The sequence below is a fragment of the Xenopus laevis genome, chromosome 3S, assembly GCF_017654675.1.
Source record: "Xenopus laevis strain J_2021 chromosome 3S, Xenopus_laevis_v10.1, whole genome shotgun sequence".
NCBI classification, from domain to species: domain Eukaryota; kingdom Metazoa; phylum Chordata; class Amphibia; order Anura; family Pipidae; genus Xenopus; species Xenopus laevis.
The window spans coordinates 86,669,834-86,814,012 of NC_054376.1; the positions used below are offsets into that span (position 1 = coordinate 86,669,834).

The window sequence follows — 144,179 nt, forward strand, 5'->3', positions numbered from 1 at the left end:
TTTCTATATTATCTATATTTGAGCTCTAAAGCAAATACACAGTTTGTACCACTGATGGGTAACTACATTATTGTTTAATTGCTTTGAAAACAATTCTATTTTTGGTTTACCTTTAAGTCCTATAACCCTCAGTATAATTTATTCTTTATATGAACAGTATTTATTTAACAAGAGGATATCAGTCTAAAAACAAAATATTTTGAGATCACTACAGACAACAGTAGCATTTCATTTGGTAGCCATCCAAAACTGCTTGTAACATTTTCCAGACAGCTCAGGAGATTGTGTATGCAAACAGTAATTCTGAGTCATTGTCCTTAGTAGTATCTAGATGAGGTTTGTTAATATGCTTCACTCTCACAAATGTAGCCCTTCTCTAAAGCAAGATTACACTTCATTACACACCTATTATTACTATCCATTATTATTATTATGCTTTTTTATATATCACTAACAAATTGAGCAGTATACACAGTATACATCAGTCTTTGCCCCCCTTTCCGGATACTGGGCACAACTGGTGCTGAGACCCACTGCGCTATTAATGGGAGATATGGTGGTGCCTCTAGCTAATTGATTCCAAGGGAGAAACAGTAGTCCCCACTATGAATAAAAACATGAACACACTAAAACAGAGATAACAGTAAACTTATTAGAATAATCAAACAGGTATATCACTGGAGGTCATAGGCATGGAGATGAACACAAATATGCAAAAGTTCCTGGTGGTGCCAAAATATGGACTGTGATTGGTAATTGGATGCCACTATATGGATTATATATCAGACAAAAGAAGAAGAAGGAACTGGCCCATATGACTGCACCTTCCCATCTATAACATCCCAACACTCACATGTATTGGTTACACAAAACTTAACTTTTAATGACTTTGTTAAAAAAATTTCAAATGTTTACAATTAAAAAATATAGGTTAGTAACAGGAAGGCAGATGGTCAAGAGGCAAAGTGGTTGATACTGTTGGGTATTCAGATGTATTTATCTCAAAGACAAGTTACTAAGCAGTCTGTTGACCTATGTGTTTCACCTCTGGTTGTGGGCTAGAAATATTCATACTGCAACTCAGTTAAGTTGCTGTGATAAGAAAGAAAACAGTTACTTGATGAACAGAAGCCACTTTGTTGTTTTCATGTGGTTTAGTAAGAGCCTTTCAGTGCTGGATCTCTGTTTTCAAGTAAAGATAAAGAAGTCAATTGAGAACTGTACATATTCATGGGAGGTCCTGCTATAATGTGACAAGTTTCCACTGTCTAGATTAAATCTGCATTGTACATTTGACTGACCTATTTTACACAAACATACAAGACTTCAGAAATGTGCAGTATTTTAACACCACAATAATAATTTTCTATATCTATCTTGTGCTTCCCTTGAGGCAATGTCACATGGAGGACTTTTACATATTTATTAAATTCCAACAGAGCATTAATCGCACAAAATTGCTTTCTATGTATACTAGGCTAATGTCACACAGGGCTGAAAACTGGTCTGGTGAAAAATACAGGCTGAGAATCATTGGAATCAGCCCCTTACCTTGCTTGTACAATGCATCGAGTGCAGGAACATTTGACATGTGACAATTGACCACATGTGCCATCACCCAAACGTAATGGATCTGGGTACAGGCAAGGTGAGGGGCTGATGCCAGTGAAGAGACTAATTCTTGGCCTGTGTTTTTCAGCAGGCAAGCCCTGTATCAGCCCCTACACTGGAATCAGCCTCAGGCAAAGTTTCAGCCCTGTATGACATTAGCCTAAGCGTCAGCACTCACTGCTTAACCTAGCATACAGTAACTTGCCCTTGACCAGCACTCAGCTTACGTGCTGCCACTTCAATCACAGGTGCACATTAAGCCCATCTGTTTAAAATGTATAAACTAGTGCAACTAGTTCATTTTAAATATGGGTAGCATGGTGACACAACGGTTAGATGGTGGGCCTAGGTTTGATTCCAGCCAAAGCATTACCTGCCGTGAGTTTGTTACTTCTCTCGGTGCTTGTGTGGGTTTCCTCTGTGTTCTTCAGATTCCTCTCACGCTCCAAAAACATACAGGAAAGTTAGCTGCCTTCTAATAAAATCAATCCTACTGTGTGTAAAAAGGGACCTTTATCACTAAAAATTGTACTTAGAGAAAAATTGCTTTCTCTAAGGTGAAGAAATCAACTCTAATGCAATTGCACCACATCCCAAATGTCTTGGCGTTGGGGGGGGCACAAAAGGTACATTGTTGCATTTTTAAGAGGTAAGCATACATTTTTTTAAAAAAAAGTTTATAAAAGGTAAGCTGAAGCAAGGTGAATAAAAAAAATCTCTGCACAATGGCTTTTTAATAAACAGCCCTCTTCAAAAGCATTTTTCGTGTTGGCTCGCTGAGAGCTCTAATGAAAGAGGCAACTTTCTAGCTCTCATTCTGTAATAGTGTACATTGTAGCATTCTGTAAACAAAGAAAATAACTTTTATGAGGTTGCTGGGATACCTTAAAGGAATACCATATGCCATAATCTCTCCTTTATAATAATTTTATTTAATTTTTTCTTTACACGTAATTGGACCAGACACTTTTCTTTTCCTGAACAAGTTTTGTGTATTTTAAACTAAGTGCTTCCTTTGTCCTGCTAAGTTTTTTTTTTTTTAATCTCACTAGTTCAATAGAATAGACCAGTGCCCTTTTCAGTAAGGAGGAGTGCAGGCCCAAGGTCTGAGGTACTTGATTATAATCAACAAATCAGCACCCCTCAGTGAATAACCATTCCCTTTCTGCATTTAAAAAGTAAATAAGCAGTGTAGAATACAATGGCTTTAGTTCTTACACAAGAATATAAAGAAGGGTTGAATGTTAAGGTGGCCATAGACAAAAGATCCGCTCGTTTGGCAACATCGCCAAACGAGCGGATCTTTCCCCGATATGCCATTAACTAGGCATGGCTATATCGGGGATAATCTGTTTGTTCGACCGGTCGATTGTTTGACCAATCGACCAAACGACCGATCTCTGCCGGCCGAAAGATGTCGGCACACGCCACACACGATCCAAAAATCGTACGAATCCTCCATTCGTACGATAGGATTTGTGTGTCTATGGCCACCTTTATTCATGGATCTCTACAGAACTATAAAACGAAACCTCTCTCATATGTAATAGAATATTTTTTTCCAAAAAATAATTTATTTATAGGTAGATGTTCATTTTGATATTACCATTTAGTGGTAATAATGGAAATCCGGCCCTGTGTATGTGCCATAGTCTGCCTGCCCTAAGCTGCCTGTTTGTACTATTCACTGCTTGCCCTATCCTGCGCTGTGTTTGTCATACTCTGCCTATGGGAGGTAACTTAGTGGGGGTTTGGTAGCATTTGGAAATACTTGTTAGTGGGTCCCTAAGGTGTTTAATTATGTGCTGGGGGTTGCTGTGCTATCCACAGGAGAGGAGGGGGTATATGGCTTTAAGAATCTGTCTTAAAGAAATACTAACATCAGAATTTAACCTTTTTTTATATCTATCATAACATTATCTTTGAATGCTATTTATAATTTTGCCATAAATGTATTTGCCTGATGCTTTTTCATGGCCTTTCTTAATACCCTGTTCCCCTATGAGGGGGCTGCCATATTTGTGCAGCAGGAGTCCGTTAGCATTAGAAACTTTAACTGACAGGTTAAGAAGGGACAGTCAGGTTGGCAAAAAGTCAGGTTTAGGCACTTCAAGTGACAATTACTTACAGAATCAGAACTATCAGCGAAAAACGACCAGCAGGACCTATATGTAGGGTTGCCATCTGGCCGGTAAAAATGATAGTTGATCCCAATGTTATTAATAGGGAAAAATGATAAATATATAGGAATGCCGGTATTTTTTTCTGGAAAAGGTGGTAACCCTACCTATAGGTAACTTTTAATGAACATTCATATTTTAAAAAGTAGTTTTTTTATACCTCCAACATTTGGAAGTAAAAAGAGGGACAACATTTTTTTTGCGCTGTAAGTTTTTTGACCACACCCCTTTCTGTGGCCACACCCCCTAATTACCATGTTTGTTTTACAAAATTTGGCAGGTTATGAAAGTTTGAAAATATTTCTCCTTATCTAAACTGTGTTTTTGTGTCTCAAAATTGTTACAAAGTATCTTATTTGAGTTGATCTGTGCTCTCTGCTAAAAAGCCAATTAAGTGAGAAACTTTGTTTCTTTTTCTGGCTGTTCAGTGCAGAGAAAAGAGGGACTTTCCAGTACAAATGAGGGACTGCAGGTTGAGCTGTCAAAAGAGGGACTGTCCCTCCGAAAAAGGGACAGTTGGGAAGTATGTGTCACTTCTTATAGTGAACCACCCCTTTAAACGACGAATACAGTTTTTTTTTGTCCATTAAACAGACAGTTTCGTGAGCGCGCCCCCTTATTTGCGCGGCCACAGCGTGAGGGAACGAGCGCAACGTCATCACAGCGTGCCGCTAACACGCACAGCTAATCTGTCAGGCAGAAGACAGTCATGAGCCCGGAAACTCGGCGGCGCGTTAACTCTCGGTGATATCCTGCCGGTTTCCAGGCTCTTGTGTGTTGGCTCCGCCCAATGCCGTGGTGCGGGACGGCCATGCGTCTATGAAGCTGGTGAGCGCTGCGTGCAGGCATCTCTCTCAGTAGAAAAAGGAGCTTTTATTACAATCAGAGCAGAGACTGAGTGACCAAGGGATTCCACTGTAGCAGAAGCAGATGTGTGACAGCCCCAGTGCATTATATCCCAGCCTGCAGCACAGGGGGAGTTGACTGTTTCCAGGGGTTTTTCTGAGTGCGTTTGTCGCTGACATATCCGATTGATACTGCTGCCACCAGCACTTTGGGATCCCTGACACTGATATCCTGTATTCTTATTATAGGATGTAAGAGGCCAGTGACACTCTAGAAACCTAACTACAGATAACAGGGCATCTGTCTCGACATGGACGATATCAGCTTAGATGGGGAACATGAGAAAACTCCGGTAAGTCGCTTTATGCAGCTGTGGCAGGTTAAAGCCTGACTTCTCTTTGCTGCTACCTGTTTGTGGGTGTTTTGTTTCTTTTGTATGGGTAGACTCAAGCTATAACTCAACTGTAACCTATTTAACCCTCAGCCTATAACAGTAGCTGGAGGGGCTACACTTGTTTGTATTTCTATGTATATAAATTTATTTCTATGTATATAGTGCTACTAATTCACACAGTAGAACAGACAAGTCCTTGTATATCTTCTAGCACACTTTGTTGTCCCAGGCTAAATAGTGTTTCAAACAGCCTTTAAATTACGAAGTACTTCATGTTGTCTGTTTTAAAATCATCTGTGGCTGAAAATACGACTCCCGTTACCCTTATTTACAATCCGAGGGGCTGGATGGACATTTGGGCTTTGCTGATGGACATGCAGTTGAAGGGAAGCATGGGATTGCAAAGCTGTGTGTGCATTGAGGTTATTTTCCTCTCAGGAACTGCTGCATAATTTAAAGAAATCTGTTCATTCTGTAGCGAGTTTAAAAATTAATGGCTGGGTGTTTCAGCTGTCCTGCTGATCCTGTCTTTCTTATAATTTAGTTCTGATGCGTCCCTATCCCCCAGTTGTTCATGCGTTTCCAATATTAGGTTCTAGACTTAATGATGAAAGATTCAGGTAATAGAATGACAGAGCACAGTATGCACATTTCTTCAATTCCTCTATGAATTTTATTTCCTCCCAACAGTGCTGTCTAACTTTTTCCATTGAGTGGACAGATAGTATAAGGTCCAAACTGTATTATATAGGGATGCACCGAATCTAGGATTTCGGTTCGGGATTCAGCCTTTTTCAGCAGGATTCCAATTCAGCCGAATCCTTCTGCCCGGCCAATCCGAATCCTAATTTGCATATGCAAATTATGGGCTGGGGGGGAAATCATGTGACTTTTTGTCATAAAACAAGGAAGTAAAAAATGTTTCCCCCTTCCCACTCCTAATTTGCATATGCAAATTTGGATTTGGTTCTTTATTCAGACAAATCTTTCACGAAGGATTCGGGGGTTCGGCCGAATCCAAAATAGTGGATTCAGTGCATTCCTATTATTATATAAAATACAATGTGTGGATCCTTTCAGCAGGTTGGAGCTATAGCAGTTGACCGAGGGTCCACATCTGGACTGTGAATGTTAAGTAAGACTAACTTGTCATTGAGAATCTCTTTTGTCTTTATTAAATCTTCGGGGCACTGCAGAAAAAATATTTTTTTAAAGTAACAATTAAGCAGAAGTTAATATAAATCAATTTTAATGGTACTGCATGCAGATAAATAAGACTGAGGTCTTTCTGAGTTCATGGCAAAAAAACTGGGTCAGAAAATTGGCAAGTGCTGCTGCCAGGCAGACAGCAGTATTAGTGTCTTTTTACTAGAGATCAGAACCATGAGATTATAAATTTATAATGCTGGGATGTATTATAGATGGGCAGCTTGTTATCGGCAAATGGGAACCTTTAAATAGCCTTTGGATAAAAAAAGTTATTTTATATAGTCACAGTACTTTTCCTGGTACAAATGATTTAATTCCTTCTCTCATGCTTTCCAACCTGTTAAATTCTTTCTAGAAGAGAGAAGAAATTCTAAGTTTACGATGTGAGTACCAGCTTAATAGACAAGAGTTTGTTAAAATAATATTTGCAATGTAATGCAATTATATTTAGCTGTGTAATGGACGGGTTTGTAGATTTCATTATAAATACTAATGCAATCTATTTTCAACCTTGCTGTAGGTGTTGTGCAAATGTGAGAGATGTAGCAGTACAAACTGAATAGACATCTGATATAAATCAATTTAATTACTGTCTTGTAAGCAGATTTTCCACCTTTGTGACTGGTTTATAGTTTTTACAAGGTGGAATTCTGTTGCATTTGTGGGTGTGGTTTAAAGGGATCTATTTTGTTTGGCTTTCTCTGCTTTACTTCACTATATATATATATATATATATATATATATATATATATATATATATATATATATATATATATATATATATATATATATATATATATATATATATATATATACTATACATATATATATATATACTATACATATATATATATATACTATACATGCTTTACCTAATACATGTTGTTTAAATTGATAATACCCCGTGGTTGCTGATATTATATATATCTTACTACCTTTTAGGTTTGCAGTTGCCAAACCATTATCTTTATTTACATGTGGCTTATGTTTGTCTTTGTTTAAATTGCTATTACTCTATCTTTGCATGCCGCCAACGCATCTTCTAATTTGACTATACGTTAGAAACTGCATGCCTGGATGAACATGTATTAGATGCATTCTGGGTGAAATTGTTTGGATAGATAGTATGGAAACTGTGATATCTGGAAGCTGTTTGTTTGTTAAAATAAAAAAGTTGGCAAATAAGGGGCTGTCCCACTGTTCCAAGTACACAATATATTTCTCTTTATTGTAAGGTGAAGTGTTTCTTTGACTATGGATGAAAAATAAGTGGGATGGGGGTGCTTTTGACCAATTATTTTGTCTTAAAGCACTTCCAGTTTTCTTGTTGAGTGCTTTGCTTAATACAGGATGTTTTTTTCTGAACTTGAATTTATATTTTTAAGTTTTACATACCACTTTATACATGCATATAAACCCGCTTGGATTTTTTTAGGAGGCATTCTATATTGCACCCTCCTTACCTTCCTCTGCAGCAGTAACAGCTCACTCTACTGCTCTTTGTAATTTACACCCACATTAATGTTAACCTCTGCCATTGGTAATGCACCCAAATATGCCAGGAGACGCTCGGCAGAACAGGGAATGGGATTAGACTGCATAACAGGGTGTGGATTTAACACACCCTAAATGTAAAAACCTCCAGGTTGGCATCTGTACCTATATAGTATATTCAATACTTACTGGAGCTTACAATCTGAAGTATCTCAAGCATCACAGATACACTAGGGGCAGTTTCATCTTGAGGCAATTTACCAGCCTAAAGGTTTTAAATCATGAGCAGAAACTAGAGCACCCAGAGGAAACCCATCCAAATCTGGGGAAAATACCAGTGCTTTATGCTATTGGAAACTCCAATGAAGTTGGCCTACTCTGCCATTTACAGCTCTATTCAGCTGACCATCCCCAATGATGCAATGTTTCTTCCATACACCCTAAAAATGGTTTTACTGTGTGACTTCTATTTTAATTATAAAAAATATTTCCATTCGGCAAGTCGGAAAAAACCCTCGGAGTATAAAGGATGAAAATACATTGTATTAGTGTGGGTTCGGGTTGACCTCGCTGTGCCAGTTGCGGGCCGGTGCGGGTTAAGTTCTTCTGCCTGCCTGCTGACATCTGGCTTCCGGTTTTATAGGTGTTCCTACCCCACATCTTTTGTGATTTAATCGGCGGGCGGGCACAGGTCTGTAAATGGAGGGATGAAGTCAGGTGCTGGCGGGTTCAGGTGGGTGCTTGACCCAGGAGTTTTTCTGAACCCACACATCGCTAGTCCGTTTGTAAATAAAATAGTTAGCACTGCCAGTGCTATAGGAATAGGCCATTATATAATATATTGGAAGTTAATTTAAAGATGAACAACTGCATTAAAGGGGGGAAAACTTGATGTTCTCCTCAAAAAATCAGTTATTTGATCTGTTGCAATCAAGTACCAGCCACTTGCAAGTCCTCAGGTATGATTCTGCTGGGATTTTCACAATATAAGGCAGGGGTCCCCAACTTTTTTTTTTTTTTTTTTTTTTACCCGTGAGTCACATTCAAATGTAAAATAAAAGTTGGAAAGCAACATAAATATGCAAAAAACTCCTGGGGGTGCCAAATATGGGCTGCTATTGGTAGCCCATATATGCACTGGCAGCCTACTGGAGGCTCTGTTTGGCAGTACATGTGGTTTTTATGCAACGAAAACTTTCCTTCAAACCGAGAATTGAAAAACAAGCACATGCTTTGAGGTCATTGGTAGCAACATCCAAGGGGTTGGGGAGTAACATGTTGCTCACAAGCCACTGGTTGGTGATCACTGATATAAGCTAAAGAAAGCCTACTTTGCACACAAAATCACTGTTGTAAAGTAGTACATTTTTATTTTGCAGATAATGTCTATTTGAAATCTTATCATGAAAAAGGAATGTACCATAAAATTATTTACTTACATTGCTTCTTATCTCCAGATATTGAAGTAGCAACTTATTTATTACAGCTATTGAAAAGATAAGTTATCTTAACACACAATTGCTTCAGTGAGTAGAATATGTTTGACTTTGAAAACATGTTTTTTGCTATGTAAAGTAGCATAAAACATGTTTTTAAAAAATATTGCATAAAATGGCTCATATATAAAGTAAAACTTTATCTAAATAAAATATTTTCATATTAATATACTTTTTTACTAGTATGTGCCATTGGGTAATCCTAAATAGAAAATTGCCAATTTCAGAACCAAGGGCTGTCCACTGGGATCATATGACTTTTGGTGCATGCAATCAAACCAAGGGCACACACATGTTAGCTTACATGAGCCAGTTAATGGACAAGGTTTTGTCTTTTGCTTACTCTTTTTTTTCTGTTATAGTTAGAGCTACATTAAAGGAACAGTGCAGTATTAAAATAAAAACTTGCCTTTAGGAAACGTATGGGGTTATGTAACGAAAGGAGCAAAGTTTGCTACAGGTTTTGTCTCGTATAGCTACCAAACAACAGGTCAAAAAGTCCATTGATCTTAGAGTTATTTGTAAATGTAATTGCTATTGAAAGTAGTATTTGTTTGTGGCATTTTATATTCTATGCACTTCTGACTGTGACTGCTGAAACAGTGTAGTAGCAGCAGCTGATGTCCTAGAGGAGAACTAGCCTATGCTGCATTGTTTCAGAAATCACATTCATAAAATAGAAAGAGATAAACAAACATTGCTTTGCATTGCTATTAAGCATATACATAAATATAAAATCATTGAATGCATACTAGAAAGTTCAATATAATTCAATTTTCATTTTATTATATAAAAAAGATTAGAACCACAAAATTCATGGGCACACCTGGGCCTCTAACTTAGATTAGACACTCGGTATTCTCATCACATTCGGCGCTGGTCCAGGACACGGTATGCAGGCAACAGCATCGGTGTAAAAGGTTAGGCTTTATTTCAACACACACATGAATGAGGATTACAGCGGTGGGTATACAGGGCTGACTGACTTACGCGTTTCTTGCCGGAGATCCGGCAAGAAACGCGTAAATCAGTCAGCCCTGTATACCCACCGCTGTAAGCCTAACCTTTTACACTGATGCTGTTGCCTGCATACCGTGTCCTGGATCAGCGCCGAATGTGATGAGAATACAGAGTGTCTTACATTGAATACCGGCGGGAAGTGGCCGGCGTCTCACACAGGCTGCGACCAGGAGGATACAGCAACACTGGGTGAGCTCCGATGCGAATCGCATCATTTTCTGTATAGTTACTCTAACTTAGATTACCCTGGTGCATGATCCTCTTAGGAGACTGCACTCCCTTAAGCTGAATAAGACAAGAAAAACATGGATTCTCCGCAGGAGAAAAATCCGCTACCCCACTGCTCCCCTTCTCTTTTGTAGGCACATCAAATTTAGTCGCTAAATGGAAAATGTTGTGTTTTGGCACTAAAATCCACTGCATCTAGTTGCACCCGAGAGAAAGTAATGATTTTAGGTGTAGGCAGCACAGCAGAAGAGGAGCAGCAGCGGATTCTCAGGCTGCATTTCTCCGCAGGCTAGGATCTGTGTTGTGTGGCCCTAGCCCAATGCTGCATGGAACTTATGTTTATTGTGTCATAAAACAGATTCAAGGGCATGCCCCTTCATCAGCTGTTACCACAGCCATGACTAACCCTTGTTAAATAGGTACAGAACCCAACCCTCCTAACCAATTAGTTAAAAACAGATTGTAATAATAATCAAAGAAAGTTTACATATGGTCCTGGATATAGTAATAACTCAAGTCCATATTATATTCCAGTAGTTTTAAATAGATGTAGATGGAACACTGACAGGGAAGACATACAAATAGAAGGTATACACTATCCAAAAACCCATTCAGTGACAGAAGATTTTTTGCACATATTAGCCATAAAGGCAAAAATGTGTTTTAGTGCACCTAAAATGTCTACTTAGGAAAATAGTTTGGTTTTTTCATGACAAAAGTTTATAGGAAAAAACAAGCAAAAAAGGTTTTTTTTTTTCAGTTGAGTTTGTCTCAGATTGTTCTCCAAAAATAAAACTTTTTTTAATTTGCTTTCAATTTTTAAATGTTTATCGTTTCAAAATTGAAAACTAAAGTTTAATGTTCCTGTCTCTGGTGTGTCTGGCAGCTTAGTGATCCAGGTGCAGATTCTGAACTGTTACAATTAGTGACTACATTAGTTGATACATTTCTCAGCAACATCTGTGGAATATTAGCAACTGTTGTATCCATTTTAAGCTTTTTGAAAAGTAAACATAATTTCAAGCAACTTTGCAATATACAGTACATCAATTAAAAAATATGCAGACTTTTCATGCTTTGCTCTCCTGCTGATCTTTCTGACTACTTTACTGAGCTGGCTGACTACTATTATTTTGTATCAACAACCATCTGTCCTCAGCCTGCATCCTCCAAGCTCCATAATTCCCTGCACACGTGATTTCAATAAGGATAGGAACATCACAGTGCAATGCAATAAAATCACAAAAAATCAAATCACAGCAATATCCAATAAAAAAAAAGTGCGATTATAGACAAAATTCCAGTTCCACTAGGCTCCCTGTGCAGTGAAATTTTTATAGGTACAGGAATGTGAACTGCTATCCAGAAAGCTCAGAATTATGGCTAAGCCATCTCCCATAGACTCCATTTTATGCAAATAATCCAAATTAAAAAAAAAAAAAAATACTTTTTTTGCAGTAATAATAAAGCAGTACCTTGTACTTTATCCAAACTAAGATATAATTCATCCTTACTGGAAGTAAAACCAGCCTAGTATGACAGTAAGGTAAATACAGAAAGATCTGTTATCTGGAAAACCCCAGTTCCTGAGCATTCTGGTTAAGCAGTCCCAAGCCTCTGCAAACATCAACTGAAATGCAGAGCCGAAAAGTAATCAAATATATAAAAATACAATATTATCTAAAAATGCACTAAGATCATTGAAATAAAATTATTGTGCTATGGGACTACTGCTCACACAAAAGACCTTTTAAAATGTGCCTATATGGGTCTACATGTCAAATTGCATGTTTTGTGTGTGTTGTGAAGGTGCAAAAGCTCCCCCACTCAAAAAGTAATGGTTAAGTGGGTAAATGTAATAGTGTGTATGTGTCAGAATACACAAGATAGCTGCAGGATTCGGAAGAGGTCTGCTGCAGATGGTGTTGAGGCAATTAGGCATAGGAACTTGCATACTTTTATGCACAGGTAGTAGATTCTGAGATGTTGAGTACATAAAGGGTTAAATGGCACACACACCGTTTAATAGAATACAAACTCTTCATGATATCATTGCCCATTTCATGAAAGAGGTTCTGTCTGCATGTTTAAATTATATTGTATGTTAGGGTTTTTGCAATGCAGGAGTTCACAACCTATGGGTTGTTACCCAAAAATGAGTCCCTATACTGCTTAGGTTAATTCTTCATGTTCCCTTTAAGTTACTGGAATTTCTTTATTAAAGTATAAAATATCATTACAACGGGGTGCTTCACTGGTTTTAAACCAATTTTCGAGTATTACATAATACTTCCATAACTCCAGTGCATTCCAGTGAAATCCTGGAGAGCCCTTTCTGGGAATTCTTGAATAGGCTGCATGATTCCTTATGTCTGTATGATATTGGTTCTGTAAAATAGGAATGAAAAATACTAAACCAAACAAAAAAGCAAAAGCTCGTATTTACCTACTTGCAAAGCAAGAAGAAAGTCATTATTCTGAAAGCTCTGAAATATGTTGGTATGATTAGAACAAACAATTGATTTATTATTATTTTTTATTTATTTAAACAAACAAACACTATAACATGTCATATGGGATCCTACTGGATTAAGCACCCTTAAATCACCATGATCTTATTTATGCCTAGGTCTTGCATGACTTAGTTGCTAGAGTGTATCAATTCAGTAGCACATATAAGCAAGTATTATTAATTTTCTAACTAGGGTTACACTGAATCCAGGACTCGGTTCTGGATTTGGGCAGGATTCGGCCTTTTTTGGCAGAATTCGGATGCGGCCAAATCCTTTTGCCCGACCAAACTGAATGCAAATCTGAATTTGCATATGCAAATTAGAGGCGGAAAGGGAAATCATGTGATTTTTTGTCTCAAAACAAGGAAGTAAAAACTTTATTCCTTTCCCACCCCTAATTTGCATATGCAAATGCCGATTTGGTTTGGTATTCGGCTGAATCTTAAATTAAGGATTAGGGGATTCAACCGAATCATAAATAGTGGATTTGGTGCATCCTAAATTCTAACTGGTATTTTCTTTATAAAAACATTTTACTGGTTGGTTGCTGTAGGCTGCAAATGTGCCAGGTTCCACACATCTTAGATAATTAATTTCATACCTGTATTTATACCTTTGAAGCAACCCGCTAAGGGTACTTAAGGATTTTTGTCAGTCATTGATTATTATATCAAGCCCTAAAAAGTAAGCCTCCCCCACAAAAAGTTACTCTCTACTTGATAGATAACATTTTAACACAGTTAGTTATGCCAAATAGATTATTCTCATTGGGCAATATAATAGGTTGATCTTTGTTCTTCATCTGAAGCATCAAGCTTTGTGTTAACTTTAATAGCCTAATAACTTACTTTAACATGCATAGATGAATAAACATCACTTATTCTAGTTACTTATCAATTCTGCCAACAGATAAACTCAGGTTTATTTCTTTTCGTCTCAAATTGCTAAAACCTGAAACAGCATACAGGAAGAGTGACTTCATCCAGTGCAGGTGACTCCAATATGTTTACATGAACATAATTTCTTTCTTATTTTTGGGATTTATGAAAGGTCATTTTTTTTGCCATGTACCTGTGCGATATCACTCTAACTTGCAGGGCAGCATTAAAGAATGACTGAAGTTTATCAGAGCACAAGTCACATGACTGGGGGCACCTGGGGAACTGACAATATGTCTAGCTCCATGTCAGATTTCAAAATCATATAGTAAAAAAAAAATCAGTTTGCCCTTTTGATGTATTTCATTGCTGAAGTCTGCTCGGCCAGCACTATTAACTGACACATTTTGACAAAAACACACGTTTTCCCATGACCGTATCCCTTTATGCGAACAATCTTTATATTGCTGCTATTGAGAAGCTGAAACTTTAGGATGGTGCAATAAGTTCAGTATATAAAATATGGCATTTTTAGCCATATTAATTTTTAGGGTTTAGTTCTCCTTTAAGAGGAAATACACAGCACGCACTGCTTGATTCTGCATATATTGTAAGATTTTGTTCTGCCTTCCTGTGTGCTTGTTAATCTAGTAGCGTTTCCTGGTATTAGTGGGTGGAGCTACCCTGGAGTGCTGCAATTGAATTCTTGGCAGAAGTACTGGAAAATATTTTTTTTTTTTATACCATATATTAACCTCCCTCCTCCATTGATTGTGCATAGGTGAAAGGAAATATTTTATATAATAAACATCTAAGAAATACCCAGCCCCTACCCATATCCTTAAATAGATACTGTCTAAAAGAGGTAACTTGCGTATACATAAAAAAGTACTGTAACAGAAATATCAGGTATGCTCATGTCACTGAAAACAATCTGTTATGTTTAGTAAAGAAGAACATTTGGAAAAAATATTTTTCTTGAATTCTTCCTCAATTCCTTCCTCACTTCCTCTGCAGACATCATGTGACTACACAATTGACGTCTAGTCATTCTTTCTGTTTATAACTTTATTTCACTCCAGACCAAGTTGGCAGCTTATTGAACAGTGTATGGGGGCAAATCATGGTCTGCCTTACTGATAACTGATTCAGGATCATCCTGATATCTATGAAGCAGGATAAAAATTTCACCGGACATGAACTGCATCAGATCTGTCATACTGTTCTTCTGCATGGGTCCTTGCTATCATCTAGTTTTCTGCTCCGGCAAACAGTCAAATCAGCCCATCACCAAACAAGCATATCGTTCCATGTGTGCCCAGCTTAGAAAACAATACATATTAATACATATAAAAGATGCTGAAATTAAAAAAAAGCAAAGTAAATACAACCATGCCACTATTATCATGTGTAAATGTAAAGATTGTGTAAGAACAAATATTAGTATTGGATTGTTTGTACAGCTTTATGTTTCTAGTATCTATTGTGTTTTGCAATAGATTATGGGCAAAAAAAAGTAAGGGAAACCTATTATGCAGAAATTTCTGAATTATGGGAAGGCCATCTCCTGTAGACTTCATTTTACTTTAATAATTAAAATGTTAAAAAAAAAGATTTGCTTTTTCTAGTTTTAATATTAGTCCTTACTGGAATCCTATTGTATTTATTTAATTTTTAAATTTGTTTTTAGTAGGCTTAAAGTATAGTGATCCAAATTATGGAAAGATCCTTTATTTGGAAAACCCCAGGTTCGAAGCATTCTAAATAACCGGTCCCATACATATATTTGTTTTTAAAAAAAATTCACATCTGCAGGTAACCGTGTTTATTTGGATTAGTTGTAAGCGCTTACGGCAGGGCCCTCTCTACCTCTTGTATAGGTTGTTTTTTTCTTTTGTATGTGATCTCTATTTTCAATATATACATGCATTTATAGCTCTGCAGAATACATTGGTGCTTTTTTTATATATATATATATATATATATATATATATATATATATATATCTATATATATATATATCTATATATATATATATATATATATATATATATATATATATATATATATATATATATATATATATATATATCTATATATATATATATATATCTATTGTGTTTTGCACAATTGTTGTTGTTAATAATAATTTTTGTAATGTCTGTATCCAGCAATAAAGATGTTTAGTATGAACACAATGCTCATCTGTGGCCCTAGGGCCACACAATTGGATTACAACCATGATTAGGGCTATTAGGGTATCAACAGGCTAATGTGAAAATGAAACCTGAGGGATTGACATCTGGACAAATTTTTCATCAGATATTTGTCGGATAGCCCTCTTAAATGAGAATTCAACCCTAAAGTTAAAAAACCCCTACCCTCTACCCTACATAGACCCCCTTCCCTACTCCCCCCAGCCTAGCTGCTACCCAGGGCAAATGCCCCTAAGTCTTTACTTACCCCTCCATGCGGATTCTGTCTAGTGGAGTTCACAGGCGCCATCTTTAGCCGATTTGGTAATTTTAGCGAGTTTCGCAGTTGTCTCGAAACAGAAAATTGCTCCAACTGCACTTGCGCCGATATGTCGGTCTCATGCCAAAGATTACCGAAGAGAAGAAGATGGCTGCCGTGAACTCCGATGGTCAGAATCTGCATGGAGTGGTAAGTAAAGACTTTGGGGCATTTGCCTGGGGTAGCAGCTAGGATGGGGGGGAGGGAGATGGTCTATGTAGGGTATGGGGGTAGGGTTTTTTTATCTTTAGGGTTTAGTTCTCCTTTAATATACTTTTAATTAAGTGAGCTATGCAAAACTAATGCATTAGTTTCAGGCATTCCTCTGATGCTGCTGAGATGCGTATCAACTAATCTAGCATTTTCTAACAATCTTCAAGCTGTCTTGCTGGGCCACTACGGGGAAATATCAGAGCAATGAAATTGAAACAAACCCTTTGCTTATTGCTCATATATTGGGCCAAAACCAATATCCTTTGGAAAGGCTCAAGATACAGGTAAATAGGGAGATACATTTGTGGGGCAGATAGGAAGTACACAGTTCACACTGCTTGACTCTGCATATATTGCCCTTTGGTTGCCAGGGTCAATGACTGTGACTGTGTTGCAGGCTGGAAATACATACATTTGGAAGGCTAATCATATTGAAAATGATAGTTCCCTTATGGAAGGAAGAAGCATTATAAATTGTTTGAAATTCAAAGTGAAAATGTGACCATGTGTGTGACAGTTTTCAGTTATGTTGCACAGATCTATGTTTGATGAGGGTTTTGCAGTGTGAGTATCGAATCATTTGTGAATTCCTCACTTACTTCTCAAATTCTTTTACACGAGTCTATAGACCATTTTGAGCACCCTGTACTTTTATCTCTTGCAGGGCTTCAAGGTAAAATGCTATACATAAAATGATTATACATTTCTTTCTAGTCTCATTTTTGTACACCATAACAACTTAACTGCCACAGATCATAAATTTCATGATCCTACTACCCAGTGACCTAAATGCCAGCACTGTAAAGATTACATTTCCAGGTACTAGCAAATCTATTCTATTCTGCACGTTAAAGTAGCATTGAATATCCTCGATTTAGATAATGAGACTGTCCGTCAATGTTTAACCACAAGAGAGAAAAATGACTCAAACAACTGCTAAATTGCACCAATGTAGTTGCAAGCAATGGTTTCTGCAATAGCCTTCTGATTGTTCTGCACAGTTAAGGGCTAATGTAGAAACTCCCCCCGCTGCATTTGAACTTGACATGTGCACATATCTAAATAACTTTACATTTCTGTATAAAAGAGACATCAAGCTATCTCTATCGTGACCCATTCCTACTGAAGTAGGGAAATGCAGACGAGACTTAGCTGTGCTGTGCCTATTGATAGCTAGTATTCTGTCTATGCAAGCCTACTCTCTGCAAATATAAATATACATCATTAGAATGTCAAGAAGAGACCTGGTAATATATGTATATACTTTATGTTTATGAAGTGAATCAAAATAAAGCTTGCAGTGCTTTAATGTGTCCCTTTACATAAAAGAAATGTTGCAAATGAAACCATTTCCTTTTGAACAGTTTTTTTGCAGCTAGGATTAATGGATTCCAAACTTGTACTGTTGTTTTTATTTATTTTTTATAACTACAGATTTCTTTAACCTACTTTCCCAGTCTTTCAAAGTAAGCTACTAATTAAAATTGTCTGTAAATAATAAAGTCTTCAAGAATCTTCTTAATTAGTTAAAAGCACAAATGACTAATTAAAAGTTCACATTTCACATACCATCCAAAATAGGAAACACATTTCTTGTGAAACTAGCATTGATAATACACTAAATGCACAGCATTACAGAGATATTCTAGAAAATTTACTTTAGATAAAATAACCTGTAATTTTGCCAAATATATGGCATGGTATAAGTGAGTGTTGTAGTCAGAGTGACATTAAATAATTTAACTTCCAAATGCATCATTTTGCAACATTTATGCTTGTTTATTTAACATAAACTATTATTGTTGTAAGCAAACCAGTTAAAATTGAAAAAGTATAACTTTTTTGAAAGGGGAATCTTATAGATATCGGTTATATTAGAGATTCAGTTATATTAAAACACTGTGATGCAAAATAGTGTAACGTAATACTGTCAGAACCCTATAAGGAATATGTCAGTATAGGGTATATTTATGATTAAAAATAATGTCTCAGTCTCCATGCCTAGTATTAAAGGTTATGTAAATGGGAAAAAAAGGAAATATATCTCAATATCAATATTAAAAAAATGTGTACCATTTTTATAAGAAACCTGACTGTATGCAGTGAAATTCCACCTTCATTTACTGCTGTGGATAGGAATTGTCAGATGGTCCCTAACTGCTTACTTATGAACAGCAGGGGGAGCCCCTGCCTTACTTCCCAGCCATGCAGACCTCAAGCAGCTTTGTTTGTTTCTCTGTAGAGCAGTTGGCGACTGTGTAGAGATTTGTATTGGATTTTATATTTGCCTTTACATCCCCTTTACTGTTTCCAACTCCAGCTGCAGTGACAAAGATCATGGAGCCAGATTTAAACAGATAAACTAGTATTCTATTTGGAGGATTATTTTGCTGCAGCCACTGGTTCTGCAGAGTTGGAGAAAGTTTGTATTAAACAATATAAAAACTAAAATCCACATTAGATTACATAACAACACAGGACCCAGTGCAGTCTGCATATTCTGATTATTAATCAGTCTTGCTGTATTGGCTTCTGGCAGATATTATTTGACGTGTGCTGTTTTGATAATTTATGACAATCCCTAAGCAGCCCAGACCACACTGAGTCTTGGTCTTGCAAAGATGTTTAACAAAGTTACAAGATGGTGACCCCCTGTGGCCAACTTTGAAAGCATAAATCATTTGTTTGATTAGGCTTGTGGTGCAGTAAATTCATGTTTATGTTTAGTATACAAAATACGCATTTCTAGCCTTATTCTATTTTATACTTTACTTTACCCCTTTAATGACATGTTTATTAGTTATACGTTTTACTTTATAATACAAAAGAGGAAACTCTTCCATATTATCTTTTCCAGCTGATGAAATCATGGCTTGAAGAAAGATCTCCCAGAGATGAAAGTCTCTGATCTTAAAGTTAAAAATGGTATTGCTAGCTTTATCACTTGTGGTACTACTCCTCATCCTTTTTTTAAGGGGTGTTTTACCTTCCAACACTTTTCCAGTTTAGTTGGTTTCAGATTGTTCACCAGAAATAAATACTTTTCCAATTACTTTCTTTTTTCTATTTGTGACAGTTTTTCTAATATTGAAGTGTATAGTTTCATTTTTCACAAAGGCACAAACAGGCAGCTGAATTGATATATTTGCTAATATTCCATAGATACAGTGGCGGAACTACCGGGGGAGCAGGGGGTTACGAGCGGGCCAGGGCCCGCACCCCCTCGGGGCCCCCCCAGCAGTCCGTTCGCCGCTGTGAATGCTGGCATATGCGGCCGTACAGAGTGGGGCGGGGCCCAGCTGCGCGTCACGCACCAGGGCCCGCCCCCTCTCTAGGATCGCCACTGAATAGAAAAGTGTCAACTAATTGTATCAACTAAATGTAACAAATTGTAACAGCTCCTGGATCACAGCTGCCAGACTGAAACATTAAAGACAGGAACATTAAACCTCAAACTTACATTTTGGGAAAACACAACATAAAAGATGGAAAGCAATTGAAAAAAAGTCCTTGTTTATGGTGAACTTTGATGATGTTTTAATCTGCTAATTTGCATTGCTCTGCACTTGTATAGTTCTTCCAAGTCTGCTTGCATAAATTACACTGAATAGTGCTTTTCTGTATATGTCTAAATACACAAATTAACACAATGTATATTTGCTTTTATTCTTTTCTCTCTTCCCTATTGATGCTGCTGCTGTTGCTGCCACTGCATTTACCATCATCATCTTGCTTGCCCTTGGCTCTGGATTTCGCCTGATATCTTTTATCACCACTTGCACCTGACAAACAGAACAATTATGAAAATAAGGACTCCCATGGATCAACGCGTAAGTGTCATAATTATTTTGTTTTGTTTTTTTTTCCAACCATGTCACAATTTATTCTGCAGTAAATAGATTTTCCTTGATGAATCCAGTAAAGGTATGAAAATCTTTCACTGTGTCTTTTATGAGAATCTGACTTTCTCCATTTTCTTTTTTATCTTGTAATTTTGTTGTTTTGTAGAAATGGCTGTAATGGCTTGATTTTTATTTATAAATTGCAATATAATGTATTTGCTTAGGGTATCTATATATGTGTATATACCTACTTAAGTAATTAAGTTGCCTGGCAGGAGCAGGCCGAAACTATTTTCTGTAAAGAGTTTTCATAGAAAATGAATGTTTATTCTTTGTGCCTCAAAATACTAAAGGAAAGCAGGTGCTTGGATACAGGTTAGATTAAACGTTGGTTAAATGTTATCACTAATAACATTCAAGGCAAGCTTAGGTGTCCAGTATTTGCCTGTAATTACTAGAAGCGACTCCTGCAGTACAGGTATAGGAGTTATCTGAAAACCCATTATCCATATCTGTATTTCCATAATTGTTTGCCTTACTTTTAGCTTTCTACAGCACGGAAATGAGTTGTACTTGTTGTTTGCAGATTATTGTGTTGTATTCTCCCAAACTTAAAGGACAAGGAAATCACACCCATTTTTACCACTGTCTTGGTTTGCTCTGGGCATACAAGTATATGTATAGAACAGGCTTCAGAGCTTACTGTATGGCTAATAATAGGCTACACTGCTCTTTGGAGGAAAGGACCTTGGGCTGGTGCATTTTATTTTTTACTTTTTTTATTTTTTATTTATATATTTTTATTTTCTAGTGAAAAGTTGACATCATATACGTGTGCAAACCGGGAACACCCCGGGGCACAGTTATCATTGGCATAGATAGTACTGATGCATACGTAAGGTAAACAAGAAAACATATCCAGCAAATTGTCAACCAAAAGGGGAAAGGAATAAAAATAAAAGGAAAAAAGGGGAACATGAATGCAAGTTAGGCACATTATAGAAGAAGAGCTGTTGGTTAGGATTGGGGCTGGTGCATTTTTGTTAAAGAAAAGCATACCACCCCATGAAAAAAGGGGAGCACTGTGGGTCACTGGGGGTGTCCCAATTGTTCTAGGGCTTATATTTCTTCTTTAATTGAGCCGAGTGCTCAGAGATTTGAATGAATGAATGAATAAAAAATGACACTGGTTTTTATACAGTCATATACTGTTATTTTTTGTATGCCACAAGAAACTCTTAGGCTCACTTTCTGATCTATTAACCTCCTTTTGCCCACAAAACATTTATACAGTATGTGTTGCACTGGAATCCATTATTACGTTAGTTACAATGATTTACTATTGATTTGATTTGTTAAATGATAGCGTATTTGTATAAAATGAATGCAATGCAGATGTTTTTGCTCACAACCCAATTGACATTATAGTGCTATTCTACCTCTCACTATCTCCAGTATCATGTCACTCTGGTGCCGTTTCTGATACCACACTGTGATGCTGATTTCCTCAAATGCTGTACATATCTTTTTATATAGTAACAGACCTAGACAAGATAAGCCAGCAAGCTGTGGCTTATAACATTTTCAGAAAGGCTATTTTTTTATGTTCTATATGTATATCTATAGTTAATCTCTTCCACTTTCTTCTGCTTTCTAAAACTTTTATGTTTGGATTATAAATTTTCATCTGTTCGCCTTAATAAAGAATAGTGTTATGGTTCATTTTTATTTTTGCTTTTTAATTACAATTAAATCTGTGTGATCATGTAGTTGTTTGCCCTTCTAAACTGTTATTTGTGGATTGTTTCATGTACTTTACAATCTTTGGGTTTGTGGTTCCAACACATGTTCTATTTGTGCTGTGCCACCATAGTATGCCTGTTAAATGAATCTGGGATAACAGCAGAAAGCCAACAAATGCTTTTCATTTTATCATCACTATGATTAAAGGACTATTATATGGACTCAGTCCAGCAGTGCCCACAATCAGAGCAAAAATGTGTAGCTTTCTGACAAATCTGAATTATTGGCCACATTTGAATTTAATTCCAGAAATTTTATTTGAGAATCTAATACATAAAGAAAGCGTTTCCTTAAAGGAAAACTACCCCTCAAACAATGTATGTCTCTATAAAAAGATATTGCATAAAACAGCTTATATGTAAACACCTGCTTCATGTAAATAAACCATTTTCATAATGATATACTTTTTTAGAAGTATGTGCCATTGGGTAATCCTAAATAGAAAATTGCCATTTTAAAAAATAAGGACAGCCCCCTGGGATTGTAGGATTCACTGTGCACACAAACATACCAAACAAACCATACATGTTCGGTCACATCAGCCAATTAACAGAGTTCTGTCATTTGCTTCCACATTTCTTCCAGTTACAGTTGTAGTATTTCTGGTCAGGTGATCTCTGAAGCAGTACAGAGACCATTGTGAAATGGTGGTTCAAGGCAAGAGATGTTAAAGGTCAATATTTACTTAAATATATATATATTGGTATGACAAGATTCTTTAATATGCCACTTAATTTGATATAAACATTCTGTTGCTAAAGTGTTCATTTTGGGGGTATAGTTTTCCTTTAAAAGGTTTGTATGGTTTTTTTTTTGCCATTGAATAAAATATGTATTTAACTAATGCTGTGTCTGTGTGCCTATGAACAAGATGGCTTATTAAAACAAGAAATGGCCAATGCTTTGGAAACACAGATGAGCAGTAAGTCCCTTAGCAAGTCAGCTTGTTAGATTCTGAATTCCCTACAGATTGTATTCCCTATCCCATGTTAAATTACATACACTCTAAGGCCCTTACACACACACACATTTTTTTTATTTCCTTCTGCCTAATCGTACCTAAGGGATTTCAGATCAGTGTTTTAGCAAAATCATGTTCCACGTATTTTTTAAAAAAATATTGCATTTTTTTTAAAATGAACATGCTGTATGTATATGTTAGGCACATGTTTTAAATGAAAATATAGAAGTCTGTTTTGAACATGTTTGTGCATTAAAAACCCATATACATGTGTAAGGAACGATTTGAGAGTATCTTAACATTTTTACAATATTTGCTTTCAATATGATAAACTAGAAGTTTTGGTTTGTACACTTCACATTAGAAGGCATTTGCAATCTAAGGAGATTGTTCACGTTTAAACAAACGTTTAGTATGGTGTCAAAAGTAGAATTTTATGGTTTTGAATTATTTACATTTATTGTTCTGCAGCTCTCTTGCCTGGAATTTATACTGTTTTACAGTAAATGTTAATTACCCTAGAAACCAGGAAGTTTTAAAATCAGAAATAAGAGATGTATAGTTTAGGATCTAAAAAGAAAAATGTAAAAATAGCAACGATATTCAAGCCTTGTACTCAATCTGTGTTTGGCTGATGGTATCTGTGACCCTGACAACCAGCTTCATGCTAGAAAGAGCCAGAATACAACAGCTAATTTGAAATCCATACAGAATAAATAATGAGGAATAGTTGAAATAGTTGATTATAATGGTTCCATGTATTACATAATCTAATAAAGACTAATTGAAAGGTGATCTTTTCTTTAAAGTTTTTTCTAATTCTGTGCTTTTATATATGCTACCATTATTTTTGGGGATCTATAAACTACCCAGTTTCACAGGTTCTTAAATCAATACAGATAAATTGAATCAATACAGACCTGCCATTTTTTCCCCTGCCATTTACTTTTCTAAATTTGTCTTTCTCGCTCTCATTCTGCCGTATTATTTTGCTATGAATTCACATGGTAATCAGCTGCTATTTGTATCCTAACAAAAACTCATCAAGCAAAACCTACAGTTTCCCTCTGAGCAAGAACATCTGCTTCATTCATTGAGAGTTTTGAGTCATATAAAAATGGTACATTCTCTTTCTCCACTTATTTCATTTTTGAGATGAGAGGTGGCATTTTCCCTTCTAGATCTGAGTAATATGTGCTTAATATGTGTACATTGCATCTCACTGCTCTTTCCTTGCTTATATTTCCCCCAGGCAGCATTTGGTAACTGTCGTATTGCTTTTGTTCCTAATTGTTGCACTCTGTAAGATCTCCTGCATAGCTCTAATATATGCTTTTCACTTGGGTATTGCGTGACATGGCTGATGCTGTTATTGCTGAAAACAGTTCTTCCTAGAAGTGAGCTTTGAATTTACACATTTAGTGTAAAGTTGGCTTGCAGATCTTTTAAACAGTATACCAATTCCATATATATATATTTTTTTTAAAGAAGACTGTGTATGTTCTTATTGAAATGTCCAGCTTAGATAAAGATCCCTGAGATTTGTACAGTACTGTAAGTACTTTCTGCTTGTATTTAAGTGTGATATTATTTACCTTTCAATCTCTTCTTTTTAATTCCTCTTTGAAAAGCATAAAAATGTTCTTTTTGTTCCTCAATAATCCAGACGTTTTATTGGTGTTTATAGTTTCTTTACAAGTTTTGAGTGCAGAGTGCTTCATATTTAATGACCAACTCCAGCATATTTTTTTTATGCTTTTTGCCTGTTGCTGTGTTTGTTCCTAGTGACAATGGCTGCAAATACAACTGCATACCGAGAGCCTAAACAGACAAAATGGCTATTTGATAAACTGACGAAGGCGGGAGATTGCCCTCTCCATGCAGGAGGGACACAGGCTGCACTATATGAGATGTTAAGGCATACCAAAAATACTGTAGGTTTTATTTGTAGGTATGCAGTATTATCTAAAGAACATCAGTGACTAATTATGTTCCTTTTTTGTTTCATTTCTTGTAATGCCCATGGCCATTTTTATACTGGTGGCTTCATATGATCTACACTTTTGTTACTAGATATGCTTTGTGTTTGAAAATGATTGACCGTTATTAGCATACTATGTGTTACGACTGCCTGCACCTGTCAAGATGATCGCAGTTTTGTATTGAAATAGACTGTTGTTTTTACGTGCATATGTTTTTGAATCTACTTTATTAAATCCAAAAATAATTTAGCCTTTTTAAAATACAGGTTTTTACTTGGCAGAACAGTTATTTAGACTTTTGATGAAAACCTCTTGAAGGCTGAAGCTTATATTATTCAGGAAATTACTATTAATGCCATTGCTTTATTTATGTAAATAAGCTTTTTCATTTATGTGTATGGTTAATACAGTTAAGGGTTTGTTCACCTTCAAACACCTTTTTCAGTTTAGTTGGCTTTAGATTGTTCAACAGAAATAAAGACTTTTTCCATTTACTTTCTATTTTATATTAGTGACTGTATTTTTAATATTGAAGTGTAAAGTTTCATTTTTCACCTTCTAATGCAGCTGCGGGAGGGGGGGTCGACGACTCTTTAACTGTTCTAAATTGATACATTGAGTTTCAATAAAGGCAGCTGTTAGAATTGATACAATAGTTGCTAATATTATCACAGATACTGTTGAGATTTGTATCAACTAAATGAAGCAAATTGTTACAGTTCAGATTCTGCACCTGTATCACTGAACTGCCAGGCTGAAACTCTAGAGACAGGAAAGATTAAACTTTAAACTTACATTTAGGGAAAATGGTAAAAAATAAAAGATGGAAATCAATTGAAAAAGGTATTTGTTTATGGTGAACAATGTGAAAATAACTCAACTGAAAAAGCATTTGGAACAACCCCTTTAACAATTATATTGGGTGCTTTAAAAATTTAAAAGAGACATATTGGGGCCTATTTATCAAGCTGTGTAAAACATTGGAGAAAAACATCACTGGTGATTTTACCTATAGCAACCAGCAATTAGATTTTAACAGTCACTTACAATTTAGAAAACAAAAGCAAACATATGATTGGTTTCTATGGGCAACATCATTTATGATTTTGTTCTTGACTGTTTTACACAGCATGATAAATAGGCATAACTATAAAAAAAAGTGCCTGTGCATTATACTTTTTTAAATTTAGAAGGGTGTGGGCTGATTAATTAATTTCTGCAAAAGTCTTACTAGCCCCTCCCATCTGTTCCACACAAGCCTTCACTAAAGTGCGAAGCACCTAACGCTAGCGCAAATTCGCCAGCGTGACATTATTTCGTTACTTTGCCGATTTACTAATGGGCGCTGGTGTAAATTCGCTAGCGAAGTAGACCTACTCTAGTGCTACTTCACACCCTTACGCCAGGCGAAGTTGCGCTATGGCGAAGGGACGTAACTATGCTAATTCACTAACTTGCGCATTTTACTGAACGTTGCCTCGTGCGCCAGACTTGCCTTCGCCACCTCAGACCAGGCGAAGTGCAATAGAGTAGATAGGGATTGCTTCAAAAAAAGTTGACATTTTTCTAAGTCCCAAAAAACGCTGGCGTCTTTTCCTTTTTTAAGGGTGATAGGCTGAAAAAGATTGTAACATTTTTTGGGGGCACCCTCCTTCCCCCCTACATTTCCTAACATATGGCACTTAACTATACAGTGGGCACATGTATAGGGCAAAATAACAACTCTATTTTATTTCATGAAGCTTTCCCAGGCTTGTGTTGTGTAATGTATTTGCTGCTACATATAAGTTCGTTGTACTTTAACTTCGCACCGTATGCAAATTAGGCATCGCTAGCGTAACTTTGCTTTCCTTGACGAATTAACGCTAGCGCAACTAAGCTACTGTTTGCCTCCCTGAGCACAACTTCGGATTTTAGTGAATTAGCGGCGCCCTGGCGAAGTGTGGCGAAGCCTGCGCTAGCGCAACTCCACAGGTTAGTGAATTTGCCCCTATAAGTGTATAGCAACCTTAACTAAGAGTTAGAGAGATGTAAAGCAGGAATCTGGGTTCTGGCTGTTAAAGAGGTAGTTTACCGTCCAAAATATTTTTCATTCCTTTGTGATTCAAATAGTACACAAGTAAACACTGACTAAGACACAGTGGTTACCTGGGTGGGTTGAAGAAATATGCCAGTGGCCTACTCGGTTGAAAATTATATAATTACAACAGTGAGTCTCAAATACAGTGTTATCTCCCAAACCAACACTCCAGATTTTATTTAACCTCCAAAATCCCAAAATTTAAGATGTGTGCTGCTGGTCTTTAGAGGGGTGCCTTTAAATTTACACAGGATATCGGACACCGGATAACCCGTGGAATTAAACCAACAAAGACTTTTGGTGAGCCGCACCCATTCCTTTATTTGATAAATTTACAAAGACAAAGTCATCATTGCTACATTAGTTGATATATTTCTGAGACGTATCTTTGGACTATTACTGTTGCATACTTCAACTTTGTGACTGATGCTTTAACATTATCCTGAAGAATTTGTTGATGTTGGGTTGAATTCATCCGGCCCTCGACTTTAACAAGGGCCCCAGTCCCTGAACTAGCCACACAGCCCCACAGCATGATGGAACCTTCACCAAATTTGACAGTAGGTAGCAGGTGTTTTTCTTGGAATGCGGTGATCTTCTTCCGCCATGCAAAGCGATTTTTGTTATGAACAAATAACTCAATTTGTGTCTCATCAGTCCAAAGCACTTTGTTCCAAAATGACTGTGGCTTGTCTAAATGAGCTTTTGCATACAACAATCGACTCTGTTTGTGACGTGAGTGCAGAAAGGGCTTCTTTCTCATCACCCTGCCATACAGATGTTCTTTGTGCAAATTGCTCTGAATTGTAGAAAGATGTACAGATACACCATCTGAAGCTAGATGTTCTTGCAGGTCTTTGGAGGTGATCTTTGGCTTGTCTGTAACCATTCTCACAATCTTCCACATATGCCGCTCCTGTATTTTTCTTGGCCTGCTAGATCTGGGTTTTACAGCAAGTGTGCCTGTGGCCTTCCATTTCCTGATTACATTCCTTACAGTTGAAAATGACAGTTTAAAGGGCAACTAAAGTCTAAAATAGAATAATGTTAGAAATGCTGTATTTTGTATAATAAATATAAACATGAACTTACTGCACCAGAAGCCCAATTTAACAAATGATTTATGCTTTAAAGTTGGTGCAGGGGGCTGTCATCTTGTAACTATGTTAAAGGGGTGGTTCATCTTCAGATTAAAGTTCAATAAATTCATGGGTATATATTATTCATTTTACTAATACACATTAATTTGCAAAAATGAACCATTATATAGTTAACTAACCCGAAATACACGACTCCACTGCACTAAATCTTCTCAGACTGTCTCTTTCAGAAGGGTTCGCCAACACCGCTCCACAGTCCTCCCCCCTCCCTTCAGTAAAATTTCGTCATCGCTGCTGTGGGCTACAGCTGCTTCAATCACTTTGTGAGCAGACTCCTGCACATCGTAAGGTCTCCACTCAAAAATGCTGGGGGAGGGAGGAAAATTCAAATCCCCCTACCCCAATTTTTAGACGAGTGTGTCCCGTGGCCTTTAATATTTAAGCCACGGCATTCCTTCTCCCCTCCTTCCCACTTTGCAAAAAAAATAGCCGTTTATATCAAAGCTTCCCTGACTAATCACGCAACATGGCTTTTACCCGGCTCATTCGTTCAGACAGAGAGCAGCTGGTAGTTTTCTGCTCCGTCACAAATCTGCACTAACAGGGCAAGTCGTTGTCCCAGCACGGAAGCATTAACTGAGTAGGAAGACACGGCTGACAGTAGTCCGCTGCGTAAGCGGGCAACGTACCCTTGTTAATACCTGTGGTTGTGTGGGAGAATGGGTACTGGATATATATATATATATATATATATATATATATATATATATATATATATATATATATATATATATATATATATATATATATGTGTATATATAGTGTGTGTGTGTATATATGTATATATATATATATATATATATATATATATATATATATATATATATATATATATATATATATATATATATATATATATAGTCGTATTTCTTCATAAGACCTGTGAGTGTGAACCTTGGTCGTGACTACATTTATCCTTTTGGGTTTTTTGCACCCAGACATTCTTTACCTACTACACGAGTTCTGCCAGCACCCAGCTGCATCTATCTATCTATCTATATATATATATATATATATATATATATATATATATATATATATTTAAAGGGCACAATATTCTGTATATTTCACTAGTGTTTAGACTGGAGTTGGAGTCTGAAGGTATTTGGAGTCAGAGTTGGAGTCGTCACAAGTTTTCTGACTCCTATAAGCACTAAATAGAAGCTTTAAAATCTGATTTGAACATTTTCAATGCTTTTATGAAGGAAGATGGCAAGAAACAATTCTGTTTCTAAGAACAATACTTTAGTTTTATTGTATTTGTGATTGTATTTAACAGCTGTATGCCAGGTTAAATTAATATACAAGTTGTTTTAAGTTTTCCATTTGTTTTTGGTTTATCTAGTTTAACTTTGATTTTGGTTTAGAATTACCAAAGGATGTGGTTTATATTTTTTGAGCTTTGGCACTGATAAAATGCCTTGTATGTGGTGTCCAAAACAATGGAGGAGTCTGAGTTGGAGTCAGAGTTGGAAGTACAGTAAACTGAGGAGTTGTAGTTGAAAGATTTATGTATCGAATCCACAGACCTGAATAAGATGAACACCAGAGAATTTTAAGCTACTTTTGTTAGTGTCCCTTAAAATGGTATGAAAACATGAAAAATGGAAACTGAGAGGATCGATAATCTGTAAATAGAGCACTCAATTAGTCTAAAATGATACATAATCCTTTTCTTGGAAATCTGTCTTTTTGGCACTGTGGTATTTCCTTCTGTGTATATCCAGTTCCATGGTGCTAAACAGTGCTACAAAGAACTACCAAGGAGAGGTTTGAAAAATGATGTATGTTTAAGATACATTCATTCTGCTGACTTCAGTCGATTTGATTGTGTGGTATATTTTTAACATATGGTGTTATTTCATTTTGTAAAGCTGCACCACGTCCAAAATCCATTAGGCCTTAAAATTAATTGGGATCTGTTCATATAATGTGATCAAATACATGCGATTGTTTTGGACAATTTTGTTTTTTTCTGTTTTGTGATTTTATTGCATTTTCAGTTCTGCATTGCTGTTGAGTTACTTGTTTGTGTTAAAAATTCCCTGCAGATAGCGACTAGTGGACCTGGGTTTTTTTTACCACCCATCTCCCTGAGCAGTCATTTTTGAATAGCTTTGAATGGTTGGTTTTATTGAATGTTTGTGATTTTATTGCATTCTGTAATGTTCTTGATTACTTGTTTTTTACATACCACATAGTTTTGTAATTCTATGCATCCTATGTAAGATATCAAACTGTTTAAAGAAACGTGTGGCATTCATATTTACAATGCATTCATATTTACCATGTTTTATATTTGTACCCAACTTTGAATTGATGTATCTGAAAACAATTTGATTAACTTTAATACAGTGTACATAAAAAGATAGGTGCACTTGATGGGTCGGACAGGTTTGGCATTGCTATTTACTTTCTGTAAGGGTCAGGATCCTCTTCATTCCTCTTTCCTCTACAGCAAACCAGTTTTGTCAAATTCAATTGCCACCCCCTCTTTTGGAGACAACAGACGTAGGCGGGTCAGGGCTGGGTATATAAGTACTGTACTTGCTGTGAGTTGGGCCAGGTTGGGAAAGTGGTTGGGTTGGCACGTTTAAACAAATCACTTCTGCTTCAAGGCAGTCTCTCTGATATACAGATATATTTTGTCTAACCTGTTTTTATACACTGGGTTGTTGGGAATTGATTTGACATGATTTTAAATATATTTATGTTCAAGTAACAGGGATTTTTAGCTTTACTTATTTTACAAAAAATATTTACGCATTAAATGTTATGGTTTTAGATAGGACCGAAAAATGAGAAAGATTAGATTTTACATTTAACTTGGAACTGATTTTTTTTTTTCAAACTTTACAGCTCCGCTACAAAACCAGTAGATGGAGCCATACACATTCATACATTATTTCTCCTTTCCCCATATTTATATGCTAGTCCTAGTTCCCTTGTTGCAGTTAAGTAAACGAGGGGTGTTAGGTCTTTGGATATGTTTTTTGTTTTGTGTGGGGTACTTGCCCATGATATAAATAATGTAGTTGTATCACAGGAAACCAGGCATACTGCTCCTGGTTTCCACATTCCATTTATGCACACAATAGATTTGTTGTGGTTTTTAAAAGGGTAACATGATATTTTCCAAGAAGGACTACTTACTTAATGATGAAATTATATTTCTTAGCAGTTATTTTTATTAATGTTCTAGCTTGAGTTTTACCACTATTCTTAGCAAGAAAACACAAACAATGGAAAGGTATTTGCAGAGAAGAAACTTTTTCTATTATGTATCTTCCTAATTTGGAGGAAAAAAAATCCAAAAATTGCATTTCATATTTAATATGGCAGTTTATTAAAGGACATGTAAACCCTACATTCTCCTACTATGTATATAGGTTGGGCACATCTCCCCACCTTATTTCTACTGCATATATCCCATTCATTCACACAATAACATTTTCCTAAAACAAATAGTAGCTTTCACTCCGTAACCATTTTCCCTCTGACACATCCTCATTGACATTTGCAAATAGCACGTGTGCCCTGTGAAGTCCATGCAATCAAGAATGCAGGCTTAAGATGGCCATAGATGCAAAGATCCGATCTTACGAATTATCGCACGATCGGACTTTCCCATCTCCCGACCCGCCACTAACCATTCAGATTAAAGTCTTACCAGTCAGATTAGTAAAAGAACAGATCAGCAATGTTCTGCCCCTGACGGCAATCGTACGATATCTATGTCCAACCAAAGCTAGTGACAGTATCCCACTGAAAATCGCATGATCAGCAATACGCGCAGAGATATTATCGGCAGCCGACAGAAATTTTCTAACCTGTCCGATCGACCAAACGACCAATCTCTGCCTGACGAAAAATGTCGGGACTCTCCACACACGGTTCGAAAATCGTACGAATCCTCGATTCGTACGATCAGATCTTTGCGTCTATGGCCAGCTTTACACATGCAGAACCCAATTTAATAAAGTTTTGCTTGGACTGAGCACTGTAATAGTTAAACTGAGCTCAGGAGGGGAGGTTAGGATTAAAAATAGGAGCAGGCAGGTAGATCCAGTAGGGAACCAATAATGCCATCTATTAATTGGCTGCTAGAATGGAGGGTGTGTTTTGTAATCTTAGATGAGAAGAAGTGAGCATGCTCAGTAGTCAGCAGCCAAAGTAATTCCCAAGGTAGGGGGGGGCAAGGTTAGAGGAGGAGATGGAATCCTACATAATTAAGGGGATGCTGCAGACTTACGATTAACCTTTTAATAACTGGATCGGCAGGTATTTTAGCCTAACAAACACAAATGTTCAAACTTTGCCTCCTAAAATTGCAAATATTAAAATGTTTGTGCAAAGGGTTAATACTGAAACCTTTTCGGCAGAACTTTAATGAAAAGACAAGCATTTTTGGGAAGTAAGCATTAGTGGAACATTCCTAAATAGGGCCTCTCAGTTACAGGTACTTTTGTTTAGAAACAGTTGAAAGTGGCAGGAAGAAGTTAATTTGAGAAGTGAAGCAAAGAAAGAGAACAGTGGACATGAGCCAGTGCACTGTCATTGTAAAAATCAAGTGGAAAAAGTCTGATCTGCTTGCAGTCAACACATATATAAAAATGGTATGTATGAATTTAAACAAATAGTACAGTAACTATTAACCTGCTTATGAAACTGTGCTACAAGTAGAGTGGCCTTGTTTGAGGGAATGATCTTGTTTGGCTTGTGTATGCTAAATGTTTAATATGGTAAATCATTGAAATGGTTAAACCTGGAAATATGCTTTGTGGCAAGTGCAGCGGCTATAAAGTTAAGATCCATCCTAGGGATTTATATTGATCCTCTGTAAATAGGTAAATGTCTTTAACCTGTGGTAGTCTGTGTAAATCGGAGTGTTTGAAAAGATGCTAGAAACTTTGCTTTATTATCCAACTTACCTTAGCACCTTAATGCCTAAAACACATTGTGAAAGGAAAGCATAAATTATTGCTCAGACACTCAGGGGGAATTCATAAAAGTGAAGGAAAATACAATCTCTATATTCATAAACAAAAATCTACCAAAATACTGACTCAACCACCACTTTTCATTTTTGGTGACAGAACAGTTTACAGACACTTTTATGACCAAAAAATATACAAAAACCAAGACAAAAACTTAATTTTTAACATTTTCTCCCAACATTTTTAAAATGGAGTTAAGATCAGTGTAACCACCTGTCCCTCCACTCTGCATTGTTTCCCCCAATCTCCATTCAATCCACTTTTAGGTGCAGTATGGAGGACTAATTAGCATATTCATGGGGATTAGCAGCCTATTATCAGGTTACAAACCCTAGTTTTTGTATAATCAGAAATGAATAACAATAGATTTATAAACAAGAAAACCATTATTAAAACCATTATGTTACATTTATTTACCTCATATTTGCAATATTTTGGTATTTGTTTGCCAAGTGAATGAGGCAATACAGTGGTGTGAAAAACTATTTGCCCCCTTCCTGATTTCTTATTCTTTTGCATGTTTTTCACACTTAAATGTTTCTGCTCATCAAAAACCGTTAACTATTAGTCAAAGATAACATAATTGAACACAAAATGCAGTTTTTAAATGAAGGTTTACGTTATTAAGGGAGAAAAAAAAACTCCAAATCTACATGGGCCTGTGTGAAAAAGTGATTGCCCCCCTTGTTAAAAAATAACTTAACTGTGGTTTATCACACCTGAGTTCAATTTCAAAGGTTATAAAGCCATTTCTAAAGCTTTGGGACTCCAGCGAACCACAGTGAGAGCCATTATCCACAAATGGCAAAAACATGGAACAGTGGTGAACCTTCCCAGGAGTGGCCGGCCGACCAAAATTACCCCAAGAGCGCAGAGACAACTCATCCGAGAGGCCACAAAAGACCCCAGGACAACATCTAAAGAACTGCAGGCCTCACTTGCCTCAATTAAGGTCAGTGTTCACGACTCCACCATAAGAAAGAGACTGGGCAAAAACGGCCTGCATGGCAGATTTCCAAGGCGCAAACTACTTTTAAGCAAAAAGAACATTAAGGCTCGTCTCAATTTTGCTAAAAAACATCTCAATGATTGCCAAGACTTTTGGGAAAATACCTTGTGGACCGACGAGACAAAAGTTGAACTTTTTGGAAGGTGCGCGTCCCGTTACATCTGGCGTAAAAGTAACACAGCATTTCAGAAAAAGAACATCATACCAACAGTAAAATATGGTGGTGGTAGTGTGATGGTCTGGGCTTGTTTTGCTGCTTCAGGACCTGGAAGACTTGCTGTGATAGATGGAACCATGAATTCTACTGTCTACCAAAAAATCCTGAAGGAGAATGTCCGGCCATCTGTTCGTCAACTCAAGCTGAAGCGATCTTGGGTGCTGCAGCAGGACAATGACCCAAAACACACCAGCAAATCCACCAAAATGAAGACTTTGGAGTGGCCTAGTCAAAGTCCTGACCTGAATCCTATTGAGATGTTGTGGCATGACCTTAAAAAGGTGGTTCATGCTAGAAAACCCTCAAATAAAGCTGAATTACAACAATTCTGCAAAGATGAGTGGGCCAAAATTCCTCCAGAGCGCTGTAAAAGACTCGTTGCAAGTTATCGCAAACGCTTGATTGCAGTTATTGCTGCTAAGGGTGGCCCAACCAGTTATTAGGTTCAGGGGGCAATTACTTTTTCACACAGGTTTGGATTTCTTTTCTCCCTAAATAATAAAAACCCTCATTTAAAAACTGCATTTTGTGTTTACTTGTGTTATCTTTGACTAATAGTTAAATGTGTTTGATGATCAGAAACATTTTGTGTGACAAACATGCAAAAGAATAAGAAATCAGGAAGGGGACAAATAGTTTTTCACACCACTGTATTAGTATTTTGACTAAATAATTATATTATACATCTTTATTTAAAGGTAAAGTAAAGCCAACCTGTCATATTTTAGTTTTGTACAAGTACACAACCCATTCCCACAACTACAAAAAGGATATAGTTGTGGGAGCTACAACAGGGAGCTGGCCACTGCTCCTGTATAAACTATAACAAGGGAAAGTTGTGCTCCCCACTAAATTTTAAAAACATTTTTCAGTAGCAGTATGCAAAAAATGTCTCAATGTCTTAAATATATTGATAATGGGTTGAGTGCAGAGGTCCTCTTGTATTTGTCTATATGTATTTTGTAGTCACAGCCTCATTGCACCCCCGACCTTATGGTTTTAAAAATTAGTGGTGAGCACAACTTTCCCTTGTTTGTCATTGTAGTGCCCTGGCTGGAATCAAACTCAGGAGGACCCCAGATTTGTGAGGCAGTAGTGCTACCCACTGAGCCACCATGCTCAAATTATTTATGCTTATGTGGCCCTCGGAGTTCCCTGGCCACATCTTTGATTACAATGTCTCATTTTCCAGTAGTTATAATTTTGTGGTCTAATCTACAATCTAAATACAAATGGAACAGCTCTAGGAGTGTTTTTTTTAATATGTCAAGTTCTAAGCTCTCTCTCTGCAGGGTTCCCTTGGAGCTCACCTGTCACAGAAAGTGATTGCCATGTCACATAAGTAATCTATGCAGATGCATGTATTAACAAAGACGGGTTTTTTATTTTTTATTTAGAAAATTATGATCATAAAATTGATGAGCCACCATACCATGTCAAGGTAAAACCCATATGGCGGTCTCAAACTATTTAACTATGGTCATAATACTCAATTGCTAAAGCCTGCCGGCATAAAAGCATTACCTGAAATAAAGGTCTCCCGACCTGGGCATTGGTTTCAATAAAAAGGGCTTATTCCTCCCCCCGCCATTAGCTTTCAAAGGAGAGAGATAACCTAGACCACAGCATTGCTTCCATGAGATTAATCCTCCCTTGCTTGTGGCTTTTAAGAGAGAGAGAGAGAGAGAGAGAGAGAGAGAGACTGCCCAGACCAACACCCATTTCCTAAGGCATGGGGCCCACCATTTAAAGGGACGGGTGTGGGGTGCTACAACCACATGGAAGCCTGGCCATTGCCACAACTACAAAGCTGCCCAGCAGTGTTGACCCAACATTTAGCTATTTCACTTCTGTTCCCAGCAGCCATCTTGCAGATCAGTGAGCAGCCCATACACACTGGAAGCTTAACTGGGATCTTGCATTAGTGCATATGTTCCTAGGTGAGATAAATAAAGTGAATGGATGTGTGGTAAAGCATATGTTCTGCCATATTGGCCTTGTAAAGTGGCAGGGAATCTCTTCACAGGTTTAGGAACAGCTAAAGTCAAATTCAGAAAAATATCTGTAAAATGTTGTTTGAAATGTCATGCGAAAGACTAAATCTGAAAACTGATACGTTTTTAAGACAAATTTACAAATTTTCTCTCAAAAACTTCACTTTTGTGACCCCCCCACTTATTGGTTTTGAAAACCATGACTGAACTCACAAATGTCATTGAATTCATTAAAAAATCAGAATGTAAAAAGTATGAACAAAAAAAAAAGCCCTGAACGATAGATACAATTAAAAATATGAATACTTCTAAAAAAAATATTTCAAACTATTCCCAATGAAAAAAAATCCAAAACCTCTGAAAGACAATTAATTTAAAGCGTTCCAATAAGATCAGTGCAAGCTTCCACTTACTTCTACAGCCTTGTGTCAAATTATACTTAGCAAAGTTTTGCATTAGATGTTTTCCTGGTTTTTACACTAGGGGGCACATTTAATAAGCTCGAGTGAAGGATTCGAAAGTAAAAAAACGTTGAATTTTGAAGGTTTTTTTGGGTACTTCGACCATCGAATAGGCTTCTTCGATCTTCGACTACGACTTCGAATCGAAAGATTCAAACTAAAAATCAATCGAGTATTCGACCATTCGATAGTCGAAGTACTGTACTACCTACTTCGGCACTTTAAACCTACCGAGCTTCAATGTTAGCCTATGGGGACCTTTTTTGATCGAAGGAAAATCCTTCGATCGATCCTTTGAATCGTTCAACGATTTTTCCTTCGATCGTTCAATCGAAGTATTTGCGGTAAATCCTTCGACTTCGATATTCGAAGGATTTTACTTCGATTGTCGAATAAAGTTATTGATAACTTTGTTTTTCAATGGGCAGGTAAGGGTTGGGTGCTGGTTCCAGTGTCCAACCATAGTTTGTAGAGATTTTTGGGTCTATAACCCTACCCCCCGATAATTCGAAATGTATGGGGGATGGGGGTTTAAACAGTTATCACTAGTATGGAGGAGTTTGAACTGCGACCTGCCTAAACCCACATCTAAACATAATTTATATGTTACTACATTTTTGAGTGACACTAATTTTACCTGAAAGTAGTACCATTTATTTATACAATGAATATGTGCCGATATTAGTGTTTCTACCTTGAAAATATGGAAATGTTGCTTCAGTTTGGAAATAGCGTATATTTGTTGATGCATATTTCAAACAAAAATAGTAACTGGAGAACTTCATGACATGGAAAATTTTGAGAAGATTTGAATGCACAAATAATGTTTCAGACCCCATACATAGCAATTGGTGCCATGTATTTATTTCCATGGCAACATGTTACATTTTTAATGATAATGTTCCAAGTGCCGGAGGGTACGAAACACGTAAGCTTGGCCATGTGGGGTCAGTATGTACCAATTTTTAATGTGAATATTAATAAATAATTGATTTTTACTACAAATAAGCCTTGGGACCTATATCTTTTGATATATTTTTTGCATCACGTGTATTAATGGTCAATTTTGTTTTTTTAACATTTCAGGATTAATGATGTCATTTTTATTTTTTCAACATAAGCAAAATAATTGGCATTGATGCTGACTATATTTTGTCTATATTTTTTTAAAACTTTCTTTTTATGTCTAAAATTCATATCTATTAAAGGGCACCAATCATAAATAAAATCATTTACTAAGTAAATACACTATGTGAAAGTTCAAGAAATCTGATTTTTAAAACAGTTAGAATTGTTTGTACAATGTAAATCATCAGCTCACTATACCTTCTGTAAGATCTCCCCTATCTCTACTGCAGGTCTAGCTGAGGCAGACATCTTGGATTTCACTGGCTCCTCCTACCTTCCCAGCCAACTGTAGCTCTGAAATCTCGCACATGCTCAGTTGAAATTCCTTGGTTGCTTATCAACCCTTCTAAGCTATTTTAAAATCAGCCAAACCTCTGTGTTAGCGTCTGTTCAGCAGTGCCCTTCATTTGCATAATAACATCACCAGCAGGGGACAAGATAGGGAAATCTTGTGATACTTCTAGTGGAGGAGTTTACTAAAACAAGGCATCCTGGGTAGAATACTCAAGGCAGTGCTACAATCTGAGCATGCTCCTGAAATTTGCATGTTGTAGTCTCTGTTATAGTCTCAGTATGGACTCCCTCAGTGAAAGAACCCATTTGACAAAGTAAGAGATTTTTAAAAAACTGCAGGTTTTTTATCCAAAAAACTATATATGTAGTTTGATTAAACGTGTTTAGGTTGTACTGGTCAGATTGTTAATATGTGTTTGATTTTGTCTGTGATAGGTGCCCTTTAAACTAGCTCTGATTATTGGGATTTACCAAGTATAAAAATAAATATTATAAGCTTTCTATAAACAAATGACATACTATCTACTATTGCTAGTAACATTACTACATCATACAACCAGCACAGTAGATATGCTTATGTATTTGTTAGTGCTACACTTCAAACTCGAGAGTTGGAAACCAGATTCTCCTGAGACAAAAGTCATAAATCTAAACATAGACTGATTGTGTTGCTTTAGTTTAATTACCGGGCTAAGAAAGTTGTGCTGCTGAAGGTATAAGGTATGTAATCAGTAATAACAGAGTCTAACCGAAAAATTTGCAAAACACATTTAAGTCAAAGGGCGGCAAAATCTTTTACTCGTGACAATTTTTACACACGTGAAAATTTTTTCTCACTCCAAATGCATTAGAGTCAATTTTCTTGTGGTGATTTTTTTTTGTCTTACCAACTTTTTTTTCTCTTTTTAAAATACATTAAAGTCAATGGGTGTTTTTTCTTATGGTGACTTTTGTTTGTCTCCGCAACAATTTTGCCTTGGCTACTTTTTTGTCGCAGAGAATCTTTTCACAGTTAATTTTTGCCTCCGTTTCGCAAAAAAATTTGCAGATGTCGAAATCACAAATTTGCCATGAATCCATGCCTGGTGAAAAATGTGCTCATTAGTACATGTACTAAATTCATTTTGACCTTGCGTTCTTTGAATATGGTAACTGTTAAATATTGTTGTAAAAATAGTTTAATTTTTAATTCTACCAACTTTAAATTAAACAAACTTGCTATTTACTGTATGTTATTTTATGCAATGATTAACCCTTTTTATCCACAACATTTTCTGTTTTCCTATGACATATATGACTGGCAATGTTTCAGCATTCTGTTCTCTTCACTTTTGGACCTTTTACTGAAAGACTATATAGTGATGTAATTTGTGTTACATGAAATTATATATTCCCTCTTGTGCAGTATGAGGATATTAGAAGTCACCTCACGACCTGTATAAAATTACAGCCTTCAGCCTCATTCCTTTATGTGGCCATGGAACACTTTTAAGATCCTAGTATTTTACAGTAGGGGAAAAAGTATTCCCTATATAAATTTACAGCATCTTATCTCCCACATGCTATAAGATCAACACCATGATTTTGAATTCCTCTAAATATATACTGCAGAAAACCATGTATTTTTAGAATATATTTGTGAAATATTTAAAGCAGAACTAAACACTAAACAACTTTATATTCTATATATACATGTCTGTCCCTAAGCTCATATAACTGACGGCAGCCCAGAGCATGTGCTGTGAATCAACAGAAAAGAAGATGGGGAGTTTCTGGGGCATCTTTACCATTAAAGTGCTGTAAATTCCTTCGTTAAAAATTAGTTCCACTTGAATATATATTTCTGTTTATACAATGATCCCAAACGGCAGACCTTTAAAATCAAGTGAAAATTGGCAGCATCTCCCACATTTTATTTGAAACAAATTTGAGCTATCCTAAATATTAATGCCACAAGTCTTCTGAAATGTTTGATATCTCATATGCATTTGATTACTGTAATTATGGGGCAGATTTATCAAGGGTCAAATTTCGAGTTCATGGGAGTTTGTAAAAACTCCCATAAACTCCCATGAACTCGAAATTGGAAAAAAAATGACCAGTCGAACTTTTTTCTAAAAAAGCGAATTTTTCAAATTCGGGTGATTGGGAATCGACCCGCAAACTCTAATTGAATTCGAATCAAATTAGACTAGAGTTTTTTCACCAAAAAAACTCTATTTTCAGGATGTCTCCAAACAAATCCAAATTGATTTCAGGACTTTCCCATAGGCTAAAACATAAATTCGGCAGGTTTAAGGTGGCGAAATTTATATTACATTTTTTTTAAAAAACTCAAATCGAATTTTAACTATTCCCTAGTCGAATTAAATTACAATAAACTCAAAAATTCTAATTTTTAAATTTGAATTTGAAATTCGAATTTTCACTTCGAACCTTAATAAATCTGCCCCTATGTGTCATGTAGAAATTGCAAATTATTGACTTTGCATACATAATTTTTATAGGCAAAAGAAATTAATCAAGAACAAATCAGAATGCAGTACAATTACTTGATATTCGTTATAATAATTCAAAGCAAAAAACATCCAACAACCAGACAGCATTTTAAGCTGCAGGTTTTAAAGAGCCAGTATAAGAAGGCTAATAATTTAAAAACCAAACAAAAGAAATAATTACCTTTTTAATGAAAAATGAGAGGAAAAGCCCTGGACTTAATTTTAAATATATCCTGTGGAAAGAAAGGGACTTATTTTTAAATAAATGCACTCCCATTGTATAGCACTGATTAATGTAACAGTTTAAAAATAAAATGTGTCTTTAAAATGAATACTCTCTGTGCATTGGCAAAAATGGCTCTAATTGCAGGCATATGTTATTTGTCCTGTAATCTCATCACCTAGTCTGGTTCTTTTTTTTTCTTTTTTTAATAAAACAAAAGGTGCAGTCCATTTGCCTCACAACCCCTATATTTTGGCTCATGTTAAATGAGCATTTCTATGTAGACCTATATCCCTGATCATTAAAATAAAATATAATGGTAGAGAAAACATGATTTAAAACTGTTAAAAGTAGCATTAGTTTGTACATGTGTCGGTGCTATTGCTTGGATTTGATTTGAAAAAGCATAATCGTATATATAGATAAAGCATGTGTATTTATAGCACTGGAATGGTACACATTCTATACATATTTACAGTTTTAATATTTATATGTTTCAATCATTTATTTACATTTATAGATCCTGTAGCAAATAGTGAGTCCCCGCTGAGCCAACCAGCAAAGATGAGCCAACGCCAAGGTAAAGATGCATACCTTTCTCCAACCAAAGATTTGGTCCAGGCTACACTCAGTCCCGGCATTATCCACAGCCATGGTAAGAACTAGTCTCCTTGGGTTTTTTTTCTACTTAAGTCTACTTATGAATATACTTTTCCAGATTGTATAATAAGCTTGCAAATTAGATAAAGTAATCTAATCACAAAATAGCATCTGTAAGCTTTTTCTTAGACAAATAGTATTATTTTCCCTGTTCTGGGTGTGGGCTATGTTAGCCTGCAACTCTGGTGGAGTACACTATTTTTGTAGGTGTAATTTAAGCCTCCCATGTTGCTGGACAGTAATTGCCAGAATACCATGACGTATATATTGCATGAAGCTGGAAGCTATGATTCAGCAGCATCTGGGCTAAAAACACTGTTCAATATATTTATTTTTAAAGGTATAGGATCAGTGTCATTCATTTAAAAATTGATATTGTATATTACATGACATGTTTCATGGCTGATTAGTATTGAGTTTGGCTACTTTATACATTTTAACATTAAGGAGCAGATTAATCAAAATGTGAGTTCAGATTTTATTAAATTAAAACTTGCATATGTTCTATTCATTGCTATGGAATTTTTGGATTCTTATTTATAAAATGGTGAGTTCTAATTTTTACCCATTGATAAATATCATTCTAAAAATCCCATAGGAATCAATAGAACATGGGTGAATTTTTATTTATTAAAATCTGAACTCACATTTTGATAAATCTGCCCCTAAATCTGATGGTCTACACAGCATGCGTTTACTCTGTCTAGTAAATGGTTGTTTATTAGCTTACTGTATCTCTTCTTGAAGGGGTTGTTCACCATCAACACTTTACAGTTCAGTTGGTTTCAGATTGTGCACCAGCAATACAATTTTTCGAATTACTTTCTAAAATAAAAACATTTTTTCACCTTTTAAAGCAGCTCTTTGAGGGGGGTATATAGTTTATAATGTACCCCCTACTGTAATTTATAAAGATATTATATGTCATCGAGGAGTTATGTGACCATATAAAAGCACAAGGCTGCAGACCGAGTGCTTTTATACAGTTCACATAACTCCGAGGTAACTTTTGATATCTTTATAAATTTCTAGTAGGGGGTACATTATGCATTATAATCTACTTTTTGTGGGGGGTCGGAGTCAAAATTCTGGTCGCCGGCGTCAAATTCGGATGCCCAGCGTCAAATTCAAATGTGCTGCGTCAAATTCGGCAGCCTGGGGCCCCTGTTACAAATGGCGCGTTCTGACATCAGAACGCGCCGTTTATAAGGATATAATTTACAGTCTGGTCCCATAGGGAAATTACCAGACTGTAGATTATAAATGGATACATTTAGTTGATACATTTTTTATCTTTGGCCCTGTTGAGCAAAATCCCTGAGTTTCATTAAAAACAGCTGTTCGAATTGATAAAATAGTTGCTAATATTCCCCCACAGATGCTGCTGACTAGCTGAAACTAAATTTATCAACTAATATAGCAAATTGTAACCGTTTAGGTTAACGTTTAGGTTAACTGCTTCTGGATCATTGAGCTTCCAGTCTGAGACACTAGAGACAAGAACATTTAACTTTAAACTTAGCTTGTGGGCAAATGGTAAAAAATAAAAGAAGAGAAGAAAAATCTATTGAAAAAAGACTTTGTTTATGGTGAAAAATTTGAAACAACTGAAAAAAAGTGTTTGGAAGGTGAACAACCTCTTTAAACCAGAAATGCAGTAGTAAAATGGGTAGTAAAATGGGTAGTAAAATGGGTGCAGTTTGTGCTTTCAAGGTTATTGGTGTGCACAACCTTCAGCTGGTCCCAGTGGTTTCCAGTACATTGTACTTAATGTATGGTTGAGCAGGTGGTAAGTACAGTGCTCATAATCTTGTGCCTAATGCTATTTGTACAGGGATTGTAGATTTGTATAGATTAATGGACACATCAATATTGGTCCATTTTCTCTCCCAACACTGTTGCGCAAAAGGAGATCCTGTATATCCACAGTGTTTGGTGTGAATTGCAATTAAGAGTCTCTCTGTATGGCTTTTTGTGTTTTATACTGCTTTGGATAGACTTTAGTCTTTTTGTTGCTTTAAGTTGAAGGGGCAGTTCACATTTTAGTTTACTATTCATATGTTGTGGAATGGCCCATTCTAAGGAACATTTCATGTAGTCTTCATTGTTCAGCCTCTTTATTATTATCATTATTATCATGTCTTTAAAAGCTTCCCTATAAAAATCAGATCATTAAACAGTCCACGTGTAAATCTGTTGCATGTAAAATATACTTTTCTTGTAGTATGTGCCATTGGATAATACCACATGGCCATTTTAAGTACTAAGGACTGCACCCTGATGAGGCACTGTACTCTCACAAACCAAGCAAATGTATACATTTTAGATTACATCAGCCAATTGATGGACAGAGCTCTGCCTTTTATTTCAACACTTCTTCCTGTTACAGTTAGAGCTGCATTATTTCCTGTCACGTGATCTCTGAGGCAGCACACAGAAATTCACAAAATGGTGACTCAAGGTATAAGATGTGAAAAAGTAATGTTTACTGATTTATATGTCAGTTTGGTAAGATTATGTAACAGGTCACTTATTATGCTATAAATTATCAGTTGGTTGAATATTAATTCTGAACGTATAGTTTTCATTTAATCGTATCTACAGTTAGGCCCATAAATCTTTGGACAGAGACAAATTTTTTCTAATTTTGGTTCTGTACATTACCACAATGAATTTTAAATGAAACAACTCAGATGCAGTTGAACTGCAAACTTACAGCTTTAATTCAGTGGGTTGAACAAAAAGATTGCATAAAAATGTGATGAACTAAAGCCTTTTTTTGACACAATCACTTCATTTCAGGGGCTCAAAAGTAATTGGACAAATTAAAAAACTGAAAATAAAATGTTAATTTCTAATACTTGGTTGAAAACCCTTAATGACAGTCTGAAGTCTTGAACTCATGGACATCCCCAGATTCTGGGTTTCCTCCTTTTTAATGCTCTGCCAGGTCTTTACTGCAGCGGCTTTCAGTTGCTGTTTGTTTGTTGGCCTTTCTGTCCGAAGTTTAGTCTTTAACAAGAAAAATGCATGCTCAATTGGGTTCAGATCAGGTGATGGACTTGGCTATTCAAGAATATTCCACTTCTTTGCTTTAATAAACTCCTGGGTTGTTTGGCTGTATGTTTTGGGTCATTATGAAATGCCTTCCAATCAATTTGACTGCATTTAGCTGGATTTGAGCAGACAGTGTCTCTGAACACCTCAGAAATCATTTGCTGCTTCTGTCCTGTGTCACATCATGGATAAACATTAGTGTCCCAGTGCCACTGGCAGCCATGCACGCCCAAGCCATCACACTGCCTCCGCTATGTTTTATAGATGATGTGGTATGCTTTGGATCATGAGCTGTTCCACACCTTCTCCATACTTTTTCTTGCCATCATTCTGGCAGAGGTTGATCTTGGTTTCATCTGTCCAAAGAATGTTTTTCCAGAACTGTTCTGGCTTTTTAGATGTTTTTAGCAAAGTCCAATTTAGCCTTTCTAGCCTAATGTGCACATCTGAATGATGCACATGCTAGCCAGTGGGAGGGAGGGTACCTGCGTGCTATCTCCCTTACTGTCCCTCATGAATACAGTGCTGCCGAACACAGTCAGCAGTGTTTAATTAAGAGCACACAGAACATGCAACTGCCGCTATATAGAGTGCAGAGACCTGAGGCTATTTGTTTGAAGCTGGTAGGCAGGGTTCAAATTGCAAAAGGGTGGCAGGTTATGCCCGTTTTTGCAAGTTACACCCTGTCTTCAGTTTCTGAATAAGCTATTTTGTGTATCAATTTGTAGAAGAGTGGTGTACTGTGTTAGCCATAGTTTAGAAAAAAAGGCATGTGACATGATAACCATTTATTGGCTAACTTATATATCTAAGAATGTAAGCATTTGAGAGAAAACAATAGAAATTGCCAGTGCTCCTGTGTTGGATGTTATCTGATCTTTTTGAGCTACTGTAATTTCTTGGGTTGCATTGAATCATATAGCAACATAAAAACAAGTAGAGACCTGAATCAATTTAATTATCATATTAATTCAGTTGTCATACTACAGACTGTAAAGAAAACACCATACAATAAAAAGATATGAAAATTCTAACCATAGGATGAGGTTAATAAACTTGGATTTTAAATCTGGTGTAAAGTGATTGTGCCATGTGCAAATAGTTAGAAAGCCATTATGATCAGTGGAATGATTTTATTAAAGTAATGATGTTGCACAATAATTACTAATCTAATTTCCATGTAAGTATTTTGCCCATATTTTTCTTTTTTAATGTATTTGTTGCTGCCAAAAGTAGCTGGTATAAAGGAAAAAACTTTGTGATCTAGAAAGGTTTAGGGATACAAGTTCATTACTAATTTTATATTTGATATACTTTAGAAGAAAGTTATTTTAACCATATAAATGCTGATAAATGTTGCCTAGTTTTGTGAAAAAAAGGTTTTAGATCTAAAGAAATGAGTGTAAAATTTAGTACAAAAATGTTGCTGCATTTAAAAAAACGATTAAAAAATAACACGGCTGTTTAACTAAGTGTGAGATTACATGGTATAAAGTGCTGATATTTAAGTGCCGTTTAGAATTGTGGCGTATAGTGTAATGTATGCTATCTTCGTGAGTAGGCCAAAATTAAGAAATTGTGAAGGACCATTAGTCATTTTTTTCTGTGATTAGTAAACTCTAAATCATTGTCCCTTCCTAACTATTAGGCATGATATGTCACACTATCTGATTATTATTATTATTATTACTACCCTATTTTTGTAAGCATGACCCAGTTGACTTTTTTATCTCTGTGGTGTTACTGAAGCACTTAAGGTAGCATGCCACACAGCTACTCAGATAGGATGTCTGTACTTTCCACTTTTACAGTACTGGAACGCCGCATTCCACATTGTTATGATATCATTATGCAAGCAAGGCCTTTTGGCATAAATACTAGCTATGAGCAGCTTCTTTTACTTTCTCTTTCCATGATTACATTCCTAATTAGTGAATAGTTTTATAAACAACTGGTTTGTGTATGGTTGCATACAGTAAAGAAAGAAACGGCATACCTCAACCTTACCAGATTAAACAAGTAAAAGGCATACCTTATCCATTCCAAATTAAACAAGTAAAAGTCATACTTCACTTTACCAGATTAAACCAGTAAAGGCTCCTTATATCTAGTATACTTGTTTGTTGGGTAGTTTTTACGACCAATAAATCTTAAAAATTTCTACAGGAAACCATAGCTGCTAGCCAAGTACATGTGTACAGCTCAGTATTCTTTGTCATTATGGACTCCTACACCAACAATAGTCAGTGTGGGGTGTTTATAATCACAGGGCAAACCAGTCAATAATTCGCTTTCTTCTGTCAGCTGTAGGTAGGGCAATGAAAGCAATCACTGATTGGTTGCTATGTGTTACTGCCTTGGTGCAAATTTGCCATTTGTTTATAAATGAGCCTATCATCTGAGCTCTGTTTCCAAAGGATTATAAGGACCTCAGGGGGCGTCTAATCGGTGTTGTGCTTTCCAGGTTGACAGCACACCACTGACAACGGCTTCCTATTTTCTTGAACGGGAAATGCACATGTCTGTGGCAGGTGCCTCTGCTAGTAGTAAATTAATAAGTCAGGATGTATATCTGCCTACTGGTAGGATTGTTAAAGGGGTGGTTCACCTTCAAACAATTAGTTGTTTTCAGATAGATCACCAGAAATAATGACTTTTTCCAATACTTTCTAGTTTCTATTTGTGTAAAGTATCATTTTTCACCTTCTAAAGCAGCTCTGGCAGAAGGGGGTCACCGACCCCCCAAACTGTTCTAAATTGATACATTTAGTTGATACATTTCTTATCATTGTCCCTAGTGAGCAGAATCCCTGGGTTTCATTACAGGCAGCTGTTAGAATTGATACAATAGTTGCTAATACTCCAGAGATGCTGCTAAAAAAATCAACTAAGGGCATGCCTACATAACAGATTCCGCCGCGATCCGACACGCTGCACAAAATTGCAGGCGTCACGTCGGATGCAACGGAAATAAGGTAAGTAATGCCAGTGTCGGATCATGTCGCATTGTAGATGAATGCAACACGACTGTCGGATGCAGACTGCATGCGACACGATTCGACAATTGAATTACTTACCTTGTTTTCTTCGCATCCGATGTGACGCCTGCGATTTTGAAAAACTCTATGCCATATATTACTCTATATATTATATATTATATATATATATATATATATATATATATATATATATATATATATATATATATATATTTTTTCTTTTTTTTTTTCTTTTATCTATCTAGAAGCGGGTCGTCTTTAGATTAGTTGAAGCTTATATTACATTGTAATTTTCGTGATAGTTCCCTTTTTAAATATATACCAGTTCTTTTTATATACACTAAGAGAACAACAGTGTTTTCACTTGTGTGTGTGTGTATAAATAATTAAGAAAATGTTCATAACCAAAGCGTCCATGCTTTCCGATCAACCAAGACCATCTATAAAAAAAAATTCCTTCACATATTGCTTTCAGCATGGTGTTCATCCTACTGCTGCCTGCTTCACTGTCAATTTATATATTAGTAATGTGTGAAAGGAAGAAAATGTGACTTCAGAAGCGCTGTATCTGACCTTTTTGCCCTTTTAAGCTTGTTCTGAAGCACCGTCATGTAAATGCAGCCTGGCTTATTGGCTAGGAAATGTGAGCAGAGACGAGCCACTTATCTAGGTTGGGAGGGGCCAGTGAAGAGAACAGGGAGCTGAGTGTCTACAGAGTAAAATCATAGCCGTAATCACACAGACCTGAGGCTTGATAGTTTCTTCTCCTTCAAATGCCTCTCCATGGTAATCTGCCCAGCTCTTTAGATGAATAAATACTGGAGAAGGAATTAATTCCAGGAATGCATACCTCTGCAGAGTGAGAGCACTACATTAGCAACAGGAATACCCTTATGTTTGGATTCAGTGAGTCAAGCTGCTAAAACTGAAGGCAAGTATATAGCTAGAACAGCTTGTTGATTCAGCATTGTCTGCTTTTTTCCAACAAAGCTGCAGTGTATTCATTTGCTTGCGAGAAGGGATTTTAGTTGTTTGTTGTGCATGGTGGTTTGTGTGTTAAACTAAATTACAGGTTCCTTTTTTCCAGTCTGTGTAGGATTATGTGCTTTACAGCTGAACTGTCAAACACCCTTATAAATAATATGGACTGACAACAAGCTAAGAAGATTTTGCAGGACTTGGTGTTATGTCCATAAGTTAAAACAAATATGGTGGTCTTTGGTCCAAGATCACTAAGACTCACTGGCACATGATTATGTGGTAGCATTGTAGAGTAATGGTCACCACAAGTTTGTTTTCATCAAGCTTATTATTAAGGATGCTTAACACAGGAAAGCAAAAGGTAGAAAAATCTCTTCTAGACTTTATTAAGATGAGTTTAGTAAAAGAATACTGTTGTACACCAACCTATAGGCATTAACCAAATGGGTTTAATTTAGATGGTTATCCACCTGTTTGGTGATTTGGCCAGTCTGATTTTTATTCCAGAGAGTTTTATTCATGTTTACAGAGGTTCATTGTTTGTTTTGATCTTTAGTGCAGCCCACAATAACAGTAAGCTGCTAGACAGGTAAACTCTATATCAAGTTAAATCCAATGTTACATTTTATCTAAGTCAGTAAAATATGTCTTGCTAGCAGATTGCTGTTACTAAACCTCTCTCACAGTGTGGACCGTTTTGTATTCATTGGATGCTGCATGTGCTTTTGACGTATCTCTCAAGCTGTGTAGCTGTCAGTACTCTTTTGCGGTCTCCGTATCAATTGCAGCTGTCACTGAAGAGATTTTCAATTAAGTCCATTTTTATGCTTAATAGAAAATAGATAATCTTCTTCCCTGTTATGCTTGTGACTGGGTTATCTCGAGGCATGTAGCCATTATGCTCTTTAATATTAATATTGTGCAGTCTTTGGTTGACTTGTTGCACTGATATATACTTTTAGACCATTTATTTATTTAGCAAAATGCTGTCCATTCACATAATTTATGAACAGTAAGGGGCAGATTTATCTACGGTCGAGGTGAATTTTCGAATGAAAAAAATTTGAATTTCAAGCTATTTTTTGTGTACTTCGAAAAGTTCAAATTCAATAAGAATTTGAAAAAATTTCAACCATTCTTCATCTAAAACCTGCTGAATTGCTGTAGCCTATGGGGACCTCCTAGTACCTATTTGGAGTCAATTGGTGGACTTCGATCGAATGCGCTATTCCTTTGATTTGTATGATGCGAAATCGGCCGAATACGGACCTATTCGACCCAAAAAAAAAAAAAACCTTCGAAGTAAAGGGATACTGTCATGGGGAAAAAAATTTTTTTCAAAATGAATCAGTTAATAGTGCTGCTCCAGCAGAATTCTGCACTGAAATCCATTTCTCAAAAGAGCAAACAGATTTTTTTTATATTCAATTTTGAAATCTGACATGGGGCTAGACATATTGTCAATTTCCCAACTGCCCCTGGTCATGTGACTTGTACACTGATAAAATTCAATCACTCTTTACTGCTGTACTGCAAGTTGGAGTGATATCACCCCCCTCCCTTCTCCCCCCCCCCCCCCCAGCAGCCAAACAAAAGAACAATGGGAAGGTAACCAGATAGCAGCTCCCTATCACAAGATAACAGCTGCCTGGTAGATCTAAAAACAACACTCAATAGTAAAACCCATGTCCCACTGAGACACATTCAGTTACATTGAGAAGGAAAAACAGCAGCCTGCCAGAAAGCATTTCTCTCCTAAAGTGCAGGCACAAGTCACATGACCAGGGGCAGCTGGGAAATTGACAAAATGTCTAGCCCCATGTCAGATTTCAAAATTGAATATAAAAAAATCTGTTTGCTCTTTTGAGAAATGGATTTCAGTGCAGAATTCTGCTGGAGTAGCACTATTAACTGATGGGTTTTGAAAAAAAGATGTTTTCCGATGACAGGATTAGGGGTGGGCGAATTTGACCCGTTTCGCCAAAAATTCGCCGCTGGGCGAAATGTCGCAGACGCCCATACAAGTCTATGGGCGTCATTTTTCCGGCGAAACAAGGCGAAAAAATTCGCCCATCCCTAGACAGGATACCTTTAATTTCTGTCTTTTTCAATTCAAATTTCGAAGTTTTTTCAATTCGAAATTCGACCTTTGATAAATATGTCCCTTAATGTCAAGGAGAGAATATCCTTCTCACCACACCAGGAGGCAATCAAGGTTAAGATCGAAAGGGCACATTTTAAAAATATTTAAATTTTTTTTTAATTTTTTTTTTTTAAACTGATTTAAAATGCCAGTTTAGAACTCGTTGCTCCACAATGCTTCACAGAACCCCGTTTTCAGTTAACTTAATCTTCCACGCCAAAGTTAAATAATTAGCACCTCCCAGGACCTACTTCCAGGCACATAGTTGATCCCATTTTCCTCTCTGCCTTCTTGTTATTTAGCCCTGTGCATAGTTAGGGGATAGCTACTCCATTGGTATCACAGAATAATCAAAAAAACAAAGGGCACCTCCCACTTTGAATTGTTATTGTGTGTAAGTTACATGTCTGTTCTACAACATAGATCCTAGCCTTGTCTGTTGCTTTGACTCAGACACCTGGCTTGTGTGTTTTCTTATTTCACAGCACTTCTATCATATCTTCCCCCACGTATCTTATGAGTGCAACACCCAATGTTATGTTTTTCATACACCAGCAACAAACCCTAAACTTTATAAAACAGGGCAAAATTTAGATATCTTTTGCACTTTTATTTGTCTATAGTGCTGCTTTTTTAAAATATATTTAAAAAGGAGCAAGCCCTGTTTATTTAGATCAAATTAATGTAAACACAGGCATTAACGATGTCCACTATATGAGTATGCAGATGGCTATTAGACTATCATCCATCACTTAGGGCTCTTACAGACGAGCGTTTTTACCTGCGCTCCACTGCGTTCCGTTTGTCTGCGTTCAGCCGCAGGGGAGCGCAGGAATAGACGCATTACATTTTTTCCAATGGGGCTGTACTCACACAGGCACGGGTAGGCGCCGAACGCAGGTTCAGACGCAACATGCTGCATTTTTCCTGCGTTCGGCACCTACACGCACCTGTGTGAGTACAGCCCCATTGGAAAAAATGTAATGCGTCTATTCCTGCGCTCCCCTGCGGCTGAACGCAGAAAAACGGAACGCAGGGGAGCGCAGGTAAAAACGCCTGAGGCATAGAGGAGGGGCAGGCAATATATGATTGTCAGCTGAGACTTTTAAATTAGTTTATAAAAGGTATGGATGTTTTAAAGAAAAAAAGACTTTGGGTTTCATATTTAATTTGCAAAAAACTTTAATTATACAGCTTTCTATGTTTGGATGAGAGGTTCACTTTAAGGCTAGTTTTTGTGCCAGTGTGTTATAGAAAGCTGTACAATAGATGTTATACAATCATTTACTTTTTACTGAGGTTATATATTAATGAGGTTATAGATACACTATTTACATATTTATTATAGGTGTTTGACAACAGCTGTAGAGCTACTTGTTTATTACAAAAACAACCCCTGATACCTTTAAGAAACATGTGTGATTGCTTGTGTATGTGCTCAAGTCGCTGTACTGTGCTCTTGTATTTGTAATCTGAAAGCCGTAGTTCCAACATTCTTGTTCTGACTAGCTTTCCATTTGAGAACAAACACCCTCAACAAACACTTGGCCATGAAAGAAGAAGGTCCATTGAGGCGCAGGTCATGTGCTGGGGTTTCAACTGGCACCTTCCTCTCGCGACCTGATGGACGGAAACTTGTCAGAAATGCATCCTTTGGAGGATATAATGAGCTTTCCCCTGCTCTACCAGGTTTGTTTGCTTTCTCATTTCCTTTGTTGTACTAAAGGATCCAGGCCTGCAATTGCTAACTGAAGCAATGGATTAGGTTTAGTAAGCGAAGGGTAACATTTATGGAACAAGCAAGAAAAATCCAGTTTCATTAAGGCATGCACTGCTTTCATAATGTTTGGATTTGGCCAAATGACTCCTCTGCATAAAATCTTGGCAGGATATTGAATTGAATCCTAATTTACAGTTTGCAATCTGAAAGAAAGTGAAATGCCAGGTTTGGGATTTGTTTAGAAAAACACTTAAAATCTTGAAAAAGGTGCTAGTGTTTGACTAAAACAAGCTTACCCCTCTATTTGTTTTACATACCTGTGTCTTTCGACACCTGTACATACCAGCACAGCAGCTGGAAAGTTATTTGTGGCACTTTGCAATCAAGCACCCTTATGATTTTTCTAAGTTTTTTTTTCAATGAAAGTAGATAAAAGATCTAGAGATTGGTGGGAAGCTGTGGTTATCCTGATTTTCATAAAACCACTCTTTTTAGCAGTGTGAATGTGGGCACTATCATCTTGGAATTGAGGAAGAACATTTCCTTTCTAGATACCTTCTAGCTCTGTAAATGGTTGTTTTTTTGCCATAAATATGGTAATTATCATCCCTAATGACTCATGTGAGTTATCTGTCCATGCCAGGAGGGATTCTCTACCATTACTACTACAGAGCAAATTTGCTTTGATCAGTTTGATGCCGATAATGTACGGAAAGAAAATATCTGGTTGCTTTGCAGAGTCTGAGTAGACCTAGTAAGGACACACAAGGTCATCTCTGCTAAATGTATAAATACACAGGGGCAGATGAATTATGACTTAAGAGTGTGGTAGATGGAGGAAATCATTTTTGCTCTCCCCTCCCTTTGGATGTAGTTTTTGGTATTAGCAGCATTTCTGGATTTTGTGATGTTCCTTTAAAATGTCACGGTGATCTTTTTAAGGTAATTTTGTTGGATATATACACACATGGGGGAAAATTACAAACTCTGCAAATATTATCCAGGTTGGACTTGAGCTTTGAACCCTAATTAGTTCCAACCACTAAACAACTTTCATAGCTTCAGATATAATGTACATTTCCATGCAGTTTGTATTTCCATGTTCACTGCTTACTGTGTACGTTAAAACATATTTGCACATGTACTTTTTGCTCTGGTAATTGAAATATCTTCTACAGACTTAAATTTACTCAGTGGCTGTATTGTAATATAGAACTGGAATTATTGCTTGGCGCTGTAAGATTGAAAAAAATCTCTTGGAAGTTAGAATGTCTTTTATATTTTATTAAAAGGCAAGTTAAATATTTATTTTCAAACAAACTACAGTAATTGTCTCTGTATTATTGAATGTCCTTTTAGCAGTACACTTATTAAAATGATTTTGGAAGAAAACGGTATTGCTTCCCTGTGTGATTGATAGTGTAGTTGATTTTTTTTTTTTAGGCTTACAGTTATAAACTGCTGATTATTTAAATCACCTTGAACATCCACTTATTGCAAATACTAAGTAAAATAAGTATTTATCTACACCTAATGAATGTAATTAATTATGATTTTTTTTAAAGAAATATATATAAATTAACTAATTTAACTAATTTAACCTAACCTAAAGACCTAAAACAGTCAAATAATGTCCTAAGAATTGCTGTAGTTCAGTTACTTTCCCACTAATTATTTTTTTCAAAGGACATGGAGAATCCAGTTTACATTATAATAAATTAGATTAACTGTGGCAGATTAAACTAAAATGTTAGCACATTAAAGCCTTCTCTGTAGAAACATGTATTAAATGCAAAGTCAGGAACAATATTTTAGTCACCTTGTTATATTGTCTCTGGGTTCCCTTACACACTCCAAAAGCATTCAGGTAGGTAAACTGGCTCCTAATAAAATTGCCCCTGCTATGTGTGAATGTGATACATTGTTACATACATAGTTACATCCGGCTGAAAAAAGACCAAGTCCATCAAGTTCGACCCCTCCAAATGAAATGATGAATTTGAATGATGTATAATCCCTGTAATAGAGCTGCAGAATTTTGCAAATGCTTGCTATTATAGATAATACTTGCTATTATAGATAATACTTGCTATTATAGATCATATTTGAAGGAAAAACGAAGTCACCGACTGTTTTTCTGTATAAAAAGGCTTGTTATAGACAAGCATGCTTAACCCAGATGTCTTTAAGATGTTTTTTGCACACAACACTATCCTTATGGTCTCTAAATTAAAAAAATATGGAGAAAGCACAAACTTTCTGATAGTAGCTACATAATCAATTTCAGCAATGGTGTTTTTGGACTGTGTTGTCATAAAGCATGGAGATTTTGAGCATATAACTTCAGACTGATATTTTCCTGTGCATATGATGTTTTGATCTTCTCTGTGGCTTCAAGTGGTGAGAGCAGGCTTCCCTGGGGCCCTGAGGGGTACGGGCCCTGGCCCAATCGCACCCCCTGCTCCCCAGGTCGTTCCGCCACTGAAAGATCTGCTTGTGTATCAACCTTGCCAAACGTGGATCTTTACACGTGACCAGCTTTCGTGGGGCTCACAGGGACGGGACGTGGGCTGCTTTTGCAGTGTTCTGCTTGTCACTCACTGGCATCACCAAATTATGCTAATGAGAAAGTGCAATCTACTTTCCTGACTCCTAACATTAAGCATAGCAAGTAAAGGAAAGGGGAGGGGCTGGCGATTATTACTTTTTTTTTTTGAAGAAGAAGAAACTGAATTCAAAAGGTATGCTAAACTTTTTTTTGTCATGTAAAGGCATATCAAGTTAAAATCAAGGTCTATGTCCCCTTTAAGCCATTTATAAACATCTGTCGTTTAGTCTATTGGACTGTCGGCTAATGGTAATATCTCTGCAATATGTTGCCTATCTACCAACTTTTATTTGTTGGATGTAACTTTTGTTCGATTGCTGTCTGCCAATTAAGGGCCAAAACCTTGTCTGCTTTGTTATTTTTACCACTTTATTTAATCTTAATGGTTAGTGGTAGGTTGGTAGATAGCAATGAACAATCGTTCATGAGAATAAAATCTACACGACCAGCATAAGATAGGAGACATGAAGAAGATTATCAGAGGTTTCTCATCTCTTTCCTGAGAAGAGCAGCATCATGTCCATCAAGTTCAACCTTTTAGGTCTATATATAACCTGCCTAACTGCTAGTTGATCCAGAGGAAGGCAAAAAAAACAATTTGAAGCCTCTCTAATTTTCCTGAGAATTCCTGACTCATATATATATATATATATATATATATATATATATATATATATATATATATATATATATATATATATATATATATATTTATTTAAGTAAAAAGGTTACTTGCCTATTTTTAAGGCCATTTTGGGAGAACACTTATCACTTTATCACCTAAAATTTGACTTGATTTCACCATTAGGTTTTGTTTGCTTGCCAAATTTTTAGTTTTAAAGTCAGTGCACTGATCTACTTCCCCCAACCATATAATTCCAACTGGGCTGTGGCCCATTGCCATCTGACTTGTGCAGTAGCCCAAGTTCTCTGTTTGGCTTCCATTGTACATCTGCTGCTTGCTGATCAGCAAAGTGGATGCTAGAAACAGAATGTCTACTGAGCCCAATTTCTTTCCTGTTTTTCTGCTGAATGCATGTTACCAGTATAAAATGACTCAGCAGTATGTATTTATAGTTTATGACTTGAAATATATTTTCATTGTGTAAAAAGACTGTGTTAAATTATCCATTATATAGCTATAACCTTACTTGGTGAGAAGTCAGAACGAAGCTTACTTGTGTTTTGATGAGAATAAAACAGGTTGTGTTGTATTACTGTCAACACTGAAGCCCCTTTTCTTGATGCCCTTTTGAAATGTCAGGGAGCAAGCACGTTTTCCTTGTTCCTGCTGCACAGATGCACATTGTCTTTTTTGGTCAATAAAGTGGGTTTCCTGAATGCAGACATTCCTGGCATATTCTGGAGAGTTTTTCAGCCTGTTGTTGAACAGACATTCTTTTAAATAGCATTGAATAGCACATTATTCTGTATGTAATTCAGTTTCCCTGTGCATGTATTTGCACCCTCATTGCTGATGTCTGTTTTTTTCCCTTCTGAACAAACTAGTGCTGTCATTAAAAAAAATAAAGATTATCGGATGTCCCATTGGCAGTGTGGCTCTGGATAATATTGCAAGGAGAGTGTAAAATTGGTTATACACAGGCACAATCTGTCCAGCAAATCCCCTTGCCCTATTTGGCATCTAAATCTACACAGACGTGCCTATTTATCATGCTATGTAAAACATATTTGACACATATCACTGGTGATGTTGCCCATATTAGTCAATCAGATATTTGCTTCATGACTGTTGCCGATTCAGATGATGATATATACTATATAGTCGTATTCTACAGTACTGCTTTTCAAGTCAGGTATATTAATTTAAGTATCATATATAAAAATGAATCCCTAACAAAGTGTACCCCCAGTCCAGCAACATTTAAGGCTCTCTTCCAGCTTCAAAAATATAATTTCCAAAAAGAGTCACTGCAAATGGGAAAAAAAAACTGAAAAAATAAAGTTTTGCATTGTAGTTCAACAAGAACCCTCTGTGTTCAAGACTCATATCAGTGCTGTAAAAAAAATCCCACCATGTAGATTATGAGCGTTCCAGTAAGAAGTGAAACTATATCTAACACACTTCATACACAAAGTGAATGGGTGATAAAGAAGAGAGAAGTAGAATATGGTTGGTACCCACACTTCACCAAGCAGTCGCTGTGACAGTAGATTATAGGCATAACTGACTGTGTTTGTGAGTATAGAGTCAAGTTATGCAGACTGCGGGGACTTTTGATTTTAGATGTGCATGTAAAGAGAATTTCTATTGAGTGCAATTTTATTTATTTATTAAAGCATTGTTAATGCGATGTAGCTAGACGTGTTTGTGTAGAGCTCCTCTCTAAGCATTAACTAACAGACAAATCCGGAGGCTAAAACTTTATTTTCACATATCTTACTGGTCTTCAGGAGTGGTGGAGCAACACCGGAGCCCAAAGCCGCCTACTAAAAAGCAGCAGGACATACGAGACAAACTTGAGAAACCTTGACGGCCTGACCAAGATGGCGGAGCGAGAGAAAGTACCAGCACATGCAGCGCAGTGGAGGAAGGCCAGCGTGCGTCATCTTCTCCCTCTGCGGGGACAAACTTAAATTATAAATGGTTCTAGAAGCTATCACTAATTGCCAAACCTTCACAGCCAAAATTGAAGAGGTGAAAATCGACATCTCTCTGCTCCGCCAAGATCTGCAGAATATACGGGCCAGAGTGACTGAGGCGGAGAACTCAGTGCTGCAGAGGATGTACTGCCACCATTACAAACAACGGTACGCCAACTTGAAACCAAACTCACAGCACTGCAAGCCCACGCAGATGACCAGGAGAACTGCATGAGACGCAGCAATATTAGGCTGGTAGGCCTACCGGAGCGCGCAGAGGGAGACCATCCAGAGATGTTCCTGGAAAAGCTTCTGATCAACAACTTTGGCAGAGAGGCCTTTTCTACGGGTTTCGCAGTGGAGCGTGCGCACCAGTTCACAGCCAAACCACCTATACCCGGGGGCCCTCCCAGAACCTTTATCGCCAAAATTCTCAACTACCACGATTCTGTTCTGTCCTTTTTCCCGGATTTCTCCATAGAGCTGCAAAAAAAGAGAGCCAAATTCTTCCAAGCCAAGAAACGGCTTCAGGAGCTCAACGTGTCCTACACTATTCTGTACCCCGCCAAGTTGTGGATCACCCACAATGGGAAAGCTGCATTCTTCACAGCACCAGAAGAAGTCCACAACTGGCTGGAGACCACCTATAACTCTGCAAAATCTCCAAGGGGTCCGTGAGTATGTATTTTCAAAATGGATACATGCTAACTTAGCCTTGACTCAGCACAGCTGCACTAGACGCTACTGAGAGATGTACAAAGACTCTACCTCACATTTACTATCACCTATCACATCTTTTTGGTAATTAAAGGGAAGATACCTCCAACTAATAATTTTATTGGTTGACCGTTACTTCTGTTAGGGTGCAAGGCTGCATTAGTTTTGGATACGCAGCAGGGTGGGAAACGGGAATGGAAATCCCCAGTAGGAAACTGTTCGGCAGCCTGTTGCGCCAGCTCCCCTACCTCCCACATATTGTTACCAGTTACGCTATACTGAGATGGCAATACACAGATACCAACAACAAGACATACAAGTAAATAGACTTCCTTACTGGCACAATGGCACGTGAAACAAAGAAAGTAACTCCCCAACAATTGTGTATTATGGGATGGAATGTCAGAGGGATGAATGACTGTATTAAAATAACTGCAGTATATTAATTTATCAAACAACACTCTCCAGACATATTATGTCTTCAAGAGACTCATGTTATGGGTGATAAGAGTCTTGCCCTTAAAAGCCCCTGGGTGGGATGGGCGTACAGTGCTACCTTTTCGCGGTATTCAAGGGGAGTCACGATTCTAGTCCGAAGGCCGGTACAATTTAGTTTGTCCTCAATACAACAGGACCCACAAGGTAGATATGTATTCCTTAATTGTGTAGTAAACTCTCACCCTTTACTAATTCTGAATGTGTTTATACCACCGCCATTTCACCCTGAAGTGATTCAAAAAGGTGCGCTGTTCATGTCTCAGGCTCCAAACATCCCTGCTATCTGGCTTGGGGACTTTAATAATACCTGGGACTACACACTGGATAAGTTATTTCTCAATGTGCCAGCACAAACTGGACAATCTCCATCAGGTAACACCCCATTTGCCAGACTGATGACTGAACTGTGCCTTATAGACCTGTGGCGACATAACAACCCCACAAAACGCTTATTTACCTGTCACTCTGCTACACACAGAACTCTATCCAGGCTGGACTATGTGTTTGTTAATAAAATGGCGCACCCACTTATTCTCAAAATTGAACATTTGCCAAGCAGGCATTTCTGATCACTCCCCTCTGTTGGCCCTGTTACAATGGTATGATATGAAACCCCAATAGACGTGGAAATTTAATGCTTTTTGGTTAACTCTATTCCCTGAACAAGAAATATTGGAACAACAATGTGAAATGTTTTTTTTAAAGATAATAACTTCAATGTTAACTGTCGATTGCTATGGGATACATTTAAAGCATACCTCAGGGGATCACTGATTGCACAGGTCACTGCCATTAAACGTGAGAGTAAAGCCACAGGACTCCAACTGTGTGACAATGTCACACAGGCTGAGGCCGTGCACACTTTGACCCCCTCAGGTCCTAATTATGACAATCTGAAACTGTGTGAAAGAGAGCTAAGTAATTATTTACACGTCAAAGCGTAAGTTATTCTTTACAAAACAAAACTACTTAGAGCATGGAGAACTTACTGGTACCCTGTTAGCACATATGGCCAAAGCTCAAACCACACCCTCAGTATAACTCAGATTAGAGATGAAACTGGGACTATCCTAACTGATCCCTCAATAAATGAATGCTTTTTTAATTTTTTTATCAGAAACTGTATTCCACCACTTCCCCCTTCTCCCAAACAGATTCTCAATTATACCTGAATGAGATTAATATGCCTAAATTCACATCTGAACATAGAGATATTCTAAACCTGGAGGAAATTAAGATAGCAATTTCCACACTCCCCAACCGTAATGCCCCTGGTCTAGAGGGACTCCCGCCTGAAATTTACAAACGGCATACAGACTGCTTGGCTCCTGAATTACTAATGCTATATAAAGATGCAAAGTCACAGGGCTCTTTGTCACCCTCCATGACGGAAGTGTCTATAGTGCTTATCTCCAAGCCTGGGAAGGACAGGTTAGACTGTAGCTCCTACCGCCCTTTATCTCTGCTCACAACAGATGTTAAAATTCTAAAATTCTGGCAACCAGGCTCTCCTCTGTAATACAGGTATAGGATCCCTTATCTGGAAACCCGATATCCAGAAAGCTCCGAATTATGTATTGGCTGCCTCCCATAGACTCCATTTTATCCAAATAATCCAAATTTTTAAAAATGATTTCCTTTTTCTCTGTAAAAATAAAACAGTAGCTTGTACTTGATCCCAACTAAGATATAATCAATCCTTATTGGAAGAAAGACCAGCCTATTGGGTTTATTTAATGATTAAATGAATTTCTATTAGACTTAAGACATGAAGACCCAAATTATGAAAAGATCCGCTATCTGGAAAACCCCAGGTCCCGAGCATTCTGGATAACAAGTCTCATACCTGTACTGCATATCATACATCCGGACCGAACCGGTTTTATGCCAGGGAAATCCACTGCTCTAAATATATGCAGAGTCTACAAGGTTATACAAGCCCAATACGAAGAGGTGGAGGGCAGGGCCTTGGTTGCACTAGATGCGGCCAAGGCCTTCGACTCTGTTGAGTGGCCCTTTTTATGGGCAGTTCTGGAGCGAATAGGTTATGGAGCGTAATTTATAGCCTGGGTGCAACTGTTATATTCCCTTCCCCAGGCCAGAATGATAACAAACGGCTGGACGTCTAAACCCTTCTCACTTTGCAGAGGAACAAGGCAAGGGTGCCCACTGTCACCCTTGTTATACGCCCTTGCTATTGAACCCCTAGCAGCTAAAATACGACAGGATATACTTATTGAAGGGCTCTCAACTGCTGACTGCAAGGATAAATTAGGTCTGTATGCTGACGATATGATACTATTTTTAAGAGACACCGACAAATCCCTAGACCAGGCACTTATGATAATTGTGGAAATGGGCCAAAACTCAGGCCTCCGCATAAATTGGGCAAAATCTAATGTTTTTTTACATTACAGAAAGTAGAGAAAACAGACTTCCCTTGAGACACCTGCTAATCATAACTAACAACTCCAAATACTTAGGCATTTGTATTACTAGAGACCCACTAAGCTATCTACAAGAAAATTTATATCCCTTACCGAAGTACACAAGAGAGAAAACACAGGCATGGGGGAAGCTACCACTTACAATCGCTGGTAGAATTAACCTGGTAAAGATGGTACTCCTCCCTAAAATACTATATACGGTAATGCACTCCGCCATATTCTTGTCACAACGGTTCTTCAGAACCCTTACGTCCCATGTACTTACGCTTTTGTGGAAAGGCTCAAAACCTAGACTTAGATTATCTCTCCTACAAAACCCAACTGCTAATGGAGGACTAGCACTTCCCCACTTTTATCTATATTATATCTCTTCACAATTAATGCAACTTTCGCACTGGTTCCACTTACAAAGCCAAGACAGCGCTAGGAGAATGGGACATACAGGCCCCATACCCACTAGAGATAGAGTGTACCAATAACTTAAAGGATATCGGGCATACCCCACCCCAAAACCCAACAACGCACTTATTGTACAAGCTCTACGTGTTTGGGACAAAGCAGACAAATTAGTGCCCTTGCCAGCAGGGATAATCGAACACTATACACCATTATGGGAAAACAATGCACTGCCTGAATGTTGTAAGATTCAGGAGACCAAGCTCTGAAAGGAGAAAGGTATATGGTGCTAAGGACAGGTTCTAGACAATGGCAATATCAAGTCCTTTGAACAACTTAAACAACATCCCCAACCATTTTTTTCTTTAGATACCTACAACTCCATCATGCCCTAGCTACACAATACCCCCAAGGGCACCCCACCCTGGAAACCGATGCATACATTTGCTGTATCCAAGCTGGATACTCTGAGGGCTTTATATCCAAACTATATGGTATTCTACTTACACCCACATCCAAAACGCACACCCAACATTCTAAATCTGCATGGCAAGATAATGTAGGCTAGATGGACCAAGAGGAGTGGGAAGAGGCCCTTGAGGCCCCCAAACATACCTCCTCATATGTACGTGAACGTATAATACAAACCTATATTTTGCACAGAGCATACCTCAACCCCTTAATCCTTAGACACTTTCGCAGAAGCACGAATCCAAACTGCCCCAAATGTGGCTCCAACCGGCCTAACTTTTTGATATGGGCCTGCCCAGTTATTGCCAGATACTGGGTACAAATAACTAAGTTTATACAGGACATCATGGGATCCCAGTTCCCCTGGATCCTAAAGTCTGCCTGCTGGCAATTATAGAAGATTTATACCATAGCATTTACCTGAGAACAGCAATGGCAGAATTACTTTACTGTGCAAGGAAACATATAACCAGCAAGTGGCTATCACCTCAGCGCCCAACACTAAGTGGTTGGATTGCCCTAGTAAACCAGGCACTCCCATACAAAGCAGTAACCTACAAAAACAGAGGGTGTGCTGATAAATACAAACGGATACTACGCCCAAGTTGAACAATCTCAGGATATAAAACAATCAAATGCAGCTCTCTGCGAGCATGATGACCTGCATCCAGTTTTGGATATTATAAAGTAGATATAACTATATATCTTATAAGTAAGATATAACTGTGTAACTTATAGTGGAAAATGGTGTTGCGTAATCACATAAAACTTGTATTGAAAAATGTAAACAAAGAAGATGTCTTTGAACCAATGCATGTATATGCCATCTCGGTGTTAAACCCTGTAAATAATAAAAGTGTTTGAAACAAAAAAAAAAAAAAGTTTAAAGTGCTTATTTATAAATATTACTGTATATTATGAGCATGCAACAACCACTTTCACTTCATCTTCAGGTTAGGTCAAGATTGGCTGCCATTAAAACTGACCATAATGTGTGTAAATGTAGTTGTGGTTTGGGTGTATGGTTTATCAGATTCCTATCCTTCGCTTACCCTGCACAAGTACAAATTTTGTATTTGCTTCAGAAGCACTACTACAGTTTATGTAAATAAAATGCTTTGTAGCCGTGGGAGCAGCCATTCCATTTCGAAAATGGACTATAGGGCACATGTTTACATAAGGTATATAAACTGTGCAGAATACAGAACTATATAAGAAAAGATTTATTATGTAAAATAGGACATTTGGTGCCCCTCACCTGTTTTGTAACTGATTCAACCATTTATAAATATTCTTGGTATTCTTATTATTAATAGATTCTGACTTGTGTGCTAGAATCCTTGGAAATGGTGTTCCTACAAAGCCCTCTTAGCAGTCTTATATTTTCATTCTAGATAAACAGTAATACCTTGAAGCATAATGTCTCCCTTTTGCGAATGTGGCACAGGGTGTTTTGACAACCAGTTTGCTCTAAGAGTGATGTGCTTCAGCCAAAACACCAAAAATCATCTTGCGGTGAACCCCATAGCAAAAATTATGCCTATTGCAGACACTTGTGGTAACAGTTTGTCATGGAATACAGAAGCCGGATTTTGAGCAGTATTAGTCTGTGACACCACCTTTATGGGTTGTAGGAGGCTATTCCTGATGGTTTGACTGCTGGAGTTTTCTGCTACAACATGACAGTGATCATAACACCTCTTATGCTATAAGCCTTCCAAGGGCATTATACCCCCTTGTTCAATAAATAGGGCTTCAGCTGAACAAACCTTTTGCTTATTCTTTCAATCAAGAAAAATTATGGTTTTTGTTTTTTAAAGTTAAACAGAGAAACAGAAATCTCATCCATGTTTGGTCCTTGTGAGGTAGATGATAACATTACAATACCAGTGTATACATAATACCACTGCATAATGGATTTATGCTTATCTGTAAGCCATACAGTCAAGAGTTGAAGGAAGTCTAGTTATCTACCTTGAATGGAACAAACATGGAGTTGCTTCAACCATGATTAACTCAAGAAATTACAAAAAAATGACATGTGGCTTAATGGGATTAAAACCATAGGTAAAACAAAGTATTATGAGCATGATTCCTGTTCAATGGATTCATGTTGTACAAGGAGTCACAGAGACCTGAAATAGTCTATGGAAGGAATATGTAGATAAAGAAGACCTATATGTGTTTACGGCTAGGCTACTGCCTAGGAAAGCTCTTCCAAGCAACAGATATTTTATAGATATTTTAAAAAGACACTGAAAAACAGCACTGAAACAAGAAAAGCTTCAGTATATCTCAAGTGAAGCACCGATCAAAATAGATGTTTTTGTCTTGTTTTGTTCACACTAACTGTGCAGGTGTGTATAAAGAATCCCCTGGAGTGAGTATGTTATTCCATGTGAGCAGAAACAGCTGCCCCTTGGGAGTGCGGTGACTGGAGTTCTTTAAACAAATAAAGTGGATTTCAATGTAAATGTAATGTTATTAAAAGGTGTTGTTTTTAAAATTCATAAATAAAACAACTCTTTTTGCTTGGAGTGAAAAGTCTGTTCTTTCCACCCATTATAATCATTAAAAAGATGCTATTAGATTAGTCAGAACACATAACTGTTATAAAGGGGGCTGATTGCATTCTTACTGTCAACCACATTTAGTTATTTTTTATTATTCAGAAAAATAAAAATATTTTCACGATAGTTCCCCCTTTGAATGAGTTATAACCAGATTGCTTTAGTTATTGACGGCACCAGTCAGTGATTTCTTTTCTTAAAATGCCTTTATTGGGACATGGGCTCTGACCCCAAACACTTGGCAACGTTTCAGACCATTCCCGGTCTTTTCTCAAGCCAGGTTGCCAAGTGTTTGGGGTCAGAGCCCATGTCCCAATAAAGGCATTTTAAGAAAAGAAATCACTGACTGGTGCTGACTTTGAATCTTATAACCAGATTGCTGAAATGGCCACCTGGATAAATAATAAAGCTAAATAACCCAAAAACCACAAATAATAAAAAATTAAACCCATTTGCAAATTGTCTCAGAATATCACTCTCTATATCATGTGATGGGTGTATCAATGCTATGATCTACTAAAGGAGAATGTGCTGACCCCATTCTGTGGGCAATGTCTGGCATCCATATTTTCCAGCAATATTAGCTGAATGACCGTAAACCTACTATAGGGCATTGCATTTCTCGTTCTTAAGACACTGACAAGGACGTGGTAATGATTGGCTGAGTGCAAATGATCTATAGTGCACCTGCAAGCTGATCTTAATACAGTGTTTGTGCCATTTCAGTATAGTCTCCAACATCATATTTATTAATTCAGCTTTAGGAGTTTCTGCCTCACTGAATTTACATTGTCTGATGTCCTTTTATAATACTAAATGCATTCATGGTTATGCATTTGTTTGGGAAAAGTTACTGCAATACCACTGGATGTGATAGAGGTCTGTACATATTTTGCCTTCATTTATAATGCCTTTTGAACACAGACAGTATAGAATACTATTCTTTTTTTTCTTTAGGTTTTGACAGAGGCAAAGATGATGTCTTGCAAAGCAAGGAAGATACTTCTATTTCAATGTCAAAGAGCAAGGTGAGCCTTTTCTCTGAACCTTAAGCAAACCTCCGCCTATGTTGTGAAACAGATACAAAATTAGTAGTTTGAAAGTTGATGGGTACATTGAATCTGTAGTTGGCCAAAATCAGTGACAAAAAAAGGGGTTCATTATTCCTCATTTATGACTCATTTTTGCAGTTACTCCATGACAGTTGTTTAATAATAATTGCAGAGCGGCAATTTCCAAAGTGCTGTTTGTTCTATGCCCAGCGTTACTATCTTGTTTCCTGCAAGTGCAGATTATTCTTTAGTCTCACACATATTAAACATATGTGTAGTATATCTAATTACCTAAAACAGATTGTAAAGGGTAACTAAACTACAGCATAAACTTGAATAATAATATCTATATTAATTCATGAGCTTGCTATAAAGAAAAAAAAGGCATACTATATATATGTATTTCAAAAACACGTAGATAACCATAGCTTTTATTGGCCATGTCAGAGAAATCACACTCCATTTTGTGGCATGTCCTCTTTTGAAGTGATGCTGTACATGGTATGTAACCATTAACTAGTATGTCAGTTGCATGTGGGTTTGTGGAAGCCATTAAACAAGCTTTTCTTTAATAAATATAAAAATATCAGTGATTCTTTGATTCTGGTTCCATAAAAATGCTTTAACACTGTGTTAAAATTGTAATGCCTAAATGTCATCTTTTATAAATATTTCAGGATATTGTTTCGGCTGACTGATTATAATATTTTTTTTCTTTATCTCCCCTTCTTGCCTTTTTCTTGTCTTGTTATATATTAATAGTCAGAGTCTAAATTATATAATGGCTCTGAAAGAGATATTGCTTCTGCTTCAAGCAAGCTTACAAAAAAGGAGTCTCTTAAGGTAAATTATTCTTTTTAATGTTGCCATTGATAAAAGTGAGAATGATTTTAATTCAAATCACAGAACATGAATTTGAGTTTACTGTGTTTATTTTCTTACTTGCATGTTGTTTTGTTAAGGTTTAGGGCAGAGATCCCCAACCTTTGAACCCATGAGCAACATTCAGAATTAAAAGGAGTTGGGGAGCAACACTACATGAAAACTGTTCTTAGGGTGCCAAATAAGTGTTGTGATTAGCCATTTGGTAGCCCCTATGTGGATTGTCAACCTACATTGAGTTTCTGTTTGGCAGTGCACCTGTTTTTTATGAAACCAAAACTTTACTTCAAGTCAGGAATTCAAAAATAAGCATCTGCTTTGAGGCCACTGGGAGCAACATCCAAGGGGTTGGAGAGAAACATGTTGCTCATGATCTACTGGTTGGGAATCACTGGTTTAGGGTATACTGTTTTAAATAATTGAGGTTTACTATATGCAAGCCCTTTGTATCATTTCTTGTAAACACTGTCTAATTTTATCTTATTTTAAACCATTTCAGCTGTCATTTTTATGGGGCCAAAGCAATACTGTAGTTCAAGGGAGATAATTAAGAGTTTGTAAACTCTGCCTGAGTTGCCTTATGGTTTGTAACTTGATTACTAATTGGATATGTAGAATGTCAGTAATTGCTAGTATTGTAAGATGACAATCTCGTGGGCAATGACAGATGTAAAATGTTTTGCATTACAAGTTATTTTCAGATGATGAAGGCCTGTAATATAATCAGATGCTACAAGGCTGATTATTAAATTCTAAGGCTAGTTGCCCTTATTTCTGCGGCCATGTAGTAATCACATGTATTAATTACCAATAAGCCTCATATTGTGACATTTATATTCTATGTGTACTGTATATCAGTCGGTCCCTAAGCTCAGTAAGTGACAGCAACACAGAGCATGTGCAGTGAATCAGCAGAAAAGAACATGGGGAGCTACTAGGGCATCTTTGGAGACACAGATCTTCACTGCTAAAGGGCTGTGGTTGCTTTGGCTGGTACAGAAGCCTAACACATAATGTACAACATTTCTAGCCTACTTATTAAGCTTTCATATCAATCCTTTTAAATGAACTAAATGCCAAAACAGTGTTTTGCCTTTGATTTACACATTGCTTATTGCATAAACATTTAGGTTTTATAGTCAGTAAGAGCAAATGGAAGGGGGGTACTTAACTTAAAGGGTAAATTGACTTTAAATGTAATGCATTGTCAGATGCTAATATTGTGAGAAATATTTGCAATTGGTCTTCACTTAGCACTTAGTGTTTTTTTAACTATTTAACCTTTTGCTCAGAAACTATCCAATTTTTTCTTTTCAATCATTTTTATTTGTTTTAACTAATAGCTATCTTGTTGTTAGAGTTCAATTTAGCGTAGTAAACACTGCAAGATAAATAGGAGAGGCACAAAGATAAAGATAAGTAATAAAATGTAACAGTATAACCATAATAATATTATTAAATCTGTCCCCAACTGTCTATACACTTTCTGTATGGTCAATTAACCTCGGGCTGCTGACTCTGACATTTACAAAGAGCTTTTGAACTAAAGGCTAGCCAAATCTGCTAATATTTAAAACTGCTAAAAGTAAAACATTTCTGTACATTGCAAAAGTCCTCATGTATTTTTGTAACTTTACAATTCATTTTTTGGGTTTAGAATCTGTTTAAGATGCATTATGTCTTATTATGTGTAGAATGATACGGCACCTCTTTAATGACACTAGCTTATTGACATGAAGGATTACATTTCCGCTGTTGCCTCCCAGATGTTGCCTCCCAGATTCCCAAAAGTTAACACATAAATGTGGTTTTTCCAGGTCCCAAAAATTCTCCTTTTTCACATCAAATCATCTTTGCTTTTTTGTTGGTTTTTTTTTGTAACTTTTTTAGGTTCAAAAGAAAAACTACAGAGAAGAAAAGAAGAGAGCCGCAAAAGAATTGCTTAGCACGATCACAGACCCATCAGTTATTGTCATGGCTGATTGGCTGAAGGTGAGTATATTTCTGACATATATATAACTATATGTGAACATTTTGGAAAGGAGAAGGAAAGCAACATAATTGTAATTAAAATGCCTCTCACCACACAATTAGGTTCAAGGAGCTCCAGCATCCTTGTGCACCATCTTGGTAATTAGTTATTTCACTACTCTAATCACAAAACTCTACTTGCACATGCACATTTAGTCCCTCCTAGTGACTTTGGACATTCAAGCAACAGTTGTGGTATGTGCAACTGCTGGGCATTGCCCATATTCATTTGCATGGGCTGATTGGAGGAACACTGGGATGAAGTGGAGTCCAAAGGCAATAAATCAAGGAAAGTGGTGAACTTAGCAAGGAAAGCTGCACTTGCCCTTCACAGTGGCTTGATATAGAACACTGCACAGATATTGTAAAATGTGGGTTGCTTGTGATTTAGTTTTCCTTGTCCTCTAATATGTATATCTCTCCTTCTATGTTAATTTAATCTGTTCATTTATCTACCTGATTTCTTAATCTATCAATTTACCTTAAAGATACGTGGGACTTTAAAGAGCTGGACCAAACTGTGGTGTGTGTTGAAGCCTGGGGTTCTGCTAATCTACAAAACTCATAAAAATGGCCAGTGGGTTGGTACAGTGCTCCTGAATGCTTGTGAAATAATTGAGCGTCCATCTAAAAAGGATGGCTTTTGCTTTAAGCTGTTTCATCCGCTGGAACAATCAATTTGGGCTGTTAAGGTATGCAGTCAAATACCCTTTACATGTGATCTTTGTGGACTTAATCAAGCTTATACTTACTCAATGCTATTCATTTATACGTTGAGCATAAGAAATACTGATAACTGAATGACCGTTGCTGCTCTCCTGTCTATCTCAATCAATACTTTTATTAATGATAGTTTTTATCATGCCTTATTCATGAAGTGCCTACTTGAGTATACAGCAAGAATGTTCATCAGTCACATCTGACTCTGTTTTCTAACATACATACCTACACACACACCTACCTTTTAATCACAAGCCATTTGATTTCTTTGTATGTTTTAAAGAGTTTGAGAAGACTAGAGTAAAAGAAACCCACACAGAGATGGGGAAAATATACAGTATCCTTTTAGTAGTGCCCTTGTTGGAAGACCTACTTTAAATTCACTAAGTACAGCAAGGGACCCTGGCACGCAGTAAAGCTGGCCATACACGGGCCGATAAAAGCTGCAGACAGACCGAGTCGGCCCTCCGACGGGCTTCCCCGATCGTTATTTGGCCGAAAGTTGGCCAGATGTCGATCGGGCAGGGTTAAATATCCCCGTCAGATCTCGGACCGCATCTGTTCGTTCAGGCGGTCCTGCTTCGTGAAAGATTCGGCTGAATACCGAATTGAATCGGAATCCCAATTTGCATATGCAAATTAGGGGCGGGAAGGAAAAAGTGGAAATTGTTTTTTTACTTCCTTGTTTTGTGACGAATAGTCACTTAATTTCCGTTCCCACACCCAATTTATTTATGCAAATAAGGATTCAGATTCAGTTCGGAACAGGCACAAGTATTCGGCTGAATCCTACTGAAAAAGGCCGATTCCCAAACCGAATACTGGATTAGTTGCATCCCTTAAATGGACGCAATGAAGTGCACATATCGATGTAATTAAGATACTTGTGTCCAAACACAATACTGCACTTCCATACAGCTGCCAATGCAGTGATCAGTAGTGTGCAACTGTACCTTTTGATGCTGGGGGAGCCTGAAGCTACACAACCTTGGACCTAGAGGTAACGCTAGGGTCCCCACAGCAGGTTGCTTCAATAAATGCACCAGACTTGCAATTGGCTTCAATTCAATCAAATTGCAATTGTCTTCAAATGCTATTTTGAACACTCTCACTGCACTTAATTTAAATCAAAGTGCAAGCAAAATTGTGTGCAGTTTGTTATGGGAAGCACAGTTAAGGTGGATTATGGGAAAAATGCAGCATTATAGGAAAACAAAATTGTGGTACTTGTCTGAAATCACACTTTCACGCTGTACTTGCCTTTGTAAATTACTTTTTTTACATTTTTATTGCTGTTGCTTGTTGCTTTTGAAATAATATAGTATGTCAAGCAATGCATAACTGATTTAATGTAGAAAAATATATTTTTTTGTTTTATAAATCATTTCATTGTTCTATGTAAGCCCAAATCTTCAATATTTTTTTTTCATTTTAAGGGCCCCAAAGGTGAAGGAGTAGGTTCAATTACACAGCCTTTGCCTGGCAGTTACTTGATAATTCGAGCTGCGTCAGAATCAGATGGTAAATTCTTCTTTATATTTTAATTTTATCCTCACTCTTTCTTCAATCAGTTAATATAACGTTTTTTGCTAACAGAATATGTAAAGGTAAATTAGGCATATAGTGCAGAAATATACAGGTTTATTTCGTTAAGGCATGCAATGCCCAACGTAAGACCAAGGCTGCACTCGCCTAACTCTTTTGAGTCTCCAAGTACTTGCTGTTCTGTGTTGGGTGGTTATTCTATAATTTATTGTGCACTTAATGAGCAGTAGAGATTTGGCCTATAGCATGATCCAAGTATGTTATTGTGCCATCACCCTCACTCAGTTGTAACCTCCTAGAATGCAAGGATCATAATGCTTTGTTCATTAATGTGTGCCAGTATATTTTATGTGTACCATGTTACTAGAAGAAGAGGATAGATATTTCCAACTAAAATTACAGCATTATGTAAACTACATACAGTTCCTACAGTGTTCAGAATAATAGCATATTATAAAAAGTGAAAAAAGCTCAAAATCCTTATGATAGCTTTTCCATACACGCAAATGCATTGGGAACACTGCGCATTCTATTCCAAATCAAAACATGAAGAAAAAGCCATCAAATTTGTGTTATTCTTTTACAGAAAGTAATGAAAAGGGAATGTTAGACTGTTCAAAAAAATAGCAATGTCTACATTCTTCTTTACATGTAGTCCAAATTACTGTTGCACACTGACAGAGTGAATAAACTTTTTAGATGTGCAATTTTATTGGCTCACAAAGTAGGCACAAAAAAAAGGCAATGTTTCAGGCCTCACAGGGCCCGTTATCATGCCATTCTTCTTTAAAAACTGCCTAACTGTCTTAAGAGAAATGGCGCAACATTTTGTCGACTAAGGAAAGCAAAATTGTTCTTTTTGGGTCTAGGGGCCATTTAACAAACTGTCAGTGGCCCCTAGACCCAAAAAGAACAATTTTGCTTTCATTAGTCCACAAAATGTTGCACCATTTCTTTTTAGGCCAGTCAATGTGTTCTTTGGCAAACTGTAACCTCTTCAGCACATCTTTTTTTCAACAATGGCACTTTGCGGTGGCGTCTTGCCAATAACTTGGCTTCATATGGACGTCTTCTAATTGTAACAGTACTCATAGGTAACTTTAGAACTTCTTTGCTCTTCCTGGAGTTGATCATTGGCCGAGTCTTTGCTGTTTTGGCATTCGAATGGTAGTTTTCCTTTTTCTTCCATGACTTTCAGGTTTTGGTTGCCATTTTAAAGCATTTAAGAGCATTTTAGCTGAGCAGCCCATCATTTTCTGCACTTTTTATATGTTTTCCCCCTCCAATAAACTTTTTAATCAAAGTACGCTGAATGTCTGGAACAACCAATTTTACTCCGATTTTCAGAGAGAAATGCACTATAACCAGCATGCACAACATTTGCTGTCTTCCATCTTTCAATAAGGGACGTAATTGACACCTTTTTTTCACAGAATTAATGACCTCACTAATTGAACGCAACACTGCTATTATTTGGAACAAACCTCAATTAATTATTCAGTTACACAGAATCAGCAGCATGCATGTCATGACTGTTGGGTCTGTTTGTTTTATATTACTCTGCTACACCTAATAGTAAATTATTTGCCATGTAGAAATATAATTTCTACCAAAAACAGTGATTGATTAGGTTAGTGTTGTCGGACGGATATTATTCTGTAAATAACAGCTTTTAAGTGCAGGTACATTTCAGCTATGTTTCTCTAACCTACTGTATACATTTTTTTCCATTCTTGTTGCAATATGTTGGTGCTCTAAAAATACATGTTAATAATAATAAATCTTGTTACTTTAGGAAGGTGCTGGATGGATGCTTTGGAGCTTGCACTGAAATGTTCTAGTCTTTTGAAGCGCACTATGATAAGAGAAGGGAAAGAGCATGACTTAAATGCTTCTGCTGAGAATAGCCAAATGAGTTTTTATGGTCTGTTGAGAGTAAACAACCTCCACAGCAATGACAACTTCCAGTAAGTACATTTGCTTGCTGTAAAGTGCCACTATTTTTGGAGCAATGCTTCAAAGATGTAATTATAATCAATAAAACAGTATTCTTTCTGCTTAGAGGGCTGGGAACACCAATAAATTAAAATGCCCTTAAAAGTGTTTACATGTAAGGTTTATTTATGGGTGCAGAGTAAAAATGCCCTGCATTGTGTGCTTAACCTCACTTGCATACATTTATAATTTGTAGGATTATTTAACTACACTGTAACCCTGTGTGTTAACTTTCAAAACCATTGAAAACAAAGCCAGATATCAAGAACCTGCTTTAAAGGGGTTGTACACCTTCCAACCACATTTTTAGTTGCGTTGTTTTCAGATTGTTCTCCAGAAATAAAGGCTTATTTCAATTGCTTTCCATGTTTTATTTTTTACTATTTTTCCAAAATCTAAGTTTAAAGTTTAATGTTCCTGTCTGTGGTGTTTCAGTCTGGCAACAGTTTACAGGGTCGGCGACTCCCCTTCCCAGAGCTACTTTAGAAGGTGAAAAATTACATTTTACATTTCAATATTAGAAAAATGGTCACATATAGAAAATAGAAAGTAATTTTTAAAAAGTCTTTATTTCTAGTGAACGATCTGAAACCAACTGAACTAAAAAAAAAAAAGTGTCGGAAGGTGAACAACCCCTTTAAAAAAGTACTTTTTTTGGACTGTATGCTTGTTTTGAGGCTCTAAACTAGGGGTCCCCAAACTTTTTTTTTTTTACCTGTGAGTTACATTTAAATTTAAAAAGAATTGGAGAGCAACACAAGCATGAAAAAGTCCATGGGGATGTCAAATAAGTGCTGTGATTGGCTATTTGGTAGCCACTAGATGTACTGGCAGCCTACAGGAGGCTCTGCTTGGAAGTACACCTGTTTTTTTTTGCAACTAAAACGTGTCTCCAAGCCAGGAATTCAAAAATAAGCACCTGCTTTGAGGCTTCTGGGAGCAACATCCATGTTGCTTGTGAGCTACTGGTTGGGGAACACTGCTCTAAACCAGCATATAATGTACATGCATACATGTATCTTATGTTTAGGGATGCACTGAATCCAGGATGTAGTTTGTGATTCAGCCAATTTCCGAATCCAAGTGCCTGGCCGAATCAAAGCTTTACACTCATGTGACGTTTTGTCTCACACACATAAGGAAGTTTTTTTTAGAAAAATCTACTGTGTATCCTGTGCTTGAATGGCTGCCCCATGGCTATACAGCAGCTTTTTTTATATAAACTATAGTTGTGTTTCTGAAGCAAACACCCCAGTTTTACCAGGGCAATAGTGCATTATTGTGATGTGCGGGACAGCCCGATACCCACGGGAACCGCAGGTCGGCCAACCTCGCACCACCCTTTCCGGGTCGCAGGTGGGTGCAGGATGAGCTCTTCTGACTACTTGAAGTTGATTGTCCCAGTGAAGAAGGAGGCCACCAAGCATTCTTCTTGCAGAGATTGGTAACAAAGGATCCATTCCTTCAGTCCTCATTTGCATAACATGAATCGTATTGCCAGCCAATACATGCTGTGCTACTGTGTGAGGTGGATGGTCTACTTACAGCGATGAAACCAGTTAGCGTCAACTTATTAAAAAAATTAAACAGTTCTTAATGTCTAAATACTCATTTTGGCTATTGAGACTTGTTAAATAATTGTTAACAAAATGGCGGACACCCCTTTAAATGTGCAGGTAGGTCGCCCTACAAGATGTGTCTAGTAGAGCATATTTTCCTCTGCTTCTCTCAAATCCGATTTTCCCTTCCAGCCCCAAACCTGTCCCTGAATGACGTCACTCACAAGATACAGGGTGGTTGGTGGGTATAGGGTGTAGGGCCAGGTGATCCAAGCGCATGTCAAAGATCTGGATCAAATGTGAGTCCAACCAGTGAGAACATAAAGGGAACACCAGGTGCATCATGTGCTCCCATATAACATGATTAATCAGACAACAGGAATCACTGCTAATCAGTGTAAAATAGCCATCTGTGTGCAGAGATAATCCCACAAAATTAGGATGTCGTGAACAGAAAGGTGTTTTCTCTGTCATCTCTGTGATCTCTGTGGAGGTGAAAATGCCTTGTGTGTGCAGTGTAAATGGGAAATGAGCTGCATATAGGCAGATACTGGCAGTGTCAGACAGAGACTGGTTGGTAAAGCTATAGTGATAACTGTTCATGGTAAATCCCATATGAATTACTTCTCAGGCTGAACGTATTCTTAGGGGGTGATTTATCAAGGTTTGAATTTGAATTTTTGCCACGATTCAAATTTATTTTGCACAAAAACTTTTAATTATATTTTTAAAAACTTGAATGTCTGGTTTTTATTAAGAAAAAAAACCTCAAACTTGAATGTAAAATAATGGCATCTAAAAGCTAGCAAGTTCATGTAGAAGTAATTGGGAGTTGTCCTAGGCAAAACTTCAGCTATTTTTTAAATTTGAGTTTCCAAGGTTTAATTTGAGCTAATAAACTCACAAATTCAAATTATTCAAGCCTATAAAAAAAAAAAATAGTGTTCAGTTGCGTTTTTTACATTCAGATTTCTTCATAAATAAGCAAACATTTGAGGGTTTTTTTTGCTTGTAGAAAAGTATAAAAGACACACAAACCTCACAAATTCTATTTTTGATAAATAAGCCCATAATTGTCCATTTTGGAAAGCAGACTTCTAAGTGATACTGAGTCTGTGGTGCACTAATATAGACTGTATGAAATATATTTGCATTCATGTTGTTATTTCTGTGCTTAAAGGTTGAATGATAGTGAAATTGAAAGACATCATTTTAAAGACCAAGACACTTACTCTGATAAGTCTGACAAAGACAACGACCATTATCAGGATGAGTCTGACAATGACGGACTTGGAAAAAGTGAAGAAAGTGACAGTGACACTTCAGAAAGGCAAGATGATTCCTTTGTTGATCCCGAACTCCCTGAATTTATAAAAGAAACAACTTATACTGAAGAAGCACAAGAGGAATTGGGAGAGGTGAGAAATTAATCTATAAACTAAATTACAGTTAGAGGGCAGAGATTATAAATATATATGTACATTGTTGTTTGATGCAACCGCAAAGCAGGATGTATTTCTTAAAAACCTTACATTGACCTTGCTTTATAGAAACATTATTTATTTCTTAAATCCTGTGATGTGATGGGGATTATATCTATTATTTATAAAAGTCCTCCGTGAACTAAAAAAACAATTTAAGGTGGCTGCACATAGGAATATTTTCAGGATATTTATACATCATGGTCACAATAATGGATGGCTTACCGTATATACTCGCGTATAAGCCGAGTTTTTCAGCACCCAAAATGTGCTGAAAAAGTCTACCTCGGCTTATACGCGAGAGATACTAAAAAGTATACTGGTATGTTAAAGTTGCTGCTTACCGACGCATGCAGTGACTCCTCCGTGCTGTGTGGGCGTATTAAGGCACTACAAAAAAAGCGACGCTTGCACTGTCCGTGCTGATACGGGGGACAGACTGCCGATTACCGCATCATAGAGCACTGGGCGGGACAAGGTGTGCGTATTGTTCCCTGCTGTGGATTTTGTAAGGTGAGTGACGTGTCATACTCGTGGCCCTTGAGGTGCGCTGCCGAGCCGGGCCCCTGGATGGAGCGACACTGCCACTGCTAGGAGAGGGCTGTGGACGTTGCAGACGTCGCACTCTTCTGCAAACAGCTAGCGTCTAAGGAAGGCAGGTAATGTGCTGCTGCTGCTCAAACCGGTCAGACCGGTACAGGAGCGCAGCACACTTGTTGACACTGTTATATCTGCAGCACGCATACTCGCTCCAGTTCCTGCTGTATTTATTCTCTTCCACTTTCTTCTTGGCATTTTGTGAGTACAGAGAGTGGGCCCCGTACCCCAAGGGATGAATTAGGACGCCCCCAGAGGATAATTTTGCTGTCCGGCATTTAATGCTCATTCACTTGGGTGAGGGCAGGGGGGGGTGGCAGTGAGTGGGAAAGTTCAGGAGGCACCCGCAAGGTGAAAGTAGTCTAGTCCGTGGTGGGCTCAGCACCCTGTCACCAGTCACCATGCCTAGAGCCTTCCTAGTAAATTGAAGGAGTCCCCCACCCATGACTCAGCTCTGTTAATACATGACTCTGTGGAAACAAATGCACTTACAACCCCCCCCACAGCTGCTTTCTATTATAGAGCACTGGGACGCATATGCTTATAGCTAAATATAGCAGAGGGAACTCTGTATTCGAGCAGGTATTCACATTTATTCAACAGGCTGCAAACTGGCCATGTCCTAAAATGCATTTCTCACCCCTAGGCTTATACGCGAGTCAATTAATTTTTCCAGTTCTCTTAGGTAAATTTAGGTACCTCGGCTTATACACGGGTCGGCTTATACACGAGTATATACGGTAACTCCATTCCTCAGTAGGCTTATATGTTGATCAAAATAGTGCAGGCCTTTAAGCCAAAACCCCTATATTATACACTGAACAAAGTTATATGATAGCCCAGGTGCTTCCAGTTATGAGGGTATGACCATCCCCTATGTGAGTACAAGGTTTTGGCCTTACATGAATATATGTTTCTCAAAATGCTGCTCATTTGTCCTCATAGTGTTGAACAGGAAGAAAATGTTTTGTCTTTTAATATCTATTCTCAGTGGCACTTTTTGAACATCTTACAGCTCTTATGTCAGGAAAAAACAAAATGAATCCCCACAATTTTTCATTTCTAAGTTATAAATCATTTGCAGTTGAATTGATTTGAGTTGAAGTGTCTAAACTGATGAAAACTTTTGCATATCATACAAAATGTTATGTTTTTGATGGCCTTTGTTTCTGGGAACAAAAAGAAATTTTTTTAGCTGGAAAGAATGGATTTTATAGCAGAGCAGGTCCGTTGAGAAGTTTTAATGTACTCACAAATCACTTGCAGGAAAAGACATCACACATTTTCCAGGTTTGCAGAAGTCGATCTTAAGTAATAATTAGTATATTTAACTTGGAGATGTAAATTGAGACCAAACGTACTTGTTGCATCAGCCCTAAATATTGCACTGTAATTCAATTAAGGGGTTTTATCGCTGTTTTCATGCAAAAAAATTATATTTAAAGATTGCTTATTAAATTAAAACAGAGTCTGCCATATTTGGCTTGCATTGTCCAAAAGTTCTTTCATTTCACATCTCAGCGCAAAGAAGACTTTGCTACTGTTCTGAAAAAAAAATAATATCCAATTTCTGAAATCATGAACAAGTGATACAGTATATAATATTCCTTTTGGGGGGGGGGGGTTCTCCTTTACATGAACCTTTAGGACATTTGCCCCCTAATGTAATAAAAGGCTCTAAGTTTGCCATGGGGCAGTAACCCATAACAACCAATAAGATGGTTGCTTTTAAACAGGTGACCAGTAAATGCTGCCTGCTGATTGGTTGCTATGCGTTACTGCCCATGGGCAAACGTAGTGCCTTTTATTACATTACCCCCTTAGATATTTTAAGACAATTATAATTGGCCTTCCTTTTTATATCTTTTTTCTGGCTTTTGATCAGCAGTTCTCCAGTTGTGGCGTTTAGCCACTATTTGATAGCTAGGGACCATTTTACCTTACCAACCAGGCATTGGTGTGACCAAGAAACTGGAAGAAGAATAGATGGACAAATTATACAATTTTTTTTGTCTTCTGGTCTCAGTGATTTCCATCTGAAAGCTGTAAAGAGGCAGAATAATTTCAAAAACTATATAAAATATTCTTAGAGAAATACAGGGAGTTCTGCAACATACTGTCAGTTCACCAAAAGGAGTTGAAACACTTTTTCTGTTCACTTGTCTTCAGAAAGTATACAAGAAATACACATTTTTTTCAGTTGCTTTCTACCTTTTATTTTTAACAGCTTTTCTGATAATGAAGTTGGATTTTTCACGTCATGTCTAGCTGCCGTATCTCTGGGAAGGGGTATGGGGGGGGTACTGTAAACTGTTCTAATTTGATACATTAGTTGATATATAGCTTATCCGTTGCCCCACTGAGCAGAATTCAGAGTTTCACTAAAGGCAGCTGTTATACTTGATACAGTGGTTGCTGACGTTCCACAGATACTGCTGAGAAATGTATGAACTAATGTAACAGCTCTGGGTTACTGACATACTAGCCTGAAACACCAGGTAGGGAACAGTTACTTTACTCAAATTTTCATATAATAATAAAACAATTGACAAGTATTTATTTCTGGTGTACTATCTTAAAAAACACCTAAACAGAATTTTTTTTTAAAAGGTCATCTTTAAGGTTGACCTATCCCCTTAACCAATTATTCCCCACCAACATATTCTAAATTTCAAGTAATTATCAACTATAAATAGTCCACAAAGTTTAAAAGGGTAATTCCTTTTCACAAAACATATTTTCATGTTGTAAATGCTTTAGCTTAATCGGCTTATTTATTTATCGTTTATGTCTTTCTATACTATTCCATTTGGTACATTTTTCATAAGGATATACAGCCACTTTAAGCTCATGAACTGCTATTAAATTAACAAGCATTATGCCCATGTACCCTTGTGTTTTATATCTCATCCTTTCAAGCCGTTATGGCAAAGTAGACATGGTGAGAGTTAAATGCAATTTGAATGAATGCAGCTGTTCTGAAATGTTGTTGAGGTGTCTCCTGTTTTAAATAGCTGTTGCGGCAGTGTGAACTATCACATTAAGATGAAACCCATAACAGCTCAGTGACTGCCAATAACCCCCATTCATCTTTGGTTTCTCTCTTTTTTTTTTTTCTTCCTTCTGCATTGTGCTTTATTCGTGCTTTCAGTGGCCCTTTATTTATAGAAGCCCACACTGTTGTGGACTGTACTTTTTTTAATGCTATGTTGTTACAATATAACTTCACTATAAAGGGTGTTTGAAACCTACAACTCACTTGCATTAATATACATATATAATATATGTAATATACATATTTAAGTAACCAAATCTACACCCTGTCATTTACTTTAAAGGACAAGTAAAAGGCTAATTATAATATGGAGTTCAGGGAAAGGCGTACCTCTTTTTTGTTTTAGGGGTGTATCTCTTTACAGGCTATCAGTGTAGAAATGTTGCTGAAGTGTGCCTCTGTTTAAAAGATCCTTAGCCAATGATTTCCCAAAAGCTTGAAGTATAGAACGAGCGCTACCCAGAAGTCACCGCTCTCCTCTCAAGACCAAGACTCAAACGCATCCTAATTAACATGAGTGTGTTCTCTGATGCTTGTCCACTGTGAAAAAGAAAAAACAGCACAACTACAACGGATGCGGACAGGGAAAGTTCACACATGCACAAACAAATGGGAAGGACTCTCATAGTGAAGCCAAATGTCAGACGCCATATTCTAATGGAGAGAAACACTACACAGAAGGATTATCGACTTTACAGAGGGTATTTTAATAAAAAAGGTAGAGATCTTGGAGAGGGACATGTGACAGTTCAAATGATCGACTTAGTAAAAAAAAAAAGGTTTCCTTGTCCTTTAATGAACACTTTTCTGTCCAGATTCTGCCAGTTGTCAAACAGATCCCATTCGATTAATGCAAACTCATTGTCAGGTTTGGATTCTGTGTACAATATGTCCATGTGCCATAGGCCTTAGAAGTAATAGATTTGCTTATAAAAGCTTTCTAGCTCTGTGTTGCACAACTCCTTGTTTTTATATGCAAACTAACTTTTGTTAAGACACAAACTTTGTTATGGGCGTAACATGTGAACAGAGTGTTTTATTAATCAATGATATTTGCACAATATTTTTTCAAGGCTGGTGAAGCATCCCAAACAGAAACTGTTTCAGAGGAACACAAGAGTTTGATCTGGACCTTACTGAAACAAGTCCGACCTGGAATGGATCTGTCTAAAGTAGTTCTTCCTACATTTATCTTGGAACCTCGCTCCTTCTTAGATAAGCTTTCGGATTACTACTACCATGCAGACTTTCTATCAGAGTGAGTTGACTGCTATTAACAGAAGTAGGAAGGCAGAGAAGGGTAGCCATAAAGGATAACATGATTGCCAGAGTATAGTCAGAGTACCCTAGTTTAATAAATATATATATATAGATATGTATAGTGATGTAAAAATAAAGATAGCTAGGCATTTATAATGGAATACGACAATATTTACAACAGTAGAATGCTAATAAGCAACCACAAATATTCGCTAATCTATGTGCCCCAATTCATTATAACCTTCATGGGTTATACGTTTGTACTCATTTACATTTCTAATAAGCACCATTATGCCAACTGTATAAACTCCTAAAGTCTTTTGCAGGGGCTGCATGCTATATTGAGACAGGGTTAATGTGCTTGACTTGGTATTCTTTAAAGGGTGTGCTCATCTTTTCTATTATCTTTCAGTATGTATGTTATTGATTGGCCTATTCTAAGCAACTTTTGAGTTGGTCTTCATTTTTTATGTGATTTTCGAATGATTAGGCTTCAAATTCTGCCCTTTTCCAGTCTTCTACTCAAAATGCTAACTTGTTATTGGTGTCCATTGACCCCAGCAACCACAAACTAAAAAAAAAAATGTAATATTGTTGGTATACCTATTTTTATTCCAGGCCCTTTACCATTCATCCCTGCTGCTTGGTTGCTAAGTAAACCCTAGCACATAGCAGCTGAAATACCAAGCATGAGCACTGCAGAACAAAAAAAGTGAATATTTTAGTCTATAGGGTTTATTTCCCTCAATTTTTTTCAACACATGCACCTTTATCAGCAAATAACTTGGTTTACTTACAACAGACAGGCTTCTGAAAACCTATTTTTAAACATTCACATTATCCACATCATCATGACCATTAATCTTCTGTAAAGTCTCCAGCAGGAATTATGTTTCATATGTTAATCACCTTACCTGATGTTTACTGACCTATAACCAGCCAAGAAGCCGTTTTTGAAAGCCTCCTGTAACTGTTTTTTGACATGTTTTGCAGCAGAATAATATTAACTTCTTAAATACCATGTTAGACCACTTTACCCACATTTTACCATATACATTTTTATATAAATTATTATATATTTTTATTTTCATTCATATATTTAAAGGTGTCATATAACACAAAACACTGATAAAGGAGAAATCAAGAATAGGGTTATAATATCTAAGAAAAATTCTATAAATATATGTAAACTTGCTCAGAGTGCTTTTTTAGCTCATTTGCAATTTACATTATTTTTAAAAATGTTAACTGCTAATATGACTGTTGTAAAAACAGCGCTACCTGCTGATCAGTTTTCCAACTGTGATCCAGACGGCTTAACATGTTTCTATAATTAGGATTAGATTCGGTTCGGTATTCGGCCGATTAGTGGCGGAATGAGAAATCGTGGATTCGGTGCATCCCTACTTCCTATCAATGAATACTGTGGTATATACTGCCACTATTGGTTTTTATATACATATTTTCTTATACTGAGTTTGTAAGTGATGGCTTCAATAATGACACAGTAATTGTACAACATTTCATATTTTAAGAGCATGTATTTTTCTGCTTTCAGAGCTGCTCTAGAAGAGAACCCGTATAGTCGGATGAAAAAAGTAGTAAAGTGGTACCTCTCAGGATTTTACAAAAAGCCTAAGGTTCTTGTGCCCATCTCTTCTTTCTACATATTCATCTAATTAACAGTTTTAAATGATTATGAAACATTAAGTTTGCATTAAAAATTAACTTTTATACACTGTACATATGTAGCAGTTTGCCACTGATAAATGATTTCACTGTTTTTAAGTTATTTAAGTTTTTAGTCCACTATCTCTTACTTTTCAGATTTAAACAGCTATCTAGCATGCTGAACATACCAGGCACTGGTTGGGTATCAAATTCAAATATTAATGGAGAAGGAACTAAATGAAAATACAAGTAGTAAGCCATAAACATACTAATAATAAAACGCTAGCTTTGGGGTCAGCAGGCTTTCCTATTGATGCAATTGCAAGCCAATATAGTTATAAAACTACAAACAGTAAAACATTGTCGAAATGAGTTCCATCTACAACATACAAAGTATTAATTCGATTTTGCTTGTATTTGCACTTGTCCCCTTCTGTAGAGAAATTCCCATTTGCTATTTGGGTTACTGGAAATTTGGCCTCTGAATTGCAGCAGAATCATATTATATTTTACTTTTCAGGGTCTTAAAAAACCATACAACCCAATTCTCGGAGAAACTTTCCGCTGTTTGTGGATTCACCCTAAAACAAATAGCAAGACCTTCTATATTTCTGAACAGGTATGTGCGATATATACATACAACATATTTACTTATTTCTCTGTTTATTAGAAAATTTGAATAAATATCCAATGTTACTTATTTTACTTACAACATGGTTGAGACGTGGGGTTTTCTAGATAAGGGGCCTTTCTGTAATTTGGATGACTCTACCTTAAAGGAAAACTATACCCCTCAAACAATGTAGGTCTCTAAAAATATATTACATAAAACAGCTCATATGTAAAACCCTGTTCCATGTAAATAAACCATTTTCATAATAATATACCTTTTTAGTAGTATGTGCCATTGGGTAATCATAAATAGAAAACTGCCATTTTAAAAAATAAGGGCCGCCCCCTGGGATCGTATGATCCACAGTGCACACAAACATACATATTAGGTCACATGAGCCAATTAACAGACATAGTTCAGTCTTTTGCTCCCACACTTCATCCTGTTACAGTTAGAGCTGAAGTATTTCTGGTCAGGTGATCTCTGAGGCAGCACACAGATCATTAGAAAATGGTGGTTCAAGGCAAGAGATGTAAAAGGGCAATATGTTCTTAAATATATATTCCAGTTTGATATGATTCATTAATATGCCACTTAATTTGATATCTGTTGCTGTAGTATTCATAGTAGGGGTATAGTTTTCCTTTAAGTATACTTGGGGGAAAAAAGGATCATTTCACCACATGCATTTTTATTATTAAAGAGAATAAGGGAAATTAATATTTATTAGGATTTCTATGCATAATAAGCACCGTAATTCACCCTTCGTGCTGAATTCCAAAGCTTTCTCAATAAAGGGTCATCCTTTGTTCTTTTGGTCTAAGCATGTTGATTCTGTACACTTCAACAACAAAAACGAAACCAAACCTGTCTAAAGGTGTCTTAATCATTTGCACCCGATCTAGTGCCTGACTGTATATAATATTTGAGTTTTGCATCAAGTGATTTGTACATTACACTGTCATGATGATGATGACCTCTGCTGGCACATTGCGGAAGTTCAGTAACCTATCACTATGTTACTATGTAAAGCTGATGAGTCCTGATTGCTCCTTGCAGACATTCTCTCCCAGTTACCCTAACCCCTGGTAGCTAACTTGTGTTTGTCGGCTATAAACAGAGTACAGTTGTGAATAGCATTATGCTTGAATAACAGAGCAAAGACCCAACAAGCTAGAGGACAGTTAAAAACAGTGCCCCAGACTATCAGGACTTTGTCCCCCCCCCCCATACAACCCCAATCCCAGGGCCCCTCTGCTTGAAGTTGTGTTGGTGACAGACGCAGGTAAATTACCATGGATGCATGGGATGTTTATTGTTTAAAGATGCAGTATACACTGTACTAGGTCCCTTGCTTTTCAACTTGTTTATTAATGACCTGGAGGTGGGCATTGAAAGTACTGTTTCTATTTTTGCAGATGATACTAAATTGTGCAGAACTATAGGTTCCATGCAGGATGCTGCCACTTTGCAGAGTGATTTGTCTAAATTGGAAAACTGGGCAGTAAACTGGAAAATGAGGTTCAATGTTGATAAATGCAAGGTTATGCACTTTGGCAAAAATAATATAAATGCAAGTTACACACTAAATGGCAGTGTGTTGGGAGTTTCCTTAAATGAGAAGGATCTAGGGGTCTTTGTAGATAACACGTTGTCTAATTCTGGGCAGTGTCATTCTGTGGCTACTAAAGCAAATACAGTTCTGTCTTGCATAAAAAAGGGCATTAACTCAAGGGATGAAAACATAATTATGCCTCTTTATAGGTCCCTGGTAAGGCCTCATCTGGAGTATGCAGTGCAGTTTTGGACTCCAGTCCTTAAGAGGGATATAAATGAGCTGGAGAGAGTGCAGAGACATGCAACTAAATTGGTTAGAGGGATGGAAGACTTAAATTATGAGGGTAGACTGTCAAGGTTGGGGTTGTTTTCTCTGGAAAAAAGGCGCTTGCGAGGGGACATGATTACACTTTACAAGTACATTAGAGGACATTATAGACAAATAGCAGAAGACCTTTTTACCCATAAAGAGGATCACCGTACCAGAGGCCACCCCTTTAGACTAGAAGAAAAGAACTTTCATTTGAAGCAATGTAGGGGGTTCTTCACAGTCAGGACAGTGAGGTTGTGGAATGCACTGCCGGGTGATGTTGTGATGCTGATTCAGTTAATGCCTTTAAGAATGACTTGGATGATTTTTTGGGCAGAAATAATAGCAAAAGCTATTGTGATACTAAGCTCTATAGTTAGTATAGGTATGGGTATATAGAATTTAATTAAAGTAGGGAGGGGTGTGTGTATGTATGCTGGGTTTTCATTTGGAGGGGTTGAACTTGATGGACTTTGTCGTTTTTCAACCCAATTTAACTATGTAATTATGTAACTTATAAACACCTTAGCTCAATGGAACAATACCACCAAAAAATGTGTTTTAAAGTAATTAAAATATATTCTACTATTGCTATGCATTGGTAAAAAATGTGTGTTTGCTTTTGAAAGACAACTATAGTTTATGTAAATTGGCTGCTCTGTAGCCATGGAGGCAGCCATTCAGGCTAAAAAAGGAGAAAAGGCACAGGCTACTTAGCAGATAACAAATAAGCTATAGAATACAATGGGATTCTACAGAATGCAATTGGTATCTGCTATGTGACCTGTGCTTTGAATGGCTGCCCCATGTCTACACATAAGCTTGTTTATATAAACTATTGTAGTATTTCTAAAGCAAACACACCAGTTGTACCAGTTCAGGGAAACTAACTATACGTTATATTTTAATTACTTTAAAACACTTTTTTCTTTTTTTGGTGTTACTGTTCCTTTAACACAATCACAATAGATAGGACTTATTTTGAAGATGTAATCTGCCTAAATATTTTCCCCCCAAAAATTCCTATTTTTCAATTCAGTTTTGTCTTTATAAAGCATTAATGTAAATATTGTCTTGTGGGACTAAATTCAGGGAATCTTCCCATATAAATTAGAAACCGCATGTTATACATAGGCCTTTTGTTAAGCCTGGTAATTTGTTTTACTAGCTTCTCCTCTGCAAAAATATTTTCATTTTCTTGTTTTTTTCAAAAAATTAAAAAACTTTTTAAAAACGATTTGCAAAAGGTTGTATACTGTCCCTTTAAGTATATGGTACTAGTTTTTCTTGCTACTATTGTTCCGCAATTTAGGACTGACTTTTGAAATACTGTGATTGCAAAACACAACGTATTTAGAGCTCTGTTACTATGGTCTTAATGCCATATTGTGATTGCTGTGTTGAAATAAACGTGCACAGCTATAATATGTTTTGCCTATATATTTAGATACCTAATTGTATTTTTAAGGATTTGCTGAAAATTAATGGTCATGTTACTTTTGTAATTATGTTTTTGTACTCTAGGTGTCTCACCATCCTCCAGTGTCTGCCTTCTACGTTAGTAATCGAAAAGATGGGTTTTGTCTTAGTGGTAGCATACTGGCCAAGTCAAAATTTTATGGTGAGTTAAAAGAATATAATAATTTATGATTCAGTGTGTCTTTTTCTATATTTATGTCATTCTATATATATATATTCTATTAACCTATTTTTCTGTTCAGATACCGAAATATCTTTCATTTATGACTTGCAATTGATGTATTTGGGGTTTTTTTTCTACTGTGGAACAAAAAAGTTTGTTGAAAAAAAATTGTGTTAGTTACAATTTTGTATTTGGTTCAACCTAAATTGCAGAAACGTTACTTTACATTTATGCTACTGTAATATTTAACACACTGTATAATTCTCAACGTCACCCATAAATTCTTCCCTTTGACCTACAGGGAATTCACTGTCTGCACTTCTAGAAGGCGAAGGGAGGCTAACGTTTCTTAACAGAGGAGAGGATTACCTTATGACAATGCCATATGCTCATTGTAAAGGTATCTATTCCATTTTGACTACAAATGTTTAGCAGGGCATTGCTAGGCTCAGTAAAAATATAATCATTTTTGTTTTTATGTTTTAGGCATCCTTTATGGAACTATGACTCTTGAGCTTGGAGGAAGTGTCACCATCACTTGCGAGAAAACAAGCTATAGTGCCACACTTGAGTTTAAATTAAAGGTATGTACATTTCATTTTTTCCTATACAGTTTTATTTTGGGAAAATCAATGTGTTTTTCTCCTCCATTGGCTTTTAAAATTAGGATAAATGAGAGGAGCATAATTAGAATATCAATAAATATCAAAATCTTGAGAAAGTTTCCAGTTAATAATTTCTGTATAAGCTGTCTATACTGGGCTGCTTTTGTGTTTGTTTTTCTTGCTGTTTCAATATCTTGCTGGTTGTGGTACCATTTCCTGTACTTTTTACAGTGGATGTGTGGGCTGAGACAGAACACAGCTGGGTACCTTGTGTAATTAGACCACATACAGTAGTTTCATTAAAACACAGAGTAGGAGTTCATCATTTAGCATGAGGAAACTGAAGTATGTACTTTTAATTACACTTCTGCATACTATACAGCAAAAAAATTCCTTGAACAAATACCTGTAACATAGATTGAAGCCAGTGGTTCTCAAACTATAGGGAAAGAGGTTGGATGACAGGGGACCAAAGCCAGAACTAGGGGTAGGCAGAAGAGACACATGCCGAGGTGAACCACCCTTATAAATAGGTTTAGATAACGGATAAACACTTATTTTACTATCCTAGATATTCTCGGAACTATGCCTGAATGACTGAGCTTTTCCTGTATCCATAACCTTGCAATGAACTAAGAAGGCCTACACAAAGGCTGGATTCTAAGGGAGACTTGAATGACAAAAATCAGAGAACTGCTTTAATATAAATACCATTTTTGCAAAAGTTATCTTATTTTAGTTTCACGTAGATAGATTTATGTCATAGTGGTTTGGGAAAGTTTAATGAGTGGGCCATGTTCCTCTTTATTGTGTTTTGCAGCCATTTTTAGGAAGTGATGATAATGTTAATCAAATATCAGGGAAGATAAAGCTGGGCAAGGAAGTGTTGGCAACATTGGAGGGGAATTGGGTAAGTAGCATTCATATCTTTATTTTCTGAAGGAAACTGAAATGTGATACTATTCCAGTACAACTGTTTTGGATGATGTGTAAAGACATTGGCAATAATAATTTCCATAGTTTCCTCTTCATTTTATAGCATTGTTTTCTTGCTGTATGATTATCTATAGCTGTGTCATTTAATTTTATGTTGTATTTCTGGAGCAAAAACTGCTAAAATAAGATTCGAAGATGATCCGATTGCTTTAGTGTTATACAAATGAGCATTTGTAAATGCCATGCAAGGAGCATCTGCATTATTACAGGGGTCAGGCACAATGCATTTTATACCTAAATCACAGTAATAGGTGCATTAAAGCTAGATACAAGTCGTTTTGGTATGACATGCTATAATAATGCTTTTGTTTTTTTATATATAGGACAGTGAGGTTTTTATACATGACAAGAAGACAGACGTGTCGGAGACATTCTGGAATCCCACACTAGAAATCAGGCAGCGACGATTAACACGATGCACTGTGAACCAAGAAGAGCAAGGAGAATTTGAGTCTGAAAGGTATAACTGTTTGTTTGTAATTTTGTGCTTAAATTAATAATATCCAATAAGGTCCTGCAAATATTTTTCCTTTTAATTAAAATACTTGTGATTTGTAACGTTTCACATTCTCATTGGCCCATGACATACTAGTCATTTCAGAGATACTGGCATTCCATGGGTCTTGTACATTTAATGCATCCAAAACTAAACTGAACAGGAGTACAGGGCAGCATTAATAGCTGAAGCAAATATATTTCCATATCTCTATTTACTGTCCTATACATTACTTATTTGTGCATTGCTTTATCGGTATTGTTTATGTTTTATTAATAATTTTCAATTAAAATGTGTCTACTGTGTTGGATGAGAGCACACAAGTGTGCTGAAATGTAAAGAAATGGCAGGATGTTGATCCATGAACTTGCTCTATGAAGTCATGAAGGACATTTTTCTGAAAAGCTTTTTTTTGTTTCTGTCTTCTGCACCAACCAAAATTAACCATGAATTATTTGAAGAATACAGCATAAATATGCTACTATACTAAAAGCTGTGAATACGGGTATGGGATCTGTTATCTGGAAGCCCATTATCCAGAAAGTGCAGAATTACTGAATGGCCATCTCCCATTTTTTAAAATGATTTCCTTTTTCTCTGTAATAAAACAGTACCTTGTACTTGATCCAAACTATGATATACTTAATCTTTATTGGAACCTGGATAATAGGTCCCATACCTGTAGTTTGTTTACTGCTGGTGTTGAGCCTTCTGAGCTCAAAGAGGTACCCATGAGGAATATCTTCTTTCTTATCAAACTATACATCACAAGCACTTATATTCCAGCTTTTTATATGGTTGTCCTGAATGCATCTGTGTCAAACCTCCTCTTGTGTACACGGCACAAGGGAAGATCTGATAAAATGAGTTATTTTTTTAGCACAGTCCTCTGACTTAAGCCAGTAACCAAGTTACATCCACTTTTAACTAGAACTATTTCTTTTCCAGGCTTTGGAGACTTGTTACTCTGGCCATAAATAACAAAGACCAGACAGAAGCAACACAAGAAAAGTTTGTCTTAGAAGATGCTCAAAGGAAAGCAGCCAAAGAAAGAAAAGCAAAAGACGAGGATTGGACTTGCAAACTTTTTGAGCAAGACCCACTCACTGGAGAGTGGCATTATAAATACGCAGAGTGAGTTCTTTTTTCATCATTTTTGTAAATGCATTAATGTGGCAACTTATGACAACCATATATGACATTGCGTATGTGTACTCTAACCTGTGCATCTTTATGTTCAGTATATTACCTACACTTTTTCACATATTATTTAAAGGAGAAGGAAAGGCTAGAATTTTATCAGAAAGGTCTATATAAATACATCAGTAAACCCTCAAAGAAATGCTGCTCTGAGTCCTCTGTCAAAAGAAACACAGCATATCTTTCCTTCTATTGTATATACAGTACATGGGCTTCTGTAGATAGAGAGAGTTTCTAGAGATGTTTACTAAGGTATGGTAAAGCATTCTGCAGAATAAATATAGTGTTATAGATTGCACTATTGTGGCTAATCTATTAGCAATAAACTGCTTCGGTAGCTTTCCTTCTCCTTTAAGATTAGTAGTGGAATCATTTACCAATCACGTTATTGTTTTTTCAGTACAAGACCGTGGGACCCATTAAACGACCTGATACAGTTTGAAACGGATGGTGTCATCCAGACAAAAGTCAGGCATAGGACTCCAATGGTACGTTATGGGTGTGTAATTAATCTCAGTAACCAAGGGGCAAAGCGGGAGAAATGCAGTTATCAGGTAGGTCTTGGATGATTCAAAGACAATAACAATGGCTTTCCTTCAACTATGTCCTATCAAGAACTTAGACGCGTGTTTATGATATCAGATTACAAGTACTAACATTTAGCTGCAAGAGCACAAAATCTCTGTGATATATAAACCAGTAGCAAAATAAGGAACTTCAACAGCAAAATATTCCTAAACCCCCCTTCCCGTCAAACCTTAAGGAAGCTTACCCCAATCACAATAAGGCTGTCTGTTTTTCAAACATACAGTATGTCGTCCATATTGTTTTACCCTTAATACAGATTTGCTTGGAGTACTGAAATGTGAAATGGTCTGGAAGCAGCACTAAACCACAGTGAGAAGAGCTTAGTATTCCTAATGTTTCTCATTGTGGCCAAACATTCATAGTGGGTCCTGTATTAGTACATATCATTAAAGCTAGTGGGAAAAACAGCCTTGGGTTTTTTGTGGGTTTTTTTAAGTTGGCAAGTGATTTCAAAGCAAGATTTGTTAACAGAGTTGTTGATAATGCTTAAAAAGGACAAGTTTGTGTGTGTGTGTGTCTGAGTATATGGATGTTGCGTTGCACTACATTTATACAGTTGAAGGGCCTGTAAGTGAACCCATATCTCGGTCCACATGCTGGTACTTTTTTTGCAGGCATATCTTAGATCTTATTTTTGTGCACTTTACCAACCAATTCTTATCATCTGTGCCTCCAGTATCTGCACCTAATTGTCATGGTGTAATTACACTGGAATTGTTAAGTTGCACATTGCATGATGGCTGATGCATGGAAATCACATTATACTGATAGACATTATCTATATCTCTGTTTAATACAGTCTTTCTGCTTTTAAAAGGATACTGTTTTATTGTTGCTGGTGCTTACTGCAGGTGAATCCATATACTACGAATTCTGTTAGACCTTGTACCCCCCTATACATACTATGACAAAAATTTTAAGGGTTGTTCCATCCCAACCCTTAATTATTTCGAATGTCTGACAGTATTTCAGTGATGTCAATCCACTATTTTCAGACCATATCTTGGATTCCTCACCATAACTCCAAACAATTTATTTAATTTTCACACAGCAGATTGAATGGTGGGTTCTGTAAGGAGGATTAACAGAACAAGAACCATAGTACAAAATCTGCAAGCAGATTTAGAAGCTCCTTAATATGGAAAGCCCTATCGCAGGAATATATTAAATAATACATTATATGTGATGGTAAAGATAAACAAGATGTTCCTCAACTAACACAAAGCAAAAAATAAAATTAGAGGCTGTTTAAATTAAAAATAATCTGAATAGGCACCCAATCGATGTTCTAGGCATTATATCCTTTTTGATAGGGAAGCAGTTTACCTGTATCATTTAGTTGAAGCAATGGGCCATACGTCAAAGGTCTACCATAAACACTTTGTACTAGTACCAACAATATTGTGTTATAATTAGGAAAACAGACTAAGTTGGTTGAAAATAGATTACTTTAAAAATTATTGACATTAAGGCTACTTCTTTACACAGTTCTGTCATGCTTTCTATCAAAGATTTTTCTATAATATTCCAACACATTGATAAGAAATCTTGTCTGAAAGCTTTTGTTTACATCACTGCAGTATGTTAAGGGCTTAAAGGAAAACGAAACCCCCCTTTAGCACTGTGCTACAGCAGATTATGTGTCCCCGCTAGGAATACTGACCTGCACCTGCAGAAGAGTGCAGCGGAGTTCACGGGCGCCATCTTCATCTCTTCAGTATTCTTTTGCGCAGTTGGAGTAATCTTCCAGTATATTACAACTGCGCCGAAGGAGATGGAAATTGCCGACGGTAAGGAAGAAGACCCGAAGATTGCGGAAGCGCCGGAAGATGGCAACGGTGAGCTCCGCTGCACTCTTCTGCAGGTGCGGGTCAATATTCCTAGAGGGGACACATAATCTGCTGTAGTATGGGGGGGAGGCAGGGAGGGGGGCCAATGGGGACATATGTTCTTTAGTTCTCCTTTAAAAAGATTATTTAGGAGAGTGATTGGCGTTATAAAACACAGCAATGAAAACAAAGCAAATCCGCAAAATCTATATGTACTGTTTACCTTATTTCCCTTTCCCTTCAATATTTGAAATCACAATCGCTTTATAATTATTCCTATTTACACCTATTTGTGAAAACGAATTGCTTAGCATCCACTGAAAGTAAAGCTGGTCATAGAGGCAAGGATAAAATAGATTTGTACAATTTTCTGCCCCGTTTGAGAATCTTCCTGACATTTTTCATACCATGTAGATTGGTCGTTTAGTCTATGGGACAAGTTAGAAGATTTCTAACGATAATATCTTTGCACGTGACAATGGGCGACTGTCCCTACTATTAGTCGGACATAACTTTCATGTAATTGCTGTCACGACCACAACATCGTCTTATTTGTTGTTTTACTACTTTATTTAATCTGAAAGGTTCATGGCCGGTCAGAAGATTACGACGTACGATCATTCGTCGGACACAAAAATCTGCATGTCTATGGCCAGCTTTAAGTGGATTTTGTTAAATAATGTCGTTTATCCATTAAGAGAAACTATATCTTATTGAAGGTCTGTGAAATTGTAAATGTCGACTTTTAACTTTGAGACATGTTTACTTCTAGGTTTGTGTTCCAAAGCTAAAACACAAGGCAAGTGGACAACAGAAGAAAGGTGAAAGTGGATGTTCATCTCCAGAACTGGATAACCAGGACTCCTCTGGGAGTGAAGGTAAGATGTTAGAAAATAGCAACTAATGGAGGGCACTCCCCTTATACAAATTTCACAAAGGGTGCAAGAGTCAAGGCTCTTACCCAAATTGCGCCAGACACAAATTGAACCAGAAAATACTCCAAACTACAGCAAGTTACTCTGTACACCACATCATTATTACAGACACTTAAAGGAGAAGGAAAGGCTAAAATTAAGTAAGCTTTATTAGAAAGGTCTATATAAATACACCAGTAAACTCTGCTCTGCTCACAAGTAATGCTGCTCTGAGTCCTCTGTCAAAAGAAACACCACATATCTTTCCTTCTATTGTGTACTCATGGGCTTCTGTATCAGACTTCCTGTTTTCATCTTAAACCTCGAGGGCACGGCCTTGAGCATGCTCAGTTTGCTCCTCTCCCCCTCCCTGCTGTAATCTGAGCTCAGAGCTATGAGCGAGCAATGCGAGACTCAGGCAGGAAGTGATGTCACACCAAGCCAATATGGCAGCTGCTATCCTAAACAAACAGAGAGCTTCTAGAGCTGTTTACTCAAGTATGGTAAAGCATTCTGCAGAATAAATATAGTGTTATAGCTTGCACTATTGTGGCTAATCTATTGGCAACAAACTGCGTCAGTAGCTTTCCTTCTCCTTTAAGGTATGCAAGTAAGTGGTTTAATAAAGCATATTATTACAAATGTGTAAAATTACTAAATCATTAAAACATATAATTTAATACATACCAAACCCAGTGTCCCAAAAAAATAGCAACACTCAGGCTTGCAAGGCAGATAAGGTAAGATGTTTCCAGCATAGTTCCATGATAAGCAACAGTTGCGCAGTTGAAGCAAAGTAATTGGAATTTCCTTGAGAAGACCTTTCTTTATTAAATACAATTATTTGATTGCTGCTGCAGGGGCATTGGATGAAGAACAGATGAATGTACTAAAGCCCCTTGGTAGGATATCAATACTTTAGTGGCAATTAGCATTTTAGTACTTTAGTACTGTGCTGTAGTAATCAGCTGCCAATGTGTGTATTTTCTTCTCTGTGAAACAAAACCACTGTTTTTTGTCAGCACCCTGGTACTTCCCTTCCTGATAATTACTGTTCTGGTACTCTTTCCCTATTGTGAGCCTTTTATTAGTGCCTCAATGTTTTCCTTATGTGCTCCTTTACTCCTAATAATAGAGAGGTATCCATGCTATCTTAAAAGTGCTAAGGACTATATTTGTACTATAAGAAGTATATGTTGATTTTGTGTAGATTTCTTTTTATGGTACAATTTGTGGATTTAAAGCTTTAGGTTTTTTTTTTCCTTTTTTTGTGCAAGATTCACACAAAAGTCGTGCTGCAAATTTCAGTGGCAGAGAACCGCTGCTTGTTGTGGCTCTCCACCTTTGCATATTGTGCACGTTCTGTTATTTGCTTCAATTAACTTAAAGGAGAAGCAAAGGTAAAAACTGAGTAAGCTGTATCAGAAAGGTCTATATAAATAAACTAGTAAACCCTCAAAGTAATGCTGCTCTGAGTCCTCTGTCAAAAGAAACACCACATTTCTTTCCTTCTATTGTGTACACATGGAATTCTGTATCAGACTTCCAGCCTTCAGTTTAAACCTTTTTGTCCTGGGCATGAACATGTTCAGTTTGCTCCTCCCTTTTCCCCCCCCTCCCTACTATAATCTGAGCCCAGAGCTATGAGTAAAGGTGGCCATACACTATAAGATTCGCTTGTTTAGCAAGGTCGGCAAACGAGCGGATCTTAACCCGATATGCCCACTAACGGTTGGGCAATATCGGATGAATCCGAACGTTCGGCCCTGGGCTGAACGATCGGATTACAATACTACAAACGGGCTTCGACAGGTCGCAGGACTGCATCAACTAGCCGATGCAGTTCTGGGTCATACGAAAATTCAAAATTGACCGATCAATATCTGGCCAATTTTTGACCTGATATTGTTCGGGAGGACCCGTCGGGAGCCCCCACACATGGGCAGATAAGCTGCCGAATCGGTCTAAAGGACCGATATCAGCAGCTTTAATCTGCCCGTGTATGGTCGCCACCTTGAACAGGGAGAGACTGAGGCAGGAAGTGATTTCACATCAAGATAAAATGGCAGCTGCTATCCTAAACAAATAGAGAGCTTCTAAAGCTGTTTACTCCGGTATAGTAAAGCATTCTGCTTAATAAATATAGTGTTATAGCTTGCCCTATTGTGATTAATCTATTGGCAATAAACTGCCTCGGTAGCCTTCCTTCTCCTTTAGGCTAAGGTCACACTGGGCGATAAGTTGCCCGCGAATTTTAAAAGAAAGTCGCAGCGACAAGTCGATTGCCTTTGTGCAGAAGGAAAGTTTAGAGCGACTTTTACCAGGAATCGATTATCATCCCATAGTGCTGTGCACTACGTCCATGCGCTGTTTGTCTGTACTGGTGCGGCCTTTCGTATTGTTGTTACGTAGCGTCATGTCATCAACGCGAAAATTTCCATATTATCGCGGCTACTTTTCTTTGTGTTTGTTTGTGGGAGATTTCTGTGCTTCTCTATGTACATGCTATTTCTCAGCTATCGCTCCAAAAAGGGTCTCTGTGCGTTTTAAAGCTACAAATCGCGCTGTGTACATATAAGCTCACGATTTGCATGAATCTTGATGTGTCGACAAAACGAACGACTTGTCGTCAGGACTCACTTTTAAAAATCGCGGGCGACTTATTGCCCAGTGTGACCTTAGTCTTAAAGGAGACATAATGTGTGAAAAACAAGAATGTGCCTGTGCATAATATTCTATAAAATCTAGAAGGAATGTACTTATGGTGTTTTGGGTTGATTTATTGAAAATGTCTTCAAAACCCCTACTAGTCCCACCTATCTGTTCCATTTCCTGCTGCCTTCTGTCCCAGGTTGTGCAGTGGAGCTGGTGAGACTCGGCACACTGCTGTAGGATAGGAACCAATCAGCTGCTAGGCTGACCTGATAGATAACCGAAGCCTGTCTTTGCTTGTGTGACTGCAGCTTTTTGATTATCTATCCCCCTCCTATTCTGTCATCGACTGTTAGGACACACTCAGTCCTCATTTGAAACTTGTACCATAACTATAGCAGATATATAGTAAAAAGTATACATTTTTAAAGATATTAATTTTTAGCTCAGGACCATATAGATTAATTATTGCCAAAAGATTAGGGGGATTTTAGTTATGATATATAGCTCCTTTAATGTGTTAAATGACTATACTAAAGCAAAGCACTGCCCTCTTATAATTTAAAGAAGATTTTTTTAAATTGCTTTTCCAACCGTTCCCAGCTGAGCAAAAGCTTCTTAAAGCCCATACATCTGTGGCAGTGCTAAAATAAACTGAACTTCCAATCGCCTTTTTTATTTTTATGGATCAGCTTTGGTGTCCGGAGTTTGATAGAAAGAATGAGAACACACATGGCCAGTGATAATACAATTTATCAATAAAAGTATTATATGGAATACCATCTCGGTATGGCTGGGCTGATTCAGTGTGGTTAAAATATCTAATCATGTAGGCAAAAGTATACGTTTTCTTGATTGTTAAGATTGTCAGACCCTTTTTTTTTTGAGCATTCCATTAAAGGGACAGTATACCTTATTTTCAGCATGAGTTCAGTGTTTGGGCTGAACTTCCATTTTGCTTGTTTTTTTTTTTTGTTATTTCTTGAACTACAGAGCAATTGAAGCTAATCTGTGATTTGTCTTTTTGAGGTAGATAAATAGATTACCAAAGCTCAAATAATGCCCCTGCATTAGGGAGTTCTGTTTATATGTGCAATAGTGATCTAATTAGCAAGGACCAAACATGGAGTAGCGTCAGTTCCCCTCTTTAGCTGATTAAAATAGTTATAGTTCATAGTTATTTGTTGAATTTTAGCTTGTCAGCCGTGACCTGTACTTCAATCTGTTATACTGTACAACACATTTATTCCTGAGATGCAATTTTATGACTTTCCCTTAATTATCTATAGAACAATAGTGATACCAGGCATTTGTTGCATAAAACATCATCCTTGCCTAAACACTAGTATTTGTAGAATTGTTTTTTTTTTTTTTTACCCAGAGCAACTCTGGACTGTGCAAGTATCTAACTGTGGACCTAATTTTGTTTCTTTGTTTAACCATTGCATCTTCAGCACATCTATTAAGTCATAGCAATCGGGTTAGAAAGAAGGGAGCAGACCATGGAGAACTTCAAAGTGCCATCAACTCCATAAAAAAGACCCAAGAAGAAATTAACAGGTACCGTTGTTTTAAACTATGTATAAAAGTTTTTGTTTTTTAAGAATGTTGCAATGATCGGAACATGAAAAAGCCCATTGTTGGCACTGCAAAAGTCTTTTCAAAACTAACTTATTTTGTTCAATGTTGCCTTTTTTCCTGTAGGAATATTATTGCCCTCCGGAACAGAGTATCCTCAAACGCGTCTTCGACAGAAAGCAGTTATCTTCAACAAAAAGACTATTATATCATATTCTTCCTGATTACCCTTCAGATCGCCATTAGTTATTTGTTCAAGTGAATAAGCCTTGATATCTGACACAGTTGGACTGGGACCACTTGTAGCCCCATGGGATGTGACAGAGGGGCCTGGTACTTGGCATAAGTTATCTGTATCCCCAGCAGTCAAGACTTGTGATTAATAGGACACTGGTCAGAACTGGTTTCTTCATTGAAAGCATTTAAAGCTTTATGTGTAAATGATCTGTCGCCAGTTGCTAAACTGTTATGTGCCACACCACCTTCACAATCTCTGTGTGCTAAATGTTGCAAGATTTTATCTTCTTGTGTCATCCTGTTGCTTCAAAAACACAAATCATATATACACATATATTTACCTACAAGCAACTATATTATTCTTATGTAATCCAGTGATTTGTCCTAGTGATGATCAGGAACCAGGGTCATAACCTTATTTCTCTCCATAGCTTGTACAAAAGAATATTTTAAACCTAGAACCTAAATAGGCATGCAAGCAACAGCTGAAAGGCAATGTTACCCTAACATTTTATGTACATTCATTGGCCTCAAAAAGTGTCCTTTAGCCTACTGAAGTCCCTAATTTTATACTATTACTCTGAAAAGTGTAGAATGTTATTGGGCACAATATCTGTTTTCTCCCACTATTTATTTGCACTGGGTGTATAAGTTGCACAAACATCTTGCCTCACACTTCACATCTTAGAATTTAGTGTTTTCAGTGGGATGTAAATATTTACTTGTCCCATACATTTCATAGACTAAAAACAATGTTAACGGAGATTTATCCTGAAAACAAAAAAATAATATTCATGCCGAAATTCTACATATAAACAGTTAAAGGAGAAGTAAAGGTTAAAAGTAAGTAAGCTTTATCAGAAAGGTCTATATGAATACACTAGTAATGCTCCTCTGTCAATAGAAATACTGCATTTATTTCTTTCTATTGTGTACACATGGGCTTCTGTATCAGACTTCCTGTTTTTCAGCTTAAACCTCCAGGGCTTGGGCTTGAGCATGCTCAGTTTGCTCCTCCTTTCCCTGCTATAAGCGAGCAGGGAGAGACTCGGACAGGAAGTGATGTCACAGCAAGCTAATATGGTAGCTGCTATCCAAAAGAAACAGAGACAGTGTCTAGGGCTGTTTACTCAGGTATGGAAAAGCATTCGAAAGAATAAAAATGGCGTTCTAGCTTGCACTGTTGTGGCTTATATTGGCAATAAACTGCCTTGGTAGCTTTCCTTCTCCTTTAAAAAGGAGGTACAGTTTCTGAAATCAAGCTATTCTCTTCATCAATCTGTCTTTGTTCAGAAGTCTGTTTTTGGATGGACATTGTTGATCTGTGCTCCCTCTGCCTAGTTGATATTACAGCTAAAAATTCTTCTTTTTTTTTTAAATAAAAAATAATGACTGTACAGTCTCAGATTCCTGAGAGTAACATGATTATTTCAGAAACAATACTTAACTTTAATTAGCTATATTTAGAAAGTTCCACATTTACTGGAAGCTTTCAATAAAGTTTCACTTGTTATAGTTCCCCTGTAAAATCGGTCAATTTCTGTAGTGGGCATGCAGTTGTTTATTTAGCACAAAACGTTTTTGTTCATTTGAGTCACGTAGGTACAGTGGAATACAGTCGGAGAATAAATATTTTACAACATACAATACTAATATATGTATATGGCTTAATCCATGTATAAACTCCATATATCTAGCAAATTTTGCTTATAAAATATTGCTTATGACTCCACAGGGTTGTTATATCAATGGCTGACAAGTGGTGTGACCATATTTGCTTTAGTCCAGGTGGAAGATATATGCTAATTTCTGTTTTATGCTGCTCAGTAACTAGTTTATTATTGAGCAGGCAAAATGTTTGTTTATGTGCATCCATAGGATGCCGACATCACTTAGGTATTAAGCAGGTGCCTTCCATAAACTGTCCATGTAACTGTCCTTTGGGTGCATGCACAGTACGAATTTGCAGCTTTTTTATGTCTTGGAAAATGCATGAATAATGCATTTGCAATATAAGCAATTACTGCATGTAATTTTGCCCCAAACCAGTTAAATCGTATTTGCTCCAGAATCCTCTGTAGTGCATGCAAGGCCTTAATCTGGGATTCATTTAAGTACATTAAAATACATTACAGTATGTGTAGCTAGTTTTGCAGGTAATTTCAAGTACAATGATGGTGCTTTCACCTATATGGTAATTGTTCTGATGAAGACATTTAAAGACCAGCTTGCACACACACAATTTTGCCACTACTCATCGCTTCCCATTCAGTTATCAAGTTTAAATTATCACAAGGTAGTAGAAAGTGTAGGATGACCTAAAGTACTTCCCCTTTAACCTAATGTAGCAGGATCTAGGCCAAGTAAAAGAGACCACAGGTAGACATTGAGATACCCCATGTTCCGTAGCCCAAAGGGCTAATTGCTTTTAGTTGTCATTTAATTATATTTTGTACATGCAAATACACATATGTATATTTTCAGCTTCCTCATTTCCAATCAGTTTAGTGATACCATGTATTACAAGGGCAAAACAGGGGGGTTGTGGGAGCACTCTAAAGGCTTTAAAGTATATATATATAAGTATAATAAATGCTATTGCATATGTACCCAAAACAGGGGTTATTTTGTTACAAAGTTATGATCATAAAATTGATAAGCCACCATACCACGTCAAGGTAAACCCCGAATGGCGGTCCCTAACTTGTTTTATTTATTTTTTATGTGCATTACAAGGGAATAGCCTACCCAGCCCAAAGTCACTGGCCAATAGTTTTTCTGTTTTAAAGTAATTGCCTCATTATTATACAAATTAGGGAGACTTTATAGATAGCCCAGCAGTGGGCTGGAGCAAAAACCAAGAAAAACATTTTTAATTTTTAACTGTAGAGTTTAGAGTGATTAGTAAGTTCATAGTTATGAAGACCACACCAAAATAGACTTTAAAAGTGAGCCTTCCATTTTAACCTTTTTGCATGTAACCCACCTTGTTTTGTGTGACATCACTAGTAGCTTGTATCAGGCTGCTGACTGTGCACTAATTGGGCAATAAATGGCATGTTAAATTTGTTTCTACATTTCTGACCCTCTTGAAACCCCTAATCTTTCATCTTTGTAACATTGTATTGTACTGCTTTTGTGTAGCATGCACAAATATCACCAGTCTTCAGACAAAAGTCACACTCTATTCTTACCTGCACAGAGTAGCGTATACTTTCCAAAAAAAAAGTAGCAACCGATCCATTACCTCGTTTCTTACTACAGAGCAATAGCAGAACTAAAGGTCTGTTGCACCTTGTCTCGTACCCTGCAAAAACACACAAACTCAGTCACCATTTGTGTTATCATACAACATCTCCAGTCTGTGTTTGCTGAAAGAGTTGGATCTCGGGAAACCTTTAGTTGTGGCTTTATTTCAGAAATATGTACATTGATCCATCGTACTTTGTGTCCTTTTTCCTAGGTCCTTGTTTTATTTAAGCTGTTTTTTGTTTGTTTTTGAAGGGGTATCTGTACAATGAAAAAGTTGCCATGCTTTAGTGTTGGCGTTCATATACAAGAACAGCATATTGTTTTTGTGTTTACTGGCATTTGTATTAGGCATACTATATTATAGTAGAGACCGTGAACCAAACAACAACATGCTTTTGGGACGATTTAGTCATTTTTGAGGGTGGTGTGTTTGCCAAAAATAAGTAAAGGGAGGATAGAACTAAGTTACAGGAAAATAATTTTTTTACTGCCATTGTTGAGAAAGAGGTACATAAGTGCATCTTTAACAGTATGCAGTTTTTCCACTGTGTGGATTATTAGAAGAATACTGTGTGCTGTCCTATACCAAAATAACCAAGTGTATATGTGACTGCATCATGTCACTTTAAACAGCGATTCCTTTAAAAACTGTACAATCAGTAACCGGAGAAACTTGTACCATTTTCTTCTCTACTTTAGCTTGTTACTTCTTACTTTAGAATTCTTCCATTTAACAGACAACCACATTAGAGCGTAATCTGTCATAAATAACATCACTGGTTGTCTTTATAGTATCTGCATACTGAGAGAGGAATAGTGAAGATAATCTTGATGATTTCAGAAACTATACAGAATATTTAATTGATTATTATTTAGAAAGTTTCTTATTTCAGTATGATAAAGCTCATATTAAATTAGAATTTTTGCGATAGTTCCCCTTCAATTCTGTTGTTCTCAATTGATATAGAAACACATTACATTTTATCTTCTATTCCTGTACTGCACTAGAGACATCCATGCTGTGCAGCAACTTTATTTATCATATATATATATATATATATATATATATATATATATATATATATATATATATATATATATATATATATATATATATATATATATATATATATATATTATTTGAATTGCTCCCACTTACATTTCTTGTGGGCAGTATGTTGAATTTTGTAATTTAAGTTTCTTTAAAAAGTGAATCCAGTGTGTAGTACCATCACAAATTATTAAATGTGAACTATTATTGAGAGATATTTAAAGGGGAAATATCGTGAAAATGAAAATTTAAAATAAGCTTCCTCATACTGAAGTAAGAATCTTTCTACATACCTGTACAACCAATTGAAAAGTATGCATTCTTTCTGAAATAATCAAGCTTATATTCAATATTCCTCTCATCTGTTTCAGCATGTTTCTCTTCATTCTGTCTTCATACAGCAGCTGGGTGTCAGATGAATGATCCTTATATATCTTATAAGGCACTCCCTTTTCTAGCAGATTTATTAGCTCACTCAAATAACTGATTCCAGTACAAACAAAATCTAGCAAAATAACTGCCTTTTGCACAAATTCTGCATGTAGAGAGACAGGATTTCTGGTGATTTTAATAGTGAGCTCTAATACATCTTCTAGGCAAAAAGATATATTGGATCTAACTGTCAATGACTATCTGACACCCAACTCCTGAATGAAGACAGAATGAAGAGAAATAGATGCTGAGAGAGGGATAGTGAAGATAAACTGTACAGAATATTTAATTAATTGTATTTAGAAAGTTTCTTATTTCCGTTTGATGAAGCTTATATTAAATTTTCATTTTCGTGATAGTTCCCCTTTGAGAAAGCCAGTGCTATTAACATTCACACAATACATGCAGGATCTGAATGGCGTATATATACACGTACTGACTAATGTAAATTATAATTTCTGTTGTGTTTTCAATAAAGAATAGTCGCAGGATTGCACTGATTGTATTGGTCTTTATGTTGCTCTGCTGTATTGGTAATGAAGTGATAATGGCTTTTCTTCCTGCTGTTGCATTTAACTTTAAGCCAACCCAACAGAACAATACAGTAACTTGCAAAAAAGGGATGTTACAGTTTTATAAATCAATTTTTATCTCAGATCTGGTCTTGCACATGTCCTACCCTTGCACTTTTTTGATGAAGTTAAGAAGCTTTTTGTCTTGTCATTTTTCTGAACATTGTAACCGTGCCTTTTTGATGGAAGCATCAGAAGAGTTTGTTGGGGGGTTTGTGCCATAAAGAGATAATGTCAGTTTAGGTCCATGTTCTCTCCAGCATTGGAGTTTAGTATTAGTTTAACTAGGTTGTCTCTTGGTTACTGAATTTTCAATGAACGTATTTCCTTATGAAACAATTTCTGGCATTTGATGTTTTAACCAAACAGCAATATCCTCAGTGTCTAAGCTGAAAACTCCTGAATATGTATCTCTCATGTTTTGTATTGTCTGTTCACACAGATGGGCTTTAAACAATGAAATTATTACTCTTTGTGGCAAATCCATTATAGCCATAGCAAGAAGCAGTGACCTCCCAGGCACAAAAGTGTGGCTTCATTGTTTTGTTCAATGTAAATGATCGTTTGTTCTTTCACTGCCTTTTTTATGAGACCCATTCAAAGAGTAAAGACAAAATACTTGGCTAAACCTCTTTCAGCGTGAAGCAGAATGGCATCCACCTGGGAAACAAAGGGGTTCAGAGGAAATTGACGTGTGTACGGTTTCTTGCCCTAATTGCAGTTTTCTTCTGTTTCTGGATACTTTTTAAACTGGACTCCTGTCTTTTTATGCACGCCTGGTATTTTAACATCAATTCTTGTTTTTTTTTTTGTACTGTTACATTTTTAAATATAGACTGTTAAAAATAATAGATTCATAAGACCAGTGTTACATGATTAATAAAGAGCCAGAACTCATGACAAAATGAATGTGAATAAACCTCCTAAAATATTATATGAGAAGGTCTGTGGAATGATTATATATGATGGGACTGCACAGAACTATACATTTTAGCCACGCGTTTCCAAACTACTTGTTGTCAACGAGCTAAAATGAACCAGAGTAGGAAAATGAAATGTTTTGTAGCATGTTAACTGTTCATGTGTGTTTATCATCTTGTTAAAGGCGTTTTGAAAGCTGAAGCACTACCACTGGTAAGTAGTTTTGTATTTACAAATAGAATAAAATGTGATCATAATACAACATGTTTCTGCTCCTTTTTCATTGTATACATGCATATCACTTTTCTAATTGCCATACTGGGAACAGCCATATACAGGCAAGACTGAGAAGCTGAAGGCAAATAAACATAATTTAAAAGCCATGGTGATATACTATACCTAATGATAAGGGATAACACCTCCATTTATAATGAAACTGAGGCTCAAATATATTGCATACATCTTAAAGGGGTAATCTTTTATAGAGTAGTATTTGAAATCCAATGTGAAACTGAACTGCCCTTTTAAAAGAAAACCAGAGAAACCTGAAAAAAGTACAAGAACAATATGATTATATTAGGCCATTTTTTAAGTCTGGGCTGTTGTGTAGTGAAGGGGAACTCCACAAAAACATAACTTAAGCTTTTTGAAAAGTAAACATAATTTCAAGCAACTTTGCAATATACAGCAATTAAAAAATATGCAGACTTTTCATGATTTTTAAAGGTTTCTGACAGTTCCCTAAACCTACCCCCTGCTCTTCTGCTGATCTGTCTGAATACTTTGCTGAGCTGGCTGACTACTGTTATTTTGTATGAACAGCCATCTGCCCTCATCCTGCATCCTCCAAACCCCACAATTCCCTGCACATGTGATTTCAATAAGGAAAGTTACATCACAGTGCAATGCATTGTGGGTTATGTAGTTCCTGCATGCTGTCTGTAAACTGTGAAGTTGTTACAATTTGTAACATCAGTGTTTAGTCCCTCCTTCCCCGCCAGGATTTCAAAGGATGCAGAAAGAGAAGAATTGTTAAACAGCTGGATTGCAGCATAGAAATTGGCATTTATTCATACTTTTTGAAGAAACGGGCTTCTTTAACAAATTTTAGTTTGGAAGTAGGAATTCCCCTTTAAGGGTAGTTGAATGTAAGGCAGAAGGATAGGGGCGGGGGTGCACATCATTACAGTTACAGATCTTCACGGCTAATGGTCTTTGGAGATCTTGGGCAGTACTATACAATAAAAGGGTGTATAGCTAATGACCAATACAGGAGGTGAAGAGGATCCTTCTTATTAAATGAAAGAAGCTGAATTTCCCATGACATAGGCATACAGGCTTCTGAGAGTGGGTGTCTCTAAATCATAATCTCATTGAAAGCTTTATTATAAATATTGCCTTAATGCTCACCGACACTAATCTTTGAGATAAATTCGCCCTGGTAACTGTAAAGACTACTGAAAGCTGTATCTCTCCATCTCTAAATATTTACTTCACTGCTTGTTCTGACTAAAGATATGCTATCAGGTTTGTTGTTCTAATCTATGGGTGGATTACTCTTTTTTTAAACCCTGGAGCATACGCAAAGGGCTGTATTTTGGTTTGGGGGTGCTAGTTCTAGCAATAGTCTGCTTCGTATTGTCATAGTAAAATGGCACATAAATTCACCTAATAAATGCTGTATTTATTAACTTGACGCATCACACCCTAGAATATGTAGAACCAATTACCACTTGAACATGTGGCAAAATAAGTGTATTGCCAATTCCATGTATAGTATAATGCTCAAGAACACACTTATTCTGTAATTATAGCAGCGACATATTCAGTAGTGCCTTAGGGATATTTCACACGAGGAGATTCGGGGAGATTTTGTCGCCTGGCGACTAATCACCTCATCTTCTGAGTGACAATCTCCCCGAAGTGCCTCAGCGTTTTTTCCCATATGCTATAATGAAAAGTTGCCTGCGCTAATGCACACGCGGCGATGCGAGGCAACTTCGGGTGACTATGGAAATTATTATTATTATAGCCTATGGAAAAAAAAAAAAGCTGAGGCAGTTCAGGGAGTAAAAAGAATAAATAATGAAGACCAATTGAAAAGTTGTTTATAATTAGCAGTTCCATAACATACTAAAAGATAAGTTAAAGGTGAACCACACTTTAATTAGGGCCTCATGGAGCCCCATATAACTCCTGGGCCCCCTGCAGCCCCAGGGGCTGCTTACTTTGTAGTTACGCCTCTGATTATGCCCAGGAGCACATAGCATGTCAGAACACTGCCAATATTTATTATCTAAGTTCAGCTACATAAATGAATGCATTTAGAAACAAATGCATTTTGACCAGATCTCTGCTATGCCATTCCTGGATGCACTGCTTCTCTATATCTGCTTTGTTTTCTACAGCACTGCCTATGTGAACAGCTTTCTTTCCAGCTGAACCTCAAGCTCATACTTTACAGACGGGGAATGACCCGGCTGAAACAGAAAACTAATAGTTCATCTTAATGACATGCAGAGTGCTCTGGCTCCAGTCTGTGACACCCCCCCCCCCTCCTCCCTTCATGGTTTCAGTAAGGAGCTTGTTCTCTGTGGGGAAAAAGTGCTGTTCCTAGACCATTCTGTTATGCAAATATACTGAATGTGTGCTTTAGAGTTAGGACATTTGACCCCTACCCAATTCTTCAATAAAGGAGAACTAAAGCCTAACTAAAGAAGTAGCTAGAAATGTTGTAAATTATGTTTTGGGCCTCTGTACCAGCCCAAGGCAACCACATCCCTTTAGCAGTAAAGATCTGTGTCTCCAAAGATGCCCCAGTAGCTCCCCATCTTTTCTGCTGATTCACTGCACATGTTCTGTGCTGCTGTCACTTACTGAGGTTAGGGACCCACTCACAATATACAGTACATATAGAATACAAATGTCACAGTAAAAGGCTGATTAGTAATTAATGTCAATAATTACTACATGGCAGCACAGAAACCAGTGCAATTAGCATTAGAATTTAATTATCAGCCCTGTAGCATCAGCTTATATTACAGACAAACCTCATTTTCTTCTGGATAATTTGCGACGACCCCTAAGTTTAGCTTTTTAATAGAAGCCTGTGACAAGTTAGCCCTGGATCATTGCTGCTTTCGGCTGATGTGCTACATTCAGTATATATAATGTGGCATTTCTAGCCATAGTATTTGTTAGCGTTTAGTTCTTGTTTAAAATCTGACCATGCCTCAGAGACTCCTCAGATTCTCATTCACTTGTGTCTGACAAGCTACACACATTCCCTTCCATGCGGCTCGCCCTCCTGGTTATTCAGCCAATCAGCGTCCATCTCCATATAGCTAGCTCCGCTTCCTGCCACGCCTCTCTAAACAGAGCATCAGAGAAACGATTCATTGGAGCCTTGGAAATGGCGTCTGTTTCAACCGCGGGAGGAGCAGCTCTCTGAGAAGGACAGGACAATTAACAGAGCAGCTTAGTGTGGCTTATTCACTCAGACCCCTGCGCTGCTGGACTGTTTTGCTTTTTCTTGGTAAAGCAAATGAATTCATGGCCCGTCATTGGGTATATCTCTTTTGTTGCAATGATTGTAGCTGACTGAGGCGTCATCCTGTTATTGCAGGGGGCGTTCCCGACTTGCTTTTACCCCTCCCACATGCCTCTTTGTGTAAACACATTATTATAGGTCTGGTCGTGCAGTGCTCAGCTCTGTCGGTCCCACCCTACAGACTTTCTCCAATGAGCAGTTAACTTGTTTCTGAATATTAATCCTCTGCAGTAGAACAGCGGGTCACCATAAAGCTCCATAAAAAGCCCTCACAGTTAGATCTAGTTACAACTCAAATACTTGCTTTATACAAGCAGTTTGCCATGTGGCTGTATTAAGCCAATTGCTCTGACTTGCTTTGGTGTACATCTGCATGGCTACACTTGTTTCACTTGTTTCAGCGTATAAAGGATTTCTGCAGATTTATTCTCATGGAGTAAGTTTAGGAGCCCTCATCCCCTACATACAGCAAGAGCGTGTGCTTTACACCATCATAGGGGCAAATGTGTGCACGGAAAATTGTGATAATTCAACCGCACACCTGGAATTCACTTCCACTGCACTGTTGGTGCTGGCCCTACGTTGACACGGCTGGGTCCCTTAGCAACAGCAAACGTGTTTAAACTGATCCACACACACACACACATTGGTTTGCAGTCGGGGAGCTTACCCCTTTTATTTAGCGGTAGAAATATTTCAGGGGGAACTTCATCAGGAGAGAGGGTTCCCCCCCTGAAACATTGATACATTTAGCCATAGTCCTCAATGAGGATCATGAACACTAGTAGGTAAATGCAGTAAATCTTTCAGGTCTCAAAAGTGAAGAACTCACCAGTTTAGAGAAGAAGTCCGGGTGCACCGCCCTGAACCTTCAGCTGAGGGAGCGGATAACCGTATAAAAAAATTGAGCAGGCACTTCTCAGGACCAATCTTCCAGGCAGACTTTTTCAATTAAAAATAATTTTATTCATTCCAGTGCACTAGGATACCACCTAACGCGTTTCTTATCGAGAGAAAATAAGCATCCCCCCTACAATTTTTGGATATCAGTGGGGCCAGCCACACATTTTTGAAACCTCGGCACCAAGTTTATTTTCTCCAGTGGCTATAGGAGGAATCCTGTTCATATAGTTGTGGGGGGGGGGGATTTGTTTGTTTTGTTTTTTTGCCCTTATGGGACCTGTTATCCAGAATGTCCAGGACCTGGGTTTTCTGGATAACGGATCTTTCTGTAATTTGAATCCTCATACTTTGTCTACTAGAAAGTCATGGAAACCGTAAATAAACCCAATAAGCTGGTTTTGCTTCTAATAACATAGGTTGGATCAAGTACGAGCTACTGTTTTATTATTACGGAGAAAAAGGAAATTTTAAAAAATTTGGAAATTATTTCAATAAGGAAAGGAACATCATATTGCAATGCATTGTGGGTTATGTAATGCATGCTGTCTGTTAGCTGTGGAGAAGTTGTTACAATTTGTAACATCAGTATTTAGTGCCTCCTTCCCTGCCAGGATTTCAAATAGTAGAAAGAGTAGAAAGAGAAGAAAAAAGTAGAAAGAGAAGAAATGTTAAACAGCTGGATTTTAGCATAGAAAATGGCATTTATTCATACTTTTTGAAAAAATATGTAATTGTGATGGGTATATTAGGGGTTTCTGTGTTATGTGGGCCTATTTATCAAATTTTAGTTTAGAAGACGGAATTCCCCTTTAAAAAAAAAAATCAAATTAATACCCCTGTCACGGACACGGTACTTCCAACCGCACATGACTTTAGGTGTGGCTATCAGGGGTCACTCACTCAGTCTCTCACCCACCTTGCACACAGGTTAGACTAACACAAAAGCACCCCAACCAACACCCACAAAACTCATTTACTGCCACCATCTATCATTCACAGGCGATAGAAACCTAATGTGACTATTCCCCTGTTCTCTCTAACAGGTAATAACTCACAATACACCAATGCATTAAACACTCTCTCACTATAGTCAGTTAGTTCCTACTGACTCAACAAGTACTTCAGCATGCAGAGGGTTAAGGCTCACAGTTACACTCTTTCAGGCTAGGTTCATTTAGAGCACCAAAGACAATCTTATTAAATTCTCTTTAATATTATAAAAGGTATAACAGTGCAATATACAAAAAGATGTTACAAAAGAGACATACATTCAATAATACAATTACAAACAGGTGTAAAATAAAAGGGAAAACATGGAAAACCTATACTTAACTCCAAAGATATAGAATTCCTGGTCCTGGAGGCAAGGGGAAACAAATGGGATAACTTCCAATTGTAATTGGTCCTCCAAAGTTTAGTCAGAAGAGCTGACTATTTATTAGTGATTTCAGGGCATCAGGTAACTGCACACTCTCCCCTCCCTCAGGAATGCAAGGGGTGTGGCCTAGCAGGACACAGATTGAGTTTTTATGACCTCCTGTGAGTGGTACTGGACCAAGAATATAATGACCATAACTAATTATAGGAACATAGGAGAGAGATGATATAATATTCATTGGTTATTAATCCTCTCAGGGATTCCATAGATACTAAACATCAATACTGTGTGACCTGCCCCTGCCCAGATATCCTCATCTAATACACAGAGTACCAAACCTAGTCATGTTTGGACTCGTTTGAAATTTGAAATTGCCTTGAACCCATCACCAGTTTTTTATACTGTTGGTACAACAGGTATGGGTTCTGTGAGGATAAATATATTTGAGTATACATTATATGTGACCTTCACTTCACCTTTGAGGGTCTTGCTGGGAACTTTAAGTTCTCACTCCTTGGGCTTCCCCCTCCCCATGGAATGGCTCTTATCAGCCAGGGCATGGAGGAGGGCATTACAGCTCTGACCCCTCTGACCATACTGAAAAGAGGCCTGTTATGTGTCTGATTTAGATGTTGGCAGAAATATTTCTCATGATACCTTGGCCTGTTTTATTTACTATTACAGACCTGTATCATGACATCCCCCTTGAAAACCCCACCACAACTGCTTGAAGCTTCCGGCCTGCAAACATTTATCAAAAAAAAAACATTACAAATTCACTTAAAATAAAAAAAGGGAGGAACTCCTTTACCACAAGAAAAGAAAAGAAGATCTCAGTGGTTACCACCAGGGGCCGACAAGAGTCAGAAGGGCATTCAAATAGAAAAGTACCCCGTTGGTAACACCTAATTTTATATCTAGTAATGGATTAATTCACTACTATACAAGTAGTAATAGCAATACTTAAATTAAAGTGCAGTCAGTGCCGGTCTTATAGCTCATCAACAATTCCCAGATCAATTAATTCCCAGACCAATTCTTAAGTTAATTGAATATAATTATAAAGTGTTGTTTAGTGCGTATATCAAATGAAAGTTGCCAAGTTAAAAAGTTACAAGATTTACAATCAATTCATTCGAAATTCATGATTGGGCTCAGGTGTGATCGAGGATGTCAACAATTCATTGGTAATTATACAAAATAGGGTGCGTTTACGAAGTTGATGTTCTAAAAAAAATTGGATTCAAATAGAATAAATATAAAGTGCAGTGCAATAGGAGTCAATTAATAGATAGATAATTGCGTAAAAATGAGATCTAGATAAATTTAAATTATGACCAGGTGTTGGGATCAGGACCAAATAAAGTGCCACTGTCATACAGTAAGGTAGGAGGATATAATGAAAAATTAGAGGGTGGAGCTGTCCCAAAACTAGTTGCCTGATCGTTTTACTAAGACTGGGACCCCACAAAGAGGAAGGCAGGACATGGTAACCGAGACTGTGGCCTTGTAATTAACTCGCCCTGATCTTTTAGGAAGGCTATTTTATACCTAAAAAGCCACAAAACATCAGCCCCTTAGAATGTAAGGAAGAGTATTGCAGGATATAAGATGGACAGTAGCAACAATGGATGACCCAAACCACTCGTAGTAACCCAAAGAGATACATTTTAAAAAAGATAGCGACTCGCCAACGCGCGTTTCGCTTAATAGCTTTATCAAGGCGAATATAGAATTGTTGATGAGCTAAAAGACCGGCACTGACTGCACTTTAATTTAAGTATTGCTATTACTACTTGTATAATAGTGAATTAATCCATTACTAGATATAAAATTAGGTGTTACCAAAGGAGTACTTTTCTATTTGAATTTTTTAAATTCACTTAAAGGAGAAGGAAAGCTATGGAAGCATTTTATTGCCAATAGATTAGCTGCAATAGTGCAAGCTAGAATGCTATATTTATTCTGTAGAATGCTTTATCATACCTGAGTAAAAAGCTCTAGAAACTCTCTGTTTGTTTAGAATAGGAGCTGCAGTATTAACATGGTGTGACATCACTTCCTGCCTGAGTCTCTCCCTGCTCTGGGCTCAGATTACAGTAGAGAAGGGAGGGGTGGGGGGAGAGGAGCAAACTGAGCATGCTCTTGCCCAGGGCAATGAGGTTAAAGCTGAAGGCAGGAAGTCTGATACAGAAGCCCATGAGTACACAATAGAAGGAAAGAAATGTAGTGTTTCTTTTGACAGGGGACTCAGAGCAGCACTTCTTTGGGGGTTTACCGGTATATTTAGATGGGCCTTTCTGATAAGGCTTACTTAGTTTTAACCTTTCCTTCTCCTTTAAAATGACATTATTCCCAAAGTTGTTTACCACCTCAGAACTCTGCATGTCCCTCCTCCCAAAAAGGGATTTGACAGCTTGCAAAGTAAAATGTTTGATGTGGATGTGTGTTTCTAATTGGAATCACAAACAAAACAACATGGAATTAGTAAACAACAATGTTACTGATCGAACTTCCACATTTGGATTCCTACAGAAACACTGCCATTTTGGCACAATTGACTAAGTGACATACTACACTTAGAATGTCTAATTCCACCCTATTCAGTGGGTGGAATTGGAAAGCCAACTAATCAAAGCATGTAATACAACAAGCCCTATTGGCATACGATGTTTAGAATATTCCAACCAGACAATTATCCATCTCCTTTAGGAACAGGTTATGGTGAGGCATAGATATGGAGACTATAATGGCTTTACTATATGAAAATATGAACAGATTTGAAAAGGTTTGGGATATATGGCTATACCAACAAGGTTTACTACACTCCTTTTACGGTGTGCTTACGTTTTGAGCCCTAGCTTAAAGGTTCAGTTGTTTGTAGAGTCGGTGACCCCCCCCCTCCCAGAGCTGCTTTAGAAGGTGAAAAATGGCACTTTCCACTTCAATATTAGATAAATGGTCACACATTGTTTGAAGGCAATCAACCCCTTTAAAGGTGCCCACTCAGGACATACATTTGTGTAGATTCATCTTAGAAGACATAGAACTATTTAAATACCTTAAAATAAATGACACACACATTTCTGATATCTGCAGTCGAAAAGTATACAACTGCCGCTTCTCTGAATGTCTCTCAGAAGACAAGTGGGAAAGCACCACTTAATGCATTGGCTACTGCATTAACTACAAGGTTGTTTTGGCAAAATATTCAATATTAAATCTACTCATTTAGCTTTAGCATTTCCTTTATTACAGCCTAGTAACTAATAGTTTTTGTTATACTTTGCACTTGAATCCCCTTTATCTATTATTCCATGTAATAAGGGTAATAAGAATGTGTTTTCAGTGAAAAGAAATGAAGAAACATCCTCTAGCTCTGGATGTAAATAAAGTTCTGTAAGTGGCAGAATCACTATAAAATATCGTTTGTCGCTGTTTTGGTCCAGATGGAGGCCATGTCTTATTCATCAAATCCACTGGTGACCTTCTAATTACCAGAAATGGGAGAAAGATATTAGAGTCCCTTTAACTGGATCATCCTGTTGGCAGGTAGTAAATATTGTCATTCCATAGTAGATATCATCTGGTTTTTGTTTTTCTTAAAATTGCATTTTTATAACTACCACAGATTTTTTTTTTCATTTGTATGCTTTTTTTTTTTGCCTTGTTAAACTTTTATGTTAAGGTATATGGAATCCTGTTAATGACTGTGGTTTTCAGATCTCATAAATGAACACTATGGCAAAATTCTGTTTCCCAAAAATAGTTTTTCCGACCCATTTGCAGCAGGGTTATTCTGGCCTGTAGCTCCTAAGGGGCCAATATTTTATGATACAGTATATAGAATTATGTATGTAAGCATGCAATACAATAAATCACAATTTCCTTGTTTGTGTGATGAAAAGTAATAGAAAGGATTCAGATTCAAATCAGCCAGGCACTTTGATTCATCTGAATCCAAATCCTGCTGGAAAAGGCCGAATTCTGGATTTGGTGCATCTCTGAAAGTCATAAACACTTTGTTGTGGTTGGCTCAGAATAAATATAAAGAAAAGCACTGCCTTAGGGCTCTTACAGACGAGCGTTTTTACCTGCGCTCCCCTGCGTTCCATTTTTCTGCGTTCAGCCGCAGGGGAGCGCAGGAATAGACACATTACATTTTTTCCAATGGGGCTGTACTCCGAACGCAGGTTGAGACGCAACATGCTGCATTTTTTCTGTGTTCGGCGCCTACACGCGCCTGTGTGAGTACAGCCCCATTGGAAAAAATGTAATGCGTCTGTTCCTGCGCTCCCCTGCGGCTGAACGCAGAGAAACGGAATGCAGGGGAGCACAGGTAAAAACGCTTGTCTGTAAGAGCCCTTACAATTAAGTGCTATTAGTGGTCAGTGGCAGGGTATTGTTATGACAAACTATCCAAACTCGATTGGAGTTTTAATTAGAATTTTGAGATTTATCATACTTTAAGAACTCTAATTCGACTATTCACCACCTAAAACCTGCCGAGTTCATGTATATGTCAATGTAAGAGGTCCAGGGACCAATTTGGACATGTTAGTAGCCTTCTTGACATTCAAGTTTTTCAGAGAAAAAACTCAAATCGCGTTTTCGAGTTGGTAAAATGTGTCCAAGTTTTAGATATTCCATTTTTTTTAATAAATAACCCCCCAGTCAAATTTCGAGTTTATTCGAATTTAATAGAGTTTTAAAAAACGTATTTAAAATTAAATCAGAATTCAAACTTTAATAAATGTGCCTCCCACAGTGTAGAGCAACAGAAATCAGTGCATTCCCAGAAGACTGTGCCCCATATCTGTGAAAAGCTATAGATTTGTCTATGCTTTGGATTGAACACAATCTTATTTTAAGGATTTTTTTCGATAACTTACTGTAGATTGATTTCTTAGCAAATGATGGAGAGGAGTAAGAGTGGAGTGGAGTGGAGATCAGTAAGATATATATATCAACTAAATTATTGCTTATTATTTCCCACATAGAAATATTGACAGGAAAATCCACTAAGCATGAAGAATGTCTTTACTGCAAATTCACCGTCTGGTTTTAAGATCTCTGTATCAGGCATGTGACTACCCAGCTTGGTTACCAAGAGCCAACCAAATAACATTGCTATAAGGCTTGTGAATGACCTTTAGAAAAGGCCTTTAGAGCTTACAATCTAAGTTTTGGAGACAACTTGATTGCCCCAAGTTTTGACACACACCCTGTTTTTCCCAGTTATACACAGCTTCTGAATTTACACTTTACTTTCACTTCAGCATGCTTGTGAGAAGAGACATTCTAAAATGTTGTAAGCTGAATGAATGTGTACGGCTGCAAGAAGAAAATCTGCCCTTGTCATTGGATTTTCATATGTAAATGTATAAAGTAACAAGTCTTTGTTAATAATTAATGGAGGATGTTCTTTTCCAGGATAATTGTACATTCTGCTTGTAACCATGCAAGTATTACTGGCGATGGTGTGAAATGCTTTGTAGTACTTCTGTGTGGTGTTCTCCGGGGTCTTCAGGCAGCAGTTAATAAAAAGGATCTGCCTTTGTCAGGGTGATTAACGAATTCGGGATTCGACTTTTTTCAGTAGGATTCGGTCGAATCCCTCTGCCTGGCCGAACCGAATCCTAATTTGCATATGCAAAACATGGAAGTAAAAAGTTTTCCCCTTCCCAACCCTAATTTGCATATGCAAGTTAGGATTCCAAACGGTATTCGCCAAATCTTTTGCGAGGATTCGGGGGTTCGGCCAAATCCAAAATAGTGGATTCGGTGCATCCTTAATTAACCGGTAACAATCCAAACCAAGGACATGTGTTGAACAGATTAAGAAATCTGATCATGACCTTCCAAACTGAAATCTTGGAGAATATCATTGTTAATCAGATCTCCCCATATTTTGAATCAACAAACACTTTGTCCAGCGGGTCAATGCAATCTGTATTGGATTACTATTTCTCTGGAAGAATTGCATATGATAATCAGACTTTTATAAGCAGGTTAGTTGCCAATTATTTCCAAAAGTGTCTACCACATATTAAATGCATTGATGATGTTGTACACACAGTCATCACTGAAGTTCCTGGGGAACCTATAGTAATTCCAGAATCATTTCAGGAATAGTGCTGCACAGGCCGTTTGCTGTGTATTGCCCAGCAGGGGGTGAAATCCGTTCGGTGATCATTACAGAACAGATGCACCAGTATCTCTCTGCATCGGATGTGGAGTTTGCTGTGTGCTCAGATGCTCAGTTGTAGCTTTCCCAAATGCACTTGAGACGGTGACAGAGAAGCTAATGAACTATTTACAAAACATGGAAGTTAGATTAATATTGTCAACTATCAAACAACCATAAATAGTTCTTTTTTTATGCCAAACGAAATGGAATATGCTTACCTGCAGAAGAGATTGAACTGGTGCGTATCATTTCAGGCGTGTCTCCACTGTCCACAGCAAATGGTGATGTATTTTCTGAACAACCCTTAGATACTTTGGTAATCACATGTTGTCAGCCAATCTTACTGGGTTCTAGGAAGTATGTGCAACTAACTTTTAGGTGGGAATTCAAAAAAGTGGAGAAAGCCCATTTTTGGAGTAAAAATGGTGGTAAACTGGAGTAAAATACTTTCTTCATATTCACAAACAGAAATCTGCCTAAATTCCGACTCAACCGCCACTTTTCATATTTTAGTGAAAGAAAGACAGTTTACAGACACTTTTATGAATTTGTCTATCAAAATGGGGCAAAAACGACAACATTTTCTCCCGATATTTTAAGAATGGAGTAAAGCTCAGTATAACTCTTCCCCATGTGTCAGATCAATTCTAAAATAAACTATTCTGCTTTGTTCACCTAATCTTCATTTCACAACTCTCCCATTGGGGAATTGAGAGCAAATTAATAGGGAATCATTGTATAGTCTGGGCACAAGTTTGTGTCTAACCCTATTGGTGTAAAAGCCTCATTAACAAAACAAGCAAAACACTGATAAAACAAAAAAAAGTGTATTTTATGTAAAAAGTTTTTAACTCACACTTGCAATATTTTACTAGTTTTAGCTTACTCAATGAGGCAATATTAACAATTGGAGTGAATATATTATCTAAAGGAAAAGTAAAGTCTCCCAACCATTTTTTTTCGTTTTAGCAACAATTAGATACTTTACCTAAGATAATAAACCATATTTCTTAAACGTGTATTGTATTTAGACCCTTATATCTTGTTACAGAAGTGGAATTACACAAACATGGCAGATTTAGAAAGCCCACGTTATCCTGAAATGTTCTTAGGTAAAATAAATCCCTCTCCTGAAAATTCCAATTTGATGGCTGACTGACAGGTGTAGTAAGAGCAAAAAATAAATTCAGAAAAAATGTTTTTAAAATGTCGTGCAAAAGACAAAATCTGAAAACTGTCTGTTTAAAAGGCAAATTCACAAAAGTGGAGACAGAGGTTTGTGAATATGGTGGGAAATCCAACATTTTTATTTCCACGTTTATTTTGTCTCAGTATCACCACTTTTGTGAATTTCCCTCTTAGGGGCAATTTCACTAAGATCCGAAGTTGCGCCAGCGACAGCTTCGCCACACTTCGCCCGTCGTAGTTTCACCAGCGATACGCAAATTCACTAAAATGCAAAGTTGCGCTTAGGGAGGCGAACGGTAGCGAAGTTGCACTAGCATTAATTAGTCAAGCAAAGAGAAGTTACGCTAGCGATGCCTAATTTGCATAGTTAAAGTACAATGGACGTATATGTAGTAGCAAATACATTACACTACACAAGCCTGGGAAGCTTCATAAAATAAAATAGAGTTGTTATTTTGCCCTAAACATGTGCCCACTGTATAGTTAAGTTGCCATATGTTAGGAAATGTAGGGGGGAAGGAGGGTACCCCCAAAAAAAATTTACGATCTTTTTCAGCCTATCACCCTTAAAAAAGGAAAGGACGCCAGCGTTTTTGCGGACTTAGATGTATTTCAACTTTTTTTGAAGCAATCCCTATCTACTCTATTGCACTTCGCCTGGTCTGAGATGGCGAAGGCAAGGCTGGCGCAAGAGGTGACGTTCAGTAAAATACGCAAGTTAGTGAATTAGCGTAGTTACATCCCTTCGTCATAGCGCAACTTCGCCTGGTGTAAGGGTGCGAAGTAGCGCCAAGAGTAGGTCCACTTCGCTAGCGAAGTAACGAAATTATGTCATGCTGGCGAATTTGCGCTAGCGTTAGCCGATTCGCGCTTTAGTGAATTTGCCCCTTAGTGTTTCCCTGACTTTCCTTCCCCATTCAGTTGTCATATGTGGGCCTGTTAAGGGGCTGACTGAGCATCTTGTTTCAGTGATCCACAATGCTTTTAAAATGCTTTAGCAGTAGTCACAAATCAGATTCATACAGGAAAAAATGAAGGGTATTATAAAGCAAGAAAAAGAGAATCCATGCAAGAACAAAACATAAGTTGTATCGAATGCCAGAAAGACACTAATTGAACAGCCTTAAATCATAGACCCGATAGTATAAAATGTGGAGTACATATAGGCAGTAGGATTATTAATGGAGATATTGTTTAAAGCTGGCCATAGATGTTGAGATTTTTAAAAGATCAGATCCTGATCGTGAGACCACAATCTTCTCAGAATGATCGTACGATCGTACGAATTTACCATCAACTAAAAAGACCAATTTACCAGGAAAACAAAGGGGAGCTGCCTGCTTGGCCCTGCAAACATAGAGAGATTGCACTGGGACCGACAAAGATTTTTTGACCTGGCCGATCAATTTCCCGACAGATGTCGGCCGAAAAATCGTAAGATGTACGATCGTTCGAATACCACTAACCACACGATAATCGGTCAGGCTTCCCTAAAATCGGTCGTTCGGCAAGAAGAATCGTCGCGTCTATGGGGAGCTTTACAAGCAAATTCACTACTTGATAATTCTGGGTCTGTTTTGCTGGGAGGAGGAACCTTTGAATTGTTACTTCATTATTACCTCCAGAGTTTTGCAAAGCAATGCCAGGATGCAGAATTAGCCCTTATTTGAAGTGTAATTGACAACACTTTGTTAAATATACCTGAAAATATTTATAAAGCAAAAAAGTAGAAATAATTGTTTTCCATTAAAATATGTCCAGTTTATCAGTGCGCTGAAGAATAATGAGCTCATAGAAACATCTCAGTTAGGTCTTGAATCTGCAGCTTGTAAATACCAGTTAGTGGCTTCAGTGCTTTGTTGCATTAGTAAGTTAGTGACCATTGACTACATAGCGGCTGTGAAATGCATTCCTCCAATCACGAACGATGAAGAGTCCACAGATTCTGTTTAACGCCACACCTCAATGGTGTCTTTTAAATATTAAACTGAAAACAAATGCTTAAAATGTTATGTGCTCTGTGCTTCACGTAAATGAATCGAATACAGTTTTATCACATGATCAGCTTATGCTGCAGAGCAAAGGGGAGTGTGTTCTGTTACTATTTTTCTATTAATGGCTCTTAGATAAACTTGGCAAAAATTTGGCTCATCGTTACTATTAACATCTTCAAATAGTTCAAGGGACCTCTGCCATTGACTTCTACATGAACTTGGCAGGTGTTAGGTGGAGAATGGTCGAAATACAACTGTTTCCAGGGTCGAGGTGTGATGAATCTCACATTCAAATTCGAGTTGGTGGTTTTAAATTAGAATTTGTGAATTTTGACCCCCAAAAAATGTGAATTTACTATTCGACCCTTAGTAAATCTGCCCTTCAGAGTATGATAGAGTCTGGTCTTGTCAACTCCTAACTCTTCCCACTCTCCCAAAGAAGTGCAGGCAGGCATTTGTATAATGGGAAAAGGAATACAACTGAAAGAGGGACCACAAGCAGCACTTATGAGGGGACCACAAGCAGCACTTATGAGGGGTAAAATTACCACATTATACAGAAATCAACCTTTTCTTTCACTGACTCTAAGGGGATAATAAATGTAGGTATTTGCAGAACACTGTTACAAAACAAGGCCAAGTCCTTGGGCCTTTTTTATTCACTGATGTGCAATTTTTGATGTAACTGAGAGCACTTCATTTAAACTCTATGAGCAAGATAGGATGCTTCTAACCATCTGAAATAAGTAACATAAAGGATTAAAATAGTGCAAACACTTGCAGTCGTTTTTGAACTAAACTATTGGAATAAACCATGCTTTGTAGACTAAGCAAATAGCCAAGCTTAAAGGCACTGCTGGTTCAGCACCCCATTCATCCCACATGAAATAACAGGCAAATATAATGTGCAGCGGTGAGACTCTTTTCAAGGCTGGATTGAAGTGACTCCACTAATGCTACTGCCTGTGTGACTTCACACCATGATTGTATGGAACCGTCCATTATCAATGATGGCTCCTAATATGCCACATACTATCTCTAATTTGCTATTTAAAGGGGAACTATCGTGCAAATGAAAATTTAATAGAAGCTTCAGCATACTGAAATAAGAAACTTTTTTTTAAATACAATCAATTAAATATTCTGCATTGTTTCTGAAATAATCACGTTTATTTTCACTATTCCTGTCTCAGCATCTATTTCTCTTCATCCTGTCTTCATGCAGCAGTTGGGTGTCAGATAGTCCTCAATCTGATCCAATATATTGTATGGGGTTGGTTTCCTTTCCTAGTAGATGAATTAGAGCTCACTCAAGTAACTGATTCCAGTACAAATAACACCAAACAATAATTGCCATTTGCACAAATCCTGCATGTAGAGAGACATGATGTCTGGTGATTTTAATAGAGTGAGCTCTAATACATTTTCTAGGCAAAAAGAAGCCCCGTATAAGATATATTGGATCTAACTGTCAATGAATACAGTATCTGACACCCAACTCCTGCATGAAATGAGAATGAAGAGAAACAGATGCTGAGAGAGGGATAGGGAAAATAAATTTGAGTATTTCAGAAATTATTTCGAATTTTTAATTGATTATATTTAGAAAGTTTCTTATTTCAGTATGCTAAAGCTTATCTAAAAATTTTCATTTTCACGATAGTTCCTCTTTAAAAAAATGAACCATTGACTGTGAGCATAAGGCTGATCCTGTAGATGGTGCATGTATTAGAACATGGGTTTCTTTTATGAAATTGTTACAATTTATTTGGTAACGTTCTGATTGTATTTACATAAATAAAAAGCATGAATCAGGAATAGGATCTATTATCCATAATACTTGGGACTTGGGGTTTTCCAGATAAGTGGCCTTTCTGTAATTTGGAATACACCCAGTAGGATTGTTTTGCTTCCAGTAATTATTCATTATATCTTAGATGGGATTAAGTACAACGTACTGTTTTATTCCACTGGAAAAGGAAATGATTGAGAAAATGTTAATTATTCAATTAAATGGAGTCTGTGGGAGATAGCCTACCTGTAATTCCGAGTATTCTGAATAACAGTTTTCAGGATAAAGGATCCCATACCTGTGTAAATATATTACTTTGTTTACTTGTACATTTTTCCAGATTACTGCACACAAACTCCCTAAGATCATTTCTGATGCACGTGGCTATTTTATTCTATTACAGAATTGATAATTAACAAGAGTTTGGTGGGAATAAGAGAGAATTGTGTGACAAAAGCTGCTGCTGCTGCTTTTACCTGATTCTAATAGAAGGTGTTTTTTTAGGAAATCTGACACCACAAAATGTTGGCTAAATGCCCAAGATAGGCCATTGCTTTAAAAAACAACAAATTGATGAAATTAAATCATCATCAAACAGATATTAAAATGTATATATTTTGAATTGTATATAGTGGACTCACCAACTATATAGTCACTGAATTGCAGACCCATAACTAACTACTACTACTAATTTATCTGCATTAGAGCTTCTGAAGGAAACAATTTTGGTAACTGTATAATAAATACATATTCAATTATTCAATATAAATGTATACAAATTACAGTATTGTTGTAGCTGCTGTTTTATTTTTTTTATTTATTTCACAATAAATGCTGTACAGGTAAAGGACCTATTATCCAAAATGCTCGGGACCCGGGGTTTTCCAGATAACTTTCCAGATATCTTTCTGTAATTTGGATCTTCAAATCTTTGATCCAGGGACTAGTCCGATTGCCATTTTGGAGTCAGGAAGGAATTTTTTCTCCCTCTTAGGGCTCTTACTCACGCGCGTTTTTACCTGCGCTCCCCTGCGTTCCGTCTTTTTTCAACCTTACTTACTATGTTACTATATGTATCGTGCTTCATTCCTGAAGCATTGCATGGTATAAGACGTGAGAGAGGTATCATTAGTTGTGTTTCCACAGCAGGAAAATCAAATGCCTTATTTATGTAGGTCAAATCTTTTCATAACCAAGATTTTCCTGCTTCCCAACCTGATAATTAGCAATCTCTTTAACTGAACAGGTAAAAACAAAATAAGGGACATTTTATATCAGGATTTGCATTGGTCCTATCGATCAAAAAATTATGTAATTTACAATCTGAATAAATGTGGATATGTGACTTTGGATGGTCTATAGCCACACATACACTTTAATAAAAATAAAGCTGCAGGCTTTGTATCCATACATTTAAATATTTTTTTAAATAATCGCATTCTCACATAGGTGCTACTGAATGTGCATCTTGGGTGTCCTTCCCTATTAGATCCAATTATGGTTTGTTTAGATCACATAAACATCGGCATGTATATTGTAGTGCAAATCCAATAGTAATCAGGAATAAGGCCAGATTACATGCCTCCAAGAAGTTTCTGAATTAAAATGTGGTCTGGGAAAAATGATAAAATCAATTGTACTTGAACTGAACTACCAAGGGGCACATTTACAAAGCTCGAGTGAAGGATTCGAATTAAAAAAACTTCGAATTTCGAAGTGTTTTTTGGGCTACTTCGACCATCGAATGGGCTACTTCGACCTTCGACTACGACTACGAATCGAACGATTCGAACTAAAAATCGTTCGACTATTCGACCATTCGATAATCGAAGTACTGTCTCTTTAAGAAAAACTTCGACCCCCTACTTCGGCAGCTAAAAGCTACCGAAGTCAATGTTAGCCTATGGGGAAGGTCCCCATAGGCTTGCCTGAGTTTTTTTTGATCGAAGGATATTCCTTCGATCGTTGTATTAAAATCCTTCGAATCGTTCGATTCGAAGGATTTAATCGTTCGATCGAACGAATAATCCTTCGATCGTTCGATCGTAGGATTAGCGCTAAATCGTTCGACTTCGATATTCGAAGTCGAACGATTTTAGTTCCTAGTCGAATATCGAGGGTTAATTAACCCTCGATATTCGACCCTTAGTAAATCTGCCCCCAAGTGTATACCATTAGAATGGTAAAAAATGTAAAAAGCAAGATAGTCCACAGTAAGGGCTCTTACTGACGAGCGGTTGAAGTTGCGCTCCCCTGCGTGCCTTTTTTCTGCGTTCAGCCGCAGGGGAGGGCAGGAATAGACGCATTTAGCTTTTTTTAATGGGGCTGTACTCACACAGGCGCGTGTAGGAAAAATGCAGCATGTTGCGTCTCAACCTGCGTTTGGCGCCTACACGCGCCTGTGTGAGTACAGCCCCATTGAAAAAAGCTAAATGCTTCTATTCCTGCGCTCCCCTGCGGCTGAATGCAGAAAAACGGAACGCAGGGGAGCGCAGCTTCAACCGCTCGTCAGTAAGAGCCCTAAAAACAGCTTGTGCATCCAAACACCTGTCACCAGACTCAATATAATAAAAAATGCAGTAAATAGTAAGAAGAAACAATGCATGTGAAATCAAAATCCACCTGTCCTGGACTAAGTATAAAACCTCCACACAGCCTGTGCATAATCGCAGGACAAAGAATGAAACCAATCAGAAGAAGCCATGGAAGATGAGTAACACCAATTCTTTTATCTGTGTGCTTCAGCTCGAGTATAAATAATACATGGAATAATTATTTACTGGGTAGTAAATTACATTGAATAAATTTAAATAATTCAATTTATAATGCAACATGTGCACTGTATCTCACATTTGTCAGATGAGCTATACACTCTGGACTGGAAAAAATATAGCTATAAGAACACTAAAGGACTTACTTCAATTAGAATACATTTTAAGGGATGATATTAATATTCAGCCCCTAATGAAAAAATATGTTTGGATAGAGAACTGTGATAATGAGAAACCCAGTGTTGTCTTCTGTGTGAGGCAGAAATGCAGGTTTTACTCATAAGTTACTGAATATAAAACACAAAGTCTCATTTATAGAAATCTGAACTAAGGAATCCTGAATAGTTGTAACAATATTACCTGTGCGGCGGGGACGCCCGCCGCGTGGTTCTTTGGCGCCGGATCTAGCGCCATATTGATTTATAGGGTGTGCGCGGTGCGCCTGCGCGCCTCTTAAAGGTACAGGTACGCTGGCATGATTACGCCAGCGCGCATTGGTGCACATTTTGCCGCAAAAATTTATTGTATTTAAGGCCCATTTTGACCTCCAGCCAGTGCCCGTGATAGAATCTTGATTCTAGTGGTTCCTGAAGCCTTGTGCTGTCTGTTCCTGAAAACTTTATCTGTGATTCGGGTTTTGATCCCTGCCTGTTCCTGACTATTCTGATATCCGAACTCTGACCTTTGCCTGCATCTCGACTACTCTTTCTGCCTGATCCCATCTGTTTGATTACCCGGTTTTGACCCTTGCCTGCCAGACCATTCTTGATATCTGCCTGCCTCGACCCAGCCTGTCTGACAATTCTCTTGCCTGCTCCATTTGTACCGTGACCTTCGGCCCAAAAGACTCTGCTAACAGCCGTGCCCCTTCGCCAGCCAGAACATCTCGCCTTGCACCTCTCGTTAAGTCCAGGCGGCACCCAAGTAAGCTGAGGGCTCCTCCCGGAGCCCAACGGTGGTCATACTACTGGTGAAGCCGAGCCGAGACCAGGGTGCTTGGCACTTGTTCTGGTATTGGGTGCCGGTCGTGACAATAGTTTAGTAATGCTTTCTTGGCTGTGTAACAAGTTGAAACATTTATTAAAGAAGAGTTGAGATGCTTCAAGAAGTCAAAATTAAGTATACCATTTAAAACAGGCTTTGAAACAACCATTTTACTCTCCTTAAAGCGGACCTGTCACCTACACATAAAAAGCTGCATAATGAAAGATCTTTGCAAATTTAACATGGAACACAAATTCTTTTTTTTATTAAAACACCCATACCTGTTATAAAGGTTTTTAAATATCTGAGCTGTCAATCAAATATTATCTGCCCTGCCTTTATGCCTTAGGCACAGAGGCAGTCAATTACTTTCACTTTCCATTCAGCAATTCGCTGCACTCCTCAAATTTCCCCTTTCCTACTCAGGCTCTATAATTGTCTTAGGGCAGTGTGCATGGGCATTAGGTCCCTCAATTTGGTGCATAATACACAAGATTTTGAGGTGATATACAATTTGTCTTAATAACATTGCCCACAAAAATGGCTGCTGGCTGCTTTCTGTGATTGTATACTTCCAAGACTGAAGGAAACAAAATGTAAACAAGAAATATAGTGTACATAAAGTTTATTTTGCACAACTTACATTATAGTAAAGAATTTGGAATAATTTCTTAGGGTGACAAGTCCCCTTTAACGCCTGATTTTAGTGCAATCCCACAAATCCGTCAAATTATCATGAGGTTAGTGGGCACCGAACGATCGTGCATTTAACGACTTTTCATCTGACATCGGTCAGAAAATCAATCGGGCAGGTTAGAAAATTTTCATCACAGTGAAATGTATCCATTGTCCAATTATTTGCTGTCAGCTACCCACAGTTTTCCAGGCTTAAACTAGACTATATTGCTTGAAATGGTGTTTTTAGTTAATGGTGGAGAAATTGTACATTTAAATGATTGTTTGACAATAAGCATGGTCCTACGATAACGAAAAGATCTTTTTAAAAATCTATGGCTACCTTAAGACCTGTGAGTATGGTATATTTTGGAGACTGGATTTCTTTCACTGCTGAACTCAGTAACGTAACTAGAGGGGGGCGGGCCCTGGTGCGTGACGCGCAGCCCGGCCCCCGCCCCCCTCCATACGTGATTTTCAGGCCGGATAACAGTGGCACGCGAGCTGCCGGAGGGCCCTGAGGGGGTGTGGGCGTCACTGGCTGAACTGCGCCCAGTTGCTGTGTTCCCTTATTATGTGAGTTATAAGACACACCAGTACCAAAAATGTATATTTTATTAAGGTTGCTGACCTATACATCAAAAACCTATAGCAGTGCAAAACTATATTTTATTCATTGCACTGGAAATACTAAGAAAAAAGTTGGAAAAAAAACCTTTCATAGATATTTACAAATAGAATAATTCTGGTGAATTTAAAGGGGACCTGTCACCCTAAGAAATAATTTCAAATTCTTTTCTATCATGTTAGTTTAGCAAAATAAACTTTACTTACACTGTATTTATTATTTAAATTTTGTTTCCTTCTGTTTTGGAATTATACAATCACAGCAAGCAGGCAGCTGCCATTTGGTGGACAGGGTTATTAAGGGAAATTAAGGGTTTTTTTTCAGCTCTTTTTCAGTATTTTAATTAATACACAGGTGTGTTGGGGGGGATATAAATCGATGTAATGTGACAGGAAGTGAGGTCTCTGAGGAAGTGTATTATCACGAAACGCGTCGGACCTCAGACGCTATTGTTGTTTGATTGACTGTATGTCTTAATAATAAAGAGTTTACCTTTTAAACATTTGGAGATGAGCGGTTCGTGTTGGTGTCCCAGGAGTGCGCGGCCTACAAATCTGCAAATCTTCTACCTGAAATTGTGTATCACCCCAAAATCTTGTGTATGAACCAGAATGGGCGACCTAATGTCCATGTGCAGTGCCCTACACAATTATAGAGCCTGAGGAGGGAAGGGGAATGTGGGGAGAGCAGTGACATGTAGGAAGTGCTGAATGGAAAGTGAAAGTAATTGACTGCCCCACCTCTATGCCACGGGCATAGAGGCGGGGCAGGTAATATTTGATTGACAGTTTAGATATTTAAACACCTTTATAACAGGTATGGATGTTTTAATGAAAAAAAATTTGGGGGTTCCATATTTAATTTGGAAAGGACTTTCATTATGCAGTTTTTTATGTGTAGGTGACAGGTCCACTTTAAAATAAGTAAATGTTTCTATCTACTCCATGCTACCAAACTGAATGACATTACTTATTATGTAATTTTTAATGAAATTTAGGAAAAACTTCCATTTAGCTGCATAATATCACATGTCCTTATTTATAAATATATGGCATGTAGAGAGACCCAAATGTGAAAATAATTGATTTTCATAGCTGACTTATCAGATACAACAAAAATAAAACGCTGCTGCCTTTTTATGTGCAGTAAAAGTGTCTTAACAGTAAGCCCCTTGCAAACCATATCTTTTTGAGTACACTGTCTAAATATGAATGCAAGTTGTGTTCTGAACAGTTCTATGTCCAGTATGCATAGGATTGCCAAACTATTTGGCATGTAATGTTGTGTTTGCAGTGTAAGACGTGACAGCCTATTTGTCACTATGGGCCTTATTATTAACTTCAAATTTTTCTGGTTGATTTTTTAAAGGGGAAAAACTTGAATTTTTAGAGGGGAAAAAAAGTCAAATTTTTTGAGATTTATTATGCTCTGAAGCTGCTAAAAAACATGAAATCATAGTGATTATTGAACAAACCCCAGCGCAGATCAGGATATCAATGGGACATCTGCCATTGACTTCTACATGAACTCGGTAGGTCTGAGCTGGTGTACTTTTTTTATTCAGACTTTTAACACCATTGGGCTTTAATAAATACTGAAAAAAGTTATTTTTTCTCCAAAACAAATTGTATTTTCCCCTTAAAAAATTCGGAGCTTAGTAAATAAACCCCCTAGTGTTTTAGGTAAAGACGAGCGATCAAGGGAACCGCAGTAAGTAATGCATCTAATTCATTTCAAGGGGCCCAAGCTGAAATAGATGCATGTAAGCACCTAACGCAGGTGGAAAGGCAGCAAGCTTACATGCACCTCTGCCAACAGCCTTCCTTCGCTACCCTGCGGCTGAGCACTTTAAAACACAACACAGGGGAGTGCAGGTTTGGTTGCTCATCTGTACAAGCCCTTAATGTGGAGCAGAGATACATTTATGAGGCTTATATATGAAATCTCTCTAACAGCTCTCTAACTTTGAGTTAGTCAGAGACTTTAAAGAGGGCCACATATGGCATAAATGTTCAGTGAATTTGCAACTGATCCTCAGCATACAGCTCAGATTTAAAAGAAAACTGTTAAGACCCATGTGGTCCCAGTCAAGTCACTGATTGGCTACTTGCAAAAAGAAATTTTAGCTCTATATTCATGCTGATAAAAGGTTTTACTTTATTATTATATCATTTTAAAATACAATACATAGAATTACATGGAAACTGCAGATCTCTCAGCTTCCCGAGGAAACAGAAGATGGATGTGTGCAACTCTGCTGTAAGAATCTGCAGTGAAGAGTATGTATGGAGTATGGGGCATTTCCCCTGGGGGGTAGTTAGCCTGGGGGGAGGAGGGAGGGGGGTCTACCTACGGTGGGGGATACAGGTTTTTTCCCCCCACAGGTTGAATTCTCCTTTAAAGACTAGATCACATTTCTCCATCCAAATAAATATTTTCAAATAGACCATTCCAAAAGGATAATTCCAATCATATTGAAGCTAGGACATTATTACACCTGCACCTCATTGAGCTGTTTCAGACCAGCCCACTTAACTATAAAAATATTTGACTTAGTCAGTTATAAATAATCCATGTTCAGGGGTAAAGTTAAGACTGTACAATATAAAAATATCTTAATTACTTATTTACAATAAATTCAAATGTCAGTTATTTACTAATATGGATTATGTAATCCATTTTTGAGTACTGATTGGCTACTGCCTGGTAACCAATCAGTGGTAACCAAGAGAGCTGCAAAGCAGAAAGTAGTGTTCTGACTACTATGTTAGACATCCAGTCACTCCAGCCTTTATACATTACATTTTTTGCCTTACTAACTATATTGAAAACATTATTTATTTTGCACAGCCTATCCATTTGCCAAGTTTTTATTTTTATACTGAACAATTCCTTTAAGGTTGCCATTGGTGTTAAGGCGCGTGTAGGCATACAGGCGCCTACGCGCGCCTGTGTGAGTACAGCCCCATTGGAAAAAATGTAATGCGTCTATTCCTGCGCTCCCCTGCGGCTGAACGCAGGAAAACGGAACGCAGGGAAGCGCAGCTACAACCGCTCGTCAGTAAGAGCCCTTAGTGTTTTGCTTACAAGTCCCATAATTTGTCACTGGTATTCCCAGACATACCTTCCTCTTTGCCAGGCACCTCATACTTGTATCTTGAGGATAAAAACCTGGTATGTCAACAGTGTGAGGGTACCAAGAACACATCCTCCTTTGATTAAATCAATAAATAAATACATACATACATAATTACATACAGTACATACATACGGAGGGCGGTGAAAGAGGGCCATGTGGAACTAGGAAGCACCTTTTGTCATTTGGTGTGGTATGAATTTTTTTTATTTTATAGTTCAAATTATTTGTAACCAATAAATGTTTTTGTGTGTGAAAATGCTAATTTGGTTGTTTGATTTGATTGTGAATTATACAAAATAGATGGCTTCTTCTATCACTGAAATATTAATTAAGTAGTACCAACAACATATCACATGCATTTGAGTTGTAGTTGGAAATAAATATCAGTTTTCCAGACCAGCCTCGGGCTACCTTAGGCACAGTAGGTGCCACACAGAAATGTGGCAAGTTGTTATATATTTAATGCAAAATATGAAACAAGGCAACATAAACCCCAATTGATCGCTCTGACTCATCTTTGTAGAGCACCATTCCATATCACAGTGTTTATTTATGGTGTGATCTAAACTGTATTATTAGGGTTCATTTATAAGAGCAGATTCTGAGCCACCTGGACATTTTCTAAATGATGTTGTTAGGTGGTTGTGGTCTAACACAAAGTAAAGTATACTTGACCAGGAGTACACAAGTAGGATTTGTGTACAGCCCTATGGATTATGGTCTGGAAAATTACTAATTAACTCCTGTGAAGTGACACCAAGCCCTCGGGTCAAAAACTTTCTTCTATGCAGTGGTTTAGACTTAAGCCTCACTCCAGACACTACAACATGAGCTATGCCATCTGGGAGGTACAGGTGATACAGCTTGAAGGACTCCACAGACAGCAGTGACTTCGGCAGCAGCCAATCCCCCCCCCCCACTACACACTGAGAACTTTAGCGTTGGAGTGGTCAAAGGGTGGCCGCACCGCAATAGCGCTAACTGCACTAGCAGAGCCCCAGGTCCTGAGCATTGTGGATAACAGGTCCCATACCTGTGTACAAAGGAAATACTATTCAGAGAGAATAGTTCAGGATAAGCAAATGATACAGAAGATCTCAGGTATGAAGAAAGAGTGGCAAAGTTACGATTATTTACACAGAGGCTCACTTAAGGGAAGGATTGATCACATTCAAAGGAGAACTAAACCCTAAAAATGAATATGGCTAAAAATGGCATATTTTATATACTGAACGCATTGCACCAGCCTAAAGTTCCAGCTTCTCAATTAGGGTTGCCACCTGTTGGGTTTGACCCAAACAGTTCGCTTTTTCTAAGGCCTGTTCAGGTCTCAAATTTCTGTTGGGGTTTAAGCCTTGTGAACCCGAACAATAATCTGGCCAATAAATTAATAACATTTAAATAAGATACATATCTCAACATGGTTTCGTTATTATCTAGTACATTTAATTTCTTATTATTACAGGATCAAAAAAAGCAAATCAATCAAAAATAAGATTTTTTCTTTCTAAATTAGCATTGCTGTATTTCACAGCTTTCTGGATAACTGATTTCTGTATAATAGACCTCATACCTGTAATAAAAGGATTGGGCTTACTCATCAGGTAGAATAGAGATAGGTTTGCCACCCATGTGGTTTTGAACTGGACATCTCAGTTTTTCACATGACTGTCTACTTAAAACTTTCTGTCCAGTTTAAAACATTGAGAAAACTTGACAGAAATCAGGCCAGTTGAGTCACCCCACCCCTGCATAGGGTTGCCACCTTTTCTGAAAAAAATTACCGGCATGTGGGGGACGGGCACAAAAAGGGGGCAGTCCGTGATGGAAAAAGGGGCAGAGTCACACATTGCCGCAAAAGGGGTGGGGCAACATCGTGCGATGTCCAGAAAACTGAAAAAAAGGTAAGTTCTGAGCGAATTGGGGACGGGCCAATGGCTTTTTTTAAAGGTTTTACAAATTATCGGCAACTACATTGCCGGTAAATTTGTAATATCGGCCCCGGCCTTGGCAGGTGTTTTACTGGCTAGGCCGGTAAAATACCGGCTGGGTGGCAACCCTACCCCTGCATCATAACTCCACTGACATCATTGGGGCCCCGAGGATAGGGGGGGTCTGGCCACGGTTCCCCTGATTTCTGAGAGCCGCCGACTTCAAATGGAAGGGCAGGAGCACAGGGGGAGGTATCTTCTGTCCATTGAGCTGCTCAGGGATTGGATAGCTGAGGTTTGTACTTCTCCTCCAGCTCTTCCAATCACCATGCAGCTTTACCGCGACTTAAAATTCTGTGACCAATAAGGGAAGAAAATGCTGTCACTGGAAGAAGATGCAGCCACCCGTGCTCCCCTCCTCCCTTCTGTAGTTGTCAGCTCACTGACAGCAGGTGGGCCACACTAATGAAGTAAGTACAACATGGCAGGGTCCCCCTAAAGTTAACCCTTTGTGGTCCCTGTTGTGTGGTGGGGCCCGGGACAGAAATTTTTTTTAAAACTTTTTTTTTTGGGGGGGGGGCGTTTTTATACATGGACGTTTAAGGGGGGCCCCGGCCACAAATGTTCTGATAACATGGGGGGACCCTGGTCACCAGTTTTTTTTTTACCATGTGGAGTCCTAGCCACCAATATTTTTTAATGGGGGGCCCTGACCACCAATATTTTTTTTAACATGTGGGAACCCTAGCCACCAATGTTTTTTTTTTTTACTGTGTGGTGAGAGATGGACCTGCAGGGTGGGGAGGGCAGACCTGTAGGCGGGGCTTGCAGTGGGCGCAGCCATCTTGGAAAGTGTCTGTGACACTCACATGCTCAGTGGGCTCTGATGATAGTATGTATTAATGAGCACAACTTCCGCTTTTTTGCTATAGGGCAGTAAACATGGTTTATACAAGTCATTTATTCTGTATTACGCACGTTTCGTCGCCTTCAGTCTACCACAATGAACCTGAAGGTTTTCACAGGGCAATGTAAACACAAGTCATAGACAGTTAAATATTCTACATACTATTAACATTTTTTTTAATGTTTTAAAGTACTTGTATACATTTATCTTGTAAGGAGTTGACTGATCTATTGTCATGAATGATGTGTGTGTGGTAAACGATATCAGAAACGAAGGAGTTAACACGCTGACAGATCAAACAGCCGCACACGCGTAATTTGCCCCGCCCTCGCAGAAGCGCGCGCTAACAGTACCCCGGCCGGCGCGCGTTGTCTTGGAAACGTAAAGGAGGGGGTGAGCAGCTGTACGTGGTGACGCTTTCTGTTCTATATGAGCGCGAGCGGCGGGTTCTCCCCTCCTTCTTGTTTTTTGCCGCCATCCAAAAGGGGCGCTTCCTTCTTCCTCTCGGCTCCGGGCACTGTGCGGCTGCCCAGGTTACTCCGGCCTGTCCATCACCGGTAAGAGCGGGCTGTTTGGTAGTGGAAGGCAGACACGAATACTTGTATATATGTGTAACATAATGGCTCGCTCGCATATTAACTGCGCATCTTACCGGCTCCGTTATACGTTAAATACTGTAGAGCTCATCTATAAGAGGAGGGAGGGGGGAAGAAACACGTGTTTACGCCCGAGCCAATACAAGTGCGGAGATTTCAGGCAGACTGTCATAAGTGTCTGTGGGGCTGCGGTCGCCATAGCGGTTCCTCACATGCGTGTCTGAGGCACCCGGCAGTAGAGATGCGCACGCTTTGCGATGTGAGAGCTCGCGGAACGTTTTGTTCTGATTGCCCAGTAGGAAGCGCCATTATCGCGCGGCGCAGCAACAGGCACCAAGTGTGGCCGTGTGTTTAGCGCAATCTAATGCGCAGTAATAGCGTGACTACTACCTCTCGGAAAATGGCATGACACTGGCTATATGTCTGTCTTGTCAACTGCGTCTTTTACACGTGTGGCCTCCAGGGTGTGCCAGGATGACCCTACAGACTGACTCGCCTGGGGTTTAGCTTATAGTTTCTCTGCGTGTCATGCTGTGGCTTGCATCGACCTCTGCTGACGACTCCAGTAGTGTATGGGTTAATAGCACTCCTCCTGCGCTGCCCCGCTACACGTAATAAGGTTCCGGGACTAGGGAGAGTTCGGCAGTTTCCGGTACCTGATGTGATGCGAGACGGGAGGTTGCGGCACCACGTGGTGAGCGGCCTAAGTGAGTCCGGGATTGGCTGACACTGCTGAGCCCCGTGGCGTCTCTTTACTACACTGATTAGAATCGCATTGCGGGGAAGTTAATGGGCTCCTTGGTGGCCAGAATCTAATTGAACGAATGAGATCTACTGTATGTGTTCTGATTGTTTCCTATCCAAAGGTTATCTGCCCCATATGTGGGCTAGTTCTGCTTTGGCTTTTAACTAAAAACCGGTAAAGGACATCTACCAATAGATAATACCACATGCTTGGGACTGATATCAGTCAACTTAGGCACTGACACAATGTTCAGTATACCTAATAACTCTATCCAGGTGTCCCATATTCCAGTGTATAACTCCATCTGGTTATCCAACTGGTATTTTACATAGTTAAATTGGGTTGAAAAAAGACAGTCCATCAAATTCAACCTCTCCAAATGAAAACCCAGCATCCATACATACACCCCTCCCTACTTTCACATAAATTCTATATACCCATATCTATACTAACTATACAGTTTAGTATCACAATAGCCTTTGATATTATGTCTGTTCAAAAAATCATCCAAGTCATTCTTAAAGGCATTAACTGAATGGTATTGTTCTTTTCTGTGTATTTTCTTTACTTTTACAAATCAAAAGTTTGTGTATTTCATGTGTGGACCCAGACAATATTTCTTTTTCCGATGTGGTCCAGAGAAGCCAAAAGGTTGGACACCCCTGATGATTGACTGGGCCCCACTGTATCTCACAAACAGAGCACATTTAGTCGTATGCCCAAGCCTAACATAATGTGTGGCACACTTCAGTGCATGCACATTTGTGAAAAGTAATTACCAGTCTAAAGCTGGCCATATATATATGAGGAATTGTTCAGTGTAAAAATAACAACTGGGTAAATAGACTGTGTGCAAAATAAAAAATGTTTCTAATATAGTTAGTTAGGCAAAAATGTATTGTATAAAGGCTGGAGTGATTTGATGTATAACATGTCAGTCAGAACACTACTTCCTGCTTTTCAGCTCTCTTGGTTTACACTGACAGGTTACCCTGGTTACCAGTAGGTACCAATCAGAGTTGAGGGGGGGGCACATGGGTCATATCTGTTGCTTTTGAATTTGAGCTGAATGCTGAGGATCAATTACAAACTCACTGAGCAGAAATGTACCATGTGGCCCCCCTTCAAGTCGCTGACTAGCTCAGAGTTATAGAGATGAAAAGCAGGACTACTTAGACATCAGTCACTCCAGCCTTTATATATTACATTTTTGACTAACTAACTATATTAGAAACATTTTTTATTTTGCACAGCCTATCTATTTACACAGTTTTTATTTTCACACTGAACTGTTCCTTTAAAGATTGGTTTGTTTGGCAAGGCCACAAAATGTGCTGGTCCCCCCCATATGCCCATTTTGATATGGGTGATATCAAACACTATCAGAATGACAGGAGCGCAGGCAACTGAGACAAGGAATACATCCGTGAGGTGATGTGGACCATGCCCCTATAGGTTTTCTAAGCCTGATTGAAGTCTGGCTAATTTTGGCCAGATATCAAACAAGCAGACCCTTAAGGTGGCCATAGACTTAAAGTCGCCAAACGAGCGGATCTTTCCCCGATATGCCACTAAACTGCGGGGGTAATTCGGCCGTATGGCCAAACGATCGAATAACGATGCGCCAAGCGGGCTCCGACGGGTCGTTGGGTAGAAATCCAACCTTCCTGATCGATATCGTGGCCAGATATCAATCGGGATGACCCGTCGGAAGCCCCCATACACGGGCAGATAAGCTGTCAAATCGGTCCAAACGACCGATATCGGCAGCTTTATCTGCCCCTGTATGGCCACTTATAGGGGGTCCTTATACCTGGACAGATAAACTGCTGACTGTGAAGGTGGCTAAATGTCAGAGTACCTCTCAAAAGCCAATATCGGGTCTTTCTGTGAAAAACAGATCTAAAGCAAAAAAAACGGTTCTAATGTAAGATAAATTCGATTCTCTACCTGTACAACAGCTTGGAGATAGTTCTGCAACTTCACAGCTCACTATAAAATAACCCATATGACAATTAAAGAGTTGTTCCCCTTTATATTTACTTTAGTATGGTGTAAGAGTGCTAGTGTGAGTCCGTGGAAAAGGCCAGAAAGCAGAAGGTTAAAAACATTTCCAAAGATTTTCCAGTATCTCCTCTTCATCTTTTCTGCTGATTCACTGCACATGCTCTGTGTTGCTGTCTGTTACCTAAGCTTAGGGACCCACTCAATATACAGTACACATAGAATATAAATGTCGCAATATAAGGCTGATTAGAAAGTAATAAAGATAACTGAAGCATCAGCTTATAATACAAGCCAACCTCATTTTTTGGTTTCTATGGAAGATGGCCTTTCTGTAATTCAGAGGTCTCTGGATAACCGGTTCCCAGTTAACTAATCCAGTACTTGTACTTTACACAAAAATTGCACAGTATATTCCTATGGGTGTCTTTACATAACTTTACAGAGTAGTATTACCCTTTTCCCTTGCGAGTCTGTACCTTATTTAATAACCTAGTCTTATTCTGTCCCTAGCTGCTGCTGACTGGCTTTACTTCCTACAGCCAGGTTTATTAACCCCATTGTATCAACCAAAAATATATTTGCTTTTAATCTATAAGTAACCTGCATGTTTTAAATCCTTATATTTATCTCTCAAATCTAATCGAACACTTGGGGACCCATTTACTAAGTTCGAGTGAAGGAATAGAGGAAAAAAACGTCGAATTTCTAAGTGTTTTTTTGGCTACTTCGACCATCGAATGGGCTACTTCGACCTTCGACTTCGAGTTGAACGATTCGAACTAAAAATCGTTCAACTATTCGACCATTTTATAGTCGAAGTACTGTCTTTTTAAGAAAAAACTTTGACCCCCTAGTTCGCCACCTAAAAGCTACCGAAGTCAATGTTAGCCTATGGGGAAGGTCCCCATAGGCTTTGAAAAAACGAAACGGCTACATGCAGCAGTGGAGAGTGAAACAGACACCCATCCTTCTACAATGTAGCAAGCCAACCAGTTCAGGCTATGGTGGTTACAATGTCATAAAATATAACTTTTAATTAAAATTTTTAAAACACGCTTGACCGACAACACCAACTAATAAACTCGCAGCGTATGAAACTACGCCGTGCGGGACCGTGTCCCTAAAAAACACGCAATTAATATTTAGTCTGCTCCCAATAATCCTTTTGTTTGTCCCCATAGGCTTTCCAAGTTTTTTCTGATCGAAGGATAATCCTTCGATCGATGGATTAAAATCCTTCGAATGGTTTTCCAAGGATTTAATTGTTCGAACGAATTGCGCAAAATCCTTCGACTTCGATATTCAAAGTCAAAGGATTTTAATTCGCCAGTTGAATATCCAGGGTTAATTAACCCTTGATATTCAACCCTGAATACATCTGCCCCTTGGTGTGCCCGGATGACTCCTTTTGAATTGCTTCAGTTGATCTGCAGACAGATACATCTGCAGACAGATACAATTGCATTTAATAACCTCCTGCAGTTCAATTCAAACACATAAAATAAAATTGGACCCCAATGCAGGACAATGTAGCTCACTACTTTGTCAGATACCATTGGCAAGTACTTTGTAAACAATCTTTCAGCCAGCGCTCCATCCAGGTACAATAGCACAGCCAAGGCACACTAGTCTGGAAAGTAAAATTGTGGCACTGTATCAACAGAATTGGCAAAGTCTACTGCAACATGATCAGTCTGTCATAACAACGAGCTGAAAACATATGCCATGCAAGAAGACATAAATCTTGAATGTGATCTTTTAATCCTTCAAATACCCTATTGCAGATGAGAGCTGCATGTACATCTATTATTGGCTGGTTGAAGAGTTAAAAAAGAAAAGAAAATCTTAATAGATGAGCAGTTCTTGGTGCCTATACATTGCTTAATTGTAGGTTACAGAGCAACAGATAAAAACTTTAAATGCTACTGGTAGTACCAACATATCATGTTGACGTGAGAAAGTTTTGAGTCGCATACAAATATCCTACAAATATTGGTGCCAAAGGTAAAGAGTTTCCTGCTCAATAAACTAAAATATAGGGTTAGAAAACTGTTGTCTGGCTAAGGGTACTGTGTAGGGTAGTTAAAGGAACAGTACCAGCAAAAAAGGGTATTGTAATAAAACTAATGTACTGCTGCCTTGCACTGGTAAAACTGTTTTAATCAGAACCATAGTTGTGTTTATGAAGCAAACACTAGTTTTACCAGTGCAGGTCAACAATACATTACTTTTTTTGGTGTTGCTGTTCCTTTAATGAAACTCGCAAAGTTTGCTACTGTGCTAGTAACCTATTGCGGTCAATCAGCAGGTAACATTTCCTAGTCACTGGTTTAAAGGAAAACACTTTGTTCACTGCAACTGGAAACATTTGTACCGTTTATGTATATGGATGCGTGTGCTTTGCACTGAAGCATAACTGAATCTTACACAAGTGTCTGAGGTTGAAAGCTTCAATTCTCACCGAGCTCTAACGACTTGTCATTGTCAATGTTTCCAGCATGATTATGTTTTCCCACTGAATGTTTGTTATATGTATCTAATCTTTTGAGCCTTTCTTAGTAATATTTTTCACAAATTATTTAGCACTTGTATTGACTAGTAATCCAGTAGTGTTAAACCTAGACTTTCTCCTCCCAGACCCATTGCATAGTTGGTTAGAATGGGTGTCGGGATTTGCATTGGCATAGTATAGCAAGGGTAGTGCCCACATTTGGCAATGAATTTACTAAATTCTAAATGGAAATGATGAACGATTTGTAAATTCAGGCATTCCCTGAACGTATAAAGATCCTATAGGTGATGGAAGAATTCAAGATTAAGTGCAGTTAACAGAGGGTGGGGATCAAATTGGCACCCACAAGGTGATGTCTTTTCTTACACTGTGTGTGTTTGTGAAAATTATTTTTATTTTTTATCCCCCATAGGCCCAACTGAGGTCTTCTGATATGTTGTCAAATTTTCTATTAGCTGGTGTTATCCATTAAAGTATTACCATTGTATCTTTTAGTGCTGTAGGCCTGGAACCGTAAAAAAAACATTGCAAATCACTAACTTGTGCCCATTATGTTTTGTGTTAATCCTTATTGACAACGGGGTCTGGTTTCAGAATAGTGACTTTCCAACTTTTTCTGTTTATATCCTATTCCTTGTATCTGAGGCAGGGGTCCTGTGCACTTTGTGCATGGTATGGGTGTTCCCCACTAGAATGAAGGAGGAATTACACTCTTCATCATATTACAAGTTAATTTAAAGGTGACCAACCCCTAAGTCTGATGTTTGCTAAATGAAATGGGGCAAGAATTTTAAATTTTTTGTACAGGGCCAATGGTTTACTTAGCACTTTACAAAAATTGATTATTCGCGTCAGTTCTAGAATTGGTGAAGTTGTCAATTTATGCCAGAATAAAGTACCACTGCATAGAATGGCAGAGATGACTTAAAAACTGATATTAGACAGGACTGTAAGCTTTGTTTTTAGAAGTTTGAATCTTTAAACAGGCCTGTTTTCTTCTGTTCTCTTCGATTTAATACAAACGTAAGTGCTCCCCTCAGAAAAATCTGGTATTTCATGTGTTCTAAACAAAGCTGTCAAATTCATCCTATAGAAAAGTTTATCCCCCATATGTCCTAAATGGCACGTTTGCCTAGGTGCCGTAACCCATAGCAACCAATAAGATGTTTGTTTTTAAACATGTGACCAGGATATTCTACACGCTGATTGGTTGATATGGGTTACTGCTCCTGGGCAAACTTAGTGCCTTTAATTACATAACCCCCTATATCTATTTAAACATTTAATGGCAAGATTTTATATTTTGTATTAAAATGGTTTCTCTTTTTAAAGGTGCTGAACATAATGGCTACCATAGATAAGTAAGTGCTCATTTTCAATTTAATTTCGAATTGTGGCTAATTTTGCAGATGTACAAATGAAAAGATACAAATATCTAATTGTAGGAAATATTGTGTTCTGTCGAATTGGCTTTTATGTGTTCTTCTGCACTGGGGGACACACATTAAAGTGGTGGTTCACCTCATGTTATAGAATGGCCTATTCTAAGCAACTTTTCAGTTGGTTCATTTTTTTCTATAGTTTTATTTGCCTTTTACTTCTGACTCTTTACAGCTTGCAAATGGGGGGTCACTGACCCCTTATAAAAAACACATGCTCTGTAAGGCTACCAATGTATTGTTATTGCTACTTTTTATTACTCATTCTATCTAGGTCCTCTCCTATTCATATTCCTGTTATTCAAATTTGTGCATGGTTGCTAGGGACCCTGGCAACCAGTTTTCTGAAACTGCAAACTGGAGCTGCTTAAAAAGCTAAATAACTCCAACCACAAATCATAAATAAGAACCAATTCCAAATTCTCAGAATATCACTCTCTACTACATACTTGGTTATATCAAAGGTGTACAACCCCTTTTAAGTATTTTCAATTGTCCCTGAACCTCAAATTCTGAACCAAGTGTAGGTGAAAAACAGCATTCAGTTTCCCAGCTGCCCCAGTCATGTGACTCTGATAAACTTCAGTCATTCTTTACTGCTGGACTGTTGCAGTGATCCCCCCCGCCCAGCAGCCTTACAACTGAACAATGGGAAGGTAACCTTATAGCAGTTCCCTAACACAAGATAACAGCTGCCTGGTAGATCTGAGAACAGAACTCCATAGTAAAATCCAGAGCCCTCAGACACATTCCGTTACATTGTGTAGGAGTAACGACTGCCAGAAAGTAGTTCCATCCTAAAGTGCTGGCTTTTTCTGAAAGCACATGACCAGGCAAAATAACCTGAGATGGCTGCCTACACACCAATATTACAAATAAATAAATACACTTGCTGGTCCAGGAACTACATTTTATATTGTGTGAATTATATGCAGTGTAAACAGTGTAATTTAGAAATAAAAACATCATAAAAATCATGACAGAATCCCTTTAACAAGTCTGTTCTCAGCAACCGAATGCAGTAAAAAGTTGAAAGGAATTAACCCTGAGTGTAAGGGCCTTTTGGAAGCACATCATACAAATTGGGACTATGGATGATTCAGCAATTCTTTTTGGAATAACTCACTGGATGCATATGTTAAAGTATGCTTTTCTGATCTGTGCTTAGTTTCAAACCTATTGGTCAATGACTACTTTGATCTTGCATAGATGATCGAGAAACCTAGAATGAAGTCACTCAGTTACTTGACTGTATCATAGATTTTATTATCTTTGGCAGGTTAACTGTTACAAACTGTAAGTAAAAAGAAAAACTTCCATTCCAGCACTCCTAATGGAATACATTTGTTATATTTATAGTAAAGAGCAGACAGAACTTGACCAGCAAGATATGGAAGATGTTGAAGATGTAGAAGAGGAAGAAACGGGGGAAGATGCAAACAGCAAAGGTAACAATTGAAACTGTTTCTCTTCCTAATAATTATGGCAATGCAATTAAATTGGCGTTTCATCTTCTCTGTGTGTGTGATCATATATTATAAATAAATTGTTTGTGAATCTCTAGCTAGGCAACTGACTGCCCAAATGATGCAGAATCCTCAGGTTTTAGCTGCTCTGCAAGAAAGGCTGGATGACCTAGTGGGGACACCTACAGGATACATTGAAAGGTACTTTTTGTAATGTAAATTTTACATTTTGGTGGTTTAGTGTAAAAGATTTTGCTATGAATGTTCTTATCTTATTCTCTTCAGCTTACCCAAAGTAGTGAAAAGGAGAGTGAATGCACTTAAAAATCTTCAAGTAAAATGTGCACAGATAGAAGCAAAATTCTATGAAGAAGTCCATGAATTGGAGAGGAAGTATGCAGCCCTCTATCAACCCCTTTTTGACAAGGTAAATCATATTTAATATATTTAATAGGGATGCACGGAATCCACTATTTGGGATTCGGCCGAATCCTTGGTGAAAGATTCGGCTGAACCGAATCCTAATTTGCATATGCATATTAAGGTCAGGAAAGGAAAATGTGAAAATACTTTTGTGACGAAAAGTCAAGTGATTTCCCTACCCGCCCCAAATTTACATATGCAAATTAGGTTTTGGCCAGCACAAGGATTCTGCTGAATCCAAATCCCAAACCGAATCCTGGATTCGGTGCATCTCTAATATTTAAAAATAACTTAAAATTCGTTCAATAGTTTTTTTACTTTTTCTGATGCACACTTTTTTTCAAACTCTAGAGAAGCGATATAATAAATGCTACATATGAACCTACAGAAGAAGAATGTGAATGGAAAGTAGAAGAGGAGGATATTTCTGTAAGTGTTTCTAAAATAGCTATATTTGCAGTGTTTCCAAAAAGTCTTTTAAAGTATTGAAAATATAATGTACTATTGTGCTGCACTGGTAAAATTGGGGTTTCTTCTTCAGAAAGACTACAATAGTTTATATAAACGAGCTGCTGTGCACCCATGGAGGCAGCCATTCAAAGTTAGAAAACACTTGGGTTACACAATAGATGAACCCTATTGTATACTACAGAGCTTGTTATTTACTGTGTAGCTTTGAAAGGCTGCCCCCATGGCTACACAGCACATTATATAAACTCTAGTTTTGTTTCTGAAGCAAACAGTCGTTTTACTAGTGCTGCCAACGTAAAATGTTATTATAAATTTCATTTTTTGATGTTGCTCTTCCTTTAACTAAGATACAAATCTTGCCTTAAAGGGGACCAGTCGCCCAAAATATTAAAAATCTTATTTTATTTTAGGCAAGCAAAATGAACTTTATTGAACACTAAATGAATTAATCTGGCTTCCTTCAGTCTGGGAATTCAATATTATAGCAGGCAGCAGCCATTTTGTGGACACTATTATTAAGGCAAGCCTTGCATCATCTCAGAATTGTTTGTGCACCAGAATGGGGGACCTGATGACCATCCCCATGCCCTGGCTACACAATTAAATGGCGAAGAGAATGTGGGAAATGTGTGGAGAGCAGTGACATCTAGGAAGTGCTGAACGGAAAGTGAAAGTAATTGTCTGCTCCGCCTCTATACCTAAGGCATAGAGGAGGGGCAGACAATATTTGATTGACAGCTGAGATTTTTAAATGCGTTTACAACTGCTGTGAATGCTTTAATAAATAGAAATTAAGATTTCATGTTTAATTTGAAAAGGACTTATTATACAGATTTTTGTGCCTGGGTGACAGGGTCCACTTTAAAATTGCAGTAAAACCGTGCCAACAGTAATATGTATATAAACTTTGATTTCACCACATCAAACCCCAAGTCTAAAGAAGAAGTCTCTGTACAGTCTCAAAGCATCCCAACAGCTGATCAACTTGCTCATTACTAAAAGAACTACTTCAGCAGAATGTCTCGCTCTTGCAACCCACTTAGAAAACATGATCCCCCCCCCATTTGTCAGTCAATTAATCTGCTCTAGCAGATTTCACTTTAGTTTTTTATGAAGAGCAAATTACTTTTATTTATTTTTTTTTAAATGAAATCTGAATGTTAGTTCCCTAGGTGCCCTCAGTAATGTGACTTGTGCTTTGATAAATGTCGGTCACCCTCAAACAGCCTGTCAACAGAACTTTTTATTACTGAGCCTTCTATTCCGGCCCTCTTCTATTCATATTCCAGTCCAATGCATGGTTGCTAGGGTTATTTGGACCCTAGTTACCAGATTGGTTAGGATGCAAATTGAAGAGCTGCTGAATAAAAAGCTAACTAACTGAAACCTTCAGTAAAAAAAATAAAATAAAAAAAAATGCAAATTGTCTCAGAATATCACTCTACATCATACTAAGTTATCTCAAAGGTGAGCAACCCCTTTACGTTTAATGTAGAAAGTATGTAAACAATTGAGATATTAAACTGTTCTTTCAAGGGGGACCTCAAGGAAAAAGCCAAACTCGAAGAGGAGAAAAAAGATGAAGAAAAGGAGGATCCCAAAGGAATACCTGAATTCTGGTTAACCGTATTTAAGAATGTTGATCTCCTTAGCGATATGCTTCAGGTAAGAGCTGGTTACTTTCATATCAACCTTATTTAAAAGATTTTTATCTAATTTTAAAGTGTGTATGCATGTACTTCTGTTGTAAATAACATATTGCAAGGAATTCCATAACCATATGCAAGCACAAGGTCAGACCTTTAATAGAAGTCTGTTTTTAACACACACCCCTTTTGCATAGACTTTGTAGATGAGATCATCTTGGGGCGTTGCATGCAAGATCTACACACAGTTGGGGGATGCCTAGAGCAATTTGAAATCCTTTAGCTTTATTTAGGATCATTGTGGGAGCCATCCCTGCTTCTGCATTTCATGTTGGCATCCAGAACTTACTAATATTTAGTGTAATAGTGTACATGTAGAGGAGAAAGTATTTCCTCTTCCACTGGCTACCACACAACACGTTTAATGGTCCACCC

The 144,179-nt window shown here is 37.5% G+C and overlaps 2 protein-coding genes and 1 pseudogene across 10 annotated transcripts in view; all 3 read left to right on the forward strand.

The window, feature by feature from the left end:
* Positions 1-4,428: 4,428 nt before the first annotated feature.
* osbpl8.S (oxysterol binding protein like 8 S homeolog) lies at positions 4,429-99,024 on the forward strand. 6 transcript variants are annotated; one of them, XM_018255942.2, is made up of 25 exons: positions 4,429-4,797; positions 4,886-4,989; positions 20,390-20,426; positions 41,766-41,900; positions 66,074-66,144; positions 66,931-67,011; positions 68,941-69,042; positions 69,145-69,180; positions 69,570-69,773; positions 71,238-71,322; positions 73,142-73,313; positions 76,081-76,318; positions 81,107-81,291; positions 82,852-82,933; positions 83,485-83,583; positions 86,969-87,065; positions 87,388-87,486; positions 87,573-87,670; positions 88,512-88,601; positions 89,011-89,147; positions 90,132-90,317; positions 90,784-90,871; positions 93,573-93,678; positions 97,821-97,926; positions 98,071-99,024. In XM_018255942.2, exons 2-25 carry the CDS (start codon positions 4,948-4,950, stop codon positions 98,204-98,206), a joined length of 2,712 nt encoding a protein of 903 aa, XP_018111431.1. In that variant the 5' UTR covers positions 4,429-4,797; positions 4,886-4,947; the 3' UTR covers positions 98,207-99,024. The 6 variants fall into 6 exon arrangements, with proteins under 6 accessions (XP_018111431.1, XP_018111432.1, XP_018111430.1 ...); XM_018255943.2 differs by having other exon boundaries at positions 4,429-4,619; XM_018255941.2 differs by having other exon boundaries at positions 4,429-4,989.
* Positions 99,025-113,394: 14,370 nt separating this feature from the next.
* LOC108712366 lies at positions 113,395-119,571 on the forward strand (annotated as a pseudogene).
* A 13,268-nt stretch (positions 119,572-132,839) lies between these two features.
* nap1l1.S (nucleosome assembly protein 1 like 1 S homeolog) overlaps positions 132,840-144,179 on the forward strand; it is a 22,558-nt gene continuing 11,218 nt past the window's right edge. For 2 of the 4 annotated variants that reach the window (XR_001934964.2, XM_018254151.2), the window contains exons 1-7: positions 132,841-132,996; positions 139,632-139,660; positions 141,098-141,186; positions 141,303-141,405; positions 141,490-141,631; positions 141,979-142,056; positions 143,635-143,763. Coding sequence is in view for 3 of the 4 variants with exons in the window: in XM_018254151.2 (XP_018109640.1) it covers positions 139,644-139,660; positions 141,098-141,186; positions 141,303-141,405; positions 141,490-141,631; positions 141,979-142,056; positions 143,635-143,763 (558 nt within the window). In the remaining variant the exon portion in view is untranslated. 4 annotated transcript variants of the gene reach the window in all.

Bases quoted from the DNA above. Each gene is read 5' to 3' on its own strand.
- osbpl8.S (XM_018255941.2), top strand. From the start codon at position 4,948: ATGGACGATATCAGCTTAGATGGGGAACATGAGAAAACTCCG. The intron at 76,319-81,106 runs GTGAGAAATTAA...TATTTTTTCAAG, and splicing joins CACAAGAGGAATTGGGAGAG to GCTGGTGAAGCATCCCAAAC. The intron at 87,487-87,572 runs GTATCTATTCCA...TTTATGTTTTAG, and splicing joins GCCATATGCTCATTGTAAAG to GCATCCTTTATGGAACTATG.